The sequence below is a fragment of the Diuraphis noxia genome, unplaced genomic scaffold (genome assembly GCF_037042655.1).
Source record: "Diuraphis noxia isolate RWA-SAM2 unplaced genomic scaffold, SU_Dnox_SAM2 contig0004, whole genome shotgun sequence".
Classification (NCBI taxonomy): Eukaryota; Metazoa; Arthropoda; class Insecta; order Hemiptera; family Aphididae; genus Diuraphis; species Diuraphis noxia.
The window spans coordinates 39,698,625-39,817,778 of record NW_028301714.1 but is presented as its reverse complement, the minus strand read 5'-3'; the positions used below and the strand labels follow the sequence as shown (position 1 = coordinate 39,817,778).

Here is a 119,154-nt window from a genome sequence, read left to right as displayed (position 1 = left end):
TTATAGTTAACTTATTCATTTTTTAATCAATTTAAAAATGTTTGTAAAATAAACTAGGTAATCAGAATTGAATTCGTTTCATTTTTAATTCATTTAAATACTCGTAATAACTGTTGGTAATACGTTTTGTATTACGATTTTAATTCAATAAATCCCTCATAATAGTCTCTCATGACCCGCGTGTAGTGGCGTAGGGAACTAAAGAATTTTCAGAGGCAAGTATATTTTTCTATAACCTGCACCTACCACTTTCGAGCACCTATTCTTGAACCACGAACACTGGGCTTATATCTCTCTCTTAACAGTGTCCTATAAAAAAACATTACATTGTCTCTCTTAGACAATTTTAAAACCATACCGTCTATATTATAAGATTAATTAAAAAAAACACTAAATGTTATTTTAAGAAAATCGAGACCCCCTTCGTTACGCCGCTGCCCACGTGTTAAAAAGATAATTGACTTGCGACAGTAATTTACCTAAATACCGGCCTATACCACAGAATTCCGTGTTATGAATTGTATAGATTTATATATTCCTAAACCCCAATCATAGCTAAATACTTAATTTAGCCATGTTCCGAGTAATATTCTGTTTTGGAATATTATGAAATAAAAATGTATTGTGCCATCCAAAGAAGTGATAAAATTGAAAATCAATGACGATGTATTATGTATACTTATGTATAATCTGCTATCATCTGTGGCAAACGTCAATCGTCGTCACTCGGCATTTGTCGGAGACGATTCACAATTTTATAATATTATTATTATTTATTTTTATTTCATATTTCATTCTGCTTAAGTTATTTTTATAAAGTTACTCGATACTTTCAGTTCAGAGTGAGATGAAGACAAATGAAAAGGATAGCAGTTCATCCTTTATTTAATCCGAAGTATATGCGTAAGTTTGATGACCTATTCTTTTGAAGATTACATATTTTACTTTATATAGTGTTAAAATTAATATTTACTGTCAATATTAATATTTATCAATCTGCTACCCGGGTGATGTGGACGCGTATTTTATTCCCGAGCGCGCAACGCATAAAATACGCAAGAACAAATTATGGCGACAAATCCAGATCGTAGAATAATAATAATATATTAATTTAACAATTAAATAGATATAAATAGTGTTGTACATTGTAGGCATACTACTGTATTACACCCCGGCGTTCTAATGTTCTGTATTATTTAAAATGTTTTCATTGTTACCATAAATAAATGTTTATAGTGTTATATTCTGGGGCGGATCCAGCCAAAAATAACGGAGAGGGGGCAGTTTATCGTAAATTAATTTTACGATGAAATCTGTGAACCAACCGCGAATTAAGGCAATGCCGTAATTTATTACACACTTAATAAAGCAGGGAAAGTCGAAAGGGAAATCAAGTTTTTCAGTGTATCATTGGCGTAATTAGGCATTTTTTTTTTTTTGGGGGGGGGGGGAGATTACATCTTTCTAGCAAAATCTGTGAGCCTCATACACGCAGTAACCTACCCCAGCAAATATAAAATTTTAGCAGTAAAATAAAAGTTTTGATGAGGATTTATCAACCTCATCACTCAATAATTACGCCCCTGCAGTGTATATATACCTTCTCAATAAGAAGGATGTTTGGAGCTAGGTGAATTGGGTCCGCGATAATTTGGGTTCGTTTTGAAAGCGGTAGGTTGAGTCCCGGGTACAGTGGCGTGTAACCTAGGGTTCAAGTGTTGCTCAAGCAACACCTTAAATATGGGTGGGTGGGTGGGTACTAGGTGGGTATTGCTAGAAGGACAATATTATTACAATAATAAACTAATTAAGTGTTTATAGAAAAATACAATATAAATATAATTATAGTATTTGAGTAGTGAGTAGTGTCATAGTGAGTACCATAGCTATATAATATAGGTACCTATAGTATACCTATAGTTTTATTATTAAGAGGACGTCTAACCCGCATGTGTTGTCTCCGTCTTACACACGTACGTATGACTACGTATTATTATTATTACTACGTATTATTATTATTACTACGTATTATTATTATTACTACGTATTATTATTATTACTACGTATTATTATTATTACTCGTACTACGTATTACTCGTACGTACGACATAGGAAATGTTCAAAAAAATAGTAGGTACCTACCTATATTATAATTTTTAAGTTATAACCAGAGTTCGGATTTTATACCATTTGCTACTTATTATAGGATAGAGATAAAAATAGCAGAGTGGGCTGTAAATTTGTTTAATGCATCACGGACTCTAAATATGAAATTTTATTTTGGTATTTTTTGCATATTTGAAGAATTTTAAAATTTTAGTGCTACTTTTAAAGTTTTGGTGCCATGTTTTGCTAATATTCTTAATTCAACGCTTTATTTTATATTTTTCATAAATCTCGTGACAAATGGTAATCATTAATGCGAATCAATAAGAATTGAAATTGTATTCTTATTTACTCAGATAATTTTGAATAGTTGCGTACAAACGATGTCATAATTCAAGGTATCAATAGTTAATCAGTACATACAAATTTGCATACGAAACTGCATAATATACATAATAATACAAAATACAAAACTGCATACGGAGATTTTAGTTTTTTTTTTATAAATATATGATTTAATAAAGATATATGATAAATTGAATAACATTTTGATTTGTATTTATTTTTATTTGTTGCTATTTTTGATTTTTTTAGGAAATATTTTACGGTTTTTTTTGGTCATATTATAGCCCATATTTTAGGATTTTTGATGCTATAAAATCCGAACCCTGATAATAAACATAATATACAAATTCGACATCTAAAATAACTGAAAGAAAAAATAAAAAAAAGCTAAAATAAATTGGTTTATTTTGAATAAGAATAGCGTGAGTCTAATTTATACATATAAAAATTAAATTTCTATCTCCTACCTATATGAAAAAATAAGTATTTGCTTTAAAACCCTAGCCCTACTTATTATAATTGTAATGACCTTATGATTAACAATATTATTATGCTACGAAGATGTGTTTAGTGAGATTGTGGTGGCACAGGATTGGCATATTGGTGGCTTTTGCCGTAGATAATTATATAATTATAATAAATAACAAATTTGTAATTAATTATTAGTTTCGTATTCGGAGAAAACTTTTGACTTGGAATTTTACGAACTAGCTGTCGCCCGACATGGTCGGTACGGAAAATTAATGTGTACACTGTATAACTTAATTTTAACTTTAAAAAGCAGTAATCACATTTATTTAATAGTTCATAAAGAAATATATTTTAGTAAAAATATGCATGTGCTTCTAACATTTAAACACCATCTTAAATATTCTTAATCGATAATCAAATAAATAAATTTAAAAAAAATAATACCAAGGTTGTTATACATAATTTTAATTTAAAGTTATGCATTATTTCGGTATAGTTATTTCATTATTGCCCGATGCCCTGCAATGAACAGATTGTATACAAGGGCATCGTTGATACAAAAGTAGTATTATAATATATACCTAGGTATCTATGGATTTCTCTTATTGATTTAGTACAATATAATCCATGGCGATTGTCAAAGTCGTTGCGGAGGACGCAGTCTATTAAAGTTTCTAACATTTCAATTAGATAGCAAAGTAGACATGAACGAAAAACATCCTGTTTTCCGTTCAATCTTTTTTTTCATAAATCACATTATTTTTAGACTTCAATCCAGCAGTATCTGATGCGTTTCCATTTCAGCGTCGGAGTGCATACACGTCGCGGACTCTAACAAATCCCAAAATAATTGATATTTAAGGTAAGTTTGTTTTAATACCAATTCTTTTGCGGCTTATTATTATAAAAGAATTAAGGTACACGTTCGTACACTTTTACAATGGTGATGTTTGCAAAGAGTTCTTCACCTATGCATTTGAAACTAAAAACTACAATAGGCACTTTAAACATACCTACTTTATATTGCGACTTTTTCAAATATAATAAAATATTCCCTTGAACCCAAAAAGTCAGACTTATTATGGCCTTTTACAATTTTTTAAGTAAATGCAAGACTGTCATATTTTGATATGTGGCTGTATTGCATACAGAAATTGATTTTCAGACATACCAAAATATGACAGTATTGAATTTAAGCTATGTTTATTTTTGTGTCATATATCCAATTATGGCAGTATTGAACTTTGAATTATTAATGAATAATAAAATATTATTAACTGTTAGTTTTTTTGAAATTTGATTAAAATTGTTGTGTTATAATTTATAATTGTACAGGTAATATATATATATATATATATATTGTAGTATATAGTAGTAGTATATATATATATTGCCTGTACAATTATAAATCAATACATTCATCACTTCGTTCAGAATCTAAAAGATACATTTTATTATGTATTAGGTAAAAACTCACAACAGATTCTTATATTATAATACGTACTATAATAATATATTATATATATACCTATTATTCTTATTATATTAATCAGTATAAGATAATTATGCATCAACGTATTTTAAACCCAATATATTCGTATATTCTTCCACGTAAATCGATTTAAGTTCGACCGACCAATAATGCACGTATGATCGACGTTAATTATACGCAGTTTTACCACGGAAAATATACGAATATGCATCGACGTCTTTTAAGCCTAATAATATATTCGTATATCCTTACACGTAAATCGATTTAAGTTCGACCGACCAATAATACACGTATGATCGACGTTAATTATACGAAGTTTCACCACGGAAAATATACGAATATGCATCAACGTATTTTAAACCTAATATATTCGTATATCCTTACAAGTAAAATCGGCCGAACAATGATACATGTATTATTAACTTATATTATACGAATATTAATTACGTATATATATATACACCAACATTATCCTTAGTATACATTTAGTATCCTTAGTATACCCGTATATTATACGTGCTGTGTTTACTGGGTAAGGATGAAAATTAATCATTTATTTTAATAGTTGTAGGTATGTGATTTAATATCTTTAAAAATAATTTACTATAAAACACTAAATAAAAAATAAAATACTACTTGTCTTTAAGTCAATAAGCTTATTTTTATGTATCAAAGTAACAAATAATATGACAAATTAAAAAAAAATATATTATAAACTGATATTGACTATAAAATTATCAAATGCTTTTGAACAACAAGAGTACAAGACTATAACATTATGTACGAATTTGAGTAATTTATTATTATTTTAATTATATAGTGAATACTTGTTTGAAATACAATGTAAAAAAAAGTTACTCATTATAATTATCATGGCCTTATGTTTAATAATATTATGCTACCTATGGCTTTGAAAATAAATAAATAATAAGTCTAATTTTATTATATAAATTAATCACCATCTTCATAGTTTTTTATTATTATTATTATTATTATTATTATTATTATTATTTTATTAGTATTTGTTATAAGTATTGTTTCGTTTAGAAATAATGTGGACTGTATTTTAAATAAATGAATTAACGCACTTTTAAGTATAATAACTGTTTGTATTATAAATGTAGTGTTTTGGAGTCGCTCGCATTCGCGCGGTGTACTTTATACGGAGTTACAATCGCGACTAAAAACGAATTACAAAGGTGGCCGATAGGCGATAAGCTCATAGTTTAGCGCACAATAATTTTACAATAATATAAATGATATGACACCAAAGAAAATAATATCATTGCGATTAGAGCTTCAACAAGTATAATCAATTTCAGATATTTTTAAGTTTTTACAATAATGATAATAAGTAACTGGAATATAAGTTTTGATTTGCGCGATAAAATTAAATATTTTTTATTTGTAAGATTCCAGGCTTTTCAATAAATGCAAATTTCATATGTAATGTATGTTTGATAATTTTATTTTTATTTAAAACTATAATTTCTTGATAATTTGCTTGCCCATAAGTTGTTTAAATTGTTGTAAAAACAATTTATCAGGGAATACTTTTTTAACTTTAATTAATTTAATATCTCTCTATAAAACCATATGACCGATAGTATTTTTATTAAAGTTGTTACAAAAATCTTTACTATGACACCTTGTTCTAGTTAAAATGTCATCAAATTCTGATTTTAGACCTTGCTTATGATGTTCCTGAGCTTTTATTTTCCTTCCAGTCCTTGTCTTTAATACTATTATCAAAATCTTCATTATCTAAATCTGTAAACAGAATACAAACTGTGTTGTAACATAAAGTTCATATAAACACGCGATCATTGAGATCAACATAAAATTATTATTTATTATTAGAGTCAGTTATTTAATCACACTAAGTTTCCATTGGCACCTACTAGCTCAATGAAATTTTGTAAACTTTCATTTGATTTGTTTGAATGTGTCATGTGTGGTTTTCAATGGTAAATCGTCTAAAAAATATTATAATAATATTGCTTGCAAAAAATTGTAACTGTGTAGCTGCTAAGTACCTACTTACTGTTCTCATATTCATGTAATTTTCACTGAAGGTGTAGTATTTAACCATCCAATATTACTTTATTTGTAATATTAAATTCTGCATTTTTAATAGCTGTTAATATTTTCATAGAACAATAACATAATTAAATTAAAATGTATGGTTGATAAGGTTATGTACATTAGAAATTATCTAATATCATAGGTACTTATTAAGTTATTACATTGTAGGTACACCTATAAAGCCCTAATGCCCTATGACCTAAAGACTAAAATATAATTGATCACTGAGTGATGAACTAAGCGGTTATGAAAAATATATTATAACTTAGTTATCATACATATAATAAATATCTGTTAAAATAGTGTATCTACCTAATACATACACACAGGAGCTATTATTTTCTTCAAAATTGTACAGTTATTATTTATTATGAAGTTGCGTGAGGTGTGGTAGGTAAATAACCAAACTCTAATTTATTGTAATCGAATTTTTATTCATTTTCTAAAACTCAATCTTTCAAAAATGAATAGAATTGAAATAAAATAAATAAACAAACTATAATACGCAATAATAATTAAAGTTTGAATCGGTACTAGAGTTTTAGTAGCCATACAGTAAGTATAATGTTTTTATAGCCATATAAAATTAATAAGTTCTTGAATAAAATAATCAACACACATAATAACATTAAACGGATTGTTTAGCTATATATTATTATCTGTAATGATAAAAAAAAGCGGGTAAGTGGATGTCGCTCTGCTGTATACAGGTTAGGGGGTGGAGTGGACCTCTGACAAGGGTAGGTTAAATTTGAATGCAATAATAGGTACCTATCATTGTATACGAAAAACCATTCTGAACGGAGATGATTTGTCAGTCTAGGATATATTATATTTAAATATTATCATATATTATATTTTGAAACAAATATTTTATTTTTCAATTAAGACGCATTTTGCATAAGGCATGGTTAATCAATTTTTCCAAAAACATTGCATGTAGTTATCATAATTCATAATACCTTGTATTATGATATACCTGGTTTGAGGATAAATCGTTATCATTACGCGATTTCATAAAAATTTAAAACTCAAACGCTCAAAACATTCTTCATATAATGACGCATCAAATTTTTTCTATAGTTATTTGAAACAAAACTTACGGAAAACTTAGTGTTAAATTTTATAGCCTTAGATATAAATAAAAACAATATTATGAATTTTGAACTACAAAATGATTTGCAAATATTCACGGTTTTGACGAATTTTTGTCAATATTTGAAATTCAAATGCTAATAAAAAAAAATTATGCATAGGTATTCTTATAATTTATTAATCACTATAAGAATAACCTATGAGAAACTTTATATTAAAATTTCAAGTATTTTGATAGGGCCAAAAAAATTTTATCAACACTTAAAAAAAAAATGTTCAGTAAAATTGAAAATTTCAGTTATTTATAAATATCTCAAAAAAAGTCAAAATATTTTGAAAATTAAATCGTGTAAAGAAAATGCCAATCTTAATAACTGGTAAAATTTTCAAGTATCTACGACTTATACTTTTTGAATGATAACAAATATTTAAAATCGTTTAAGGATAAATCGTTATCGTTACGCTATTTCGTAAAAATTTATAATTCAAACGCACTTAAAATTTTTCGAGTTTTCTCTATATCTACTTGAGGGAAAACGTATAGAAAACTTAGTGTTGTATTTTTAATCCTTAGTTATAAACTCAAAAATTTTTATGATTTTTCAACTTCAAAATTGCTTGCAAATTTTCGTGTTTTCGACAGATTTCGTAAAAATTTGAACTATAATCGCTCATAAAAAAAGTTCTTATGTATTCTTATAATTTTTTAATCACTATAAGAATAACTTATGAGAAACTTTGTATTCAATTTTCAAGTTTTTTTATAGGGCCAAAAACATTTTATCGACACTTCAAAAAAAATTTTCAGAAAAATCTAAAATTTCAGTGGTCTATAAGTAACTCTAAAATTAAAGAATTAAACTGTATATAGATTACACTAACATAAACATTTGGTGAAAATTTCAAGTATTTACAATGATTAGTTTTTGAATTACAACCATATAAAAAAATCGATTTGGTCGAAAACTGGTTTTGCGTAAAAATTCCGTTTTTCTGTCATATATTTTTTTCTCGATATTTTTGAAAACAGTTGGAAAATTTTTATTTTTGACCTCTTTAATGCACCAAGGATATTGTTCACTTTTATATCGGAAACCACACTCAACGTTTGAAGTTGAAGCATTATTTCGACTAGTCATGATGTACAGACACACACAAAAAAAAACACACATCATTGTAAAATCAATACATTCATCACTTCGTTCAGAATCTAAAATGAATAGGTCAGAATATATTGTTGAATATTTTATTGAAATTTCAGAGATGGTATTCGTCAGTGAAGATTTGCCAACAAAATATCATATTCGTAGTGAAGCCTGTGTGAAATGTATTAACAATATTTCAAAGATGAAGTTTTATAGTAGATTCAGATATTGGGTAAGTAATTTTCTATTTTTCAGTAGGATTATTTTTATTTTATTAATTTATTAATTGATCAGGGGATGGATTACTTTCAATTTTTAAATTATTCGTTTTGTAACCACTGGTATAACACTATTCAAAAGTTATCGATAAAATCGTGATAAAAATTAGGATATTGGTCAGGTATAATATTAAAATTTTTTTTTTTTAATAATTTCCTCAATGATATTTAAATATTTTTATCAATTATCAGGTACGATGACCTGTAGGTACTATAGGGACTGGGAGTGTGAGAGTGGGGGCAGAGAAGGATAAAAAGCTAGGGTGGAGAGAGAGAGAGTGAGAGAGAGAGAGAGAGAGAGAGATAGTGAGAAGTAGTGTAGAGAGATGGCAGAGAAGCAGAAGAAAAAGAGTGAGAACGAAAAGGAGGGATAGTAAGAGAGATAGATAGTGTGAGGTAAGGTTAGATTAGGTTAGGTTAGGTAAGGTAGGTACTATAGTGACTTGTAAAGAGAGGGTGAGAGAAGGATAGTGTGAGAGGGAGTGAGAGAGGTAGATAAGATGAAGGATAAGGAGATAAAGTGAATGAGAGGGTGCAAGTGTGAGAAAAACGGGTAGAGGGGGAAAGGGGGAATGTCAAACGAGTGAGTGTGAGAGAGATAGGTGAGGGGGATGGTGTGAATGTGATAGGGTGAGAGAGAGGTAGTGTCAAAGGGAGATAATAAGGTTATGTGGGGGAACAAAACAAAAAGCGAGAGAGAATTGTGAGAGGTAGTGAGAGACAGTGAGATAGGTGAAGGGGAGGGCGTGATAGTGATACGAAGAAAGAGGGGTAGTGGCAGAGAGAGAGAGGATTAGGTTAGGTGGGGGAAGGGAGATAGTTAGGTAGAATAGTTATGTTAACAATTCCGAATATGTAGGAAAGGATCTTAAATTGCAAAGGTCACTCGACCCTTTGAGTGATACTACCAGGTTAGGTAAGGTTTACAACCTTCGACTTATGGGATAGAATAAAAAGAAAAGGTTGGTTAGGCCGATTAAGAGGATGTCAGTGGAATTTTTTTCTCCGACTCATGCGCAATATATCAAATTTTTTGTTCACAATAATCTTAATAATTTCTAAATTAGAGAAAAATGAATGGTTAGATTTTTATCTAGGGCATAATATAGGCTTATTGTTATTATAATTTAATTATTAAGTGAGTTATGAGTATTTTAAAGTATTCATAACTCGCTTCAAATATAGCCTATAAGATGCTCTAGGTAATAATCATAAGTATCTTAAATTTTTAAAAGAGGCCATTTCACTCTAATTTTAGAAATTATTATGATTATAGTGAACGTAATATTTGCTATGTTGTGCGTGGGTCAGAGAGAAAAAAAAGAAATGCACTGACATCCTCTTAAGTGTTATCAAGTCAAAAAAGCTATTGATTGTTGATTGTTTACATTATTATAAGTCTTGTAAAAAGTATGACTTTGTCATTACCAGTGCCGCAACTTGGTACATATTGGTGGGTGTGCGACCAACTAAAAGGGCCCATGTACAGAGGCACAACAATATGGGGAGGGGGGGCAAAGCCCCCCCCCCCGAATACGATTCAGACCCCTCACAAAAATATTTCTTATTTATTTAGAAATAAGCCGCTTATAGGTTATTTTAAATTAATAGTTTTGTTAGGTAGGCCCCCCCAGAAATTTAATCCTAGTTGAGACCATCTTCATGCACCAATAAGTCATTACAATATATTGCTTGTTGTTTTTAGCTATATACATTATGTTATGTGGTTAATATAATATTCACTGCTATACTGCTTACAGATAGGTAGAGCTTTGAACACATATAAGTGAGGACCATAGATAAGTATAGGACTGAGGAGCAGTGATAGCAGCACTTAAAAACATTTATTTTCTTTCTTTTCCCAATTTAAATGTTTATTGCATTTAAATTGGGAATCAGCCGTCACAACATAGCAAAATTAAGAAATTCGAGAATCATTATTTTGTTATAACTTTGGTTAGGACTTTGTTTTATTATCATAATAAATAATAATTTTCATTATTCTAATGTATCCATTAGTTTCTATTTTTTGATAAAATAATAAGATAGTAAGAACCACTTTGTGAAACACCTTAGTAATAAAATATATTAAACACTATCTTCATGAAAACACATAATATATAATTTATAAAATAATAAATAATAAAAAAATAACAATAAAATTGATTTTATTAAATATGGGTAATTTTTAATACTATGTTTACTTTAAAAAGTTTTTTTTTCTTGCTTTTTGATTTGCAAAAGTATCAATTATGTAATCAATATTCAATTCATCTGTTCTTGCTTTTTCAATGTTTAAAATGCTTATATTTGTGAGCCGTTCCTGAGAAATTGAATTTCTTAAATAATTTTTAATCAACTTAAGTTTTGAAAAAGAGCGTTCTGCCGATGCAACAGTTACAGGTAGAGACAAAAAAATTATGCAGGCAGTAAGTATTTCACTAAAAAGTGATGAAATATCATTTTCTATAATATATAAAGACAATTCTTTTATTGTTTTCATTTCAGTTTTTCCTAGAAAATCTCTTAATGATAAAACTTGCCTGGTCAAATCAGACGAAACATCAGTACTATAAAATGAAATGAAGTCATAACATGACTTAATTATATTCTCTTCACTGTACTTAATTAAATTCAGTGGTTGTAAAAAGTCAAAATTTCTTGAAACTGTTTCAAGTCCTTTGAAACGCTCTTGTAATTGAAATATAGCAGTATCAGTAAGGGGCAAAAAAACGGTAACGCGAAAGTTTTCTTCAATTGTGTATAATCGTTTATCATTATCAATACTATCATACTGCCTCTTTGCAAATTTCTTGCGTTTATTTTCTTGTATTATAGATATTCCCCATTTTGAACATAATTCTGTTGCTGAAGAAACTAGTTCTTCAAAACCATTCCTCATTTTTTTAATTGCTTCAATACATACTTGTAAATATTCTACAGCTTGATGTAAACTAGTTTGTGGACTCTGTAAAATTGTATTGGACAGAACGGGAAATATATACACTTACTTCAACTTCATCATTGATTTTTACAAATGACCATAGTTTTTTCTGCTTCGGATTAGTTCCTGCTTTTTCAAATAATTCTTTTTCTTTTAAACGCCGCTTTTCAGCGCCGCTTTTAACTTTCGAGCTCATTATAGTTTTTTTAATTATTAGTAAAAAAAACAAGTTAATTGATGGTAAATAAATAAATATTACTGATATAATAATAATTTTATATTGTCATTTGTCACAGTGTACGCAGCGTAGAATATGCTAAGACAGTTCGGCTGGTTGTGATTATAGTGATTATATTATTATAGGAAATTGGGATTTATCAATAATATTTTGTAATTTCCTATAAATCTATAAATAGGAAAAATATGTTTTGTACAGTCGTTGCCAGATATATTGAGCAGTCGGCGGCGGTACTTTTCGGTGTATCCCAAACTAGTCGCGGTGTGTTTTGACCGCGCGGCGCACCACAATTGCGTACCCCTGGGCCCTGGGTCTTTCGTTATCGCGCCGCCGCCGCCGATGCCTGCTCAATTTATCCGGCAACGACTGTTACCATTATTTTTCTGTACATGTATAAATTGTTCTTGGAAATGTCACTACCTATATAATACACCTAAATAAGACGTCTTGTATGGCGTGTCTTGGCGATGCGGGTTGCGATAACTGTTAAACATACTCATTACTCATAAGTTAATAATATTTTATAATTTTTAAATGACAAATAAATATTTTAAAAGAAAAAAAGTTCCAAATAGTTCGGCCACGGGCCCGGGGCCCATTGTTATGATTTACAGGGGGCCCGGGGGTTCTTTGCACCCCTAGCACCCCCGGTTGTTGCGGCACTGGTCATTACATATTTTGTTAAAATATCACATCAATCAAATGAATATTATCTTTAAAATAACAAATTCTATTTTTATATACAAATTTACAATTTCATTAAACATATTATAGTTAATAGTCTTATTATGAAAAGTATTGTAATGCTCAATAAAAAAAGTATTAGAGTTGTGTCTTAATAAATAAAAAAAATTAAATATTATAAATTCTCATTCTCAAAATATTCATCTTAGGACTTCAATTTCAAAATAAAATATTTGAATACTTTTGTTTAATATTACTTTACAAGATTGTACTATGATTGTGATTAAAAAAATAAAATTTAAAGTAGGCATGATTGGAAGTAAAAGTTATAATTAATAACTGTAGAGCTAGGACTTTTATGTATTTACTAATAATTCATCAAATATATGCAGTTAATATGCCTTAAAAAAATTACATTCTTTTATTACACTATAAAAATTACTTAATTAAATATATTATTCTTTTTATCATATGTTTATATATATATATATATATATACCGTGTGTTCCACAAAACAGGGTAGGTACACTTTATCACTCATTACCCTTTAATTATACCCTGTAATCAATCATAAATTCCTATATGACTTAAAATTCTTTTAATTCAAATATTTTAGTGGTATCCATACAACTTGGTTTTGTTGTTTTTGTGATTGGCGTAGACTTCTACTTTTTGTTTCCCATGAGTATTTTTTTTAAAAAATATATTGTTATGTTGTTTATTCATGAGACATTATGTTAGATTAGTAAAATGTTTTACTAATATTATGATACTCCAGTCAAAAGTTTGGTATAGTAGGGATATTTTATGTCCTATGTTTAGTATGGTGATGTTTCATTGAATGTTTTTGATTTTGGTTTTATCAAGGCATTTTGTTATTGTGAGTGAATGTTGAAATGTTGCGTCTTCTTTAAATTTATTATCTTTAGTGTTTTTTTTTAAAATTAATTTTCATGCTGTATATGCGAGATAAATCGAGTAAGATTTGTGAAGATGCCTTTTAATATTTGTATATGTTGTTATTGTTGTCTATATTTATGATGAAGTTAGTATTTAGCATTTCCTGGCATAAATATTTATCGTAGAAATATCTTCTCTTGATAACTTGTAGGTGTGTAGGTAGTAGAATATCGAACGTCTTTTATGAAGTACCTATTTAATATGTATGAGATTGGATATTAGAATCTCTAATGTATTATTCTTATTTGATGTTTTGTAGTTTTGTTGTCTTTTTCTTTAGACTTTCGGAATATTTGCTTGATTGTGGCAATAGTGTTCAATGACATTATTCATTTAGTAAATTATTGAAAATTAGAATTTTGTTTTTGTGGTGGTTTAGTATGATCAGATGAGCCTTTCATTGTATAAGGATTTCGTGATTATGATCTGGAATCTGAATGGACAATCTATTTAATTTCTTGTAGCTTACATTTATTTATTTTTATTTTATTGTTTTTGAACATTGATTTGTAATTAGATTATTAGTATTATTTTTAGGTACCTATAGTCTTGTAGAAATCTGTAAATTATGACATTCTAATTAGTTATTATATTAAATTTGTATTTTTGTTGTATGGTTAACTTGTAATAATATGATTTTATTCTTCTAACATGAATGATGTTTTCAGTTAGTTTTTTATCGAAGATTAATTTTACTTTATAATTTAATTCTGATATTTATTTATTATTTTTAAATTATTTTAAATTGGCCTCTGTATTTTTGTGCTAATTTAGGCGTTTTGCCTATTTGTTAAAATGGAAATTTAATTAATTCTTGGTCACCTGGATTAAAGATTACTATACCGTGACTTTGTCTAAATAATTTTTTCGTTTAATTTGTGTCATTTTTTTACTATTTGTGGAATTTCATTCCTTATTTCGTTTAGTTCCTTTAATAATTTTTATATGATGTAAGGCATGCTTTTTCTGGTATTAATATAATATCTATTGGAAAATAAGGTTCAAAATCATGCATTAGGAAAACAAAATGCTATAATTGGTATAATATGGTGTGCATCGTTGATAATATAATATGTTATTTATTATGACAAATTGTCGTGATTTCCTTAATATGTTTTTATTTATATTTTCTTTGGGTTCATTAATCGCTTTTTTTGTAAATGCAAAATTGATCTTTGGAATTCGATGAATTTATGTCGTACATTCGTACCTAATTAAGTGATTTGTCGATTCCAAAGTTTTTATCGTTTGTGTTTATGTTATTGTATTATAGCCCGTATTTTTATGTGATATATCAAAGGTGAAATCTTATAGTTCGATATTATTTTTGAAAAAGAAACATTTGTTTGATATTATTGAAAAATTCTTTTTGTCCATGATTATGAACACTTATGTTAGGTAAACTTTGTTGTTTGTTTCAGTTATTTGATCGTTGTTGTTATCTCTGGACATTTATTTTTTTATCATTATTTTATTTCTTTTGTATTTAAATCATAATTATTTGTTAAAAGTCGGCTATGAATTATATTCCCTATAATCTGCTATGGATTATGTTTTAATTATTATTAGTTATCGTTTGGACTATAATCTTAATTTTATTTGAATCTTAACGACTATGTGTTTAATTCTTTCATAAAAAATGTATTAATCTTCATTAGATTTTATTATTTAATTTATTATTATTCAATGCTTTGACTATAATTTTAATTTTATTTGATATTATATTAATATATTTATTTGGTCTTTATTTATTATTAGTCATCATTTGGACTATAATATATTTTTATTTTATTTGAATCTAAACATCTCTGTGTTTAATTCTTTTATAAAAATTGTATTAATCTTCTTTGGATTATATTTTATTTATTATTAGTCATCTTTTGGACTATAACTTTAATTTTATTTGAATCTAAACATCTCTGTGTTTAATTTTTTTTTTTTTAATGTGTTAATCTTCTTTGGATTATATTTTATTTATTATTATTCAACGCTTGGACTATAATTTTAATTTTATTTGAATCTTAACAACTATGACGTGTTTAATTAATTTATAAAAAATATGTTAAACGTTTCCGAATTATATTTTATTTATTATTAGTCATCGTTTGGACTATAACTTTATATTTTATTTGAATCTAAACATCTTTGTGTTAAATTCATTTATAAAAAATGTTTTAATTTTCTTTGGATTATATTTTACTTATTATTAGTCATCATTTGGACTATAATATAGTTATAATATATTTTTATTTTATTTGAATCTATACATCTCTGTGTGAATGAAGAAATTCATGACTATAAGAATTTAAAGTCATATGGGATTTTATGATTGATTTGCCTAGTTTAACGCCCAACAAACAGAATTAAAGATATTTACAGGTTAATGAGCAATAAAGTGTATGCTATTATTTGAGACACATGATATATTGCATATTAAAAAAAAAAAATTAAAGTGCTAGTAAAAATTTAATTTTTCTTTCATATTTTATATAATTATATTTTGATCCATAAAAATATTTACCTAAGTGCTTGATTTTCGATAAACTATCAAAAGATGCACTAAAAACATTTAGAATTTTATCACATAAGTTTTTAAATATGCTGTGTACTACTACTAATCTAGAAATAAGCATACAATAAAGCTTAGAAAAAAAAAAATAATTAAAATGCATAAAAAGTCTTTGCTCTAGAAAACATAAAAAGTTTTAAAATAAAAATTTGTAATAGTACCTAATTTGTCCAGATAAAAGAAAAACAACTTTTGAAGGTGATTAAGAGTTAAAATAATTTCGTTATGAAGTTGAAAGCAACTTATATTACTAGTTTTTTTTAAAAATTAATCCAAATCTCTAATGCTGGAAAGAAGAAATAAGATCTGGTGATAGGTAATTTTTCTGAGTAATACAATCATTTTAATGTATTATTTTAGTTGAGTGTTGGAATCTATACTAGTGTTAATCGTATACTTTTTCGACTAGTCTAATGGAATTTTTAAATTTAAGATTTAAGAAATAAAAAAAAAAAATTGTTATTCACGTATGTATTTATTACCTAGTTATTCAATATTTTAAGTGACATACGTGTTGTTGTTATTATTAGCTATAAAAATAAAAAAAAACATTATTTAACTTGATGAAAAATAGACGTACAAGTACTATTTATCTCATGTAATAGATATGGTTTCTATATGTTAAAAAAGTAAATTTTGGACCTAAAGGTCAACACATCGACTGTCGTCGCTAGCCCCCGGATGGGCAACCACCTGGGTTCTTAGTGACGAATCCTCGTCTTATTTACATGTGTTTAAAACCAAACAGTAAAATCAGGTTATGCAGTTGATATCTTGAAAACAAAAAAATTGCCTCTGGCCTGGTATATGCACTGCACGATAGTCGTATACTGTATTTTGGGGTATGGTGTGGCGTGGTGGTTTGCCGTGGTCAAACATCGCCTGGCGTCACTAGCTCCTGGATGGGTGACCACCTAGGTTCTTAGTGACGAATCCTTACCCCACATACTCACGTGTTTCTAAACAAACACACGCAATATAGGTATATAATTGCCGAAGGATTTGTTTAAAAAAAAAAGTATATTATGTAATAATAAAAATAATAAGAAACCAATTGTACATTGTTTAAGTCTATATAAGATATTATACTTCATACTATAACTTTTTAATAATAATAATTAACAATAAGTATGTAATTTGAGATATTTTAGATGATTAAATTTTATTCTGGACACTTGATCTTTGTCACAATAAATGCACAGACACTGTGATGTAAAGATTACCAATCACACTCCAAAATGTTATGTTGAAATAATAAATAAAAATATTTTATTGTAGAAAAGATTGTGTAAATATTTTTTTAGAGATCGTTTCATTTAAAAAATATTCAAAATCGTAATAATTCAATTTCTGGTGTCTAGGGTCGTTTTTATTAGGTACCATATAAAAATAAAAATAAAATTACCATTATGGTACCACCCGGCGTTTTTGGGCCCAGAAAAGAATGATAACTATAATTTTGGTGTGTTGAAGGGGGAAATAATTTAGATATTATTACACCATTTATGTAATAATATTACAAAAGTTGTTTTGCTTTAATGAGGATATCGTACTCTCATTCTCTTCAACAGGACTTTTGTAAGTCGGATACAATACAAACACATAAATCTTTAATAATTATTAGTTATTACTTGTACAATTTACAACCAATCATACTTGCGAGTTTAGATGACAATTTTTGATTAGGACTAGACAGAATGTACTATGGATGTGTAGATGTGTTAACAACAGTTCGCCTCACGTATTTATGCACTCATCGCGGCCAGACACTCGTCGTCATATAAATATGTGCTTAAAGTTATATACATAAAAAAAATGGGTATGGCTCTATCCATAGGTAATATATTATCTAAGAAGCAGTTGCACCGAAAATCCTAAAAATCTATCAGGGAGAAAAATATTTCAAGAGGCTCAACATCTTAATAATCAGAGCTATTTCTAAGAGGTTAACAATCAATAGAACAACTTGTTAAGTACACACTTATATCGGAAATCAACTAAGGATCTTTTTATTCAAAATGTCCTAGTTAACCATCCGTTTGTCACGCGTTACCCAAATAGCATTTATTGTTCTACGATCATTTAGATTGATACTTATTAAACCCAGTGTCGTAGTCAGCCTTCCCGAAGGGTATTGGGTGTATAGTACTGTATACACTTATTCCCTCCTCAAATCCTAACCCTGGCTACGGCACTGCATTCCCCGCGGACAAGTAGATGGTTACCTATATAAGTCATCAGGAGGTTAGTTTAGGTTAGGTACCTATACACAATGGTAAGTTGAGCTCAAGTGATGATAGATGACTATCATCACTGGTCGTGACCTTTGCATAGAACCTTTCTTACTAACTAACAAGGTATTCGAAATTGTAAACATAACAACGATGAAAATATTTAAAAATTAACGAGGAAAATATTAATACTACATTTATACTAAAATATAATATTATAATTATATATATATTTTTTTTGAGCTTTTATAATGAATACTTAAAATATTATATATACCTGATAAATATTGACATAATTTGGTTCACGGTTTTAAAGCCATACGAGTATTAGTGTTATACCAGTATTTCATATGAACTAATGACAATCACAGTAAATAATGCGTCCTATGATCATAATTTGTTCAAAAAACTGTATAAAAATCTAGTTTATTTTTGTGTTCACAATTTTAAACTTTATAAGCCATTTGCCACTAGTAAACATAATTTAATCATGATTAAATTATCCTTCTTTCATTTATCTTGAGAATACATAGTGCAGTCTTAATATTATATTCTAAGAATATAATTTTTTCCAAATTTCTTTTTTGATCCTTAAACATCATTTGCCTGCGGGTGCCAATACCCCCTTTCCATTTTTATTATAAAAATATAGCTTTAGTTTATTTTTGTGTTCACAATTTTTAAACTGTATAATCCACTTGCCACTAAAAAAACATAATTTTATAATAATTTAATTATACTTCTTTTATGTTTCTTGAGAATACATAGTGCAGTCTTTATATTGTACTCTAAGGCTATAATTTTTTCCAAATTTCTTTTTTGGTCCTTAAAAAAAAATTGCCTTCGGGCGCAAAAACCCCCTTTCCATTTTTATTTTCAAAATATAGCTCTTGTTTATTTTTGTGGACACAATTTTCTTACATTTTTAACCATGTTCAACTAAAAAACATAAATTTATCATAATTTAATATTATCCTACAATTTTCATTTTTTTTATTTTTCTTGTGAATACATAGTGCACTCTTCATTGTGTTTTCCAAGACCATAATTATTTCCAAATTTCTTTTTTGATCCTTAAAAATCATATGCCTGCGGGAACGAAAACCCCTTTTCCATTTTCAATTTCAAAATATAGATTTAGTTTATTTTTGTGGACACAATTTTTAAACTATATTAGCCACATGCCACTAAAAAACATAATTTTATCATGATTTAATTATCCTTCTTTCGTTTTTTTGAGAATACACAGTACAGTCTTTATTTTGTATTCTGGGACTATAATTTTTTCCCAATTTCATTTCTTGTTTTTTTTTGTGGTCACAATTTTCTAACATTTTAAACTATGTTCAACTAAAAAACATAATTTTATCATGATTTACTTATCCTTCTTTCGTTTTTTTGAGAATACATAGTGCAGTCTTCATTTTTTATTCTGGGACCATAATTATTTCCAAATTTCTTTTTTGATCCTTAAAAATCATATGCCTGCGGGCACGAAAACCCCTTTTCCATTTTCAATTTCAAAATATAGCTTTAGTTTATTTTTGTGGACACAATTTTTAAACTATATTAGCCATTTACCACTAAAAAACATAATTTAATCAAGATTAAATTATCCTTCTTTCATTTTTCTTGAGAATAAATAGTACAGTCTTCATTGTGTATTCTAGAACCATAATTTTCTACTAATTTCTTTATTGATCCTTCAAAATCATTTTCCTGCGGGCGCTAATACCCCCTTTCCATTTTTATTTTCAAAATTTAGCTCTTGTTTATTTTTGTGGTCACAATTTTCAAACTATATTAACCATGCTAAACTAAAAAACATAATTTTATCATGATTTAATTATCCTTCAATTTTTATTTCATTTATTCATCTTGAGAATACATAGTGCAGTCTTCATTTTGTATTCTGGGACCATAATTTTTCCAAATTTCTTTTTTGATCCTTAAAAAAAAAATTGCCTTCGGGCGCCAAAACCCCCTTTCCATTTTTATTTTCAAAATATAGCTCTTGTTTTTTTTTGTGGTCAAAATTGTCTAACATTTTTAACCATGTTCAACTAAAAAACATAATTTTATCATGATTTAATTATCCCTCAATTTTTATTTCATTTATTTTTCTTGAAAATACATAGTGCAGTCTTCATTTTGTGTATCTTGGACCATAATTTTCTACAAATTTCTTTTTTGATCCTTATAAAACATTTGCCTGCGGGCGCCAATACCCCCTTTCCATTTTTATTTTCAAAATATAGCTCTTGTTTTTTTTTGTGGTCAAAATTGTCTAACATTTTAATCTATGTCCAACTAAAAAACATAATTTTATCATGATTTACTTATCCTTCCTTCGTTTTTTTGAGAATACATAGTGCAGTCTTCATTTTGTATTCTGGGACCATAATTTTTCCCAATTTCTTTTTTGATCCTTAAAAATCATTTGCCTGCGGGTGCGAAAACCCCTTTCCATTTTTATTTTCAAAGTATAGATCTTGTTTATTTTTGTGAACAGAATTTTCTTACATTTTTAACTATGTTCAACTAAAAAACATAATTTTATCATGATTTAATATTATCCTACAATTTTCATTTATTTTATTTTTCTTGAGAATACATAGTGCAGTCTTCATTGTGTTTTCCAAGACCATAATTATTTCCAAATTTCTTTTTTGATCCTTAAAAATCATATGCCTGCGGGCGCCATAACCCCCTTTCCATTTTTATTTTCAAAGTATAGCTCTTGTTTATTTTTGTGGACAGAATTTTCTTACATTTTTAACCATGTTCAACTAAAAAACATAATTTTATCATAATTTAATTATCCCTCAATTTTTATTTCATTTATTTTTCTTGAAAATACATAGTGCAGTCTTCATGGTGTATTCTAGGACCATAATTTTTTACAAATTTCTTTATTGATCCTTCAAAATCATTTGCCTGCGGGCGATAATACCCACTTTCCATTTTTATTTTCAAAATTTAGCTCTTGTTTATTTTTGTGGTCACAATTTTTAAACTAAATTAACCATGATAATCTAAAAAACAATTTTATCATATTTTACTTATCCTTCTTTCGTTTTTTTGAGAATATATAGTGCAGTCTTCATTTTGTATTCTGGGACCATAATTTTTTCCCAATTTCTTTTTTGATCCTTAAAAATCATTTAACTGCGGGTGCGAAAACCCCTTTCCATTTTTATTTTCAAAATATAGCTCTTGTTTATTTTTTTGGTCACAATTTTCTAACATTTTAATCTATGTTCAACTAAAAAACATAATTTTATCATGATTTAATTATCCTTCTTTCGTTTCTTTTGAGAATACATAGTGCAGTCTTCATTGTGTATTCTGGGACCATAGTTTTTTCAAATTTCTTTCTTGGTCATTAAAAAAAAAATTGCCTGCGGGCGCCATAACCCCCTTTCCATTTTTATTTTCAATGTATAGCTCTTGTTTATTTTTGTGGTAAAAATTGTCTAACATTTTTAACCATGTTCAACTAAAAAACATAAATTTATCATGATTTAATATTATCCTACAATTTTCATTTATTATATTTTTCTTGAGAATACATAGTGCAGTCTTCATTGTGTTTTCCAAGACCATAATTTTCTACAAATTTCTTTTTTGATCCTTATAAAACATTTGCCTGCGGGCGCCAATACCCCTTTTCCATTTTTATTTTCAAAATATAGCTTTATTTTATTTTTGTGGACACAATTTTTAAACTATATTAGCTACATGCCACTAAAAAACATAATTTAATCATGATTAAATTATCCTTCTTTCATTTTTCTTGAGAATACATAGTGCAGTCTTCATATTAAATTCTAATACTATAATTTTTTCCAAATTTCTTTTTTGATCCTTAAAAAAAAAATTGCCTTCGGGCGCCAAAACCCCCTTTCCATTTTTATTTTCAAAATATAGCTTTAGTTTTTTTTTGTGGACACAATTTTTAAACTATATTAGCCATTTACCACTAAAAAACATAATTTAATCATGATTAAATTATCCTTCTTTCATTTTTCTTGAGAATAAATAGTACAGTCTTCATAGTGTATTCTAGGACCATAATTTTCTACAAATTTCTTTATTGATCCTTCAAAATCATTTTCCTGCGGGCGCTAATACCCCCTTTCCATTTTTATTTTCAAAATTTAGCTTTTGTTTATTTTTGTATCACAATTTTCAAACTATATTAACCATGCTAAACTAAAAAACATAATTTTATCATGATTTAATTATCCTTCAATTTTTATTTCATTTATTCATCTTGAGAATACACAGTGCAGTCTTCATATTAAATTCTAATACTATAATTTTTTCTAAATTTCTTTTTTGATCCTTAAATAAAAAAATCACATCCGGGCGCCAAAACCCCCTTTCCATTTTTATTTTCAAAATTTAGCTCTTGTTTATTTTTGTGGTCACAATTTTTAAACTATAAAAACCATGCTAAACTAAAAAACATAATTTTATCATGATTTAATTATCCTTCAATTTTTATTTCATTTATTCATCTTGAGAATACATAGTGCAGTCTTCATTTTGTGTTCTGGGACCATAATTTTTGGCCAGATTTTTTATTTAACCTTAAAAATCAATTGCCTGTGGGCGCCAATACACCATTTCCATTTTGATTTTCGAAACTTAGCTATGGTTATATAATATACATTTATATAACATAATAAATTACATAACACCAAACAGTTTTCAAGTTGAACTTTTGACCTTGGGGTGCCTGGGTAACACCTAAATTTTTCAACATTTTTTTTTGCTTCACAAAATTGCGTGCGCAAATACCAATAACAAAACACATGCAAATTCAAATGCGAATGCGAATGCGAATTCGATTGCGAATGCGAATGCGAATTCGAATGCGAATGCGAACGCGAATTCGAATGCGAATGCGATTTCGATTTCGAATGCGAATGCGAATTCGAATGCGAATGCGAATTCTAATGCGAATGCGAATTCGAATTCGAATGGGAATGCGAATTCGATTTTGATTTCGAATGCGAATGCGAATTCGATTTTGATTTCGAATGCGAATGTGAATGCGAATTCGAATGCGAATGCGAATGCGAATTTGAATGCGAATGCGAATTAGGATGTGAATGCGAATTAGAATTAGAATTAGAATGCGAATTAGAATTAGAATGCGAATGCAAATGTGAATTCGAATTCGAATTCGATTTTGATTTCGAATGCGAATGCGAATTCGAATGCGAATGCGAATTTGAATGTGAATGCGAATGCGAATTAGAATTAGAATGCGATTTCGAATGCGAATGCGAATTCGAATGCGAATGCGAATGCGAATTCGAATGCGAATGCGAATGCGAATTCGAATGCGAATTCGAATGCGAATTCGAATGCGAATTCGAATGCGAATGCGAATGCGAATTCGAATGCAAATGCGAATTCGAATGCGAATGCGAATGCGAATTCGAATGCGATTTTGATTTCGAATGCGAATGCGAATTTGAATGCGAATGCGAATGCGAATTAGAATTAGAATTCGAATGCGAATGCGAATGCGAATGCGAATTCGAATGCGAATGCGAATGCGAATTTGAATGCGAATGCGAATGCGAATTTGAATGCGAATGCGAATTTGAATGTGAATGCGAATGCGAATTTGAATGCGAATGCGAATGCGAATGCGAATTAGAATGTGAATGCGAATTAGAATTAGAATGAGAATGCGAATGCGAATGCGAATTCGAATGCGAATGCGAATTCGAATGCGGATGCGAATGCGAATGCGGATGCGGATGCGAATGCGAATGCGAATGTGAATGCGAATGCAAATGCGGATACAAAAAAAAATTCCAATACCAATAGCCTTTTTCTAATTAAATTCTAATTTTGTGGTCACAATTTTCTAACATTTTTAACCATTTTCAACTAAAAAAACATAATTTTATCATGATTTAAATTTCCCTCAATTTTTAATTCATATATTTTTCTTGAAAATACATAGTTTAGTGATCTTTGTGTACCTATTCAAAGACTATAATTTTTTCTCAATATTTCTTTTTTGATACATAAAAATAATTTGCTTGCGGGTGCCAATACCCCCTTTCCATTTTTATTTTCAAATTTAGCTCTTGTTTATTTTTGTGGTCACAATTTTCTATCATTTTTAACCATTTTCAACTAAAAAACATAATTTTATCATGATTTAATTATCCTTCTTTCGTTTTTTTGAGAATACATAGTGCAGTTTTCATTTTGTATTGTGGAACCATACATTTTTCCAAATTTATTTTTTTATCCTTTAAAATCATATGCCTGCGGGCGCCAATACCCCTTTTCCATTTTTATTTTCAAAATATAGCTTTATTTTATTTTTGTGGACACAATTTTTAAGCTATATTAGCTACATGCCACTAAAAAACATAATTTAATCATGATTAAATTATCCTTCTTTCATTTTTCTTGAGAATACATAGTGCAGTCTTTATATTATATTCTAATACTATAATTTTTTCCAAATTTCTTTTTTGATCCTTAAAAAAAAAATTGCCTTTGGGCGCCAAAACCCCCTTTCCATTTTTATTTTCAAAATATAGCTTTAGTTTATTTTTGTGGTCACAATTTTTAAACTATAAAAACCATGCTAAACTAAAAAACATAATTTTATCATGATTTAATTATCCTTCAATTTTTATTTCATTTATTCATCTTGAGAATACATAGTGCAGTCTTCATTTTGTGTTCTGGGACCATAATTTTTTCCTAATTTCTTTTTTGATCCTTAAAAATCATTTGCCTGCGGGTGCGAAAACTCCTTTCCATTTTTATTTTCAAAATATAGCTCTTGTTTATTTTTGTGGTAAAAATTGTCTAACATTTTTAACCATGTTCAACTAAAAAACATAAATTTATCATGATTTAATATTATCCTACAATTTTCATTTATTATATTTTTCTTGAGAATACATAGTGCAGTCTTCATTGTGTTTTCCAAGACCATAATTTTCTACAAATTTCTTTTTTGATCCTTATAAACATTTGCCTGCGGGCGCCAATACCCCCTTTCCATTTTTATTTTCAAAATATAGCTCTTGTTTTTTTTGTGGTCAAAATTGTCTAACATTTTAATCTATGTTCAACTAAAAAACATAATTTTATCATGATTTAATTATCCTTCTTTCGTTTTTTTGAGAATACATAGTGCAGTTTTCATTTTGTATTGTGGAACCATACATTTTTCCAAATTTATTTTTTTATCCTTTAAAATCATATGCCTGCGGGCGCCAATACCCCTTTTCCATTTTTATTTTCAAAATATAGCTTTATTTTATTTTTGTGGACACAATTTTTAAGCTATATTAGCTACATGCCACTAAAAAACATAATTTAATCATGATTAAATTATCCTTCTTTCATTTTTCTTGAGAATACATAGTGCAGTCTTTATATTATATTCTAATACTATAATTTTTTCCAAATTTCTTTTTTGATCCTTAAAAAAAAAATTGCCTTTGGGCGCCAAAACCCCCTTTCCATTTTTATTTTCAAAATATAGCTTTAGTTTATTTTTGTGGTCACAATTTTTAAACTATAAAAACCATGCTAAACTAAAAAACATAATTTTATCATGATTTAATTATCCTTCAATTTTTATTTCATTTATTCATCTTGAGAATACATAGTGCAGTCTTCATTTTGTGTTCTGGGACCATAATTTTTTCCTAATTTCTTTTTTGATCCTTAAAAATCATTTGCCTGCGGGTGCGAAAACTCCTTTCCATTTTTATTTTCAAAATATAGCTCTTGTTTATTTTTTTGGTCACAATTTTCTAACATTTTTAACCATGTTCAACTAAAATACATAATTTTATCAAGATTTAATTATCCCTAAATTTTTATTTCATTTATTTTTCTTGAAAATACATAGTGCAGTCTTCATTTTGTGTATCTTGGACCAGAATTTTTGGCCAGATTTTTTATTTAACCTTAAAAATCAATTGCCTGTGGGCGTTAATACCCCCTTTCTATTTTTATTTTCGAAACTTAGCTATGGTTATATAATATACATATATATAACATAATAAATTACATAACACCAAACAGTTTTCAAGTTGAACTTTTGACCTTGGGGTGCCTGGGTAACACACCTAAATTTTTCAACATTTTTTTTTGCTTCACAAAATTGCGTGCGCAAATACCAATAACAAAACACATGCAAATTCAAATGCGAATGCGAATGCGAATTCGATTGCGAAAGCGAATGCGAATTCGAATGCGAATGCGAACGCGAATTCGAATGCGAATGCGATTTCGATTTCGAATGCGAATGCGAATTCTAATGCGAATGCGAATTCGAATTCGAATGCGAATGCGTATTCGATTTTGATTTCGAATGCGAATGCGAATGCGAATTTGAATGTGAATGCGAATGCGAATTTGAATGCGAATGCGAATGCGAATTTGAATGCGAATGCGAATGCGAATTAGAATTAGAATTCGAATTCGAATGCGAATGCGAATGCGAATGCGAATGCGAATTCAAATGCGAATGCGAATTCGAATGCGAATTCGATTTTGATTTCGAATGCGAATGCGAATGCGAATTTGAATGCGAATGCGAATGCGAATTTGAATGCGAATGCGAATGCGAATGCGAATGCGAATTTGAATGCGAATGCGAATGCGAATTAGAATTAGAATTCGAATTCGAATGCGAATGCGAATTCGAATGCGAATGCGAATGCGAATTCGATTTTGATTTCGAATGCGAATGCGAATGCGAATGCGAATTTGAATGCGAATGCGAATGCGAATTCGAATGCGAATGCGAATGCGAATTCGAATGCGAATGCGAATGCGAATTCAAATGCGAATGCGAATTTGAATGTGAATGCGAATGCGAATTTGAATGCGAATGCGAATGCGAATGCGAATTAGAATGTGAATGCGAATTAGAATTAGAATGCGAATGCGAATGCGAATTCGAATGCGAATGCGAATTTGAATGTGAATGCGAATGCGAATGCGAATGCGAATTAGAATTAGAATTAGAATGCGATTTCGAATGCGAATTCGAATGCGAATGCGAATGCGAATTCGAATGCGAATGCGAATGGGAATTCGAATGCGAATGCGAATGCGAATTTGAATGCGAATGCGAATTTGAATGTGAATGCGAATGCGAATTTGAATGCGAATGCGAATGCGAATGCGAATTAGAATGTGAATGCGAATTAGAATTAGAATTAGAATGCGAATGCGAATGCGAATTCGAATGCGAATGCGAATTCGAATGCGGATGCGAATGCGAATGCGGATGCGGATGCGAATGCGAATGCGAATGTGAATGCGAATGCAAATGCGGATACAAAAAAAAATTCCAATACCAATAGCCTTTTTCTAATTAAATTCTAATTTTGTGGTCACAATTTTCTAACATTTTTAACCATTTTCAACTAAAAAAACATAATTTTATCATGATTTAAATTTCCCTCAATTTTTATTTCATATATTTTTCTTGAAAATACATAGTTTAGTGATCTTTGTGTACCTATTCAAAGACTATAATTTTTTCTCAATATTTCTTTTTTGATACATAAAAATAATTTGCTTGCGGGCGCCAATACCCCCTTTCCATTTTTATTTTCAAATTTAGCTCTTGTTTATTTTTGTGGTCACAATTTTCTATCATTTTTAACCATTTTCAACTAAAAAACATAATTTTATCATGATTTAATTATCCCTCAATTTTTATTTCATTTATTTTTCTTGAAAATACATAGTGCAGTCTTCATTTTGTGTATCTTGGACCATAATTTTCTCCAAATTTCTTTTTTGATACATAAAAAAATTTGCCTGCGGGCGCCAATACCCCCTTTCCATTTTTATTTTCAAAATATAGCTCTTGTTTTTTTTTGTGGTCAAAATTGTCTAACATTTTAATCTATGTTCAACTAAAAAACATAATTTTATCAAGATTTACTTAACCTTCCTTCGTTTTTTTGAGAATACATCGTGCAGACTTCATTTTGTATCCTGGGACCATAATTTTTTCCCAATATTTCTTTTTTGATCCTTAAAAATCATTTGTCTGCGGGCGCCAATACTCTCTTTCCATTTTTATTTTCAAAATATATTTCTAGTTTATTTTCGTGTTCACAATTTTTAAACTTTATAGTCCACTTGCCACTAAAAAAACATAATTTTATCATGATTTAATTATCCTTCTTTTATTTTTCTCGAGAATACATAGTGCAGTCTCTATTGTGTATTTCAAGACTATAAATTTTTCTAAATTTCTTTTTGATCTCCTAAAAATCATTTGCCTGCGGGCGCCAAAACCGCCTTTCCATTTTTATTTTCAAAGTATAGCTCTTGTTTATTTTTGTGGACAGAATTTTCTTACATTTTTAACCATGTTCAACTAAAAAACATAATTTTATCATGATTTAATATTATCCTTCAATTTTCATTTCATTTATTTTCTTGAGAATACATACTGCAGTCTTCATTGTGTACCTATTCAAAGACCATACATTTTTCCAAATTTTTTTTTTTGATACTTAAAAATCATTTTCCTGCGGGCGCCAATAACCCCTTATCAATTTTATTTTCAATTATAGCTCTTGTTAATTTTTTTGGTCACAATGTTCTAACATTTTTAACCATTTTTCTTGAGAATAAATAATGCATTTTTCATTGTGTATTCGAAGACTATAATTTTCTCCAAATTTTTTTATTATACCTTAAAAATAATTTGGCTGCGGGCGCCAAAACCTCCTTTCAAATTTTTATTTTCAAAATATAGCTCTACTTTATTTTTGTGGACACAATGTTTAAACTTTATTAGCCACTTGCCACTAAAAAACATAATTTTATCATGATTTAATTATCCCTCAATTTTTATTTCATTTATTTTTCTTGAAAATACATAGTTTAGTGGTCATTGTGTACCTATTCAAAGACCATAATTTTTTCCAAATTTTTTTGTTAATCCTTAAAAATCATTTGCCTGGGGGTGCCATTACCCCTTTTCCATTTTTATTTTCAAAATATGGCTTTAGTTTATTTTTGTGGACGCAATTTTAAGTGCGTTTGAATTTTAAATTTTTAGGAAATAGCGTAATAACGATAACGATTTATCCTCAAACCATGTATATGTATATCTATGATGTAATATAACTATATAAGGTATTATGAATTATGATAACTACATGCAATGTTTTTGGAAAAATTGATTAACCATGCCTGATTGTCTTATGCAAAATATGTCCTAATTGAAAAATAAAATATTTGTTTCAAAATCGAATATATGACAATATTTTATATAATACCTATATTCTAGACTGACTAATCATCTCCGTTCAGAATTGTTTTTCGTATACAATGATATCTATCACCCTAGTCAGAGATCCATCCCCCCCCTAATGTTCAGCAGAGTGGTACCCACTTATCCGCATTTTTTTATTTATATATTTTTTTCAAATCCGATGCACAACTAGTGCAAAAATGTCATTTACTAAATTAAATTAGTATTACATTAAATAATAGGAATACAATTTAGTGACATTTTATCGGTAGGTACTAGGTATAACAAAATTATAAGGGTTAGGTCACCTAAAATTATTTGAGCAACACCAATATTTTTTTGGATACACGCCACTGCTCGGGAATAAAATATGTTAGTAGGTAAGTTGGGTCCCGGCTATAAATCATTGGCGCAATTAGGTCTAAAATATTAAAAACTTAAAACTTAAATATTTCATATTTATATAATTTACTTTTGAATAATTCTGTTACAATAATACGTCATATTGCATACAGTGGTACACCGCCTGGACACTAAATAATTCTACGCATGATTTTTATGTGTGTATAGACAGAACGTATTCTTATCGAGGATTTCATTATACTGGTCGTAGCCACTTTTCTCCAAAAATGAGATACCGTAATGTCGTAACTTTGATTAAACCTAATTAAGATATATTTATACGAGTATACGAGCATAATATTATACAAGTGTTAGCATTATTCGTCTGTCTTTTTTTGTATCAGTTAGTAGTTATCATCGATTTTGATGATTATTACATACAGATACACGTACGATATCTGGGCTTATTCATAATTTTTTTAGTAGCCTGCTGAAGCTGAACGTCAAATAACTGTTATTATAAAATATGGTCATAGGTTAAGGTTTCACAAAATGTTGAAAAATGAAGTACAGAGATGGACCTGCTGTAAAAGTAAAGGAAAAACTCTGATATAAATAGTTTATCTTTAAATGATACTTCTTTAATAAAAAGAAATATAAGAAATTCACGTTTATCTGTTCATCCCAACTTACCAAAAAACATAACAGAAACGCATACTGCTATGAATGAAATTACATTAGTTTCTTATAAAAATGATTCATTTTTATTAGTTAATGATTGCAATAATGGTATAATTGGGTTTTCAACAAAAAGTAATTTAGAAGTGTTATGCGAAATTAGTACAATATTTGTCGATGGCACTTTTAGAAGTTGTCCAAAATATTTTTACACATCACGGCCTAGTTAGTGAATCATATATTCCACTTTGTTTTTTTATTACCTAATAAAGAAACAAAAACATACGTAGGTTTATTTGAACATACTTGTAAATAGTTGTGCACAATATCAATTAATATTTTCTCCTGATGTAGTATTTAGAGACTACACACACACGGCTGCTGTTTGGCCTAAAATCAATATAAAAGGATGTCGTTTCCACTTAGCACAACATTGGTAGCTATAGAGAAAACTCGAAGCATCATTATAGGAAAAATTTTGTGCATTTGAATTTTAAATTTTTACGAAATAGCGTAACGATAACGATTTATCCTCAAACGATTTTAAATATTTGTTATTATTCAAAAAGTATACGTCGTAGATACTTGAAAATTTTATCAGTTATTTAGATTGGCATTTTCTTTACATGATTTAATTTCCAAAATATTTTGACTTTTTTTGAGGTATTTATAAACAACTGAAATTTTCAATTTTTCTGAAAATTTTTTTTTTGAAGTGTCGATAAAAACTTTTTGGCCTAATCGAAATACTTGAAAATTTAATACAAAGTTCCTCATAAGTTATTCTTATAGTAATTAAAAAATTATAAGAATACATTACCACAATTTTTATTTATTAGCATTTGAAGTTCAAATATTAACTTAATACGTAAAAATTACGGCAATTTTCAAATTATCTTAGATCGAAATTCATAAAAATTTTTCTTTTTAATTTTAAGATTTGAGAATTTAATACAGGGTCCATAATATATTTTTACAATAGCAGTTGAAAAATAAAATAAATGTATAGCCACAATTTTTTTTTTTTACATGTTTTCAAATTTTAATTTTGACAACATACGTAAAAATCACGAAAATTCGCAAATTATTATAAGCTAGAAATTCATAAAAAATTGTCTTTTTAAATCTAAGATTTGAAAATTTAATACAAGATTCCTCACAAATTTGTCAATCTTTATCACAAAAAAAATGTCTACCGGAAATTCAAATTAAATTTTTATTAGCATTTTAATTTCAAATATTGACAAAAATTCGTCAAAACCATGAATATTTGCAAATTATTTTGTAGTTCAAAATTCATAATATTGTTTGTATTTATATCTAAGGTTGTAAAATTTAACACCAAGTGTTCCATAAGTTTTGCTTCAAATAGCTATAGAGAAAATTTGAAGCGTCATTATAGGAAAAATGTTTTGAGCGTTTGAGTTTTAAATTTTTATAAATCGCGTAATGATAACGATTCCTCAAACCAGGTATTCGTATATCTATGATAATAATAAGGTACCTATTATGAATTATGATAACTACATGATAAATGCACTAATTGATTAACCATGCCTTATGCAAAATTCGTCTTAATTGAAAAATAAAATATTTGTTTCAAAATAGAATATATGACAATATTTAAATATAATATATCCTAGACTGACAAATCATCTCAGAATCGTTTTTCGTATACAATGATACCTATCATTGCATTCAAATTTAATCCCATCCATTACAGTAACCTACTGTACAGCAGAGCGACATCCACGACTTACCCGCTTTTTTTTTTCTAAATTTTGTTGGTTCTTGAAACACTTTTGCCTGCGGGTGCCAACACCCTCTTTCTCATTTTTTTTTTACTGTTTTTAGCTCCTATTGAGTTTAGTGTACACACATTTTTAACTTCAAAAATTGATTGCCCATTTAAAAATTATTCTATAATGGAATGTAGATCACATATTGAAAACTTCAGTGTGTTTTATTCCTATATATTTATTTTCTAAATTTTTTTTGCTTCTTGAAACACTCTTTCCTGCGGGTGCCAATACCCTCTTTCTCATTTATTTTTTGCAGTTTTCACGAGTTGAATGTTGTGTGCTCAAATTTTTAATTTCAATAATCGAATGCCCAAATAATAATTATACTAAAATGAATTGCAGAACACGTGTTGAAGACTTCAGTGTGTTTTCTTCCTATATTTTTTTCCAAATTTTTTTTTGCCGCTTGAAACATTAAAAAGAAATTTCAGAACTGATCATTGAACTTGTCACCTATATAGATCTCACTTCTTTTGTCGTTGAAATCAATAACCAAGGCATATATCACAATATAGATATTGGCTCTTATTTCACACATATGGTTTTGATGGGATATCATTACTTTTTGTGCAGAAATTATAATTTGATACTTATTCATAATAATGTTAATATTACAAAGACGACACACCCGTAGGTATTTGTTGTCTCAGTCTTACAAATGCGTGACATTGAAAATTTACGATAATTCATCTATTCACGATAATTTTTAAGCTAACGGAATAAAACGTGAACTAGATAGGTATACTATGCATAAATTTGTTAAGTTATGCGTTTTTAAGACTGAAACAACAATATATGGGTTTGGCGTCTTCTTAAATGGTTTTTATTAAGTTATTGTATTTTCCTTCGTTTACGGGGTATAATTGTCTTTTTTGCGTTATTTTCTATAATTACAATATACGAGTTCTATAATTCAGTTAATAACCTTAATGACATTATTGATATTTAGTATAAAATATTTTCTGTTCTGTTGTAATCACCGTGTTCTTGCAGAATACCTACAGTGTGATAATAGAAAAAATATTGTATATTTTTTTGAATTTATTATTAATTATCGTTTTGACAATCATTTCTTCTGGTGGTGGGTAATCTATAATCAAACGGTAAGATATTTAATTTTAACTTTTTTTAAAATTAATATTTATTTACATACCTACATATAAAGAATAAAGTCGTATTTTTTTTGCGCGCGGGCCTGACATATATTCGACCGGACGCATTTTTGTAGTTTCTGATTTATTCCTTTGTATACAGAGGTATATATTCACCGAAATACCTATCTGGACGCCAAGATTGAACTTTCTAAGTCATCTAGAACTGGGTTAGAGTTTTTATCTATAGGTCAATGGGTGAAAAAATTACGATTTTTGGACGTTAATATCTGAGTAACTATTTGAGATATTTTTATGAATTTTGTATCACATATATATCTCGCAGGTCTCAATATATGAGTCAAATTCAACATGTTTATGTGAAATAGTTTTTGAGTTATAAGGTGGTCGAAAGTGCTTCCAAATGGTTAGTATAATATTACATCTGGTGCTGCTCGGCGCTCGCCAGTTATATTAGCTTGACAAGCTACCGCGTTCTTGAAACAGTCGAAACTATATCTTATAACAATAAATTGACGGCTCATAACATTATCCAATAAACTATTTCTGTAGGTAGCAGGTAGCTATTATAAATCTATTTATATTTATGTTTTCTTTTTTCTAGAGACGGGGAGACGGATTGGCAATGATTTCCATTTATAGAAAAAATTTTCTCTTAGGTACCACAAGACATTTTGGATGAACTTTGTAGAAAAAATGACGATTAGATTTTGTAATTTACAATTATTAAATATACTTTGAAATTTAAAATACCTTTCGAAATATAATAAAACAACTATTTTTTATTCTTATAATAATTCCTTAAAACAATTTCTTTATACCAGAATCTACCTATATTATATTATGTCGGAATTATTGGACCCCTCCCCCCAGAAATAAAATTAGATAATACGCCACAGTTCGATAGATAACATTTATTATCTAGTTAGTATTAATTACTCAAAATCAAGTACAGATTACAATGTTAATGCAAGATACTCTTAAAGTCTTAATCCAAATACCACCACCAAGGATGTATTAATGATATGTAAAAAATAAAATTAATAAGTTAGATAAACTTCCCAATATCATTTCAATTAAATGACAGTATATTATAGGTACTCTAATGTGTAATCGCAATTGTATCTATTTCAAATAAGTATAATATAAGTAGGTACTAAGAACTTATAAGATAATACGATTATAATAAGATTAAAATATTGAATACAAACAATTAATCTAGCTTTTAGCTTTTAGCTTTTGATTATATGTATTAACAGTATTTATCATTAAAATTTGTCCACTAGAATAAATTATTAAATCAATCAATGAGTAATATAATATTGAACAAAAAATTAAAATTAAAATATAATTGAATTTGGCGGGCCATCGATCAACGTTAATGTAATTTGTGTTTTATTCCAAGTTAAACTATATAGGGTATTTTTGTTCCATGATACTGATATAAACTGTTTTTGTTTACTGTCTGGTTGATAGTATTTACTATTTAGATTCACTAATCATTAACAAAACAACTTGTAGGTTGTAGAATTGTAGATTAGCACTGTTATTAAGCAGTCAGTTAGACTTACTGTTGAAATATTATTTTAAATTGGTTATTTACCTTTGAACTGTTAATATTTTTTTAAAGATTAATAGTAAAATATATAATTTTGTATTATATCTTCATAATAAATATGACGAAATCGAAAACTTTTCTTTCATTAGTGATATTTTCTACATTATTCGTACATGGTGAGTGTTACACTACAGGGAGTGGCCCTATGGTATTTTCTGTTTTACTATTTTATATTGGATATTTAGATGTTTTAAATGTGAATGGTCTATGCAACAGCAGATTGACTAAGAGTTTCAGCCTCGGAAATTACTGTGTGACAGGTCCATCCAATATATTATAATTTATAATAATAATAATTTTGCGTAAAAAACCTTTGTTTATTTTAAGAATTGTCTTTTTTCATAATTTAAATTAAATATAATATAGTAATATACATTTTACATCATGTTAGTTTGTATTTAAATTTCATGACCACTCGCATTACCAATTAAATCTAGTTTTGCTATCAGGAACTTTGCTGAAATAAAAATTCAAAGCGTTTTTACTGCCTCAAAAAATGATGACAGTCACAAAACAATTGTTTTTAAAAAAAAACACTAGGTATAAAAAAAATGCATTCATTGATCTGCTCAGAATATAAAGTATTTATACAAATTTTGTAAAACTCTTGACGACTTAAAATAAAATATAAATTTACTTAATATACTAGGTACTATAATACTATACAGGTATGTATTAGTGCAGCCAAAATTAACAAACAATGTAGACACACAGTTAAATATCATATAATTTTTAAATTTTTAATTGAAGTAGGTACACCAGACCAGATTTTTAATACTTAATTTCCTGGTGTTTTGGTATGTCAATCTGCATTCTGCTGTTGGTTATATGTATTATGTTATATCAGTATAATAGTAGATAGTATAGATAGTAATCTGTGAAAGAGATAACTAAATTAATTTATTTTATGTTATTTTATAGCTCAATCATTATTATTATGCTACCAATGTGTTTCTACACATCCAGGCTGTGGGACACCATTTAAATGGATGTGGCATAAAACAATTTTTTGTCCCGAAGAAGATGATATATGCGTAAAAGTCATTGAAAGAGTCGGAGGTAATTATTTATACTATTTTATTAATATTTCATTAAAATTATTGACTTTTTATTTATTTATTTTAATATTAATTATCAAGTGAACATAAAAATATTTTCAACTTTTCTTGTCAATAAATTTGGAATTTTTATTTTTAAATGTGTTGCATTGAATAAGTTATTATGGTGAAGGTAAGTCCTGTTAAGATGATATTAGAATTTTCCGTTCCTCTCCTCGCTTTTTAGAGTAAAATCACCTACAACCAAAATTATGAAGTGCCTATAATATTTCTGTGGCTTAAAGTTTAGCATATCATTTAAGTATATTATTGATTATTTGACTTTATATTCTATTTGTAAAATAATTCGGCACTAGTCTAATGTACAATATACTGTATACTGTATGTTATACTAGTTTAAGCTAATTTACCAATTAATTCACAATAGTATTGAATTTTAAGATAAAATTATGTATATTTAAATATGTAGAAGTTTTATATTATTAAATTGGATTAACAAACATTTAGTCACATAATAGTCTAAATAATAATTTCTTTAGTTTAATCAACTATTGTTATTATTTTATTATTTTATAATTTTTATTTATATTTAAAAGACAATTTTATTCATACAATTCACAAACCATTGTGTACATGTTTTAAAATAAATATTTTTATTGGGAAATAATGAGTAATGTAATACAAGAATTTGTATATTTACGTATATAATAGTATACATGCATTAACCCTGCCTTACTAAACAAAAGTAATGTAATAAGCAATGATATTAGTTAAGAAAGAAATTCCATGTTTGTATTTTTCATGTTCAATGTACCTCTATTATTTGTTATTCTATTTGATTTAGAAATTTACTTCTCTTTAATAATATGTAGCGACCACTTTTATAGTTTTTTTTTGACGGGTCATGCAATACGTTAATAATAAAACTAGTATTTATCACTTTTATCATATTTTAATTTAAAAGCAAGTTATGAGTGTTTTAAAATCGTGAATTTTCTGTACAACTTAGATAATCATAACTCAAATTAAAATTAAAATATGATTAAAAGCCTATGAGGTTGACTAGATAATAATCTTACCTTTACATTTTATAAGAGATCAATTCACTTTAAATTTTAAACTAACAGAGCTAATTATGATCTGAGCGTAAAATTTGCTGTGTTACTCACTTGTAGACGGAAAATACATATGTGGGTATCACATTATCTTAAATAAAATTGTAATAATCATTATTCAATAATTACTCTTATTATAATGTATAACTCGAAAATTATAATATTTAAATTGTTTAAAGAGTTATTTTAGTTAAAGTAAATTTGTATTGATATACACTATTTACAATAATATTTATATTTATTGAAACTGGGATTATTTTTATATTATGTGTAACATGAATAATCAATAATTTTTTGTAACTTAAAATAATGATTACTTTTAAATAAGTTTATGTTATTTTATTGAGTCAAAATTATGATCAAACTATAATTTGTATAATGTATGTATCTACTAAAATAAATTCTTCTTCTTCTTCTTTGGTTTCGGCCATTCAAGACCATACCTCTAGATAAACATACTGCCACCTATCTCTATCCTATGCTACTTCCTGCCAATGACTCTCCGGCTCAACTGTTTCAGCGTCTCTTAACGCAATCCTCCCATTTTAAACGCGGTCTTCCAAGAAGTCTCCTCCCTACTGGGTTTTCCTCTATTACTCTTCTTATTAATGAGTCATGCTTCCTTCAGGCATGTCCTACCCAAACTACCCTTCTTTTTTAATCTCTTTCAGTATATCCGGTCGCTGAAAAAGGGATTGCAATTTATCATTGTGTAATTTCCTCCATTCATTTGTGAGAACATCAACGTATGCCCCATAAATTTGCCGAAGTATTTTTCTCTTAAACACTGCCATCCTCCATTCTTCAGTCTTTATCAGAGGCCATGGTTCTGCTCCATACAGGACAATTGGCCTTAACAAAGTTAAGTACATTCTAACTTTTAAGTTCTTAGAGATTGCTCTTGATCTAAAAATTTACTAAGTCCAAAGGAACATTTATTAGCTGATTGTAATCTCATTGAAATTTCTGTTTTTATGTTGTTATCTTGAGTTATAATTGGCCCTAAGTATTTGAATTGGCCCACTCTTTTAAATTTGTATTCTTCCACTTCAATGAATTCTTATTGTACCAGATTCCCATTTCTCTTACTGACCACCATGTATTCTGTTTTTTCTTCATTAATCCTAAGTCCTACTTTCACCGCAGCCTACTAAAATAACTAAACATAATAAATAATAATTACTAATATTATACTCCTATCTCATAAACTCTATTAACTATGTGTGGTAAACAGGAGGTGACTTGCTATCATGTATTGGATCAACCAATTTTTGTGCCAAGCTCTAATAAGACTGATGTGCTGTTGTATTAATAGCATTGCATGTAGATTATATAGCAATGTTTGGTTGCTAATAGTGTGTCAGGTATAGTGGTGCCAAACATGACGTATTTCAGGTAGTTCAATTTAACTCCGTTCAAAATTAGGTGGGTGGATAAAATAATGGAGTATATTTCTTAATCTTGCTGTTATAATTTTATTTAATTCAGGAATTTCATTAAATTGTGTATTTATAATTAGTTAAGCCTGTTTCAAAATCTTTTGAAGTGATGGGTGGGTGGTGGGTTAATCAAACTATTTAAACTGCCAGTTTCAATTTCATTCGGTGCCACTGATCAGACATCAAGAGTTTGTGTATGTATGCTGTATAAGTATTTAAAGGTCAAGTGTGGATCTAAAGGAGTGAACCAATTTTAATATTCATCCTCCTAAAATTTCACTGTTAAATGTTTATCAAACAATGTTTTTATAACCTTCAATTTTAATAATAATTATATTAATTTTAATTTGTTTAGCTGAGGAACGAATTACTCGTGATTGTTTGAGTTCATTAAAAGGTTTTCGCACAGATATTCCAGCTGACAAGTATGAGGGTTGCAGGAAAAGTTCTGTTGATGTTAAACTTGGCCACTATGTGAATAATTCAATACCTGAATTGGATATTAAAAGGTATATTTTTTAAATAAACATCAAGTTTTAAATTTTAATTATTTTCAATATTTACAGAAACTATTATGATTCAACAACCTGGTGCTTTTGTTATTTTGATCATTGGTGTAACTCAGCTAACATGTCTACATCTTCCAATTTGCTTATAGTGTTGATAAGTATATTTTTTTTTGTTCGCAATATTGATCAATGATTATTTTTGTATTAACATAAGTTAAATGTGAACGATTAATGTTCATTATTTTTAGTGAAGTATTAAAGATTGATTTAGGTTTTTGATTTTTTTTAGAAATATTCAATAATATTGTAAAATGAGTATACATTTATTTTAATATATATTTAATTATGATAACTAGAAGAACAATATTGTGATCACATTTTGTTGTTGAACAGCTTATATTAATCATAGCACATTTACTGAATAGTTTTATAATGATAAACCATTCATTAAGTTATTTATGTTAAAAGATATAACTTAAAACACCAAAAATTAAATATTCATATCCGTCCAAATGTGTCTTAATATATAACTTTGTTTTAATAATTTATTGATATAATATTTCTTAATGTGACTGTATTAAATTAGAACTTAGTTAAGGTTATTCCTTTAAATAACCAAATCCGTCCATTTTATACTATTTTTTTTATTAAAAATAAAAATCATCTATATATATATATATATTTTTTTTTTAATAAAGTGTTTTATATTGTTAAATAACAGTGTTAAAATATTTTGTTATTTATCGATCCAATCTATCTATGTTAAGAGGACGTAATATTCGCATATATTGTCTCTGTTAATTTTCAAAATTAAAAGTTTTTAGTTATTGTTACTGCAATATTCACATAGGCAGTTTAGAATTTAATAATATTAAAAACTCCATAACACCTCAATTACGATTACCATTAGAAAAAAAAAAATAATAATTTGAAAAAATATAATCTTAAATATCTAAAGGTAAAAATAGAATACATAATATTTCTGGATAAAATTCAAAATATTAATATTTAACAATTTTAATTAATTATATTAATATTCCTTATTATATACATTTATGTTTAGATCTATCAAACACAATTTCTGCCAATCATTAAAAAACTATTTAATATATATATATATACATAATTTTTTATTGAATTAAGGCTTCAACATTTGAGGTCATTAGCCTGGGTTTTTTAGTAGGTATATTACTGTGAGATAGCCCAAGGTAGAGTACAATTGGTTAGAACATGTGTATGTGTGGCAAGGATATTGATGGGTGGTTACCCATCTGGGAGCTAAAAATGCCAGACAGTGCATACACTCAGACACATACTTCATAGTAGCATGAACTATGAAGGCCATGCAAACCCACTTTATATATATTTTTTTTATTTTACCTTTAAATCATTTCTTCCAATTAAGAGGACATGATACCCGCATGTGTTGTCTTCGTAATACAAGTGCATAACATAGCAAAAACTATTATGTGTGGTAAAGAACTGAGAAGTCTATGGTTATAATTGAAACTAAATTTTCACCATGTAAAAAGGAGAATTTTAACTATGTCACAGCATTTTTATTTTTTTGAGAAGACTAATATATCAAAAGTTATTGAAATTTGGAAAACTTAAAATATCAGATGTTTTACAAATAAAAACTCTACAACACAGAAAATATTATCTTCTATATTGTGTTAACTTTTGGTGTTTTTACGAGGAGTACAGATTGAGTAGTTCTATCCCTACATACCGGGCTAAACAGTTTTTGCTATGTCACGCACTTGTATTACGAAGACAACACTATGAAGTGTGTGTCTGAGTGTACGCACTGTCTGGCATTTTTAGCTCCCAGATGGGTAACCACCCATCAATATCCTTGCCACACATACACATGTTCTAACCAATTGTACTCTACCTTGGGCTACCTCATAGTAATATACCTACTAAAAAACCCAGGCTAATGACCTCAAATGTTGAAGCCTTAATTCAATAAAAAATTATGTATATATATATATTAAATAGTTTTTTAATGATTGGCGAAATTGTGTTTGATAGATCTAAAGATAAATGTATATAATAAGGAATATTAATATATTTAATTAAAATTGTTAAATATTAATATTTTGAATTTTATCCAGAAATATTATGTATTCTATTTTTACCTTTAGGTATTTAAGATTATATTTTTTCAAATTATTTTTTTTTTTTTTCTAATGGTAATCGTAATTGAGGTGTTATGGAGTTTTTAATATTATTAAATTCTAAACTGCTTATGTGAATATTGCAGTAACAATAACTAAAAACTTTTAATTTTGAAAATTAACATTTTTAATTTTTCTAGTTGCTGTGATAATGCAGTTTTGTAAAGTATATTTCAGACCGCAGTTATTTTTCTTTTAATGTCGTAATTGTTTCACTATTTATTTTATAAATAAACATTTCAATGATTTTTTCATTAACTGTATCACATTTTTAAATAACAGGTGGAGAAAGCTTTGTTGTAGTGAGAAATTACAATTTTTTTTTAAATATTATAAGACTAATTAGGAATAAATTAATTAGGAATTATTATTAATGGATATCTATAACAATATCATGTGAATTATAAATACTTAATTCAGTAGACTGTAGTAAGAGCTTCATAGTTGTATAATAATATATTTTGTATACTTACTCAATTCAAAATAAAACATTTATTACACAGACCGGTTTTTGTCAGTACCTAGTAGTCGAGCAATTATGCTTGTCTATCTTCCTGACAATTCAATGTAGTGAAGCCACGTTCCTGCACACAAGTTGGCTGGTTACTACAATCTTATTTTGAACATAGTACTTATGTCAACCAACTCTCAAATACTTTGAAAAAAAAAACATTTATTTGTACGGGTATTAAGTAATAAAACATTGCAATATTATTACCATTTATCATTAATTTATGGTAGTTTAATGTTATCACTCTAAATTTTAAATTTAAATAACAAATGTTATTAAATGTTTTATTTTTTTCTTATTGTTGTAGGCATTTGACCTACTTACTTCTAAAAAAGCTATAATATTATAGTATATAAAATAAATTTTGAATATATTGGTCTCAAAGCGATAAACAGGGCCTCTAAAATATAGTGTATACATTAAAAACTGGTGTAATTGTGCGATTATTTATGTCCCCTCATCGCACATTTGTTTGCACAAATGTTCGCACGAATGCCTTATCCTCCTTATCCACCATACATACCACACATTTAAATTTAGTATGTGTGTGTTTGCGTGTGAACTTACTATGCGTTCGTGTTAATGAAAATAGGAATAGTTTTATATTATATCATTGATTGTGTTCATGATATAAGAAATTTAGTAATCGACAATGTGTTTGTATAATAGCATATATCTGCAATGGATACGACGGCCACTTGTAAGTATTATGTGACAAAGTTACTTGGTATTAGTCCACCGAAACCGAATTGTGTATACGATGTACGTTCAGGCAATGTCCGTAATAATCGTGAGCAAAAATCGTTGTTCCGCGTTTTCTACCGATCGAATGACCGACGTCGAAAACAACGTCATAAAGCTAATGTTCAAGAATCGTACGTTCCTTCTATGCATGCAGACGAAGTCGGTGCTAAAATAGGCGATGGTAGTGTACTGGAAGAGGACACAGTTGAAGATATTGAAAAAAAATTCCAAGGTTTTCGGAACGTATTTGAAAAATGTAAGGTAAAGAAAAAGAAACCACGTCTATTCAATGTCAGTTCAGGATTGCGATTCACGCTTGTTGCTAATTCCATGTTGATAGACAATCAAAAAAAAGCAAACGAAGCTGCAACTACAGTTATTAATTCTGAAAAAGATACCAATGAAGAAGACTTTGCTGGAGAGGAAGACAATAACGTAGATGATGAAAACATTGAAAACGATAATAATGAAAAAAGTTCTATTGCTGCTTGCAAAGATATAGAAACTGCGCAAAAAGAAGCAGTCGTTAATGATTTAAATGAAGATGCGTTTTCTGAGTCCAAATGTCCAAAAGATGTAGCAGATAAAGTGAATTCATGGATCGACAGTTCCGTCAAGCAGACAGATGTATATTCTGAAGAGGAAAGCTTATTTGTTGACGAAGAGGTAAGCTTTTATGATTTTAATAAACACCAAATGAAGCCAATTGAGCGAAACAATTTTTAAAAAAACCTAATATATCTCGGATAGCTAAAAAATAATTAGAATATTTTGATAATTTTTATAGTGTATAGGGTATAGCTGCAATTTCTAATACAAACATTCAGTAAAAATTAATTTTTTTAGAGTTGCACTAAAAAAATAAAATTTAATTTTTTTCGTAAGCAAGTTTGGCATAAAATCTAAGGTTTTCCTTAATGTTTGTTGTTTGTTTTCCTGACACTTTTGAAAACTATTGGGAAAATTTGAAACCGCTGAAACTACCAACTAGATTCATTTTCCTACCAGAAAAGATGCTGCTGAAAAAGTCTAAGTATCTGTTCTAAAAGGCACAAATAAAAAAATTAAAATAATATTTAAGTTTTAAGTTAAAATTTTGAAAAAATTGTCAAATTTCGAGGATAAAAGTTGTACTTTTGTCGAATATCTGATTTCATCAATTAAGATGGCAAAAAGTTGATATTTTTAGACAAAAAAAATATATATCATTCAGATAGCGCACGAATAAGACACGTTGTCGACATGATATTATGTGTACATGTATGGGAATGCGGAGTGTATTTTCTTCACACTACAGTCACGCACAGTGCACACTATAATATTACAGTATACATATAATGATTAGTTATTATTACGCATATATATTTATACGACACGCACACACATAAAGTAAAAATCTGGTATCGAACTCCTTTAAAACGATCGGAATTAAATCTTCTTAATATTATTTATTTGAATTTGAATAGGTAATACAAAACATAAATTTAGAAAAAAAACTTAACCTAAGTGTGGCAAATGATTTTTATTAATATTTTGTATACTAACTATTAGGTGTATTTATATATTTAAAATAATCTAAGCTACTTAGGGTCTAGGTAGTAGGTAATAGGTACCTTTACATTCTTTGGTACAATATCTCTACATTACTGAGAACAGTAAGTTATGAAAATACATCTGATAACAAAACATTGTAACACTTCTTCTTCTTCTTTTCTAAAATCAGCTTTGTCATAGTATTGTAAGTTGTAACACAGGATGTATTATAAAAAATTTGTGAGAGTCTATTATTCCTACACTACTGCAGTTGGGGTAAATCCCCTTGATACATTTATTGATATTGAACAGCGTTACAGCAATATGAAATTATACTTCGGGAAATAGTATTGCGTGTTTGAGTATGAGCATTTAAAATAATAATTGTTATAGAACGGGAATTGACTATAGTGTATTGCGGGTGATCATTATTGTAGTGTGTGTAGTGCGTGCAATATTGCTACAGGCGGAATATTATCGACCCACATGCCCACTCTTTCCGCAGTAAAATTGCAGAGAGGGGCGCTTGCGTTGTCTCAGAATGACTCGTCGAGACCAACTTACTGGCAACTGCAGACTGCAGACACCGCAATAGTGTGGCTTAAATTTTTCATTTTACTTTATTTTAATTGAAAGTGTGGGTCATGGTTTAAGATATCTTAAGTATATATTTTAAATCGTGGCGTTATACCTATAGCTGATTCGACTGCGATACGAGGTCGTGATCATGTCGACAATTCAACAACAAATAAAGTTGAGACGTTGATGGCGGAAAAAGCAATTTTATTCTTTTATATTCTTCTATTTATATTTCTTATTACGCAATTTTTTATGACAAAATTTGTAAAACCAAGCTCTTAAAAATTATTATGTTATTACTGTACATCTATGATTATAAATTAGTTTATTCTAAGTTACCTGTTGTTTCTCTGATTTGCTTTTAAAGATATCATCTATTACTATTAGGTACATAAAAATGTTGCCAAAGTATTTTTAATGTTTTGATTTACTGTGACAGCGACTTATGAGGCATATTTTATTACATTTTCAATCACCGCTAAACGCCAACTAAGGTTTTAGATTTAAATCCATAAAAGTATATTTATAAAAAACAATATATTTTTCGGTACCTAATTTATCGTTATCATTTTCAAATGTTTTACTTTTTAATAACACCGTGTGTTTTTAATTACCTGTTTCAATGTAGAATATTTTTTGGAGTAATTTCATACAAAAAAATCGTACTTTGACCGAGTAGTTTATAAGTTATAAACTTAAAACTTTTAATTATTTAAGGTTTTTATGTGTGAAATGGGGAGAAACAGAGTACCACGCAATATGTTGAGGTATACTTCTCGCTTATCTAAAATTTAAATACTTATAATTAACTTTCTGTCTAAGGCATTAATTACCTAATAAACTAACTGACCAAAATTTGATTTTTATAGATTGAAATATTCCAAATAATATGCTGCTTCGGAATATGAAATTAAAAACGTTGTCATTCAAAAACGTAAAACACTGAAAAATACAATAAAATAATAGTAAAAAATATTTTGACTTAAAATAATTATGTAAAAAATGTATCTTAAAAAAATAGTAGTTTTTTCTTAAATAATGACTTATAGAATGTCTTACGTTATAACTTAAAAGTAACTCCACGTTTTCAAAATATTGCTTTTTAAATGTAAAATAAGTGTTTTTGAGTTTAATGAGTAAATATAAAAACCAGTTATTCGAACATATATATTTCGTATAATATAATATTATTTTAAATTAATACTTAAGATACATGTTATATGTTGGAACAGATTTTAAAACTTCAGATATAAGTAAACACCAAAGTTTTGAATTTTGCAGAGTATAGAGTTATGATTTCGATACAGTAAAATTTTTTTCTAGACGTCACCTTTATACAAGAAGAACCAATAATTATATGCTGTCTGCAGATTCTAGAATTTAAATGTTATAAACTTATACTTTTAGGGCGGTCTCTACTCTCTGGTAGAAATACGGTCAAAATAGTTTAGGTTATGAAAGTTACTTTAGGTCATTGAATAAATTTCATAAACAACTTTACGAAATGATTGTGTAAAAAAAAAAACGTAAAAGAAAAAGACAATATTCACGCACAATCAATTTTCAATAAAATTAGTTTCGAATTTTTTTCAAGTCATTAAAAAATTCATAAACGTAGAAACTCAACATTTTCACCAAATATTTTAGATATTTTTGAGCTGTCATTGGGTGACTTGATTTTTTGAATTTATGTTTGATATTATGATTTATGATACAATTTTAAAAGTATAAAAGGTAGGTTTCTCAAAAATTGACTTGGAGATTAAAATAATATTACTTATAATATGGTCATAATATATGCATTTGAAGCTTACATTTTATCAAACTCATAAAAATCACGACTATTTGCAAATAATTTTGTTGTTAAAACTTATAACAAGTCAATAACATTTTTGTTTAAAAAGGTTTGATAATTTAATAAAAGATCTTGATAGTTATTTTTTATTAGAATTAATGCGTTAAGTGTATAGGACATTTTGAAGGAATTTGAGAATGAGGTGTCGGTTTGTCAGTTTGTCTAAATATTGACTCAAAACAATTTAATTTTTTTATTTTGAAAGTCTAATATTATAAGTCAAATGGTAATAAAATATAAAACTGACGTGTCTACCCTCAAAAATATTATTCTCAATAATTTTTGTAATAGGTGAATTAAATGCAATGTTTTTGACCAAAATACCGTAATTATAATCAATCTATTCTGTAATAATCTCAAAAACTGTATGTCATATTATTATTAGGTATTCATAAATGTTTTCGTAAATCTATAGTTATTAAGGCTTCCGATACGCCCTGGGTAGATAATTACCAGACCTTTAAATTTTATAATATAAATCAATAATTCACTCTAATTTTAAAAATATCAGAATAAAATGAATTATTGTGAACGTACAATTTGGTATATCTTACGTTTGTAAGACGGGACGGTTACAACATATGTGGGCGTGACGTCCTTTTATAAGACAATATTGAAAAGTATCTTTAGAATTATAAATGTTGACATATAATTTCCATACCCCGATATCAATCTCCAATGATTTTTATTATTTTTTTTTAATTCAAATTACACTGGTAGCTTTTTTTTTACTTACTCGGCAGTGACGACTGACCAGGTACACTCGAAACATATTATACAGCAGTGTGACTACTGACTTCTTTAGTTTTCAATATTATATTAATCATTTTAAATTATATGATTTTTTAAAAATAATATATGAGCTTTATTATGCTTTACTGGATATTATTTAAATAATTTATTATGTTCTCAACTTATTTATGTAATGTGGTACATATTTCACTTTGATATCTACCTTATTTGTAGTTAAAAATCGTCGGTAATAAGTATACTTATAGTGGGTAAATAAGTAGGTACCTATATTGAGTTATTAAATTTATCAAAACATTTTACCTACACCTTACACGACTACACTCAAATATACTATTTTAACCGCTCTTATCAAATAATATTAATATATTTTTATGGGAATATAATTCAGTTTTAAAAGACAACTCTTGGTAGATTTGGCCAGATTAATAGTAACTCGTAACAACAACTAACTCGCTTCTGTAGTAGGTACTTACGAGTGTATGAAGAAAAAAATACTTGACCTTAAATTTGTATAGTTCATTAATTATTACATCGTACCTACCTGATTTTAATTTTGTCTACTCTACCCACATCCTTCGTATCCCATCTAAATTCAAAACACATTATTGTTATTATATTAAAACAAATAAAATAATAATATATTTTTCGTATCAGAATCAGCCACACCTTTCTTACACACTCCTTTCTTATCAGTAAAGACCAACCTCCTATATACAACACATGCCAAACTTGAATCACCATAAGACATATTTTTGAAGAATGCCCAATATGGCAATACACGAGCCAACTCGCACACTTTTCAACCTCTCACCCAACATCAAAGAAGCCCTCAACTACGTAGAATCTACTTAAAAAATCATCCAATTCATCACCAAAGACAACCTTATCAATAAAATATAGTTTAAGCTCATATTCAATTGTAAACTTACTTAAATAACCTATAATTAATCAAATATTGTAATCTTTTTTTTTATTTTTTCCTATTTTTCTCAAAAAAAAAAAAAAATGTCGGCTAATAATCATAGCAGTTGAAGCCTGTAAACCTTTAAATAAAAAAAAATAATATATTTTGTATTTAACAGATTATAGTAGATATAGTGCGTGTATCGTATATGAATATTCGAGACACCTCAAAACTGGAAGCCCATGTGAATTGCACAGTGCACGTCCAACATTTCGGATAATTGCGTAACTGAGTGAATATACAAATATATGACGGAAAAAAGTGTGTTTTTAAAGATTTCATAGAACATTTTAGGATGCAATATATTCTAAGAATGGACAGATAGCTTAGTGTATAGAAACTAGAATATTAGGATTCGGTATTTTTTACTATTATAAACTAGGTTAGGTACTTAATATAATAATTTATACTTGAGGTAAAACTTTGCTATTTATAATTCCGACGTATAATTTTCGGTTGTTCCTTTATTTTTATTATCTACTTATAATAAGTAATATATCATAATATTACGTGACTGTGATTTAAATCATTTTTAGGGACATAGATTACTTTGAATATCATTTATAAAATATTTCTTTCTAACCCATACTCCTACGCCTTAATTGTTAAAAAGTCAACACTATTATAGTTAATAATAGGTAAGTACACAAGAAAATATTGCGAGAACAAATTTTGTACTTTTGTTTAAAAATAAATATACTAATATTTTGCTAATAATTCTCCCCTGATCAGTATGATGTTGATAGCCAATAGCACTGTCATTTTTTCGCGCCTTGGCTAGCTTTAATACCTCACATTATATTTTAAGCACAGGTAATTCTCAGTTAATTAATTGTAAAATTAGATATATATGCATTATTAAAATTCATTTTGTTGTATCTTACTTTTAATTATTATATGATTGCTAATTTGCATTACTTTGTTTATATTGTTCCATAAGCCGTTTGGCGTTTATTCTAATAAATAAAATAAAATTAGGTATCTACATTTTTATTTCATTTTGAAAACTAATTATTAGAAGCTTTAAATTTCTGCAAATTAATGTAAATTAAAAGTAATTAAAGAAAGTATTCGCATTTTAAATATGTTGACTCTTTTTTATTTAGTTACATTTGAAATGTTTTTATTTTTTATAAAAAAAGTACTATTATATTTTTTACATATTATAAGATGGTAAAACTTGGTAAAATTATAACTTGGTAAAAAAAAATCTTAAAAATGTAGAACAATAAGAGTGTACTTATATGTTGTTCATTTTAAATTGCATGAGTATCTTTGTAGCAAACATTGTTATTAGTTTTTTATTATATTTTTTAACTACGTTTATGTAATTTGAGAACGTGGACACTCGGTTTCATTATATATTCGGTACCTATGTATACCTACATACCTATGATCTCCCTTTCAACGGTCAGTTCATCCGTCAGTGATAGCGCTATCTGTGCGTATCGCTTTTGACGACTCGGTTTAATAGTGGCGAGTGATGACGCCAGCGATGATGGTGACGGGAATAGTGGCAGAGGTGGAACATAGCTAGAAAATCGATTTCGCCCCCGCCCATGCACGGGAATAGCGCGCGCTGCGAAAAACCATCTACACTGTTTTCACAGCGCGCGCCACCACATTATCATACGTATATGCGACCTTATACCGCGCGCAACCCAACTATACGGACCAATGACAGCGGGGTGTTTCCCCGAAAAGTCTCTCCGTGCCCAGTGTCATAAAGCTCACCGAGTAGCAACAAGCCCAGTTCTGTAGTTGTAATTACCATTATTTTTAAATTTATTTTAAGTAAAATATATTTTCAAAGTCAGTTTCCTAATATCTACGTTTATTTTTTTATTATTAAAATCTAAGTTTTTCCATTAAACGTGCAGTGCAATTGTTCAACAAACGACAGTCGTCGTCGCCGCTGCCGCCGCCGCCACCCTGCAACTGGGTGATAGTACTATCCAGTCGTCATTATTGTACGCTGACAACAATCGCTAACTTAAATAATCAGTATGTTTTTAATACCTCACTATTAAAATAGTAAAAAATATTTTCCCTACTATATTAATTTGCTCTTTAATTTTAACCCCGTCCGTCGATAAGCGTAGATTAATAGTTAATGAAACGTATAATATATTGTTTTTCATGTGGTTTCATTATAGGCCATCGCGTATAGAGTTAAAGGAAATACTCGTATAAGTCGTGCGATAGTATGGCACGGGCACACTATTGATTGCTGCCACTAGCTCCCCATTACTCGTACTTCACCATAACACTATGCCTGGTAGACAACGTTGTGTGTGCGTGTGTGTGCAATAGCTATAAGCCTATAACTGTAGCGTTTATTACACGGTAAAACGTGCTGGTTTACCCCCCTCCCCCCAAATATTTTTTTTAGGATTGTGTCTGCCCACCCACTTTACGTGCCAATCATTCACGAGCGTTTTACCTTTGTAGCTATGTAGTGTTGCGAGATTCGTGACTCGTGTGCAAAGAGATCAGATGGGCTTGATGAAAATAAATACAATTTTTACACATTTGTCATTTGTGTAGTTTTACTAAAGTATTGGTACAGTTGTACTCTTGGGTGAAAAGTATGAGTGCTTATTGCGGTTAATATTTTGGTAAATGTAATTTGCAATATTAATTATAGGTACCTGCATATTTTTATTATTATCTGTGTTCTAATAATAAGTTTTTAAAAAACACAAGTGTCAATGGTTTGTTCAATGTGCAGGTAACGGTTCTGCAATTTTTTAAGCTATTAAAAAAAGTATTCGAATGATTTTAAATGAAAATGTCTTCTTTTCTTCAGACATAGCGAGAGATATGAGGTATAACGCCTTAAATACACAATCCACGTTTGCTAACCAATCCTAAAATGTCAACGAGCTATAGTTATTTATATATAATCATAGCAAACTTTAATTTTAAAATGTTCAGTCAAATAGATAACTATACGTCGAGGAAGGTAGCTAGTTCATTAAATAAGTACTTATCTATGTCTTATTCGTTATAATAATTGTATGAAAATATATTTTATAATAATTAACTAACCTATTGAATATTGATTTAATTTGATATAAATAGTTTATTTTATTTATATGCATTTTCAGTTTAGAGATCTTAAATTTTTAAGGTTACCCCTTAGCTTTTTAAACTTTAAATGCTTAAAAATTTAATTCAAAATGTCCAATCTAGATTGAATATTTGATATATCACAAATACATCAAGATTATTAGAAAAGTATACATATTGCTTTACATTATGAAAGTAAAGATATAGGTTGGTATTTTACAAATCATAAGTTAATAGAACTATTGAGAGTTCATATTATGAGGGAGAAAAAAATAAGGACAGATTTCAATACAGAGTTTATAATCAGAATTACAGATATCTTAAAAGGAAGTAGGAAGTATGAAATAATTCAAAATTCTGAAATACTCTTAGTGCTTATAACATACTTAATACATGGTATTTAAAAAAAACATATTTTATTATAATATGAATATCTATATGTAGAATTCATATTTTGCTTACAATATATATATATTGTGCTAATTTCATTATATTTAAAAATATGTGATGTAAAGAACTTTTGAGTTGACAAATGCTAGATTATCTAACACAGAGAATTATTCCAGTTTTTTCAATGTTTATTTAAAAAGAATCCTGTTAAACTTAACAGTTATAAAACAAACTAATTTATTTAATTCATAAAAAAACTGACGTAATACACTACCTATAATAAAAATATTTGAAAATTTTTTAATTCTTATTACCCCTAAGAAAATAAGCGTGCTTTTAAATAATTTAATTTAAATAACTATTGTTGCTAATAAAGTAACCTATGCAAATGTTTATTATTACACAAACGAATAATTAAGGAATAATTGTATTTTTATTTATTTTATAATCTTAAGATTGGTTTATTGGTACATCAGATAAGTCCCTTAAATTGCTTAAAAGTTGATATTTAGTTGTTGATTGTAATACGTTACGGTACTTAAATCATAAAACGGATATTATTAATATCAATGAAGTAAGGACGAAATTATTCAAACATTACATTTTCTTGAAATATTAAATGAATATAATGATAAAATATTTTTAAATTAAATTTTTCTCGAGTTATTCGTTTAATACTTTAATAGTAATTAATATTTTAAAATTACCATGTAAAGATTATCATGTAGCATAAATTGTTATGAATCATCTATTTTATATTTTTCGGATTCGTTTGTATAATTTTTAATGTTTTTATATTTTTATAATTTCACTTTATAACGTTTTACTATATTTTCAAGTCTCAGGTATTAAAATTGAAAATTCTAAGACATTTTAACAACAAAATAATTACAAAATCGTCGAGATTTTAATGCATTTCGTCAAAATTTGAACTTCAAAAGCGCTTTCAAAAAACAAATGAATGGATTAAAAAAAATAAATACATTCATCGTTCCGCTGTAAATCTAAAAAATTAAAAAGGTGAAAATTTAAAATATCTCGTAATATTTCAAAATGAGCCAAAATATATCAATTAAATAATTTTTCATGTTAAGAAATTTTATATAAATGTTTGGGTGAAAATTGTATGTCTCTATGGTTATTTTTTTTTTTGAATTACCTACAACAAAAATAAAAATCAATTTCGTTGACTATATGGGCATTTTGTATATATTCCAGTGTTTTTGTAATATTCTTTCCTCCATATTTATTTTAAAAACTATCGGGAAAATGTTTACTTTTGACCACCCAAAGTTCAAACTTGATTCAATTTTCTACCATAAAAACCATCTATATATTGCAGATTGAAGCATTTATTTCTGACATAAAAAGTGTTTTTACAGCTATAAAAAAAACACATATTGTAAATCCAATACATTCATTGCTCGGTTCGCAATCTAAAAATTAATATAATATGTTGGAACTTTATAATATCTGAGTTCTTCATATTTTTTCGTGCATATTATGTTTCAATTATCATTTTTAATTATACCTACGAAAACAAAATAAATTATAATAATGGTTATCCATACGACTATACATATATTTTAAAATACCTAAATAAGATATTTTCTAATATGTAAATGTGAAATTGAGTTTTGTTGACTTGTTGTTAGCAACAGCTAATCTTCAAAACTACTGGGCCGATTTCAATAAAAGTTTTATTAATATATTCGTTAGAAACTCAAGAAGTCGGGAAGTGTCTTAGTATAAGCTATACAGACTTTTTTCTTTGGTGTTCAACCCCTTAAGGTGGTTCAAACGAGCATTTTACCAATACAAAAATTTAATTTTCTCATATTTTTGGTTGCCAAAAAATAAACGGATGAAAAAACATAAGTATTTATTACTTATTAGCAGGCCCGAATTGAACCGGCGAGCTACCGAGAAAATATCGGTGGGCCGCGTAAAAATTTATATTAACTATATTATCTATCTTATATTTTGCATTTTTTTTATAATGTACCTTAATTATACTAAATAACTTAATGTAATGTACCTATTGAATAGGTAATTTGTAAATGTGCTTTAGAGAAACAATTATTATTTAAAGCACATATACTAAAAGTAAAAAGATTGATCATAAAAAAATGTTTTTCGAATGGGCCGATACTTTGTTGAGGGCCGGTAGAAATTTAAAATCTCGGTGGGCTGAAAAGTCTATCCGGCGCTGCTTATTAGTTATTATAAGCATTAAAAATTTAGTTATCACGGGAAATAACGCCCTTAGAAAGTATTATTATATTCGTTTATTATTCTCATGTTTAATTTAAATGGCTTTTTAAACTATTGTTCGTCATAACAACGTTGTTCGGGTAGGCTCTAGAAATTAGAACCAGTTATCAAATCGTTATGCTGTTTTTTTTTATACATTTTTAGATCAAACTACTGAAAAGGTTGAATAAATCTAACTCCCATTCTGCAAAATCGTGTGTGTAAATTAAAATACAGAAATTACACCTTCCTTTGGGTTTTTTATAGTGACTTTTTATAAAAACACCGATTTAACGATGTACCATGTTAAAAATGTGTGCCATTTACATTTGTTGTTCATTTTCAAGTGTTGAGGTACACCTAAATTGATTTTCTCATCATGAAGTTACTAAACTTCAACTGAAATACACCAAATATTGTGCCGTTATATTATCTAATTTTCCGTTGCCAGATTTCTCACATCGGTCATATTTATACACAAAGCGTGGTATCTACACTGATACCGATGACAACGACATGCCCGTGAACTGTAGTACTGTACACTTGAAATAAATACATGTTGGCCGTACCTTATAATAATTGTTAATTTTTTACGGGGGAAATTGGGTAATACAGACAATATCTATTCATAGATATACGGTTATAAGTCACAAGTTATTTTGTCGTATGTATTCTGTACCGGCAACATTGTGATTGCATTTTTTGTAGATGCGCTCTACCTGGAATCAGTCCAAATGCATTAATAAACTATTAATATTTTTATAACACCTGCATATACTTTACAATATTATATTACATTACGTTAAACAATTTTTCAACTATATACGTAATTGAAATACCTTCAACTAGTGGCGTACATTTTTGTGAGAGGAGGAGTAGTTTTGAGTATTCAATCAACACCCCTTGGGCTTTTACTACTTGTATAGATGTATAAAAATTAATAATATTTAAAATATATTTCAATATACATAAACATAAACATAACATATCATTTTTATGTATAGCCACTTCCATTGAAAATATCTGTGTACGCCATTGCTGCCTCGTCTGCCGATTCCTGAAGTATAAATCTCATTAATTAAGAGGACGCATCACCTGCATATGTTGTCTTCGTCTTACAAACGCGTAACATACCAAACTTTATGCTCAGCAGATCACGTTAAGCTCCGTTAGTTTAAAATTTAGAGTAAATTGACCCCTTAAAAAAAATTAAAGTTAACATTATTATCGATGGCCTCTCGTATAGGCTATTTATTATATTTTTATTTTAAAGTGAGTTATGAGTATTTTAAAATTGTAAATTGTTTGTATATCTTAAAATACTCATAATCAGGGCTAGGATTTGTATGCAACAGCTTGATTTTTGCTACTTCTGATTATTGATTTTGTCAGTAATGAACACGAATCACCTCATGATGAGATAAATGGTGGTGTTTTTATTTTGCATGTTTTTGCATATTTTGGATAAAATGCATATATTGAATAAAATGAATATTATTGCATATTTTGATTATAAGAATGCGAAAAATTCATGTTTTATAGTATTTTTAGTAATTAATATTCATAATTTAATATTAATATTATTTCGTATTCAATTCTAGCTCTGCTGATTAAAGTATAAAACTTGGTTTTTTTTGTCAAACACAAGTTTTTTTTTTTATAAATACTATTTAATACTAATTCTATGGTACAATAGGTATGCGATTAAAGATTGAATAGTTTAACGGAGAAAGATAAACACAATTAATAAAAGTATGTCGGTCAATATAAAATCTAAGATAGAAATTAAAATGCATATTTTACAACTTTTTATTGCATACAAATCCTAGCCCTGCTCATAACTTACTTTAAAATAAAAATATAATAAAAAGCCTACGAGATGCCTTCGATAATTACGTTACCTTTATTTTTTGTAAGAGGTCAATTTACTCTAAATTTTAAACTAACGGAGCTAAACGTTATCTGCTGAGCATAAAATTTGGTATATTACGCACTTGCAAGACGGAGACAACATATGCGGGTGTAGCGTCCTCTTAACAATAAAAACAGTAATATATGATTTAATAGTTGTACGCACGTACATGATACCAAAGATTAAATATACTAGTACCTACGTCCTACTTACAATATTATATTGCTGTCATAAATTAAAGAAATATTTCCAAATTTTTTTATTGAGAAATCATCAAAAATATATTCTTGGTTAAAAAAAAACTTACATCATGTTCTACAAAACGGCATTGGACATTTTATTGTTTTTTTGCTAAATTCTCTACACCACATTCAAATGAAATATGAAATTCATTAACTCACTAAAATATGATAAATTATAATAATACGAATTCAATTTTATATACAAAATTGTTATCAATATGATTATAAATTGTTGTCAACTGCATCGCCATGGAAGAGCACATAATAATAATACTATACATGCAACCGTAGCAGGCAAAAATCGCATTCTGCGGTAGAGCGTAAAGACAAGATCGCAGTTATGAGTTGTAGTCAAAAATCAAAATCGATTTAACTTAAGAAATGCACGGATGAAATGAGATGAACCCACTATATTTATACCCAAGTTTTATTTCACATTTCCCTGGACAATTCTAGTTGTATCCAACGTCATTTTGGCTAACCCTAGTGTAAATAAAATTATTTAATTTCACCTATCTATACAATTTTTTTTAACATTAAATATCAATAACTATAGAACGATGTAACACTGTATAAATATAACTGAATGTAGTATAGTGGTTATCGTCACTAATGTGTGCTGCGGTCAATGATCGTTCGGAGATGCTGGTTCCCAGATGGGTGATCACTGAACATTCATTTTTTTGGAGACAAATCCTTGCCCTGCATAAAAACACGCGTTCCAACTGTACCAATCGTACTACCCCTCCATCCACAAACACTCAAAAAATAAGTCATGTTATTAAGGTTAAAAAGAAACACTATCTAAATATATTTGTAGGTATATTACGAATATTTTAAAAATCTTCATAATGCTGATGGTTGAAACTTGAAATGTTTCCAAAAATAATTATAAATTTACTATTAATTATCCAAGTATGTTAGAAAGATTAAGATTTTTTTTAAACAAGATTTCATACATTAATTAATTTAATAATAACCAAACAGTAATTAAAATAGTACGTTTTATAATAACCATTTATCTAAAGTAAAGGTTAGGTTATTCCTAATCTAATCCATACTTAACTATTAAAGTTCAGATTACGAATAACATTTGATATGCTGAAGTTTATTGAAGTTAAATTAATTAAAACTGAAATTAAATTTTAAAAGTAATTATTATAACTATTTGTCATACACAAATACACCATTAATATAAATAGTTCATCATATATTAGATTTTAAGTAAAACTAAACGTATCAATTTGACAACCGCGATGTACATATATGATTTATTATTTTAGATTTTGAGTGAAGCAATGAATGTATTTATTTTACAGCGATGTGTGTGCGAAAATTTGTGAATTATACATGACATTTTTAATATTTTTAGTTCTTACCAAGGATTTGAAAATTTAAAACAAGAATTCTCTTAATTAGTTTATACTTATACTAATTATTTACTATTATTACAACCTATACGCAATGGCATTTTCAAAATAATTAGATTAGTTTTTAGGGTATTTATACTATATTACTAATATGAATATTAAATATAAAATAAAATATATTTATAGTATTATACGCTGACAGACAGTTTGCTAACCAATCTTTTACGTACCTATGCAATAATTTATCATCGAATTCAAATTTAACCATATAAATGTATAATATAGTGACTTACATAATGATGAGGTGCACTAGACTTCTACTATAAAACAGAACGATTATACTTACTCCCCCTTTTTTTCTATGAGCCATATATTATAAAATTATTTTTAAAAGTTGAACTCCACTTTCAGTGAAAGTGTAGAAAAGTATTATTCTTTTAATCTAGAAAACTCTCATTGTATTAAAAACTCATGTTTATCTAAAACACTGAAGTATCAATTCCTAAGTTATCGCCAGCATTATAATTTACCTAACCTTACTCAGTAGCAGTTTAATAAAAGTGAGATGTATTATGTATTTTTACATTTTAATTGGAAGTTAATTCATTTACTGTCTTTAATCATCTGATAGACAATGGAACGCATTGTGCACTCCCAAAAATATAAATGGGTCGGGCGACATATGGATTAAATGTGGACATTCTATTGTATGCGTGTGCAGTGAATATATACATCTTGCAACCCTTTAAATCAATAATATATTATTTTGAAAACACAGTTATCGTTTGGGACTATCGCTACCTTTTTTAGATGTACTTGACTACACAATTTCTATAGAACCGAATTTTATGATTGAAAACTATTTATAAACTACTGTTTTGTTTGATTATTAATTTGAATAAAAAGGTCAACGAAATAATATTTCTGAATGCGCTTTCTTGGTGCTGTGGCGCTTAAAAGAATATTTTTCAGTTTGACCTACATACACAATAAATTTTTTTACTCGATTTTTCTTAACTTTACCACAATGTACTTTTTTGTATACAGTGTCCGCAAAAAATGTTAAACACTACTCAGTGCAGTAGTGGCCAATTAATAACGATTAAGCTTAAGCATTTTATTATTTTATTTTATTTTTTTTTTAGGATGCCGATTATTATCAGTGCGAACAAAGTTGTGAACATAGTACATCCCGTCTAAACAGTGACTTATCTGACAACGACGGCTCAACGGCATTCGAACTGGTAAGTTTTATTAATGTTAAGTAGCTAATTGTTGATATTTGTTGAGATATATTAGAGGCACAATGTTATATTTATTGCTGTTTTGCTGCTATAAAAATACTGGACTGATAAGTGATAACACTTGGGAAATTTTGAGTATTTACGTGACCTTTAGTTATTATAGTAATTAATTTCAACTAAAGTCTGTTATTGAAGAGCTGTTCAGACATTTAATGTTGGTAATGTGTGTTTTATAAAACCTTTTTTTTAATGGTTTATTTAAAGTTCAAAAAGAAAATGTTGAGAAAAATTGAAGAGCCATATACATTTACATTTAAAGAGCAAACTCTTGTAACGTTTTAATACAAATTCAACCTTTCTCCGGTCATGTGAATACAAAGTAAAATATATTTTACCAAAAATTGTTAGTATATTGTAGGAACCTAAATATTTTCTGTAAGATAAAAAATTGAAAAATAATGTTAAAAATAAATTTTTTAATCCATCTTATAAATATAATTTGTTTTATATCATATAGTGTATTATTATATATTTTATCATGGAGATTTAAAACTTAAACAAAGTAATACCTACTTATTGTTTACTATTAATTTTGTAAATCTGATTTTTCAGTGAAGGTACGGTGCCGATTTGTTTTCTATGGTTATTGTGATAATCAAAAGTATTTTATCGTTACTGTGGACGGTTTGGTACCGTATACCGTCTACCGAAATGTGTATGGACCTAAAATTTACTTTTACGGTAGATTTTTAAATTCCTTTTGAATATTAAAATTATTTGCTTACTTCAAAACAAAAAAAAACACTAATATTTTCCTTTCTAGTTAATTAATATTATTTTTGAAATGGATAGGAAATAGCTCAGAAAAGTTTTACCTCTACTTCCAACGTTATTAAAAGGCGAGTTTTGTAAATAGAACGGTTGCTCTTCTAATAATTAGTAATTGGTATAAATATGATACGTAGATAATTGTTTATACTCTCAAGACCGCTAGCTCCTGAGCGACACGCGTTTTTTGTTTTTTCATGATTTCCCCAATCCTTAGCATGTCATATTTACTCCTAGTACTGACCTTAATATCTCTTAAATAATTAATTAATCAGTGCATATTTGTATTGGTTCAGTTATTGAGTTTAGAAATATGTGTTTTAGAAAATTCCATATTATTATGTTTTTTTAGTTATTGTATTGTATATTGCAGTGTACAGGGGCTCTGTCTCTGCTTGCTTCGTTCGCCACTCTTCAAATATTTTTTTATAAAGCGTGTCTGAAACCTCTTTCTATCTATCATAAAGTATACAAAAGAACTCTAATATTGGTTGCCAGGTTGACTATTTAATGAGACTTGACTCAAAACGTTTTTGTATAATATAGATCGCGAGATATTAGAAAAATTGAGTGTGAGTTATATAATAAAGTATATAGTTTGTCATTTGTTATAATTTGTCATTGATTGATATTCCACGTGTTTAGCTTTTTCATTATCTGGAACCACACCTTGACCCGCTCATATATTGTTCAATTCGTATGATGTAAAAGAGAAAAACAATGAAACAAAAGAGGTTCTTACTAGTGTCTAATTAAATATGAAAAAAATCTAGAACGTACATAATAATAATGAGAATGGGGTTGGTTTAAGAGTCCTTTGTATGTATATACGAGTATACATGTCATCTATCTTAAAAGATAAATTATTCATCTGGTTTATCATGTATGGTGTACTCCTTACGACAATTCATTGCTTGGCTAATTTACAAATGTATTAAATATATTTACCACGTAAACCGTTTTTTTCTTATCCTATCAACTTATTTTTAAGCAGTGAGTACCTAAATCGGTTTAAATAGCCACTATTACTTCAAAAATCAAAATATTACTAAAAACATTGGAATTCGTATATTTTTATACATATATTATTTTAAAGATACTTTAACGATTATGTATTATGTAGATTTAAATGTATGTGTTTTTTTCATATTTTTTAATTATTGGACAACTTAATTGAATATGATATTTATTTTATTGTATTATACAAGTACAATATATATTTAATAGGAGTAATTATAAACTAAGAAACCTTAATTACAGTTACTACTGAAATAAAATGTATGCTATTGATTTTAAACCACTTGTTGGCTAAATGAGGTACAAGATTTTAACTGTAAGCGTTTTGACAGACAATGGCTTGTAAAATGTAAATGTAGTTTTTTTTTTTTAATTTAAAGGTAATAGAAATTTTTTTTTAAATTTATATTTTGTTGTACCTATTACAGGAGGATCAACTAGTCAGAGTGTTAGAAAAAAATACCGAGCTAACCATCCAAAATACAGATTTACACAAACAAGTATTGCAACTTCAACATGTAAGCAAGTTTAAATTATAATATTTGTACAATTTAGTTAATGTTTAAACTAATAAATAAATAATGTTTAAGTTCTTTTCAATTTTAAAGCAGATTTTTAAATTATAATTTATACAGTACCTATTTATAATTTTTGCGTAGGTGAAAAAAGGCTCCGGGCTGAACTCATCATCAGCCCGGGCAGATGCCGATCAAGAAATAGATGAAATTCTTAAGGCAAGTATTTACCGTGTTTTATATTTTAATGAGAACAAGAAAAAGTAATATTATTATTTAATCTTTATGTATTATATTTACGATGATTTAGCTTATGCAAGATGCGACTGATAAAAAGAGAGCGTTGGAAAAAGATTATAAAGAATGCGTTGTCCAGCTTCAAGATAAGCAGCGAGAATTACAAACCAGACCATCTAATATTAACTATGCAGAGAAAACTAGACTGTGTGAACATATTGAATCGTTACAAGTAAAATATAATAATTGTTATAAATAATACATAATTTATATTGGATCATTTTTTTTTAAATTTAGTCTAAGATTCGAGAGTTGGAAAAGAAGATGGAATTAGAGAATGTAAAACAAGAGGAATTACAGTTGGAATTAGAACATCACAAAAAATCTACTCAAAGAACTTCGTATAAGTCTATAGATTTGGCTTTGAACTCACCCTCAGAATCTACTACATCTAGTGTAGAACTAAGTAAATTAGATTTAAATTTAATAAAATAATAATATACGTTAGGTATACAATGAAATTATGTTTGTATTATGCATAATAGACTTATCATATTAGGAATCCAAAAACAACAACTAATTTTATGTATAACTTTTGTATTACAATATTTCACAGGATCAAATTCTATTAATCATTCTTCTTTACCTGCAACGTTAGAGCACATGTATTCCACAGATCATTTGAGACAACACAGATTACAATCTGCCGGTATAAATTATTATTGATTATTCACATTTAATACCTACGTTAATAAAGTTGTACTATAATTTAAAAAATTAAATAACAATAATCAATATAATTCTCATTACAGGAGATGTATTGGATACAATTAATATCAACAGATCAAACATTGCGGGTAGAGTATCTACTATGCCATCAGAAATCGATCGAATAATGGCGAAAATAGACCAAGACAATAGAGTATTAGCAGAATTAGACAAGACGAGATCTACTATAGGTAAGAATAACCCCAAGTTTTATGAACTGCATAAAATGTAAATATAAAATACAGGATGTTTAATATATATATATGTGTGTCAATTTTTTTAAACTAAAATTAAGTGATATATTTATTTCATTGATCGAAATATGAATTATTCAATTTTATACATAACCATATATACTAAACACCTTGAATATTGCGTATATATATATATATATATATATAAAATAAAAAATAAAAAACAGTTGCCGGGGGTCCTGGGCAAACAGCACCGCTACATAAAGTCAAAATAAAAAGTGATAAAATGGATTCAAACACAGCACCGCTTCGGTCGTGCTTGAAAAAACGCAGTAAGTCATGGACAGAAAATAAAAAAAATGCCTTACTTTTAGTTCAAAGAGTAGTTCATTAGATTTATAAATATAATTTTTAAGTTATTTATATTATATTATATTATATATTTTATCAATAACAAAATAGTCAAATAAGCATAACTTGTAGGTAATTTGACAAAATATATTCCATAAGATGTTTAGATTTTTTACTAGCACCGACGCTTTTTATATGTGTGTATATATATATATATATACTATTAAATATACTTATTTTATTATAATTATTTAGACTAAAATTACATAATCATATCATAGCATTATAGCACAATATTAATAGCTAGAACCTAAGTATTTACGGTGTATTAGTGTTACATGCATTATGAATATATTATGTAGGCATATTATAGGTATGCATCATCTTATAAAACCCATTATTAAGAAAATTAATGTGGTTTATGTGCTTATACATTCCTGCTAAAATTATTACTAGAATTATTTTTCCATATTTTACAAACTGATTTTAACCAAATTAGTCGATAATGCATTAAATTTATTAACTAAATAGCATATCATATGCATGAGTTTGGCCTGTGCCAAATTTAAAATTAATAACTATTCCATTAAAACTATTCCTATTTATGTTTAAGTCAATTGAATTGCTAGTTCAATATTATTCTTTTTAGTAATTTTAATCTTATAATTGTAAATACGCTAAGGTACCCACAAAAGTATGTTATAGTTGTGTTAAAATCTACTTTTTGGCATATTTAGGTTTGCCTACTGCTGGTGTACTTACACCTTCTTCGAGTTCAATACAAGATCCGAATTATGCTTTGGCTTCTGTGCCATCGCATATAAATTATCCATATACAGAGGTATGTCTAATATTTTGTAACTAAAAAGTTTGTAATTTCATTTATGTATTATATATTTACCACGTGAAGCTTTATCGCGTGGCCCCTGGTCATCTTACACAGACATATCAACCCTTATCCATTGGCACATCAGTGTTGCCAACCGTAGGACCACTTACTACTACAACCCCAGCATTGGATAGTGTCTTATTGGCTACTGGACAGCAGTCAAGAATTCAACCCAAAGGACGGATTATGCCGGCAATTCCCAGTATGATCAATGCTCAACAAGATATTGATTGTAAGTGGATAATTTTATTTGTTGAAAAGTAAAACTTACCATTAAGGATTGAATTTATTTTTTAGACCAAAATAACATAATTAACGACGCATTAGGGTTAAGTATAGATTCAACAAAACGTATGGGGGAAAGACGAATGCCAGACATGTTAGATATACCAGGAAAAGGACAATGTTATGTTTATTGTGCAAGGTAAACAAAAATTTTTTTTTTTAAATGGAATAAATATTTTTTTCATATTGTGTTGTATTATATTTTGATTGTAGGTATACATATGATCCTTTCTATTGTTCACCTAATGAAAATTTCGAAGAAGAACTTCCAATTACTGCAGGGGATTACATTTTAGTGTGGGGTAATAAAGACGAGGTATGTTATAGTATTATTATCATAATGTTTTAAATTATTGTAAATTCTAAGCAGAACTATTAAAATTTTATTGGTTTTACCAATTATATTATGTATTATGATATTTCTAATTCTTTTGGAAATATTTTTTTAATATAATTTTTAGTAACAAGTAAACAAAAATGTTTTTGTTTTTTGTTATCAACATTATTTTTAAATATTTGAATGAGCAATTATTTTTAATTTAATATTCTGAAGCAGAATAATCTTCTAAAAATGTCCGCAATATATAAAATATTGGATAATTCGTTCTGCTGTATGGCATTAAAACCTAAAGTGGTAGGTCAGTATATCTTCTTACTAAGTAAGCCACTATAAATTTACCTGTTAAATTTGAAAATTAAAAATTTGTTTTACTGAAATTAAAAAAATAAGTTCAACATATAGCCACATATTTTTTATGAGTGATTGAATTTAAAATTTTGATGATATAGATATTCAATAATTCACAAGTAAAATAACGATTTCTATACTCAAATAATTTTTGATATTTAGTAGAACCTAATTAAAAAAAAACGTAAATTGTGAAAACAAGAAACATTTCACTATTATTTAAATTTACCATACATAATATTTACCATATGTGGTGGATTTTTCAAAATATTATATAATATAGATATACAGGGTGATTCTTTTAAGTGGGTATACTAATTATCTCGAAAAGTATTTACTTTTTTTTAAATATTTTTTACATGGTTTCAAGTTGTTAAAAACCAACGTTTTTATTAAAAAATTATATTTTTAAATATTTTTTATCCTTATAATTTTTTTACTTTTTTGAATGACAAAATAGAGTTTTAATTTCAAATTCCCAAGCAGAATATTTTTCTAAGTATTTTGATTCATAAAAATCGAATTTAGGGCTAGTAGTTTATGAGATATGTATTTAAAGTTTCGACAAGCGGAGTAGTGGACAAACATTTTGCAGGGTAACCCCGTACCACTCCACTCCGCTTGTCTAAACTTTAAATACTTATAACTCATAAACTACTCGTCCTAAATTCGATTTTTATGAATTAAAATACTTAGAAAAATATTCCGCTTTGGAATATGAAATTAAAACTCTATGTTGTCATTCAAAAAAGTAAAAAACTTAAAAAATTATAAGGATAAAAAATATTTAAAAATATAATTTTTTAATAAAAACGTTGGTTTTTAACAACTTGAAACCATGTGAAAAAAATATTTTGAAAAAAGTAAATACTTTTCGAGATATTTAGTGTACCCACTTAAAAGAATCACGCTGTAGATATAGCATTTTAAAGCTTGATCAAACAACTTGGAAATTCAATAAAATATAACCATAAGTTGTTATTTTAGTAGGTAATCAAATAATATTTAAAACACATAGTCGCATTAGTTTGTAGTAATTCAAAAACAAATTGCTGCAGATAGTTTAATTTTTTACCAACTATTCATTTTACCATCTTCAATGCGCATACTTTAATTCAAAAACAATTTTTAGTTGTTTATAGACTATGTGATGTATTTCTTTTTTTTTCTTATAAATTAAAGATTCAATTTTTATTTTATAATTATATAATGTTTAAATTTTGACGAAATTCATTTAGATCACGAAAATATGTAAATAAAGGCATGGGAATATAATGGTTCCTAAAAAGTACTTCAATTAAAATCAAAAAACCAAAAAAAGTATAGGAAAATTTTTTTTATAAACGTTTTAACTTTGAAGTTAAAATGTGGACAAAATTAGACATTTAAACGTATAATTATAATTTTCGTTATTTTGTTGTACTTCAAAAATATTATTTATGGAGAAATGAAACTTCTATTTCAAATTTCGTCCACACTAATACATTTGAAAAATATTTAAAATTAAAAAACTTGTTCTTGTCAAAAACTCATTCAATCTATTCCGTATTGCTAAAATTAAAATTAAATTATTATAATAGCAATATAAAAAAATCATTAATAAATCTAAAAAAAAAATACACATGTCTATGAATGGCTTAAAAAGAGACAAGGCATTTTGAAATTGCACTTAATGCTACTTTAAATGTTGGATAGAATTCTACATTGCTATAGACATTTGTTTTTGAATTAAAATAAAATAACAAAATCGATTTTTTCAAATATTTGTGCATAACGTAAATTTTTCCGTAATTTTTTTATTAGTAAGTTATTTCTGATTATTAAGAAAAGTACTAGCAATGTTGAGTTACTAACAAATTTGTTTGATACTTAGTTACATGTCATATTTGTCTGGTTTTTTATGGTTGTACTTAATAATAAGAGGGTCAGATTATATTATGTAAGAATTTTCCATTGTGTAGTATAAAACGTCTATATATTATGTAAAAATAACTGGATACTTCTTTGATATAGGACGGGTTTTTTGACGGAGAGCTTTTAGATGGAAGACGTGGATTAGTCCCTTCAAATTATGTACAACAACTATATGGTAGAGATCTTGAAGATTTTTATCAATCTATGGTTGTCAGACTTAGAGAATGTGACGATAGTGCGACAACTACGGTTCCTCAAAATATTGAATACATGCTCCCTGGTAAACATAATCAAATATTATTTATTTTATAGATAAAGTTAATTAAAAATTAAATGGCATGTTATTTTTAAAAAACTTAACAGACGAACAAGTAAAGAGACTAGCTCAACAAGAGTATAATAATATGTTAGAAGATTTACAAGAAGACGATAATGTTGATGACGATGGTGAGATTTTGAAAATGATATACTTATATAATTGAATTCTGTTGTTCAGCTTCTTGTTTATTCTTATATTATAATATTAAATAACCATTAACATAACAATTCAGATAGACTTTTGTCCAATTATGGCAGTAGGCATAGGATTAAATAATTGCTTGCTAATAGGAAAGTATGAAATATAATATATAAAGTATATTTTTAAGTTAGTAGAAATTTTGTAATTTCGATTTTTCTTTGAGTTTTGGACAAGGAATACTAGAGGATATTTTAGTAACAATTATAGTAACAGCTTTATAGATCTTTAGATTATGTGTGAACTATGGGTGATATGTCTTATTAAATAATTGTAATGTTTTAATATATTTTTGCCTAACTTTTCCAAAACTAACCTCGAGCTAGAAAAACGTTTATTTGAGAATTCCGTAAATAGATTGTTGTAAGAACAATTTGGTGATACCTACAGTATAAAAATTATTATATTTTTTCAAATAGTTTCTAGTTATATGTAATTTTTTAATATTTATAAAAATCCAATAGGAAAAAGTGATAGTGGTCTTACAAATTAAAAATGTTATTACATGGTGGTGGCTGAATATTCTAGACTAGTGCATGTAGAGCTAGCGTAGAGTAATAGCGTCTTGTTTTGGGGGGGATAATTGTTTTTCCGGGACATCGTCACTGTTAGACATGTTCTTCTCGCTGCTAGTACCGGCACCGAAGCAGCTGACATTGGAAAGGCAGTTAAACAAAAGCGTGCTGATTGGTTGGAATGCGCCTTCGCCTGAAGAGGGTTGTTTGCCAGAATCATATCACGTATATGTAGATGGAAATTTGAAAACGACTATTAAAGCTACAGAAAGAACCAGAGCTTTAGTTGAAGGAGTTGATTCAAACAAGGTAATAATATAAGATGATGTGTATATTATTTTGTGTAAAAATAAAATTTGATTTGATTTGATTTTTAAAAAATGAATTATATTAATTATACATACCTTTTACTTACGTAATTATTCCATATATATATATTATTCTATGGCCAAATATATGTTCTTATAATCTAAGCTACATCATTGTGTTAACCAATAACAAACAAAATGTTCCTTAACGTTTATACATAAACTCTTACACACTAATAGTTGTATGTGTATGTGTGCGTGTGTAATCAATGATTACAATGATTAAGAACAAATTAAATAACATACATTCATTATTAGTTATACTTCTTATTATTGTACTTATATATTTAAAACAGTATTTACTACAACTTGCTGGTCAATACGATTTAAAGCTTAAACTTAAGCTTAGAAACTTGACTTTGATGTTTTGTGTTAAATTTATTATTTTCGTAAATAAATGTTTAATGATTGTATTTCATAGCATTAGAGTTGACCATAGATTTCTAGTAACTTTATTCTAATTCAATTATCGAAATATAATATTTTTATATATCTAAAAATAAAATTTTAGATTTCCTAATAATATCAAATATATATTAATAATAATATAATATAATTATTAATTGCATTATTTTGGTATAATATTTATGATTGCTTACTAAATATAATTCTAAAAATTAATATGCTTCTTTTGTTTATTTATGAATTCAATACTTGAATAATATTTTAACATTATTATGTTTTGTGGTTTGCAGCCACATAGAATCAGTGTAAGATCTGTAACAGCTAATAGAAGAACGTCTAGAGATGCTGCTTGTACTATGGTAATTGGTAAGGAAAAAGAGTTGCCATTACGACCATCACACGTAAAGGCTAGCCAAGTGACATCAACGTCCGCTGTTATATCGTGGCTGCCAAGTAATAGTAATTTTCAACATGTGGTTTGCGTAAATAACGTTGAACTCAGAACTGTCAAACCTGGTGTTTACAAACACACAATAACAGGTAAAATAAATTGTTTTTAATATATAAGTACTATTTAGACATTATTACCATTAAATATGCATATAGCTTCTATAGTTGACCAAATACCATTTAACAGTTTGTATAATATGAGTTGTATTTTAATTAAGCGTATTTTTAAGGGCAATGTTGAATATTGTAGTTGTAGGTATAAACATAACGGCATGTGCTCGTTAATTATTGGTTTTTACTTTTTATAAAGAAAGTTTTAAAATAATTTTTCCAGAAAAATAAAACAGTCATGTTGTATAATATACAAATCGCATTAAAAATAAACTAAGTAAAACAATTGTTGTAATATTTTTTTGAGTTAACCTAGTTAGTAGTTTCATATTTCGATTCAGATAATTAAGCTCCCGAGAATTTGTCTGCACATAATTATAATTATATATTTTTTATAACAATGTCTTGTCTTTGTGTACTAGTCATATTTTCTCGTGTTTAGCTCAAGTCTATGCAAATTACAAATGATATTATAACATTTATTGAACTATTAAAGGGTCGTCATTTTAGTTTTATTAGGAGGTGACAATGACAAACGATGAAACGTTTCGACCAGCCCTATGACTGAACGAAAAATACTTCACTAGCTAATTTCTGCTTATATTTTTATCTTGATAAAATTCCCATCTTATATTACTTAATTTTATGACTGAGACAGAAATAGCCTCATTTTAGAGCAAAAGGACGTGAAAGAGCAAAATAACTATGGTACTTATATCATTTACTTCAGCCCAATCCCTTGGTGGCATTCAGGCATTATTTTATATTTTTCCAGAGTGGTCGAACATTTTACTATACACGGTGTTTGTTTTATATTTAGAATTTATATTGTATCAGAAGACTTACGTGTGACCAAATATTTAGAACTAAAAACTATAGTAATTATTAATTCCTATCTTGAAAATAATTTTCTAGTATCAACATAATATTGTTCCTTAAAAATTAAAAATTATTTTTCATCAATAATCTGGCCGTTCTTAAAATCAGACAGTGATAAATTCCCACCTTTGATTTTACCCAATAGAACGATGAATGGAAAGATGTACTTATGGAGAGAGATATGATCTTTTAGATTAGACAGGAGGATATGATATTGAACATATTTACAAATTCTTAGAAAATTCTTCTTTATTTAAGGATCACCTAAATAGTAAACACTAAACACCAAATACTTTATGGTAAATAAATATGCTAGAAAAAGCCTATATCATTACCTATGTCAATATACTAATATAGACAGCTATTTTATATAGTGATAAGTCATTAAGACCGTTTGAATATGTATTTAAAAATGAGTTAAAAGCAAAGAAAACATCTTCTGGAAAACATAGATTGCTCCACATTATTAATATCAATATTAAATTTAGCAGAGCTATATTAGAGCTTGACATCATTTAGGATGGCATCGCATTGTATGAGGGCTATTTAAATTGGACCCATCAAATCAAATGACTTAAAGCTATCGAAGTCAAGTTTTGGATTAAGGATATCAGATGATAGTCAGATAAGTTTTAGTGAAGATGATTATATTGTATTTTAAAAATATGGTAATATTACATTTATATCCATCAATTAAGTTTTAAGGGCGCCTATATTCTGATAAAAAAAATATTTAAATAAGGATTAAGAGTAATGTTGCATGAATTAATGATACACCTACTATTTTAACAATATAACAGGTAATAATAATACATATGTTGGTAGATATTGTATTGGTAGACATGTTTATTGCCAATTTCGAAAAATAGAGTACTTTATTGTAAAAGTATAGATTTAGACAGGTGTAGTAGATACAACCTGAGTTGGAAACAAAACTAATATGTTGGCAGTTTACTTATGTTACGATTAATATACTCAATACTTATACAGTTAGTTTACCAACAAAAAAAATCAATATATCTTGAAGTAACTAAATCAACCCTATATTTTATTTATTTAAATAAATATGTCGCCATTAATACCTAAAAAATTTATAATTTTTTTTTTAGTAAAAAATGTATGCATATTATTGTTACTAAAAGATCAACTTTTATTTCTTAAAAAATATTTAAAAGACAACTAAAAGTTAAAAAAAATACATGTTCAATCATCTATGGTCGGTGAATTATACTTAATAGATAAATTTCCTTTAATTTAATATAAGTTAAATAAATATCATTTTTTAATTATATCAAAGAAGTATTAATAATTAAATATATTTTTAAGTACATTAGTTCGTGGGTTTTGTTTATAGGTTTGGTGCCCAATACTTTATACAGAGTAACAGTTAGTGCTAAGACGTTACGTGCACCGACGTTTGATCAAAAAAGGACTTCTACCTCTATGGAGAAATTTTCTACGCACATAAATTTTAAAACGCTGCCTAAAGGTAAACATTTTTGAATTTATGTTTCATTTAACAATCGGACATAAGAATTACTGCTATATTATCCATCGTTATTTTTTTTATGGAAAAAATAATGTGTTGGCTTTGCAAAGTTGAAAGCTAACCAAATCGGTTTTTACCGAATGAAGTTAATTCAACTGAAAAATTTTATTTCAAATAATATTACACTGATAAATATTGTTTAATAATGATATATGCAAATTTTAATTATTTGCTTGTTTTCTTTATTGTATCGTGCTTGCATGTTTGCATACAGGCTGCAAAGGTAGATAATATACATCATTTTATATTTTTGTAGAATGTAATTTGTTATACATAAAAATATAGAATATTTAAAGAAAAAAATAATTTATTTTCTCTAATAATTGTTTTTTTGAAACAAAATATATGAGATACAGTTTTAATAATATTTCCTCATTCTCTTTCTTTTTACTAACATTTTTTTCTTTAAATTTTCTTTGTATTTCATATTACTTTTTAGTGGATATTTTATTACATGTTAATCTACTATGTTATTTTTAGGACTTCCAGATCCACCTTCAGAAGTTCAAGTAGAATCAGGACCACAAGATGGAACTTTATTGGTCACATGGCTTCCGGTAACCACTACACTCAGTGACCCCTCTAACCGTGGTCATATAACAGGTTATGCTGTATATGCAGATGGAAAAAAAGTGTCAGATATTGACAGTCCTACTGGTTAGAATTTATATTCATTATAAATACAAAATATTATTATACCTAGCCACCTAGGTTAAGTAGAGATAAAATAAATAGCATTATAGTAATTAGTATATTATAACATAATATAATTTTATTGATTCATATTATGATTTTCAGGCGATCATGCTTTGATCGATATCACTCAACTGCTCAGTCTAAACCCAAGACAAGTAACTGTACGTACTAAGTCTAGGGATAACCAGTCTTCTGATAGTAATCCAGTTTTGATACCCGGTGCAAAAAATAAATCACCTCATCATCACAATCATCATCATAAAGTAAACAATATAAGTACCGATAAACAAAATAATAGTGAAAAATGATTTATCAGTTTATTTAAAGTTATAAAAAAATTGTATTTATTTATTTATGTTACTGTTATTACTTATTATAGTTATTGAAAAAAAAAACTTAAAGTAATTATACGTAAAATTAACCTAATCAAATTTAAATATATTTTAGCAAGATGAAGATAAACGAATTAAGTATGGATCGGCAGTACCAAATCACATGAGACCGCAAAGGAATGCTTATGGCCAGGTAATCGTGGACACAGAAACTGAAAATCTCAGTGATAAGGAAATATTCCCCGGGCAAATAAGCATACCATCGATAGGTATGTAGTAAATTGCATTAAATTATTGATAACCTTCAAATCATAAATTTGGACAGAAGTTACGAAAGATTTTGCTGGAGAGGGAAACTATAGTGAAGAAGAGTTCATGGAAAACGGTCGAGGAGCAAGACGTGCTCCCTCAGCTCATCCACATAGGCCTGCAGCGCCCACTCCTAGGTCTAAACCTCCTCATCATGGTCGTCATCATTACGATGAAAGGTATTTTTAGAGTTAGTGATTGTGATATACCATAGAAACCATTTTATTTGTTATATTTATAGAGAGCAGTTCTATCAAAACGAGAAACAGATAGAACCTAGAATAAAACATGCTAGTGGTAGTGGAGACCAAAGAACTTATAGAGGAAGAAGTTCTGATCCTAGGCAGACTGTTTATCAGAAGACACCTAGAGACAAACGACCAAGATGGGTAGTGGCTATTTATGACTATGATCCTACTACTATGTCTCCTAATCCAGATGTGTGTGACGAAGAATTACCATTTAAAGAAGGAGAACATATAAAGGTTTGCTGTTATATAAGTTATATCACATTATTATATTGCAAAAACGTATAGGTATGTAGATACTTGAATATATTTATTCATGCAAAATTTTCTATCATAAGCTGATATTAAAGTATAAATGCTAAATAATAAATTTGATAGTGAGTGTTTTATTATTAACTAGCTGTATCTATTGAATATTATAGTTGGTGTAATTTGGGCCATTTATTTTAACATATTGAGCAAATTGGTTAAGTTTTACTTCTACCTATGAAAATAAACAATAAATGTAAGCAAGTATGAACAATGATTATTGACTAGGTTGTGAGTGAATCAGTAGGAACATTTTTATTGAACTATAAAACAAGAATGATGGCGTCGTGGATTCGTGGTCCATATATGGGTGGTTAAAATATTATCAAATAATAACGATAAAGTAATAAAAAGTGATTTTTTAGAAAAAATTTGTTTTTTAACCACTTAAAAAGCTGTATAAGCATATATATATAACCTACGTAAGTAGTTTTTGAAATAATGAGTTTCATACATTATTAGCTGGTATATATTATAAATATATATATATTTCAAAAATTTTCATCTCTCAAATTTTCTAGAGTAAAATTCAGTGTGCTTAATAAATTAAAAAATATATTTTGCCAGTTGGATATGTAGTTCCAAAAATACCTATTATTTCAATTTCAGTCACCCATTCCCTCGGACGATGCCACCTCAAATATTCTATAGTTAGACTGTTTTTATATGTCAGTGAGCCATTTATATATACATTATAAATAATAATAGAATATCAAAAATACAGTTATAGAAGTTATAGATTATTAACATCATATTAAGTGAACTACTTTTAAACATATAATTATATTTTCATCGTTATAGATATACGGAGATAAAGATCCGGATGGTTTCTATTGGGGTGAAAGTAGAGGAAGATTTGGTTATGTTCCTCATAATATGGTCATGGAATTATCCGATATGCAAAAGGTAAATGTATGGAATTTTATTTCTAAAAAAAATAAAAGAGCGTAGACTTAAGTAAGTTGTACACTGCTCAATGGTAGTTATTTTGGTGGACGACTCTTACTCGTATATTATAACACCCAAGGCTGGGCATTAACGAGTTAAAAAGTTAAAGTTAAGTTACTTTTAACTAAGTTATTTAACAAGTTACTTTTATTTTCAAAAGTAACTTCCAGCTTAACGAGTTTCTTTTTTTTTAAACAATTTCTAACTTAACGAGTTAATTTATTAATTTGTCCTAATATAAATTTCATACATTTAAAATTATATTTTGATTTTTTAAACTTATTGATATTATATATTATACATATATGTATATTATATATATAAAAATAATAATTGTGGGAATAACCAAATACCTACTTTACGATATGAATGTGAGTGTTTTGCATTATTTCTATATTTGAAATTTCAATAGATATTAGAATAACATGTATAAGTACAACTATCTACCTATATAAAATTTGGGAAACGATTTACGAGTAATAATAATATTAGTAGATAATAACATTTTATTTTATTCTGCTTATTCGCAGAAAAAAAAAAAAATATATTATATATTATTATAAAACAAAAATGTTATAGGACCATAATAGGGGTAATCATTATTTTGAGAAAAGAAAAACATATTATTTAATTTCCTTGTATACAGAGATAATATACTCTTACTAATTTAATAGTTGTTATATTTAATTTCACATATTAAATTACAAGTACATGGATAACTTGGCCTGCAGAGCAAATAATTAAATTTAAGCCCAATGGTCTAATGTATTTAGGTACTATAAATAAATGAACAAACTAGCCACACAGTAGGTCGATTATTATTAATATTATTTTATATTTATAAATTGTTAATGATTAATAGAATAAATAAAATAAAATTTTTAAGTTAAGCCATCATTTTGGAAAACGTGTAGGTAAAAAAAATACATTGAAATAATTTATTTGTTTTGTTAGATTTTATAATTGATTTAAGTATGTAAGTAGTACTTACTAAGTACCTACTGTAATTAATACAATTACATAAGTTTATTGAAAATAGTTAGACTTCCATTATATTGTGTTATTTGTTAAGCTTTGATAAAAATGTATGATAATTTATTGTACATGAAAAAAGAAAATTAACTCATTTTTAACTAAGTTAAGTTACTTTTTTTTCAAATTAACTTTTAACTTTTAACGAGTTAAATAAATAAGAAAACTAACTTTTAACTTTAAACTTAACTTACATTTTTCTGTATTAACTTAACGAGTTAAAATAATTAGTTAACTTGCCCAGCCTTGATAACACCCCCCCTCCTACCGATTTGAACAACTAAATTGGCTTAACATTATCGAATGATGTCTGGATACATACTACTGATAGGTCATAAGTGGCGTGACAGTAGTAACTAGATTTTTATACTTCTTTTATTGATTCTAAAATTTTAATATATTTTTGCACTTTTTATAGAATCAAGATCCTAGGGGCAGAAAAGATGACCGTTGGATTGATCCGTATTCAGGTCCTGTGAAAAAAATGGTAGCACTGTATGACTACGATCCGACTGAAAATTCACCAAATGTCGATGGAGACGTTAGTCAATTTATTATAACTACCTATCAATTTTAGGATAGCTAATTATAATGACGTATTGTTACTATAATGTTAATCGTGATACATAAACGTGGATTTTAATTTTTTATATGTATTAATTGAAGCTGTTTTGAGATTGAAATAGTTAATTTATTTGCATTAGGTAATATGTATAATAATATGTACCAAACCTTCCAGCCCTGATCATATTAAGCTGAACATACACTAAAAATAGTTGTATGAAGTTTATAGTAGACGACATTTTTAATAAACATAGAGATTATAATTAAAATTATTAACTTATAAAATATTATAATTCATAAATATTAATCAGATATAGATATATCAGACGCAATACATTATTTTTTGTTTCGTTACAGCAAGTGGAATTACACTTTAAAATGGGTCAAACCATATTCATTTATGGGGAAATGGACGACGATGGTTTTTACAGAGGTGAGTGTAATGGAGTCCGGGGCTTGGTACCTTCAAATTTCTTGGTGGAGGTGGGCACAGAGTATGCTGATGGTGAAAGTGTTGGGCCATTACAACCCAAAGGCCAAAGGCAGTCTCAGCATCACCAACAGCAGCAACAGCAGCAGCAACAACAGCAGCAGCAGCAACATCAGCAACAGGATATGAGAGGACACGGCCCAGGGGCTCGTGGTCCACCGCCCCCACCTCGAGGCATAGACCAGCCACTCAAGCGCAAAGGTAAGCATCTCCAAAACTGTTGACCTCTGCCCTTTAATCATAGTCCACACATAATTATTTCACAGATATTCTTTATGGTTATATTCTACCCTTGAAGCAGCTGTTTGTATTTAATGTCCATTACACACTTTTTACATTTTTCGGGTGTGCGGCAATTGACATAGTTAGACTATGATCAACAATGGAAACTATAATCGTTTTGCCGCACTCAACTCTTACAATGTAACAATGTATTGAATCAAACTTTAAATGAAAGTACCGTGATGGTGGGTTATCCGTTATCGTTGTAAAAGTAAAAAAAAAAAAATCGCGTTAAATATAAAAATAAAAATAAATAAATACATATAAAATATTTTAACATTATAGTTAATATTGAGACACGCGAGATCTTTAGAAAAAACATGCATATACACCTACACAATGAATTGAAATAGTCGAAATATATAAATATGTTTTATTTGTTTTTGCCTGATATTACTTCAGCAGCTTGTATTTGTTTTGTTATTTTATTATTTTTCTGACCCGGTTTTTGTCACGGAATTTATTTGTTACCCTATTGCAATGGCTTTTGAAATGAGTGTTTTGTTTTGTTATTGAAAACTTGACAAAATTATGCTGTGTTATTGTTAATATATACTTTTGTTTAATGTGCCTACCCGTTATTTTCTGCAACATAAAATATGTGCATCATACCACAGTAAAGCGTACTTTTTATAAATTCATATAACTCAATACATATGCAGTTATTTTTTTTTTAAACTATCTACTTATTATCTCGGTAAATATTTGTGATTATAAAATAAATATTATTTTTTATACACGTTATATAGCTTGAAGTTATTATAAGATATAACTTAAAATTAAAAAAAAAATAATTTAATATTTTAAAAGTATTTGTACTATTATAGTGATTTTTTAATTTATTTTATAAACAAAAATGATTATAGTTTCATACTCAAAAACAAAATAATTTTCTAAACATTAAGGTGAATTATTATCAAATTTGAATAAATAGTTAATTTTTGTTAAAAGAATTTCAATTTTGAACATTAGATAGATAAGAAATAACTTATATGGAGTAACGTATCCTGTGTATTATCTACCTGCAAGTATCCGATAAATAAATTTTTTTTACTCACAAAAATTAACTAAGATAATGATCATCTATTCAAAAAAAAAAATGTTTCATACATCATAAAGTTTTGAGTTATATTATGTAACTAATTTTGTGTTTGAAATATAATGGTTAAATGTAAATATGAAATATTATGTAAATTTGAATGTTGTTGAGCGATCGCATCGCATGTTAGCACGAACGTGTTTGTACTGCAATCGAAGGAAAATTAAAGAAGGGAGGTCAAATGTTTAGGGTTTAACTGATTTCATTTTAATAGATATCAAATTACACCCTTTCCAATATCATTAGTATGTGAAAATTGTAGGACAGAACATGAGCAATCGATTCAGAATGTAGCTATAATATGCCCAAGTGGCAAGTGCTGAATTTTAAAGTTCAACAATTATTTTTTATCACGTTGGATTTCTTAATTTTTGACGTACCTGATTGATCAATTTTAGTATTATTATTGGCCAATTTTTGGTTGACATGTATATAGGTCCTGACAAACAATTATGTTTTAATTTGTAACGTAACAGAATAGTGCGCTCATAGTTAAATACAAACCGGGGAAGCTATATGCAATGAATATATTACATATTTAATTAAACGATAAATGATCTCATACGGAAAACAATTCTAATCGAAAACACACTGTCAGCTTCTCTTCATAAGGATATTTCATATTTTATTATCATTAATTTAACTCATTAATAATTTGGTAGGTTAAAAATAATTTTCTTTAATTATTACTATCAAATATTAGGTACTGTCATTAACTTGTAAGTCAATATCGTTCCAATTTTACTGCCCCTAAAAGTGATATATTTGACGTAGTAAAATAAAAACACATACATATTATCGGATGTTTCTCTGTTCAGAGTTTAAAATAAAACATATTATAAGAAAATGTTTTAATCGTTTTTAATAACATTAATTTTATTTGTGATTAAAATCTAAGAAATCAAAAATAGAGTAAGTGGAGCTATAAATTATAAATAATTAGGTACAACTATTACGTTTTGACCCAATATCTTGTACCAGCAACAATTATTAATAACCAATAATTTAATTGTATTGAATCGTAGAATTAAATATGAAAAATAAATAAATTGATTTATTGTGTACAGGTAAAAAAATCGTATTTAAATTGTTGGACAATATGTCAATTGAATCAATGATTATATTTTTCAAAGAAAATTCACAGTTTGTTAACCTATCTATCCTATTAACAGATTTAACTAAACTTTTTCAAAATCAAAAAAATAAATAAATAAATTGTAAATTGAATACACCTTCAACACTATATAATCAATAATCAAACGAAAAATGTTCTTAGAAGCTGTTTAAATGTATTGTGAAAAATTTTAAACATTATTCTGGCAATAAAAATATATTTTTATATTCAAGTTACAAAAAAATAATAACTTAAATGTTTTTTTTTTTTTTTTTGCTTGCTTTAAAAGGAAAATATATTGTTTAAATAAAGAATAAGTAGTTAGGTACCCATATTATATGCTCATTACTGATTTATAATATTAATTTTAAAATTAAATATAGGTACATAAGAAATAATACTTATAGCTCCACCTACATATTTTGTTTAAATGTCTTTAAAAAAAATACAAAATGCATGTTATAACATTGATCTCTATGTGTGCTTTAAATGTTTTATTATTTTTTTCTTTATTTTTTTATGATACTTGTTAATTCAAATTTATTCATCAGCTATAAATTGCTGTTTTAATAAAACATGCTGAATTTGTTTGTTGAAACTGAATAAATTTGTAAATTTTTGTCAACGATATGACCCACCTTCAATGTGTTCCAAGCATGTAAATGGTTTTTCACAGCACACAATCACATCTCAAGTAAAAACGAAATTAAAAAAAAAGAATCTACAGTTACGTTTTTATTTTTGATGATTTTATTTTTGTGAATTCATCCATTACTCATCATTATAAAACTCAGATATTGCATGTTCTGTGTCTTAGTTTTTTTGTCATGGTCAAAAAAACCAAACCATACAAAATTATATGTTTTCTGTATGTTTTCTATCTTTTTGTTTTTCTATCTTTGTTCTGTTCGCTATAGATGCCTGCCTTCCGCAGTATGATTATCACCAGGTGAGTGCGTGTGAGCTATTATTGATCTGTGTCTTCTTCAATACATATATTTATACAACAAATACACTCACACTCTTTATCAACCAGACAACAACAACCTCTACAATATTTACACACACAAAACATAACATATTCTGTGTGCTACGTCTAGCTGCCGGTGCACCCATCGCATTATAAACATAATGGAATAGTGTACACAATATTTAAGTTTAAATCATTAAAATTCAATAATTACAGGTATATTAATAATATAATAATATTCACATAGGATCATATAAGATGTTACAATAATTATTGTTAGTGTATATGTTTATTCTGTATTTTAGATATATTTAAATGATATTATTTTTTTCTTTTAGAAACTAATTACCTAAATAAATGTATTTCCTGTCCATTTTTAAGATACACAGTATACACTGTACTGTTTATACACTCTTACATTTACTACGTATTATAAAATAATTTTAGTTTGGGATTCATCGCCATATTATCACAAATTAAATTATTTTTCTAACTATATAGTGTTTAATATAAAAATGTGGTTACCTTCGTCTTCTTGTGTGTATAAAGAAAAGTTGTATTTTATTAAAGCGTTGAGCGTAAATCATAAAAAAAAAAGATTTTGTTTAAAATTTTAATCCATTAAAATTTGAAATTAAATTTTAATTCACTAATCTAAACACTATATTTTAATTTACAAACATTTATTAATGCTGGATGTAGATTTTTATTTCCAATTTTAAATTTTCTTTTGAAATGTATTCTTATTCATGACAGACAGTTGAATTTAGTAACTCAAGCGATAAATCATAGACTTTAAGAAAACCTACGTATTTCGGTAGCGTGTTAGGGAAATTTTGTTGGAATATTTGAGATTAAACAAACTGTGACGGGATTTTAGATGTCAGCGGTGGATGCGAGGGAGAGAGGAGATCCGTACGAGAGGAGAGATGGTAGAGACGGAAACGGTGGTCAGTCGGCGGGTAGTGGTGGTCTTCAGAGCACGTCTGGCAAACTATTCAAGGGCCTAGCACATGTTGTACCGGACTTCGGACTTGGTAGCAGACCACAAGATGGACAACAAATCCATAACCAAGGGCATACTGGAGGTGGAACGTCAAGTTTCATGCAAAAGTTGAATGATCTGACCCATCACAATCCTGTTAACAACACCACTATGAACCAACAAAATCAACAGCAGCATCAACAGCCACAGCAACAGCAGCAACAGCCCGATCATGGTGTGGATAACATTCTATCAAAGGGCAAAGAATTGATCTTCATGAAGTTTGGGCTTGGTAAATGATGTTTACCGATGACTATTAACGTAGTTTTCACTGCCGATGTCACTGTGATCCGTTTATATTGCTAACGTTAACATTATTTCTTTGTCTTGTATTTCTTTACGTTTCTTGATAATGGTAAACATATTTTCTATGTATTAAAAATATATAGCAAACCGATACCTATGCTCACAGTTAATTGAATAACAAAATAAAAAGGAACTAAAAATGCTAAAAAATTCTTCTTCTACCATTAACTGTCATCGATGACTTATTTATCTTTTAATTTCTAGAACCCTAATTGGATTCATGTTAATAGTCAACGGTAAATATTTATTTTTTAGAATATGGTGTTATGTATTATATTCTTTTATTGACTTCCATATAAGATAAAGATATTATTATTATTTTCTAACCAGACTTATAATACGTATATTTAGTTAATTATTATTTTTTATATAATATACCTACCTAATCCAATAATTTAAAACAATAATGTAATTATTTCATTATTTTATTGGTATACATTGCGTATAACGTACATATTATACACGTCATTATTATATTATAAGTATGTTATTATTAATTGTTAATATTGCATATTACATATAAATGTATATTATGCATACATAATAGTATTATAATATTATATGGTTACGAATATTAAACGATAGATTTATTATAAGCTGTACGTGAGAAAAGTCAAAGGCTGTGATATTATTAGTTGTTTACTTACAACCGCCTGCACTATGATTGAAGTAAGACATTATTTTTTATTACTAATTACGAGATTTCAATACAATACATACAAAATACACATAGCTGCGGTGGCGCCAGCTTTCAATATTGTCCTACGTATTCGTGACTCGTTTTATCTCGAAGAGTAGCTGTAAGGCCCGGAAATGACTTGTACATTCATACGCTGCAATATTTGCACGTGACCACACGAAATGATCTCATAAATCATATTCGTCATTCGTGTATGCACTTATCTTTTAAATTAATGAAATTACTTCAAAATGTTCAATTCAAAACGATTCGTATTTATATTATTAACTACATTACATAATGTAAATATATATTTTTTGGCTATCTAAATTTTCACATGTTACAAACTAGAATTATATTGCTCCATATGTGCTTAAAATAATAATACTAATAATAGTAATATAGAGTTTTCGGTGCCTCGATTAACATTTTATAACACAAATTCCATGTTGCAACTGCCAACTATACATTACATACCATATACCATATACGTACTTATTTTCTATTTCATGTTTTGGTTGCTATTCATGTTTTCGTCAAATAAATGATATAATATTATAATGGATTATATTAGTTTCATAGGCACTGGAAGATGTATTAGTTTGTCTTATCGAGTCTTATATTATAGCAATGTACATAGGATGACAAAAAAAGTTATAAATAGGATTAATTTAAAACCAGATAGAAAACTCTTTTTTCAAACATTTCTTGCCATTCCCATGTATATATTATTTGTATGCACATACACATAATGGTAATATATTATTTATATACATACAAAATGTAATAATATGATTATAATTATTAGGTACAATCTTTATATTGGTGTAAATAATAATTCTCACCTTTAGATTTTAACTAGGAAAAATCTTTTATGAACATTGTTTGCGTTATCGTTTACTATCATTTTAATATAACATTAAAATTGTCTATAATAATATTCTATAATGATTATTTTTAAGCTATATGCCTATATGTAATGGATTATATCTAAAATATACTCATTTTATCATAATATGTAATGTAATTTTAAGATACTTCAAATACATTATTAAATGCTGTTCATAAATTAAAATATAATATCTTTCAAATATGTACAGTCTATTGTTAATTCTAATCATTCATGAGATAAATATATGACAAAAGTTCACAAATGTTTCCTATTTAGAGATGTAAAATTGCATGTTTTCACCTATGCATTAAAAATTTTAAAAAATATCGAAACTTTTCATCATTCTAGATTATATTAATTTGTTTTATACTAGGTAGGTACACAATAATTGTTTATAGGTTTATAAAATTTTATTCCTAAATCAGCTAAACAATAATATCAAAATGTTTAAAAATATGATAGAACAGTGAGATGAATTTTTTAAAACCAAGCATGGATTAATGCTCACATAATCCACAGTCTACACAACCGTGACTGACCATGGATTTAGGTGAGGGACAACCATGATTTTTCTATTAAATGCTATGGACTAGCGTCCCGCATTGTATAGTTCACGGTCAACTAGGTACCAGCCGCATCAATCTAGGGAAGGGTGCGACGAACTTTGTAAATGTAGGAGGGACAGCATTTCTGGAAATCATTAAAATTAGGGACATACTAAATCATGGGAGCAGACGACTATAAAAATGTCCTCAATAAGGGTGCACAAGACGTAGTTTTATGCATCATTACAAAAGTTCAAAGAACCAAATGTTTAAATGTAATATAATAATATATACTCTTAATGTTAATTATAATATCAATCACCAAGGCCTGCAGCTGCACGGGATGCACATTTGGCTTGTATGTGGGCGAGTAACATTTCCGTCAGTCTAGATAATTATACCACATCCGTGAGAACAGCGACAAGAACGAGTAGACTATGGGGAGTAGAGGGTAGCACTATATAAGGGACCCTGAAACGGCCTGTATTCAGACGCGACTCGACCAGACTAGCCAGAGCACCTTCACGCCAGTCTGTTGTTTAATTTAATTTATTGGACTTAGAAAATTTCTTATAAACAATATTTTGAACTTAGAAAATATTCGAGTCAAACCGAATTAATTCTAATCATTCAGAATACTTAACTTACATTCAGCTTTCATGTTATAAATAAATATATGTTTTACCACAATAAATAAGCAATTAATCTAATTAAGAAGAATTCTACGTTGTGTAATTAACTCAAGAGTCACTTTCCAATCATCATCCTTGACTACTGATACCTGTAGGCGACGTGATCACTACATAAATACAATTTCTTGGAAAACAAAACAAAAATATTTTTTGCATTTTATATACATATACCTATTGGGTTATCATTGGTTACTGAAATATGTATAACACATTAATATGAGTTTTTTTTAGACAAAAGAAAATCATATTTAATTTATAATTTGTTACTCAAATAATCAAACTATATACATAGAAGTACAATGTTTGGATGTTTGTGGCTTGCAATCTAAAAAAATAATTCAACTCATTTTGAGAAATTAGTAGTGTTAGTACATAGAAATATATAAGAAAGATTAGACTCAAGAGAGTTGTTTGAGCCACGTTTGAAAATAAATAAATATATTGTGTATATATTATATGTTTGTTAAATTTGTTTAAAAGTATTTTATATCAAATCAGTGGCGTGTATCCAAAAAAAAATTGGTGTTGCTCAAATAATGTTAGGCGACCTAACACTTATACATTTGTTATACCAAGTACCTACCGATAAAATGTCGCTAAATGTATTCCTATTATTTAATGTAATACTAATTTAATTTAGTAAATAACATTTTTGCACAAGTTGTGCATCGGATTTGAAAAAAATATATAAATAAAAAAAAGCGGATAATTGGGTATCGCTCTACTGAACATTAGGAGAGGGGGTGGACCACTGACTAGGGTGATAGGTATCATTGTATACGAAAAAAAATTTTGAACGGAGATGATTAGACAGTCTAGAATATAGGTATTATATAAAATATTGTTATATATTCTGCTTTGACACAAATATTTTATTTTTCAATTAGGACATATTTTGCATAAGAAAATCAGGCATGGTTAATCAATTTTTCCAAAAACATTGCATGTAGTTATCAAAATTCATAATACCTTATAGAGTTATTTTACATCATAGATATACATATACCTGGTTTGAGGATAAATAATTATCGTTATTACGCTATTTCCTAAAAATTTAAAATTCAAACGCACTTAAAATTATGTCCACAAAAATAAAATAAAACCATATTTTGAAAATAAAAATGGAAAAGGGGTAGTGGCGCCCACAGGCAAATGATTTTTAAGGATCAAAAAATAAATTTGGAAAAATTATAGTCTTGGAATACACAATGAAGACTACACTAGGTATTCTCAAGAAAAACCAAAGAAGGATAGTTAAATCATGATAAACTTATGTTTTGTAATGGCAAGTGATTTATGAAGTTTAAAAGTTGATTCCAAAAAAAATAAAATAAAGCTATGTTTTGAATATAAAAATGGAAAAGGGGTATTGCCGCCCGCAGGCAAATGATTTTTAAGGATCAAAAAAAATTTTGAAAAAATTATAGTCTTGGAATACACAATACAGACTGCATTATGTATTCTAAAAAAAAATAAATGAAGGATAATTAAATCATGATAAAATTAATTTTTTTTTAGTGGCAAGTGGCTAATAAAATTTATAATTTATCCACAAAAAAATAAACTAGATCTATATTCTGAACATAAAAATGGAAAGGGGGTATGACGCCCGCAGACAAATGATTTTTAAGGAATACTAAAAGAAATTTGGAAAAAATGATTGTCTTGGAATACACAATGAAGTCTGCAATATGTATTCTCAAGAAAAACCAATGAAGGATAATTAAATCATGATAAAATTATGTTTTTTTAGTGGCAAGTGGATTTTAATGTTTAAAAATTGTGTACACAAATATAAACTGCAGCTATATTTTGAAAATAAAAATGGAAATCGGGTATTGGCGCCCGCAGGCAAATGATTTTTAGGAGATCAAAAAGAAATTTGGAAAAAATTATAGTCTTGAAATACACAATAGAGACTGCACTATGTATTCTTGAGAAAAATTAAAGAAGGATAATTAAATCATGATAAAATTATGTTTTTTTAGAGTTTAAAATTTGTTAACAAAAAAATAAGCTGGAGCTATATTTTGAAAATAAAAATGGAAAGGGGGTATTGGCGCCCACAGGCAAATGATTTTTAGGAGATCAAAAAGAAATTTAGAAAAAATTATAGTTTTCAAATACACAATGAATAATATATAATGTATTCTCAAGAAAAATAAAAGAAGGATAATTAAATCATGATAAAATTATGTTTTTTTAGTGGCAAGTGGATTATTAAGCTTAAAAATTGTGAACACAAAAATAAACTAGAGTAATATTTTGAAAATAAAAATGGAAAGGGGGTATTGTCGCACGCAGGCAAATGATTTTTAGGATATCAAAAAGAAGTTTGGAAAAAATTATAGTCTTCGAATACACAATGAATAATGCATAATGTATTCTCAAGAAAAATAAAAGAAGGATAAATAAATCATGATAAAATTATGTTTTTTTAGTGGCATGTTGATTATAATGTTTAATAATTGTGTAAACAAAATTAAACTGGAACTATATTTTGAAAATAAAAATGGAAAGGGGTATTGGCGCCCGCAGGCAAATGATTTTTAGGAGATCAAATAGAAATTTGGAAAAAATTATAGTCTTGAAATACACAATAGAGACTGCCCTATGTATTCTCGAGAAAAATTAAAGAAGGATAATTATATCATGATAAAATTATGTTTTTTTAGAGTTTAAAAATTGTGAACACAAAAATAAACTAGAAATATATTTTGAAAATAAAAATGGAAAGGGGTATTGGCGCCCGCAGGCAAATGATTTTTAGGAGATCAAATAGAAATTTGGAAAAAATTATAGTCTTGAAATACACAATAGAGACTGCACTATGTATTCTCGAGAAAAATTAAAGAAGGATAATTATATCATGATAAAATTATGTTTTTTTAGAGTTTAAAAATTGTGAACACAAAAATAAACTAGAAATATATTTTGAAAATAAAAATGGAAAGGGGGTATTGGCGCCCGCAGGCAAATGATTTTTAGGAGAAAAAAAAATAATTTGGAAAAAATTATAGTCTTCGAATACACAATGAATAATGCATAATGTATTCTCAAGAAAAATAAAAGAAGGATAAATAAATCATGATAAAATTATGTTTTATTAGTGGCAAGTTGATTATCATGTTTAAAAATTGTGTACACAAAATTAAACTGGAGCTATATTTTGAAATTAAAAATGGAAAGGGGTATTGGCGCCCGCAGGCAAATGATTTTTGGGAGATCAAAAATTAATTTAAAAAAAATTATATTCTTGAAATACACAATAGAGACTGCACTTTGTATTCTCAAGACAAACCAAAGAAGGATAATTAAATCATGATAAAATTATTTTTTAAGTTGAAAATGGTTAAAAAATGTTGAAAATTGTGTATACAAAAAAAAAACTAGAGCTTTACATTAAAAATAAAAATGGAAAGTGGGTATTGGCGCACGCAGGCCAATGATTTTTAGGAGATCAAAAAGAAATTTGGAAAAAATTATAGTCTTGAAATACACAATAGAGACTGCACAATGTTTTCTCGAGAAAAATAAAAGAAGGATAATTAAATCATGATAAAATTATGTTATTTTAGTGGCAAGTGGATTATAATGATTAAAAATTGTGTACACAAAAATAAACTTGAGCTATATTTTGAAAATAAAAATGGAAAGGGGGTATTGGCGCCCGCAGGCAAATGATTTTTAAGGAATAATAAAAAAATTTGGAGAAAATTATAGTCTTCGAATACACAATGAAAAATGCATTATTTATTCTCAAGAAAAATGGTTAAAAATGTTAGAAAATTGTGACCAAAAAAATTAACAAGAGCTATAATTGAAAATAAAATTGATAAGGGGGTATTGGCGCCCACAGGCAAATAGTTTATAAGGATCAAAAAAGAAATTTGGAAAAAATTATAGTCTTGAAATACACAATAGAGACTGCACAATGTTTTCTCGAGAAAAATAAAAGAAGGATAATTAAATCATGATAAAATTATGTTATTTTAGTGGCAAGTGGATTATAATGTATAAAAATTGTGTACACAAAAATAAATTGGAGCTATAATTTGAAAATAAAAATGGAAAGGGGGTATTAGCGACCACAGGCAAATAATTTTTAGGAGATCGAAAAGAAATTTGGAAAATTTTATAGTCTTCGAATACACAATAGAGACTGCACTATGTGTTCTCGAGAAAAATAAAAGAAGGATAATTAAATCATGATAAAATTATGTTTTTTAAGTGGCAAGTGGATTATAATGTTTAAAAATTGTGTACACAAAAATAAACTGGAGCTATATTTTGAAAATAAAAATGGAATGGGGGTATTGGCGCCCGCAGGCAAATGATTTTTAGGAGATCAAAAAGAAATTTGGAAAAAATTATCGTCTTGAAATACACAATAGAGACTGCACTATGTATTCTCGAGAAAAATTAAAAAAGGATAATTAAATCATGATAAAATTATGTTTTTTTAGAGTTTAAAATTTGTTAACACAAAAATAAGCTGGAGCTATATTTTGAAAATAAAAATGGAAAGGGGGTATTGGCGCCCACAGGCAAATGATTTTTAGGAGATCAAAAAGAAATTTAGAAAAAATTATAGTTTTCAAATACACAATGAATAATATATAATGTATTCTCAAGAAAAATAAAAGAAGGATAATTAAATCATGATAAAATTATGTTTTTTTAGTGGCATGTTGATTATAATGTTTAATAATTGTGTAAACAAAATTAAACTGGAACTATATTTTGAAAATAAAAATGGAAAGGGGTATTGGCGCCCGCAGGCAAATGATTTTTAGGAGATCAAATAGAAATTTGGAAAAAATTATAGTCTTGAAATACACAATAGAGACTGCACTATGTATTCTCGAGAAAAATTAAAGAAGGATAATTATATCATGATAAAATTATGTTTTTTTAGAGTTTAAAAATTGTGAACACAAAAATAAACTAGAAATATATTTTGAAAATAAAAATGGAAAGGGGTATTGGCGCCCGCAGGCAAATGATTTTTAGGAAATCAAATAGAAATTTGGAAAAAATTATAGTCTTGAAATACACAATAGAGACTGCACTATGTATTCTCGAGAAAAATTAAAGAAGGATAATTATATCATGATAAAATTATGTTTTTTTAGAGTTTAAAAATTGTGAACACAAAAATAAACTAGAAATATATTTTGAAAATAAAAATGGAAAGGGGGTATTGGCGCCCGCAGGCAAATGATTTTTAGGAGAAAAAAAAATAATTTGGAAAAAATTATAGTCTTCGAATACACAATGAATAATGCATAATGTATTCTCAAGAAAAATAAAAGAAGGATAAATAAATCATGATAAAATTATGTTTTATTAGTGGCAAGTTGATTATCATGTTTAAAAATTGTGTACACAAAATTAAACTGGAGCTATATTTTGAAATTAAAAATGGAAAGGGGTATTGGCGCCCGCAGGCAAATGATTTTTGGGAGATCAAAAATTAATTTAAAAAAAATTATATTCTTGAAATACACAATAGAGACTGCACTTTGTATTCTCAAGACAAACCAAAGAAGGATAATTAAATCATGATAAAATTATTTTTTAAGTTGAAAATGGTTAAAAAATGTTGAAAATTGTGTATACAAAAAAAAAACTAGAGCTTTACTTTAAAAATAAAAATGGAAAGTGGGTATTGGCGCACGCAGGCCAATGATTTTTAGGAGATCAAAAAGAAATTTGGAAAAAATTATAGTCTTGAAATACACAATAGAGACTGCACAATGTTTTCTCGAGAAAAATAAAAGAAGGATAATTAAATCATGATAAAATTATGTTATTTTAGTGGCAAGTGGATTATAATGATTAAAAATTGTGTACACAAAAATAAACTTGAGCTATATTTTGAAAATAAAAATGGAAAGGGGGTATTGGCGCCCGCAGGCAAATGATTTTTAAGGAATAATAAAAAAATTTGGAGAAAATTATAGTCTTCGAATACACAATGAAAAATGCATTATTTATTCTCAAGAAAAATGGTTAAAAATGTTAGAAAATTGTGACCAAAAAAATTAACAAGAGCTATAATTGAAAATAAAATTGATAAGGGGGTATTGGCGCCCACAGGCAAATAGTTTATAAGGATCAAAAAAGAAATTTGGAAAAAATTATAGTCTTGAAATACACAATAGAGACTGCACAATGTTTTCTCGAGAAAAATAAAAGAAGGATAATTAAATCATGATAAAATTATGTTATTTTAGTGGCAAGTGGATTATAATGTATAAAAATTGTGTACACAAAAATAAATTGGAGCTATAATTTGAAAATAAAAATGGAAAGGGGGTATTAGCGACCACAGGCAAATAATTTTTAGGAGATCGAAAAGAAATTTGGAAAATTTTATAGTCTTCGAATACACAATAGAGACTGCACTATGTGTTCTCGAGAAAAATAAAAGAAGGATAATTAAATCATGATAAAATTATGTTTTTTAAGTGGCAAGTGGATTATAATGTTTAAAAATTGTGTACACAAAAATAAACTGGAGCTATATTTTGAAAATAAAAATGGAATGGGGGTATTGGCGCCCGCAGGCAAATGATTTTTAGGAGATCAAAAAGAAATTTGGAAAAAATTATCGTCTTGAAATACACAATAGAGACTGCACTATGTATTCTCGAGAAAAATTAAAAAAGGATAATTAAATCATGATAAAATTATGTTTTTTTAGAGTTTAAAATTTGTTAACACAAAAATAAGCTGGAGCTATATTTTGAAAATAAAAATGGAAAGGGGGTATTGGCGCCCACAGGCAAATGATTTTTAGGAGATCAAAAAGAAATTTAGAAAAAATTATAGTTTTCAAATACACAATGAATAATATATAATGTATTCTCAAGAAAAATAAAAGAAGGATAATTAAATCATGATAAAATTATGTTTTTTTAGTGGCATGTTGATTATAATGTTTAATAATTGTGTAAACAAAATTAAACTGGAACTATATTTTGAAAATAAAAATGGAAAGGGGTATTGGCGCCCGCAGGCAAATGATTTTTAGGAGATCAAATAGAAATTTGGAAAAAATTATAGTCTTGAAATACACAATAGAGACTGCCCTATGTATTCTCGAGAAAAATTAAAGAAGGATAATTATATCATGATAAAATTATGTTTTTTTAGAGTTTAAAAATTGTGAACACAAAAATAAACTAGAAATATATTTTGAAAATAAAAATGGAAAGGGGTATTGGCGCCCGCAGGCAAATGATTTTTAGGAGATCAAATAGAAATTTGGAAAAAATTATAGTCTTGAAATACACAATAGAGACTGCACTATGTATTCTCGAGAAAAATTAAAGAAGGATAATTATATCATGATAAAATTATGTTTTTTTAGAGTTTAAAAATTGTGAACACAAAAATAAACTAGAAATATATTTTGAAAATAAAAATGGAAAGGGGGTATTGGCGCCCGCAGGCAAATGATTTTTAGGAGAAAAAAAAATAATTTGGAAAAAATTATAGTCTTCGAATACACAATGAATAATGCATAATGTATTCTCAAGAAAAATAAAAGAAGGATAAATAAATCATGATAAAATTATGTTTTATTAGTGGCAAGTTGATTATCATGTTTAAAAATTGTGTACACAAAATTAAACTGGAGCTATATTTTGAAATTAAAAATGGAAAGGGGTATTGGCGCCCGCAGGCAAATGATTTTTGGGAGATCAAAAATTAATTTAAAAAAAATTATATTCTTGAAATACACAATAGAGACTGCACTTTGTATTCTCAAGACAAACCAAAGAAGGATAATTAAATCATGATAAAATTATTTTTTAAGTTGAAAATGGTTAAAAAATGTTGAAAATTGTGTATACAAAAAAAAAACTAGAGCTTTACTTTAAAAATAAAAATGGAAAGTGGGTATTGGCGCACGCAGGCCAATGATTTTTAGGAGATCAAAAAGAAATTTGGAAAAAATTATAGTCTTGAAATACACAATAGAGACTGCACAATGTTTTCTCGAGAAAAATAAAAGAAGGATAATTAAATCATGATAAAATTATGTTATTTTAGTGGCAAGTGGATTATAATGATTAAAAATTGTGTACACAAAAATAAACTTGAGCTATATTTTGAAAATAAAAATGGAAAGGGGGTATTGGCGCCCGCAGGCAAATGATTTTTAAGGAATAATAAAAAAATTTGGAGAAAATTATAGTCTTCGAATACACAATGAAAAATGCATTATTTATTCTCAAGAAAAATGGTTAAAAATGTTAGAAAATTGTGACCAAAAAAATTAACAAGAGCTATAATTGAAAATAAAATTGATAAGGGGGTATTGGCGCCCACAGGCAAATAGTTTATAAGGATCAAAAAAGAAATTTGGAAAAAATTATAGTCTTGAAATACACAATAGAGACTGCACAATGTTTTCTCGAGAAAAATAAAAGAAGGATAATTAAATCATGATAAAATTATGTTATTTTAGTGGCAAGTGGATTATAATGTATAAAAATTGTGTACACAAAAATAAATTGGAGCTATAATTTGAAAATAAAAATGGAAAGGGGGTATTAGCGACCACAGGCAAATAATTTTTAGGAGATCGAAAAGAAATTTGGAAAATTTTATAGTCTTCGAATACACAATAGAGACTGCACTATGTGTTCTCGAGAAAAATAAAAGAAGGATAATTAAATCATGATAAAATTATGTTTTTTAAGTGGCAAGTGGATTATAATGTTTAAAAATTGTGTACACAAAAATAAACTGGAGCTATATTTTGAAAATAAAAATGGAATGGGGGTATTGGCGCCCGCAGGCAAATGATTTTTAGGAGATCAAAAAGAAATTTGGAAAAAATTATCGTCTTGAAATACACAATAGAGACTGCACTATGTATTCTCGAGAAAAATTAAAAAAGGATAATTAAATCATGATAAAATTATGTTTTTTTAGAGTTTAAAATTTGTTAACACAAAAATAAGCTGGAGCTATATTTTGAAAATAAAAATGGAAAGGGGGTATTGGCGCCCACAGGCAAATGATTTTTAGGAGATCAAAAAGAAATTTAGAAAAAATTATAGTTTTCAAATACACAATGAATAATATATAATGTATTCTCAAGAAAAATAAAAGAAGGATAATTAAATCATGATAAAATTATGTTTTTTTAGTGGCATGTTGATTATAATGTTTAATAATTGTGTAAACAAAATTAAACTGGAACTATATTTTGAAAATAAAAATGGAAAGGGGTATTGGCGCCCGCAGGCAAATGATTTTTAGGAGATCAAATAGAAATTTGGAAAAAATTATAGTCTTGAAATACACAATAGAGACTGCCCTATGTATTCTCGAGAAAAATTAAAGAAGGATAATTATATCATGATAAAATTATGTTTTTTTAGAGTTTAAAAATTGTGAACACAAAAATAAACTAGAAATATATTTTGAAAATAAAAATGGAAAGGGGTATTGGCGCCCGCAGGCAAATGATTTTTAGGAGATCAAATAGAAATTTGGAAAAAATTATAGTCTTGAAATACACAATAGAGACTGCACTATGTATTCTCGAGAAAAATTAAAGAAGGATAATTATATCATGATAAAATTATGTTTTTTTAGAGTTTAAAAATTGTGAACACAAAAATAAACTAGAAATATATTTTGAAAATAAAAATGGAAAGGGGGTATTGGCGCCCGCAGGCAAATGATTTTTAGGAGAAAAAAAAATAATTTGGAAAAAATTATAGTCTTCGAATACACAATGAATAATGCATAATGTATTCTCAAGAAAAATAAAAGAAGGATAAATAAATCATGATAAAATTATGTTTTATTAGTGGCAAGTTGATTATCATGTTTAAAAATTGTGTACACAAAATTAAACTGGAGCTATATTTTGAAATTAAAAATGGAAAGGGGTATTGGCGCCCGCAGGCAAATGATTTTTGGGAGATCAAAAATTAATTTAAAAAAAATTATATTCTTGAAATACACAATAGAGACTGCACTTTGTATTCTCAAGACAAACCAAAGAAGGATAATTAAATCATGATAAAATTATTTTTTAAGTTGAAAATGGTTAAAAAATGTTGAAAATTGTGTATACAAAAAAAAAACTAGAGCTTTACTTTAAAAATAAAAATGGAAAGTGGGTATTGGCGCACGCAGGCCAATGATTTTTAGGAGATCAAAAAGAAATTTGGAAAAAATTATAGTCTTGAAATACACAATAGAGACTGCACAATGTTTTCTCGAGAAAAATAAAAGAAGGATAATTAAATCATGATAAAATTATGTTATTTTAGTGGCAAGTGGATTATAATGATTAAAAATTGTGTACACAAAAATAAACTTGAGCTATATTTTGAAAATAAAAATGGAAAGGGGGTATTGGCGCCCGCAGGCAAATGATTTTTAAGGAATAATAAAAAAATTTGGAGAAAATTATAGTCTTCGAATACACAATGAAAAATGCATTATTTATTCTCAAGAAAAATGGTTAAAAATGTTAGAAAATTGTGACCAAAAAAATTAACAAGAGCTATAATTGAAAATAAAATTGATAAGGGGGTATTGGCGCCCACAGGCAAATAGTTTATAAGGATCAAAAAAGAAATTTGGAAAAAATTATAGTCTTGAAATACACAATAGAGACTGCACAATGTTTTCTCGAGAAAAATAAAAGAAGGATAATTAAATCATGATAAAATTATGTTATTTTAGTGGCAAGTGGATTATAATGTATAAAAATTGTGTACACAAAAATAAATTGGAGCTATAATTTGAAAATAAAAATGGAAAGGGGGTATTAGCGACCACAGGCAAATAATTTTTAGGAGATCGAAAAGAAATTTGGAAAATTTTATAGTCTTCGAATACACAATAGAGACTGCACTATGTGTTCTCGAGAAAAATAAAAGAAGGATAATTAAATCATGATAAAATTATGTTTTTTAAGTGGCAAGTGGATTATAATGTTTAAAAATTGTGTACACAAAAATAAACTGGAGCTATATTTTGAAAATAAAAATGGAATGGGGGTATTGGCGCCCGCAGGCAAATGATTTTTAGGAGATCAAAAAGAAATTTGGAAAAAATTATCGTCTTGAAATACACAATAGAGACTGCACTATGTATTCTCGAGAAAAATTAAAAAAGGATAATTAAATCATGATAAAATTATGTTTTTTTAGAGTTTAAAATTTGTTAACACAAAAATAAGCTGGAGCTATATTTTGAAAATAAAAATGGAAAGGGGGTATTGGCGCCCACAGGCAAATGATTTTTAGGAGATCAAAAAGAAATTTAGAAAAAATTATAGTTTTCAAATACACAATGAATAATATATAATGTATTCTCAAGAAAAATAAAAGAAGGATAATTAAATCATGATAAAATTATGTTTTTTTAGTGGCATGTTGATTATAATGTTTAATAATTGTGTAAACAAAATTAAACTGGAACTATATTTTGAAAATAAAAATGGAAAGGGGTATTGGCGCCCGCAGGCAAATGATTTTTAGGAGATCAAATAGAAATTTGGAAAAAATTATAGTCTTGAAATACACAATAGAGACTGCCCTATGTATTCTCGAGAAAAATTAAAGAAGGATAATTATATCATGATAAAATTATGTTTTTTTAGAGTTTAAAAATTGTGAACACAAAAATAAACTAGAAATATATTTTGAAAATAAAAATGGAAAGGGGTATTGGCGCCCGCAGGCAAATGATTTTTAGGAGATCAAATAGAAATTTGGAAAAAATTATAGTCTTGAAATACACAATAGAGACTGCACTATGTATTCTCGAGAAAAATTAAAGAAGGATAATTATATCATGATAAAATTATGTTTTTTTAGAGTTTAAAAATTGTGAACACAAAAATAAACTAGAAATATATTTTGAAAATAAAAATGGAAAGGGGGTATTGGCGCCCGCAGGCAAATGATTTTTAGGAGAAAAAAAAATAATTTGGAAAAAATTATAGTCTTCGAATACACAATGAATAATGCATAATGTATTCTCAAGAAAAATAAAAGAAGGATAAATAAATCATGATAAAATTATGTTTTATTAGTGGCAAGTTGATTATCATGTTTAAAAATTGTGTACACAAAATTAAACTGGAGCTATATTTTGAAATTAAAAATGGAAAGGGGTATTGGCGCCCGCAGGCAAATGATTTTTGGGAGATCAAAAATTAATTTAAAAAAAATTATATTCTTGAAATACACAATAGAGACTGCACTTTGTATTCTCAAGACAAACCAAAGAAGGATAATTAAATCATGATAAAATTATTTTTTAAGTTGAAAATGGTTAAAAAATGTTGAAAATTGTGTATACAAAAAAAAAACTAGAGCTTTACTTTAAAAATAAAAATGGAAAGTGGGTATTGGCGCACGCAGGCCAATGATTTTTAGGAGATCAAAAAGAAATTTGGAAAAAATTATAGTCTTGAAATACACAATAGAGACTGCACAATGTTTTCTCGAGAAAAATAAAAGAAGGATAATTAAATCATGATAAAATTATGTTATTTTAGTGGCAAGTGGATTATAATGATTAAAAATTGTGTACACAAAAATAAACTTGAGCTATATTTTGAAAATAAAAATGGAAAGGGGGTATTGGCGCCCGCAGGCAAATGATTTTTAAGGAATAATAAAAAAATTTGGAGAAAATTATAGTCTTCGAATACACAATGAAAAATGCATTATTTATTCTCAAGAAAAATGGTTAAAAATGTTAGAAAATTGTGACCAAAAAAATTAACAAGAGCTATAATTGAAAATAAAATTGATAAGGGGGTATTGGCGCCCACAGGCAAATAGTTTATAAGGATCAAAAAAGAAATTTGGAAAAAATTATAGTCTTGAAATACACAATAGAGACTGCACAATGTTTTCTCGAGAAAAATAAAAGAAGGATAATTAAATCATGATAAAATTATGTTATTTTAGTGGCAAGTGGATTATAATGTATAAAAATTGTGTACACAAAAATAAATTGGAGCTATAATTTGAAAATAAAAATGGAAAGGGGGTATTAGCGACCACAGGCAAATAATTTTTAGGAGATCGAAAAGAAATTTGGAAAATTTTATAGTCTTCGAATACACAATAGAGACTGCACTATGTGTTCTCGAGAAAAATAAAAGAAGGATAATTAAATCATGATAAAATTATGTTTTTTAAGTGGCAAGTGGATTATAATGTTTAAAAATTGTGTACACAAAAATAAACTGGAGCTATATTTTGAAAATAAAAATGGAATGGGGGTATTGGCGCCCGCAGGCAAATGATTTTTAGGAGATCAAAAAGAAATTTGGAAAAAATTATCGTCTTGAAATACACAATAGAGACTGCACTATGTATTCTCGAGAAAAATTAAAAAAGGATAATTAAATCATGATAAAATTATGTTTTTTTAGAGTTTAAAATTTGTTAACACAAAAATAAGCTGGAGCTATATTTTGAAAATAAAAATGGAAAGGGGGTATTGGCGCCCACAGGCAAATGATTTTTAGGAGATCAAAAAGAAATTTAGAAAAAATTATAGTTTTCAAATACACAATGAATAATATATAATGTATTCTCAAGAAAAATAAAAGAAGGATAATTAAATCATGATAAAATTATGTTTTTTTAGTGGCATGTTGATTATAATGTTTAATAATTGTGTAAACAAAATTAAACTGGAACTATATTTTGAAAATAAAAATGGAAAGGGGTATTGGCGCCCGCAGGCAAATGATTTTTAGGAGATCAAATAGAAATTTGGAAAAAATTATAGTCTTGAAATACACAATAGAGACTGCACTATGTATTCTCGAGAAAAATTAAAGAAGGATAATTATATCATGATAAAATTATGTTTTTTTAGAGTTTAAAAATTGTGAACACAAAAATAAACTAGAAATATATTTTGAAAATAAAAATGGAAAGGGGTATTGGCGCCCGCAGGCAAATGATTTTTAGGAGATCAAATAGAAATTTGGAAAAAATTATAGTCTTGAAATACACAATAGAGACTGCACTATGTATTCTCGAGAAAAATTAAAGAAGGATAATTATATCATGATAAAATTATGTTTTTTTAGAGTTTAAAAATTGTGAACACAAAAATAAACTAGAAATATATTTTGAAAATAAAAATGGAAAGGGGGTATTGGCGCCCGCAGGCAAATGATTTTTAGGAGAAAAAAAAATAATTTGGAAAAAATTATAGTCTTCGAATACACAATGAATAATGCATAATGTATTCTCAAGAAAAATAAAAGAAGGATAAATAAATCATGATAAAATTATGTTTTATTAGTGGCAAGTTGATTATCATGTTTAAAAATTGTGTACACAAAATTAAACTGGAGCTATATTTTGAAATTAAAAATGGAAAGGGGTATTGGCGCCCGCAGGCAAATGATTTTTGGGAGATCAAAAATTAATTTAAAAAAAATTATATTCTTGAAATACACAATAGAGACTGCACTTTGTATTCTCAAGACAAACCAAAGAAGGATAATTAAATCATGATAAAATTATTTTTTAAGTTGAAAATGGTTAAAAAATGTTGAAAATTGTGTATACAAAAAAAAAACTAGAGCTTTACTTTAAAAATAAAAATGGAAAGTGGGTATTGGCGCACGCAGGCCAATGATTTTTAGGAGATCAAAAAGAAATTTGGAAAAAATTATAGTCTTGAAATACACAATAGAGACTGCACAATGTTTTCTCGAGAAAAATAAAAGAAGGATAATTAAATCATGATAAAATTATGTTATTTTAGTGGCAAGTGGATTATAATGATTAAAAATTGTGTACACAAAAATAAACTTGAGCTATATTTTGAAAATAAAAATGGAAAGGGGGTATTGGCGCCCGCAGGCAAATGATTTTTAAGGAATAATAAAAAAATTTGGAGAAAATTATAGTCTTCGAATACACAATGAAAAATGCATTATTTATTCTCAAGAAAAATGGTTAAAAATGTTAGAAAATTGTGACCAAAAAAATTAACAAGAGCTATAATTGAAAATAAAATTGATAAGGGGGTATTGGCGCCCACAGGCAAATAGTTTATAAGGATCAAAAAAGAAATTTGGAAAAAATTATAGTCTTGAAATACACAATAGAGACTGCACAATGTTTTCTCGAGAAAAATAAAAGAAGGATAATTAAATCATGATAAAATTATGTTATTTTAGTGGCAAGTGGATTATAATGATTAAAAATTGTGTACACAAAAATAAACTTGAGCTATATTTTGAAAATAAAAATGGAAAGGGGGTATTGGCGCCCGCAGGCAAATGATTTTTAAGGAATAATAAAAAAATTTGGAGAAAATTATAGTCTTCGAATACACAATGAAAAATGCATTATTTATTCTCAAGAAAAATGGTTAAAAATGTTAGAAAATTGTGACCAAAAAAATTAACAAGAGCTATAATTGAAAATAAAATTGATAAGGGGGTATTGGCGCCCACAGGCAAATAGTTTATAAGGATCAAAAAAGAAATTTGGAAAAAATTATAGTCTTGAAATACACAATAGAGACTGCACAATGTTTTCTCGAGAAAAATAAAAGAAGGATAATTAAATCATGATAAAATTATGTTATTTTAGTGGCAAGTGGATTATAATGTATAAAAATTGTGTACACAAAAATAAATTGGAGCTATAATTTGAAAATAAAAATGGAAAGGGGGTATTAGCGACCACAGGCAAATAATTTTTAGGAGATCGAAAAGAAATTTGGAAAATTTTATAGTCTTCGAATACACAATAGAGACTGCACTATGTGTTCTCGAGAAAAATAAAAGAAGGATAATTAAATCATGATAAAATTATGTTTTTTTAGAGTTTAAAATTTGTTAACACAAAAATAAGCTGGAGCTATATTTTGAAAATAAAAATGGAAAGGGGGTATTGGCGCCCACAGGCAAATGATTTTTAGGAGATCAAAAAGAAATTTAGAAAAAATTATAGTTTTCAAATACACAATGAATAATATATAATGTATTCTCAAGAAAAATAAAAGAAGGATAATTAAATCATGATAAAATTATGTTTTTTTAGTGGCAAGTGGATTATTAAGCTTAAAAATTGTGAACACAAAAATAAACTAGAGTAATATTTTGAAAATAAAAATGGAAAGGGGGTATTGTCGCACGCAGGCAAATGATTTTTAGGATATCAAAAAGAAGTTTGGAAAAAATTATAGTCTTCGAATACACAATGAATAATGCATAATGTATTCTCAAGAAAAATAAAAGAAGGATAAATAAATCATGATAAAATTATGTTTTTTTAGTGGCATGTTGATTATAATGTTTAATAATTGTGTAAACAAAATTAAACTGGAACTATATTTTGAAAATAAAAATGGAAAGGGGTATTGGCGCCCGCAGGCAAATGAATTTTAGGAGATCAAATAGAAATTTGGAAAAAATTATAGTCTTGAAATACACAATAGAGACTGCACTATGTATTCTCGAGAAAAATTAAAGAAGGATAATTATATCATGATAAAATTATGTTTTTTTAGAGTTTAAAAATTGTGAAGAAATTGTGTAGAAATTTGGAAAAAATTATAGTCTTGAAATACACAATAGAGACTGCACTATGTATTCTCGAGAAAAATAAAAGAAGGATATTTAAATCATGATTAAATTATGTTTTTTTAGTGGCAAGTGGATTATACTGTTTAAAAATTGTGTACACAAAAAATAACTGGAGATATATTTTGAAATTAAAAATGGAAAGCGGGTATTGGCGCCCGCAGGCAAATGATTTTTAGGAGATCAAAAAAAATTTGGAAAAAATTATGGTCTTCGAATACACAATGTAAAATGCATTATTTATTCCCAAGAAAAATGGTTAAAAATGTTAGAACGTTGTGACAACAAAAACAAACAAGAGCTATTTATGAAAATAAAATTGAAAAGGGGGTATTGGCGCCCGCAGGCAAATAATTTTTAGGAGATCGAAAAGAAATTTGGAAAATTTTATAGTCTTCGAATACACAATAGAGACTGCACTATGTGTTCTCGAGAAAAATAAAAGAAGGATAATTAAATCATGATAAAATTATGTTTTTTTGTGGCAAGTGGATTATAATGTTTAAAAATTGTGTACACAAAAATAAACTGGAACTATATTTTGAAAATATAAATGGAAAGGGGGTATTGGCGCCCGCAGGCAAATGATTTTTAGGAGATCAAAAAAAATTTGGAAATAATTATAGTCTTCGAATACACAATGAATAATGCATAATGTATTCTCGAGAAAAATAAAAGAAGGATAATTAAATCATGATAAAATTATGTTTTTTTAGAGTTTAAAATTTGTGAACACAAAAATAAACTAGAAATATATTTTGAAAATAAAAATGGAAAGGGGGTATTGGCGCCCGCAGGCAAATGATTTTTAGGAGATCAAAAAAAATTTGAAAAAAATTATAGTCTTCGAATACACAATGAATAATGCATAATGTATTCTCAAGAAAAATAAAAGAAGTATAATTAAATCATGATAAAATTATATTTTTTTAGTGGCAAGTGGATTATTAAGCTTAAAAATTGTGAACACAAAAATAAACTAGAGTAATATTTTGAAAATAAAAATGGAAAGGGGGTATTGTCGCACGCAGGCAAATGATTTTTAGGAGATCAAAAAAAATTTGGAAAAAATTATAGTCTTCGAATACACAATAATAATGCATAATGTATACACAAGAAAAATAAAAGAAGGATAAATAAATCATGATAAAATTATGTTTTTTTAGTGGCAAGTTGATTATAATGTTTAATAATTGTGTAAACAAATTTAAACTGGAACTATATTTTGAAAATAAAAATGGAAAGGGGTATTGGCGCCCGCAGGCAAATGATTTTTAGGAGATCAAAAAAAATTTGGAAAAAATTATGGTCTTCGAATACACAATGTAAAATGCATTATTTATTCCCAAGAAAAATGGTTAAAAATGTTAGAACATTGTGACAACAAAAATAAACAAGAGCTATTAATGAAAATAAAATTGAAAAGGGGGTATTGGCGCCCGCAGGCAAATGGTTTATAAGGTTTAAAAAAGAAATTTGGAAAAAATTATAGTCTTCGAATACACAATGAATAATGCATAATGTATTCTCAAGAAAAATAAAAGAAGGATAATTAAATCATGATAAAATTATGTTTTTTTGTGGCAAGTGGATTATAATGTTTAAAAATTGTGTACACAAAAATAAACTGGAACTATATTTTGAAAATATAAATGGAAAGGGGGTATTGGCGCCCGCAGGCAAATGATTTTTAGGAGATCAAAAAAAATTTGGAAATAATTATAGTCTTCGAATACACAATGAATAATGCATAATGTATTCTCGAGAAAAATAAAAGAAGGATAATTAAATCATGATAAAATTATGTTTTTTTAGAGTTTAAAATTTGTGAACACAAAAATAAACTAGAAATATATTTTGAAAATAAAAATGGAAAGGGGGTATTGGCGCCCGCAGGCAAATGATTTTTAGGAGATCAAAAAAAATTTGAAAAAAATTATAGTCTTCGAATACACAATGAATAATGCATAATGTATTCTCAAGAAAAATAAAAGAAGTATAATTAAATCATGATAAAATTATATTTTTTTAGTGGCAAGTGGATTATTAAGCTTAAAAATTGTGAACACAAAAATAAACTAGAGTAATATTTTGAAAATAAAAATGGAAAGGGGGTATTGTCGCACGCAGGCAAATGATTTTTAGGAGATCAAAAAAAATTTGGAAAAAATTATAGTCTTCGAATACACAATAATAATGCATAATGTATACTCAAGAAAAATAAAAGAAGGATAAATAAATCATGATAAAATTATGTTTTTTTAGTGGCAAGTTGATTATAATGTTTAATAATTGTGTAAACAAATTTAAACTGGAACTATATTTTGAAAATAAAAATGGAAAGGGGTATTGGCGCCCGCAGGCAAATGATTTTTAGGAGATCAAAAAAAATTTGGAAAAAATTATGGTCTTCGAATACACAATGTAAAATGCATTATTTATTCCCAAGAAAAATGGTTAAAAATGTTAGAACATTGTGACAACAAAAATAAACAAGAGCTATAATTGAAAATAAAATTGAAAAGGGGGTATTGGCGCCCTCAGGCAAATGGTTTATAAGGTTCAAAAAAGAAATTTGGAAAAAATTATAGTCTTCGAATACACAAAGAATAATGCATAATGTATTCTCAAGAATAATAAAAAATGTATAATTAAATCATGATAAAATTATGTTTTTTTAGTAGCAAGTGGATTATAAAGTTTAAAAATTGTGAACACTAAAATAAACTAGAGATATATTTTGAAAATAAAATTGAAAAGGGGGTATTGGCGCCCGCAGGCAAATGGTTTATAAGGATTAAAAAAGAAATTTGGAAAAAATTATAGTCTTCGAATACACAATGAATAATGCATAATGTATTCTCAAGAAAAATAAAAGAAGGATAATTAAATCATGATAAAATTATGTTTTTTTAGTAGCAAGTGGATTATAAAGTTTAAAAATTGTGAACACTAAAATAAACTAGAGATATATTTTGAAAATAAAATTGAAAAGGGGGTATTGGCGCCCGCAGGCAAATGATTTTTAGGAGATCAAAAAAAATTTGGAAATAATTATAGTTTTCGAATACACAATGAATAATGCATAATGTATTCTCAAGAAAAATAAAAGAAGATAAATAAATCATGATAAAATTATATAAATATAATTATAAAGTTTAAAAATTGTGAACACAAATATAAACAAGAGCTATAATTGAAAATAAAATTGAAAAGGGGGTGTTGGCGCCCTCAGGCAAATGGTTTATAAGGTTCAAAAAAAGAAATTTGGAAAAAATTATAGTCTTCGAATACACAAAGAATAATGCACTATGTATTCTCGAGAAAAATAAAAGAAGGATAATTAAATCATGATAAAATTATGTAGCAAGTGGATTATAAAGTTTAAAAATTGTGTACACTAAAAAAAACTAGAGATATATTTTGAAAATAAAAATGGAAAGGTGGTATTGGCGCCCGCAGGCAAATGGTTTATAAGGATCAAAAAAGAAATTTGGAAAAAATTATAGTCTTGGAATACATAATGAAAAAAGCATTATGTATTCTCAAGAATAATAAAAGAAGAATAATTAAATCATGATAAAATTATGTTTTTTTTGTGGCAAGTGAATTATAATGTTTAAAAATTGTGTACACAAAAATAAGCTGGAGCTATATTTTGAAAATAAAAATGGAAAGGGGGTATTGGCACCCACAGGCAAATGATTTTTAGGAGATCAAAAAGAAATTTAGAAAAAATTATAGTTTTCAAATACACAATGAATATTATATAATGTATTCTCAAGAAAAATAAAAGAAGGATAAATAAATCATGATAAAATTATGTTTGATTAGTGGCAAGTTGATTATAATGTTTAATAGGTAATTGTGTAAACAAAATTAAACTGGAACTATATTTTGAAAATAAAAATGTAAAGGGGTATTGGCGCCCGCAGGCAAATGAATTTTAGGAGATCAAATAGAAATTTGGAAAAAATTATAGTCTTGAAATACACAATAGAGACTGCACTATGTATTCTCGAGAAAAATGAAAGAAGGATAATTATATCAAGATAAAATTATGTTTTTTTAGAGTTTAAAAATTGTGAACACAAAAATAAACTAGAAATATATTTTGAAAATAAAAATGGAAAGGGGGTATTGGCGCCCGCAGGCAAATGATTTTTAGGAGATCAAAAAAAATTTGAAAAAAATTATAGTCTTCGAATACACAATGAATAATGCATAATGTATTCTCAAGAAAAATAAAAGAAGGATAATTAAATCATGATAAAATTATATTTTTTTAGTGGCAAGTGGATTATTAAGCTTAAAAATTGTGAACACAAAAATAAACTAGAGTAATATTTTGAAAATAAAAATGGAAAGGGGGTATTGTCGCACGCAGGCAAATGATTTTTAGGAGATCAAAAAAAATTTGGAAAATTTTATAGTCTTCGAATACACATTGAATAATGCATAATGTATTCTCAAGAAAAATAAAAGAAGGATAATTAAATCATGATAAAATTATGTTTTTTTAGTGGCAAGTTGATTATAATGTTTAAAAATTGTGTAAACAACATTAAACTGGAACTATATATTGAAAATAAAAATGGATAGGGGTATTGGCGCCCGCAGGCAAATGATTTTTAGGAGATCAAAAAGAAATTTGGAAAAAATTATCGTCTTGAAATACACAATAGAGACTGCACTATGTATTCTCGAGAAAAATTAAAGAAGGATAATTATATCATGATAAAATTATGTTTTTTTAGAGTTTAAAAATTGTGAAGAAATTGTGTAGAAATTTGGAAAAAATTATAGTCTTGAAATACACAATAGAGACTGCACTATGTATTCTCGAGAAAAATAAAAGAAGGATATTTAAATCATGATTAAATTATGTTTTTTTAGTGGCAAGTGGATTATACTGTTTAAAAATTGTGTACACAAAAAATAACTGGAGATATATTTTGAAATTAAAAATGGAAAGCGGGTATTGGCGCCCGCAGGCAAATGATTTTTAGGAGATCAAAAAAAATTTGGAAAAAATTATGGTCTTCGAATACACAATGTAAAATGCATTATTTATTCCCAAGAAAAATGGTTAAAAATGTTAGAACGTTGTGACAACAAAAATAAACAAGAGCTATTTATGAAAATAAAATTGAAAAGGGGGTATTGGCGCCCGCAGGCAAATGGTTTATAAGGTTTAAAAAAGAAATTTGGAAAAAATTATAGTCTTCGAATACACAATGAATAATGCATAATGTATTCTCAAGAAAAATAAAAGAAGGATAATTAAATCATGATAAAATTATGTTTTTTTGTGGCAAGTGGATTATAATGTTTAAAAATTGTGTACACAAAAATAAACTGGAACTATATTTTGAAAATATAAATGGAAAGGGGGTATTGGCGCCCGCAGGCAAATGATTTTTAGGAGATCAAAAAAAATTTGGAAATAATTATAGTCTTCGAATACACAATGAATAATGCATAATGTATTCTCGAGAAAAATAAAAGAAGGATAATTAAATCATGATAAAATTATGTTTTTTTAGAGTTTAAAATTTGTGAACACAAAAATAAACTAGAAATATATTTTGAAAATAAAAATGGAAAGGGGGTATTGGCGCCCGCAGGCAAATGATTTTTAGGAGATCAAAAAAAATTTGAAAAAAATTATAGTCTTCGAATACACAATGAATAATGCATAATGTATTCTCAAGAAAAATAAAAGAAGTATAATTAAATCATGATAAAATTATATTTTTTTAGTGGCAAGTGGATTATTAAGCTTAAAAATTGTGAACACAAAAATAAACTAGAGTAATATTTTGAAAATAAAAATGGAAAGGGGGTATTGTCGCACGCAGGCAAATGATTTTTAGGAGATCAAAAAAAATTTGGAAAAAATTATAGTCTTCGAATACACAATAATAATGCATAATGTATACTCAAGAAAAATAAAAGAAGGATAAATAAATCATGATAAAATTATGTTTTTTTAGTGGCAAGTTGATTATAATGTTTAATAATTGTGTAAACAAAATTAAACTGGAACTATATTTTGAAAATAAAAATGGAAAGGGGTATTGGCGCCCGCAGGCAAATGATTTTTAGGAGATCAAAAAAAATTTGGAAAAAATTATGGTCTTCGAATACACAATGTAAAATGCATTATTTATTCCCAAGAAAAATGATTAAAAATGTTAGAACATTGTGACAACAAAAATAAACAAGAGCTATTAATGAAAATAAAATTGAAAAGGGGGTATTGGCGCCCGAAGGCAAATGGTTTATAAGGATCAAAAAAGAAATTTGGAAAAAATTATAGTCTTCGAATTCACAATTAATAATGCATAATGTATTCTCAAGAAAAATAAAAGAGGGATAAATAAATTATGATAAAATTATATAAATATAATTATAAAGTTTAAAAATTGTGACCACAAATATAAACAAGAGCTATAATTGAAAATAAAATTGAAAAGGGGGTATTGGCGCCCTCAGGCAAATGGTTTATAAGGTTCAAAAAAGAAATTTGGAAAAAATTATAGTCTTCGAATACACAAAGAATAATGCATAATGTATTCTCAAGAATAATAAAAAATGTATAATTAAATCATGATAAAATTATGTTTTTTTAGTAGCAAGTGGATTATAAAGTTTAAAAATTGTGAACACTAAAATAAACTAGAGATATATTTTGAAAATAAAATTGAAAAGGGGGTATTGGCGCCCGCAGGCAAATGATTTTTAGGAGATCAAAAAAGAAATTTGGAAAAAATTATAGTCTTCGAATACACAAAGAATAATGCACTATGTATTCTCGAGAAAAATAAAAGAAGGATAATTAAATCATGATAAAATTATGTAGCAAGTGGATTATAAAGTTTAAAAATTGTGTACACTAAAAAAAACTAGAGATATATTTTGAAAATAAAAATGGAAAGGTGGTATTGGCGCCCGCAGGCAAATGGTTTATGAGGATCAAAAAAGAAATTTGGAAAAAATTATAGTCTTGGAATACATAATGAAAAAAGCATTATGTATTCTCAAGAATAATAAAAGAAGAATAATTAAATCATGATAAAATTATGTTTTTTTTGTGGCAAGTGAATTATAATGTTTAAAAATTGTGTACACAAAAATAAGCTGGAGCTATATTTTGAAAATAAAAATGGAAAGGGGGTATTGGCACCCACAGGCAAATGATTTTTAGGAGATCAAAAAGAAATTTAGAAAAAATTATAGTTTTCAAATACACAATGAATATTATATAATGTATTCTCAAGAAAAATAAAAGAAGGATAAATAAATCATGATAAAATTATGTTTGATTAGTGGCAAGTTGATTATAATGTTTAATAATTGTGTAAACAAAATTAAACTGGAACTATATTTTGAAAATAAAAATGGAAAGGGGTATTGGCGCCCGCAGGCAAATGATTTTTAGGAGATCAAAAAAAATTTGGAAATAATTATAGTCTTCGAATACACAATGAATAATGCATAATGTATTCTCGAGAAAAATAAAAGAAGGATAATTAAATCATGATTAAATTAAGTTTTTTTAGTGGCAAGTGGATTATAATGTTTAAAAATTGTGTACACAAAAATAAACTGGAGCTATATTTTGAAAATAAAAATGGAAAGCGGGTATTGGCGCCCGCAGGCAAATGGTTTATAAGGATCAAAAAAGAAATTTGGAAAAAATTATAGTCTTCGAATACACAATGAATAATGCATAATGTATTCTCAAGAAAAATAAAAGAAGATAAATAAATCATGATAAAATTATATAAATATAATTATAAAGTTTAAAAATTGTGACCACAAATATAAACAAGAGCTATAATTGAAAATAAAATTGAAAAGGGGGTATTGGCGCCGTCAGGCAAATGGTTTATAAGGTTCAAAAAAGAAATTTGGAAAAAATTATAGTCTTCGAATACACAAAGAATAATGCATAATGTATTCTCAAGAATAATAAAAAATGTATAATTAAATCATGATAAAATTATGTTTTTTTAGTAGCAAGTGGATTATAAAGTTTAAAAATTGTGAACACTAAAATAAACTAGAGATATATTTTGAAAATAAAATTGAAAAGGGGGTATTGGCGCCCGCAGGCAAATGATTTTTAGGAGATCAAAAAAGAAATTTGGAAAAAATTATAGTCTTCGAATACACAAAGAATAATGCAGTATGTATTCTCGAGAAAAATAAAAGAAGGATAATTAAATCATGATAAAATTATGTAGCAAGTGGATTATAAAGTTTAAAAATTGTGAACACTAAAATAAACTAGAGATATATTTTGAAAATAAAATTGAAAAGGGGGTATTGGCGCCCGCAGGCAAATGGTTTATAAGGTTTAAAAAAGAAATTTGGAAAAAATTATAGTCTTCGAATACACAATGAATAATGCATAATGTATTCTCAAGAAAAATAAAAGAAGGATAATTAAATCATGATAAAATTATGTTTTTTTGTGGCAAGTGGATTATAATGTTTAAAAATTGTGTACACAAATATAAACTGGAACTATATTTTGAAAATATAAATGGAAAGGGGGTATTGGCGCCCGCAGGCAAATGATTTTTAGGAGATCAAAACAAATTTGGAAATAATTATAGTCTTCGAATACACAATGAATAATGCATAATGTATTCTCGAGAAAAATAAAAGAAGGATAATTAAATCATGATAAAATTATGTTTTTTTAGAGTTTAAAATTTGTGAACACAAAAATAAACTAGAAATATATTTTGAAAATAAAAATGGAAAGGGGGTATTGGCGCCCGCAGGCAAATGATTTTTAGGAGATCAAAAAAAATTTGAAAAAAATTATAGTCTTCGAATACACAATGAATAATGCATAATGTATTCTCAAGAAAAATAAAAGAAGGATAATTAAATCATGATAAAATTATATTTTTTTAGTGACAAGTGGATTATTAAGCTTAAAAATTGTGAACACAAAAATAAACTAGAGTAATATTTTGAAAATAAAAATGGAAAGGGGGTATTGTCGCACGCAGGCAAATGATTTTAAGGAGATCAAAAAAAATTTGGAAAAAATTATAGTCTTCGAATACACAATAATAATGCATAATGTATACTCAAGAAAAATAAAAGAAGGATAAATAAATCATGATAAAATTATGTTTTTTTAGTGGCAAGTTGATTATAATGTTTAATAATTGTGTAAACAAAATTAAACTGGAACTATATTTTGAAAATAAAAATGGAAAGGGGTATTGGCGCCCGCAGGCAAATGATTTTTAGGAGATCAAAAAAAATTTGGAAAAAATTATGGTCTTCGAATACACAATGTAAAATGCATTGTTTATTCCCAAGAAAAATGGTTAAAAATGTTAGAACATTGTGACAACAAAAATAAACAAGAGCTATTTATGAAAATAAAATTGAAAAGGGGGTATTGGCGCCCGAAGGCAAATGGTTTATAAGGATCAAAAAAGAAATTTGGAAAAAATTATAGTCTTCGAATTCACAATTAATAATGCATAATGTATTCTCAAGAAAAATAAAAGAGGGATAAATAAATTATGATAAAATTATATAAATATAATTATAAAGTTTAAAAATTGTGTACACTAAAAAAAACTAGAGATATATTTTGAAAATAAAAATGGAAAGGTGGTATTGGCGCCCGCAGGCAAATGGTTTATAAGGATCAAAAAAGAAATTTGGAAAAAATTATAGTCTAGGAATACATAATGAAAAAAGCATTATGTATTCTCAAGAATAATAAAAGAAGAATAATTAAATCATGATAAAATTATGTTTTTTTTGTGGCAAGTGAATTATAATGTTTAAAAATTGTGTACACAAAAATAATCTGGAGCTATATTTTGAAAATAAAAATGGAAAGGGAGTATTGGCACCCACAGGCAAATGATTTTTAGGAGATCAAAAAGAAATTTAGAAAAAATTATAGTTTTCAAATACACAATGAATATTATATAATGTATTCTCAAGAAAAATAAAAGAAGGATAAATAAATCATGATAAAATTATGTTTTATTAGTGGCAAGTTGATTATAATGTTTAAAAATTGTGTACACACAATTAAACTGGAGCTATATTTTGAAAATAAAAATGGAAAGGGGTATTGGCGCCCGCAGGCAAATGATTTTTGGGAGATCAAAAAGAAATTTAGAAAAAATTATAGTCTTGAAATACACAATAGAGACTGCACTATGTATTCTCGAGAAAAATAAAAGAAGGATAATTAAATCATGATAAAATTATGTTTTTTAAGTGGCAAGTGGATTATAATGTTTAAAAATTGTGTACACAAAAATAAACTGGAGCTATATTTTGAAAAAAAAAATGGAAAGGGGGTATTGGCGCCCGCAGGCAAATGATTTTTGGGAGATCAAAAAGAAATTTAGAAAAAATTATAGTCTTGAAATACACAATAGAGACTGCACTATGTATTCTCGAGAAAAATAAAAGAAGGATAATTAAATCATGATAAAATTATGTTTTTTAAGTGGCAAGTGGATTATAACGTTTAAAAATTGTGTACACAAAAATAAACTGGAGCTATATTTTGAAAATTAAAATGGAAAGGGGGTATTGGCGCCCGCAGGCAAATGATTTTTAGGAGATCAAAAAAAATTTGAAAAAAATTATAGTCTTCGAATACACAATGAATAATGCATAATGTATTCTCAAGAAAAATAAAAGAAGGATAATTAAATCATGATAAAATTATGTTTTTTTAGTGGCAAGTGGATTATTAAGCTTAAGAATTGTGAACACAAAAATAAACTGGAGCTATATTTTGAAAATAAAAATGGAAAGCGGGTATTGGCGCCCGCAGGCAAATGGTTTATAAGGATCAAAAAAGAAATTTGGAAAAAATTATAGTCTTCGAATACACAATGAATAATGCATAATGTATTCTCAAGAAAAATAAAAGAAGGATAATTAAATCATGATAAAATTATGTTTTTTTAGTGGCAAGTGGATTATTAAGCTTAAGACTTGTGAACACAAAAATAAACTAGAGTAATATTTTGAAAATAAAAATGGAAAGGGGGTATTGTCGCACGCAGGCAAATGATTTTTAGGAGATCAAAAAAAATTTGGAAAAAATTATAGTCTTCGAATACACAATGAAAAATGCATTATTTATTCTCAAGAAAAATGGTTAAAAATGTTAGAACATTGTGACAACAAATATAAACAAGAGCTATTAATGAAAATAAAATTGAAAAGGGGGTATTGGCGCCCGCAGGAAAATGGTTTATAAGGTTCAAAAAAGAAATTTGGAAAAAATTATAGTCTTCGAATACACAATGAATAATGCATAATGTATTCTCAAGAAAAATAAAAGAAGGATAATTAAATCATGATAAAATTATGTTTTTTTAGTGGCAAGGTGATTATAATGTTTAAAAATTGTGTACACAAAATTAAACTGGAGCTATATTTTGAAAATAAAAATGGAAAGGGGTATTGGCGCCCGCAGGCAAATGATTTTTGGGAGATCAAAGAGTAATTTAAAAAAAATTATAGTCTTGAAATACACAATAGAGACTGCACTATGTATTCTCGAGAAAAATAATAGAAGGATAATTAAATCATGATAAAATTATGTTTTTTAAGTGGCAAGTGGATTATAATGTTTAAAAATTGTGTACACAAAAATAAACTGGAGCTATATTTTGAAAATAAAAATGGAATGCAGGTATTGGCGCCCGCAGGCAAATGATTTTTAGGAGATCAAAAAAAATTTGGAAAAAATTATAGTCTTCGAATACACAATGTAAAACGCATTATTTATTCCCAAGAAAAATGGTTAAAAATGTTAGAACATTGTGACAACAAAAATAAACATGAGTTATTAATGAAAATAAAATTGAAAAGGGGGTATTGGCGCCCGCAGGCAAATGGTTTATAAGGATCAAAAAAGAAATTTGGAAAAAATTATAGTCTTCGAATACACAATGAATAATGCATAATGTATTCTCAAGAAAAATAAAAGAAGATAAATAAATCATGATAAAATTATATAAATATAATTATAAAGTTTTAAAATTGTGACCACAAATATAAACAAGAGCTATAATTGAAAATAAAATTGAAAAGGGGGTATTGGTGCCCTCAGGCAAATGGTTTATAAGGTTCAAAAAAGAAATTTGGAAAAAATTATAGTCTTCGAATACACAAAGAATAATGCATAATGTATTCTCAAGAAAAATAAAAGAAGGATAATTAAATCATGTTAAAATTATGTTTTTTAAGTGGCAAGTGGATTATAAAGCTTAAAAATTGTGTACACAAAATTAAACTGGAGCTATATTTTGAAAATAAAAATGGAAAGGGGTATTGGCGCCCGCAGGCAAATGATTTTTGGGAGATCAAAAAGAAATTTAGAAAAAATTATAGTATTGAAATACACAATAGAGACTGCACTATGTATTCTCGAGAAAAATAAAAGAAGGATAATTAAATCATGATAAAATTATGTGGCAAGTGGATTATGATGTTTAAAAATTGTGTACACAAAAATAAACTGGAGCTATATTTTGAAAATAAAAATGGAAATGGGGTATTGGCGCCCGCAGGCAAATGATTTTTAAGAGATCAAAAAAAATTTGGAAAAAATAATAGTCTTCGAATACACAATGAATAATGCATAATGTATTCTCAAGAATAATAAAAGAAGTATAATTAAATCATGATAAAATTATGTTTTTTTAGTAGCAAGTGGATTATAAAGTTTAAAAATTGTGTACACTAAAATAAACTAGAGATATATTTTGAAAATAAAAATGGAAAGGTGATATTGGCGCCCGCAGGCAAATGGTTTATAAGGATCAAAAAAGAAATTTGGAAAAAATTATAGTCTTGGAATACATAATGAAAAAAGCATTATGTATTCTCAAGAATAATAAAAGAAGAATAATTAAATCATGATAAAATTATGTTTTTTAGTGGCTAGTGGATTGTAAAGTTTGAAAATTGTGAACACAAAAATAAACTAGATTTTTATATAGTTTGTTGAACAAATTATGATCAGAGGACGCATTATTTACTCTGATTGACTTTAGTTCTTATGAAATACTGGTAAAACACTAATACTCGTATGGCTTTAAATCCGTGATCCAAATTATGTTAATATTAATCAGGTATATTTAATATTTTAAGTATTAAGTATTCATTATAAAAGCTAAAAAAAAATTATATATAATTATAATATTATATTTAAGTATAAATGTAGTATTAATATTTTCCTCGTTAATTTTTAAATATTTTCATCGTTGTTATGTTTACAATTTCGAATACCTTGTTAGTTAGTAAGAAAGGTTCTATGCAAAGGTCACGACCAGTGATGATAGTCATCTATCATCACTTGAGCTCAACTTACCATTGTCGATAGGTACCTAACCTAAACTAACCTTCTGAAGACTCATGTAGGTAACCATCTACTTGTCCGCGGGGAAGGCAGTGCCGTAGCCAGGGTTAGGATTTGAGGAGGGAATAAGTGTATACAGTACTATACACCCAATACCCCTCGGGAAGGCTGACTACGACACTGGGTTTAATAAGTATCAATCATAATTTTTTGGGTATTTGAGTAACGCGTGACAAACGGATGGTTAGCTAGGACACTTTGAATAAAAAGATCCTTAGTTGATTTCCGATATAAGTGTTTACTTATCAAGTTGTTCTATTGATTGTTAACCTCTTAGAAATAGCTTTGATTATTAAAATGTTGAGCCTCTTGAAATAATTTTCTCCCTAATAGATTTTTAGGATTTCGGTGCAACTGCTTCTTAGATAAAGATAATATATTACGTATGGATATAGCCATACCCAGTTTTTTGATATTTATAACGTTAAGCACATATTTATATGACGACGAGTGTCTGGCCGCGATGATTGCATAAATGAGACTTATACGTGAGGGGAACTGTTGATACACATCCATAGTACATTCTATCAAGTCCTAATCAAAAATTGTCATCTAAACTCGCAAGTATGATTGGATGTAAATTGTACAAGTAATAACTAATAATTATTAAAGATGTATGTGTTTGTATTGTTTCCGACTTACAAAAGTCCTGTTGAAGAGAATTTGAGTGCGACATCCTCATTAAAGCAAAACAACTTTTGTAATATTATTACATAAATGGTGTAATATTTAAATTATTTCCCCTTCAAACACACCAAAATTATAGTTATCATTCTTTTCTGGGCCCAAAAACGTCGGGTGGTACTATAATGGTAATTTTATTTTTATTTTTATTTTTATATGTCACCTAATAAAAACGACCCTAGACACCAGAAATTGAATTATTACGTTTTTGAATATTTTTTAAATGAAACGATCTAAAAAAATTATTTATTTATTATTTATTATTTCAACATAACATTTTGCTGTGTGATTGGTAATCTTTACATCACAGTGTCTGTACATTTTTTGTGACAAAGATCAATTGTCCAGAAGAAAATTTAATCATCTAAAATATCTCAAATTACATACTTATTGTTAATTATTATTATTAAAGAGTTATAGTATGAAGTATAATATCTTATATAGACTTAAACAATGTACAATGGGTTTCTTATTATGTTTATTATTACATAATATAATATTTTTTTTTTTAACAAATCCTTCGGCAATTACATATCCATATTGTGTGTGTTTGTTTAGAAACACGTGAGTATGTGGGGTAAGGATTCGTCACTAAGAACCCAGGTGGTCACCCATCCAGGAGCTAGTGACGCCAGGCGATGTTTAACCACGGCAAACCACCGCGCCACACCATACCCCAAAATACAGTATACGACTAGTGTGCAGTGCATATACCAGGCCAGAGGCAATTTTTTTGTTTTCAAGTTTATCAACTGCATAACCTGATTTTACTGTTTGGTTTTAAACACATGTAAATAAGACGAGGATTCGTCACTAAGAACCCAGGTGGTTGCCCATCCGGGAGCTAGCAACGACAGTCGATGTGTTGACCTTTAGGTCCAAAATTTATTTTTTTAACATATAGAAACCATATCTATTAAATGAGATAATTAGTACATGTAAGTCTATTTTTCATCAAGTTCAAGAATTTTTTTTTATTTTTATAGCTAATAATAACAACAACACGTATGTCACTTAAAATATTGAATACCTAGGTAATAAATACATACGTGAACAACAAAATTTTTTTTTTTTATTTCTAAAATCTTAAATTAAAAAATTAAAAAATTCCATTAGGCTAGTCGAAAAAGTATACGATTAACACTAGTATCAACACTCAACTAAAAAAATACTTTAAAAGAATTTCACTATGAAATTGAAAGCAACTTATATTACTAGTTTTTTTTAAATTAATCCAAATTTCTAATGCTGGAAAGAAGAAATAAGATCTGGTGATAAGTAATTTTTCTGAGAAATAATTTGTGAGTTAATCACCTTCAAAAGTTGTTTTCCTTTTATCTGGACAAATTACTATTACAAATTTTTATTTTAAAACATTTTATGTTTTCTAGAGCAAAGACTTTTTATGCATTTTATATATTTTTTATTTTTCGTAAGCTTTATTGTATGCTTATTTCTAGGTTAGTAGTAGTACACAGCATATTTAAAAACTTATGTGATAAAATTCTAAATGTTTTAAGTGCATCTCTTGATAGTTTATCGAAAATCAAGCACTTAGGTAAATATTTTTATGGATCAAAATATAATTATATTAAATATGAAAGAAAAATGAAATTTTTACTAGAATTGTATTTTTATTTTTTTAAATATATACAATATATCATGTGTCTCAAATAACAGGGTACACTTTATTGCTCATTAACCTGTAAATATCTTTAATTCTGTTTGTTGGGCGTTAAACTAGACAAATCAATCATAAAATCCTATATGACTTAAAATTCTTATAAGTCATGTATTTCTTCATTTTTTTTAAATGGAAATCCCTATTTTAAATATAATTTTTGGATATCATGAAATTCTCATACAAGGAAGGGCTCATCTGATTATACCAATCTAGTATGTCGGACTACAAAAAAAAAATGTAATTTTCAATAACATACAAAATAAATAATGCCATTGTACACTATAAAAAAAAACCAAATTTACTGGAGACCAAACCAAAAAACTAAGAATTATAAATAAAATATAAAAAATCACACAGAGATGTTTAGATTCAAATAAAATAAAAATATATTATAACTATATTATAGTCCAAATGATGACTAATAATAAGTAAAATATAATCCAAAGAAAATTAAAACATTTTTTATAAATGAATTAAACACAGAGATGTTTAGATTCAAATAAAATAAAAATATATTATAACTATATTATAGTCCAAATGATGACTAATAATAAATAAAGATCAAATAAATATAATAATATAATATCAAATTAAATTAAAATTATAGTCAAAGCGTTTAATAATTAATAAAATATAATCCAAAGAAGATTAACAAATTTTTTTAAAAGAGTTATGCACAAAGATGTTTAGATTCAAATAAAATTAAAGTTATAGTCCAAACGACGACTAATAATAAATAAAATATAATCCAAAGAAGATTAATACATTTTTTATAAAAGAATTAAACACGTCATAGTTGTTAAGATTCAAATAAAATTAAAATTATAGTCCAAGCATTGAATAATAATAAATAAAATATAATCCAAAGATTAACACACTTTTTAATAAAATAATTAAACACAGAGATGTTTAGATTCAAATAAAATTAAAGTTATAGTCCAAATGATGACTAATTAAAAATAAAATATAACCAAAAGAAGATTAATACAATTTTAATAAAAGAATTAAACACAGAGATGTTTAGATTCAAATAAAATAAAAGTATATTATAACTATATTATAGTCCAAATGATGACTAATAATTATATTTAAAGATAAAATAAATATATTAATATAATATCAAATAAAATTAAAATTATAGCCAAAGCGTTGAATAATAATAAATAAAATATAATCAAAAGAAGATTAATACAATTTTAATAAAAGAATTAAACCCAAAGATGTTTAGATTCAAATAAAATAAAAACATATTATAACTATATTATAGTCCAAATGATGACTAATAATAAAATATAATCGAAAGAAAATTAAAATATTTTTTATAAATGAATTAAACACAGAGATGTTTAGATTCAAATAAAATAAAAATATATTATAACTATATTATAGTCCAAAGGATGACTAATAATAAATAAAGATCAAATAAATAACGTATATTAATATAATATCAAATAAAATTAAGATTATAGTCCAAACGATGACTAATAATAAATAAAACATAATCCATAGCAGATTATCGGGAATATAATTCATAGCCAACTTTTAACAAATAATTATGATTTAAATACAAAAGAAAAAAAATAATGATAAAAAAATAAATGTCCAGAGAAAACAACAACGATCAAATAACTGAAACAAACAACAAAATTTACCTTACATAAGTGTTCATAATCATGGACAAAATGAATTTTTCAATAATAGAAAACAAATGTTTCTTTTTCAAAAATAATATCGAACTATAAGATTTTACCTTTGATATATCACATAAAAATGGTAAAGAAAACAGAGTATCAGACGGGCTATAATACAATAACATAAATACAAACGATAAAAATATTGGAATCGACAAATCACATTAGGTACGAATGTACGACATAAATCCATCGAATTCCAAAGATCAATTTTGCATTTACAACAAAAGCGATTAATAAACCCAAAGAAAATATAAATAACAACATATTGAGGAAATCACGACAATTTGTCATAATGAATAACATATTATATTATCAACAATACACACCATATTATACCAATTATATCATTTTTTTTTTCCTAACGCATGATTTTGAACCTTATTTTCCAATAGATATTATATTAATACCAGAAAAAGCATGCCTTACAACATATAAAAATTATTGAAGGATCTAAACGAAAAAAGAAATGAAATTCCACAAATAGTAAAAAAATGGCACAAATTAAACGAAAAAATTATTTAGACAAAAGTCACGGAATAGTAAGCTTTAATCCAGGCGACCAAGAATTAATAACATTTCTATTTTCACAAATAGGCAAAACGTCTAAATTAGCACAAAAATACAGAGGCTAATTTAAAGTAATTTAAAAATAATAAATAAATATCAGAATTAGATTATAAAGTAAAATTAATCTTCGATAACAAACTAACTGAAAACATCATTCATGTTAGAAGAATAAAATCATATTATTACAAGTTAACCATACAACAAAAATACA

The 119,154-nt window shown here is 27.2% G+C and overlaps 3 protein-coding genes and 1 long non-coding RNA gene across 11 annotated transcripts; 3 read left to right on the top strand and 1 right to left on the bottom strand.

Moving 5' to 3' along the window:
- The first annotated feature begins 1,879 nt into the window (after positions 1–1,879).
- Positions 1,880–34,577, top strand: LOC149056036 (uncharacterized). Of its 2 annotated transcripts, XR_016191519.1 has the most exons (4): positions 1,880–1,973; positions 3,689–3,784; positions 8,856–8,971; positions 34,475–34,577. It is a non-coding gene; the product is annotated as an uncharacterized LOC149056036 (long non-coding RNA). The 2 variants fall into 2 exon arrangements; XR_016191520.1 differs by lacking the exons at positions 1,880–1,973; positions 3,689–3,784 and adding an exon at positions 6,908–7,054.
- Positions 11,218–12,003, bottom strand: LOC149056037 (uncharacterized). Its single transcript, XM_089226454.1, has one exon. It carries the CDS (start codon positions 11,917–11,919, stop codon positions 11,218–11,220), a length of 702 nt encoding a protein of 233 aa, XP_089082580.1. The 5' UTR covers positions 11,920–12,003.
- A 791-nt stretch (positions 34,578–35,368) lies between the features above and the next one.
- On the top strand, positions 35,369–42,294 carry crim (QVR superfamily protein crim). The gene is made up of 4 exons (XM_015521073.2): positions 35,369–35,604; positions 36,410–36,547; positions 39,456–39,609; positions 39,667–42,294. Exons 1-4 carry the CDS (start codon positions 35,547–35,549, stop codon positions 39,800–39,802), a joined length of 486 nt encoding a protein of 161 aa, XP_015376559.1. The 5' UTR covers positions 35,369–35,546; the 3' UTR covers positions 39,803–42,294.
- A 633-nt stretch (positions 42,295–42,927) lies between these two features.
- Rbp (RIMS binding protein) lies at positions 42,928–83,210 on the top strand. 7 transcript variants are annotated; one of them, XM_089225466.1, is made up of 29 exons: positions 42,929–43,713; positions 59,116–59,214; positions 61,488–61,577; positions 61,719–61,793; positions 61,885–62,043; positions 62,109–62,277; positions 62,428–62,520; positions 62,624–62,770; positions 63,001–63,105; positions 63,862–63,965; positions 64,035–64,245; positions 64,311–64,437; positions 64,512–64,614; positions 67,000–67,180; positions 67,264–67,347; positions 68,030–68,241; positions 68,996–69,245; positions 71,500–71,634; positions 71,888–71,917; positions 72,175–72,351; positions 72,493–72,653; positions 72,838–72,991; positions 73,051–73,210; positions 73,273–73,516; positions 74,390–74,494; positions 75,987–76,109; positions 76,490–76,823; positions 80,035–80,066; positions 80,968–83,210. In XM_089225466.1, the coding sequence occupies exons 1-29, from the start codon at positions 42,985–42,987 to the stop codon at positions 81,370–81,372; spliced, it is 4,998 nt and encodes a 1,665-aa protein (XP_089081592.1). In that variant the 5' UTR covers positions 42,929–42,984; the 3' UTR covers positions 81,373–83,210. The 7 variants fall into 7 exon arrangements, with proteins under 7 accessions (XP_089081596.1, XP_089081592.1, XP_015376560.2 ...); XM_015521074.2 differs by having other exon boundaries at positions 42,930–43,713; positions 71,909–71,917; positions 73,048–73,210; XM_089225465.1 differs by having other exon boundaries at positions 42,930–43,713; positions 73,048–73,210.
- Positions 83,211–119,154: the final 35,944 nt, after the last annotated feature.

Bases quoted from the DNA above. Each gene is read 5' to 3' on its own strand.
- LOC149056037 (XM_089226454.1), bottom strand. From the start codon at position 11,919: ATGAGGAATGGTTTTGAAGAACTAGTTTCTTCAGCAACAGAATTATGT.
- Rbp (XM_089225465.1), top strand. From the start codon at position 42,985: ATGGATACGACGGCCACTTGTAAGTATTATGTGACAAAGTTACTTGGT. The intron at 73,517-74,389 runs GTTTGCTGTTAT...TCATCGTTATAG, and splicing joins AAGAAGGAGAACATATAAAG to ATATACGGAGATAAAGATCC. The intron at 76,110-76,489 runs GTTAGTCAATTT...GTTTCGTTACAG, and splicing joins CACCAAATGTCGATGGAGAC to CAAGTGGAATTACACTTTAA.
- crim (XM_015521073.2), top strand. From the start codon at position 35,547: ATGACGAAATCGAAAACTTTTCTTTCATTAGTGATATTTTCTACATTA. The intron at 35,605-36,409 runs GTGAGTGTTACA...GTTATTTTATAG, and splicing joins TTCTACATTATTCGTACATG to CTCAATCATTATTATTATGC. The intron at 39,610-39,666 runs GTATATTTTTTA...CAATATTTACAG, and splicing joins CCTGAATTGGATATTAAAAG to AAACTATTATGATTCAACAA.